The following is a 144,179-nucleotide window of genomic DNA, read 5'->3' as shown; positions in this document are numbered from 1 at the left end:
ATTAATACATATTAAGAATGCTATAAGAATGTGAGATTGTGTTACACTTCCCTTGAAATTCCAAAATCTAAAACCTCAAGATGGGCAGCCTGCTAGAGAGGACTGAAGATATTATTCAGGGTCAAGATAGCCTGAGTTCAAAAGCCCTGCCTCTGAAACAACCTAGCAGTGTAAGCATAGGTCACTTACCTGCTCCTTGCCCCCAGTAGACCATCAATCAAATAAACATTTCTGATGTGTCCAACACGCAAATCAGGAGGCAGTAGATCTTCCTGAGTGGGAGGTGACATAGGACAACAACTGGAGCTTCAGGAATCCAGTCTTGGAAGCACTGCAGAGTGAATAAGCTTTCCCTTTTGTTGTTTTTCTTCACTTGTTTCAATGGTGTCTGACTCTTCCTGACCCAATTTGGGGCTTTCTTGGCAAAGATACTGGGGTGGTTTGCTATTTTCCTCTCCAGTTCATTCTACAGATGAGGAAACTGAGGCAAAGAAGGTTAAGTGACTTGCCCAGGGTCACACAGCTAGGAAGTGTCTAAGGCCCAATTTGAATTCAGGAAAATGAGTCTTTCTGCCTTCAGGCCCAGCACTCTATTCACTGTGAGACCTAGCTGCCCAAGCTCTTCCTGGTCTCTATCAAATTTTACTTTAAACTGCTGACACTCATCTCTAAAGAAGGCACTAATTTAATAACCATCAGGTGGGAGAAACTGGTGTAAAGTCAGAGTCCAGGGGAAAACAGTATTATTGGCTCAAAGATCCTGGGGAAAACATGATGACACTATGATGAAGCATAAATTTATAAAAATACACAGGATGAGTATTCCACAGCAAAAAAGGGCACCTGTTGTCTGTGCTATAACAATCAAAAGATCAAAAAGTATTGGGAAGGAAGGAAAGAAGGAAGGAAGGAAGGAAGGAAGGAAGGAAGGAAGGAAGGAAGGAAGGAAGGAAGGAAGGAAGGAAGGAAGTCCAATAGTAAAGAAAAATTAGTTAAGAAATTATGACATATTGTGCACTTACATTGACCAAGGCAATCAATTTTAAATTCATTTCAAGTCAATTCAAATAGATTTGAATCAATTCAAAAAACCTCTCCTTAATACTGAATCTGCAAGATACTGGCTAGGCTGTAGACACAAAGCAGTTTTGAAAGTGCCTAGGTCTCTTTCTTTAAAAGAGGCAATGCGGTATAGTGGAAAGAATTCTAGACTTGGATTCAGGAAGACCTAGATTGGGATCCTCCTTCTGACACTTGCTAACTATGTGATGAAGGGCAAGTTGTTTAGCTTTTCTGAGCCTCAGTTTCCTCATCTCTAAAATGGCATTCACAATGGCTATCGTGCCTGACACACAGAGTCACTTGGAGGCTTTGAAAACTTTAAAACACTCCACAATTGTCACTTGTAATTATTGGTATTTATTTTTCATCGGGACATTCACCGTCCTTAATCCTTTTCCTCTACTGCTTAATCATTGGCCCTCCAAGACTTCCCTGTTGGAGGTTAATTTCTGACAGGTTCTTCCAAGCTTCAAAGATTTTAAGTGCAAGCCAGGAAGTGGACTGTGGACCTGGCTGGCTAATCAAGGGTGAGTTCAGTAGCAAATTGGTCACAGGGTGATAAATTTGGGGGCCACAGAAACTGTTGAAGACCACCTGCTACATTACAGGGGTGTAGCATCTTCAGCTTGGCAATGTAGCTACACTGGTATTCCTCGGAGCATGGAAAGTTATTCATGCTCCTCATTAATGAAATGGTAAAAAAAAATCTATGTTCTCTATATTTTATATTCTCTCTCTCTCAGAATAACAAAACCTCAGCATTAGAGGGGACCTCAGCAGACCTCTAGCCATCTGTGAGTGTTTTCTCTTCCAGCCCCTGCTTGAAGACCTTGAGGGAAGGGAAACCTCTCTACTTCCCAGTGTAGCCACTTCCAGTTTGGGAGAATTCTATTTGCTGGCATTTTTCTGATAGCAAGCCCAGCTTTTTTGCCATTTCAACTTTCCTTCATTGTTATTCAAGTGTCAAAGAAAATGAATGTAATCTCTGTAATGTGACAGCCCTTCAAAGACTTGAAGACACTGAGCATGTCTTCTCTGATTCTAGGCTAACAGTCCCCATTTCCTTCAACCAATGCTTACATTGCATGATCTCTAATCCACGTATAGTTCAGATCACAGAATATGAACTTCAGAGCTGGAAAGAACCTCAGTGATTATCTAATCCAGATGTTCCTAACTGGTGAACTTTTAATGTAAGTTGCATGTATGTGTCATATAGACACATATACACAGATATACACACATTTCCTTTGTAATTTTGTGTATTTTGTTTTAGGTATGTAAAAAAAAATAACAACATTATTCTGAGGAATCCATAGGTTCCTCCAGAGTGCCAAAGGAGTCCATGACACACACACAAAGTTCTCACCTTACCCTTCATAGTCCCTTGTTTCCCTTCTCTAAAGTGGGGATCTCAGAGTTCATTATGATACCTCACAAAGTATCTGAGTCCAAAAGAGCAGTAGGGCATTGCCAGATCCCTTACTTGGGTCCTCGTACTTCAAAGAATTATGTTCAACCAGTATTTTCCAGGGCAGAAACTTGAAATCGAAGTCCAGATTTCTATCTATTTATATCACATCTAAATGTTTTCCTATTGAGGAACCATTCCTTTGGAACACTCTGGAAGCCCTATCACAGTTGATTGTCCTATGGGAGTGTGGTGAAGATAGGAGAGGCATAGCTCCTTTTTTCTCATCAGGAAGCCCCAAAATGGAGGAAATATATTGTGAATTTCATTTTTTAATAGTGATCATATGAACGTTTTAAACTGGGAAATTAAGAACCCTGAAACACATGTGAATACTGCCCTTTATAGGACAAGTTAGCTGATGCATGGCTTTGCAGAATTAGGCTTGAAGACAAGATCTGGGTTCAAATTTAAACTTGATACTTTCCTAGGAGCATGAAATTGGTCAAGTCTGTTACCTCTTTTGTAAAAATGCAATACAATATGAAGTCCCTGTATACAAAGTAGAAAAGTCGGTTTAAAGTAGCAATTCCTTTCCCTATCCATTCCCCATGGCTTGTATTTCCTCCATCCTCACCTCCACTTCCTAAATTCCCTGCCTTCTTTGAATCTCAGCTAAAACCCTACCTTCTAAAAGAGACTTTTTCTGATCTTCCTTTATACCAATAATTTCCCTCTGAAATTATCTCCAATTTACTATATATGTATATATGTGTGTATATGTATGTGATATATATGCATGTAATATACCTAAACATATTATATATGTTATATCGTTGCTTGTACTTTGTTTCATTCATTAGACTATAAACTCCTTCAAAGTAAGGACTGTTTCTTCCTTTCTTTTTCTCCCCTTTGCTTAGCATAGTGCCTGGTATATAGTGGGCACTTAATAAGTGCATGTTCACTTGACTTCTTGTTATCATACATTTCAATGATACTGACATCACTTTGCATTTCTATTGTCTTCGGAAGGGACAGCTTCTTGGATGGGGAGAAAAGAAGGATGCTGGTAGATTTGTGTTGATGTGGTAGATAGACTTTAGATAGTTCAACTAAAAATTTCTCAAGTACCCAGTACTTCAGGGGCATTCATCTTTGAGAACTTGGAGTCACACCCAGCATTTTCTGTGCTTTGGTTGGCCCTTCACTGTGGCTACAAAAAGACCTTTTCATTTTAAATAAGCAAGCCCACTGAGAGTAAGAAATGAGATAGACCAGCAGTTGAACCATATGTAGTTCTTGGGCTGACTGATGGCCATGCAAAGTTTTGGTCACTAAAGAACACCATGTAGGAACTTATTAGCTGGAAGCCAACCACATTATCACTGTACATGGTCCCTACTATTTCATTCTCAAATGCCTTAGTTTGGTGGGGATTCCTTGTTAGGTCCAACTGTTTTCTAATGGACTCCTTGATTTTCTTAAAACATATAAAGAGGGGGAAAATTAAAAAAAAAGTCTTAACTTACACGTTCTTGATTTTTTCATTTTAAAGATAACAAGAAGAGGGTCTGAATGGATTGCCTAGTCCTCGGTTTCTCAGAAGTCACTCTCTCACCCCTCCTCCTCAACCTTCAGCCCTTACCCATTACCACCTCAGCACACAGAGGAGCCAATTCCATAACAGGATTGTAAGACTTCTTTGGGAAAAAAGGAGCATTTTCTTTCCAAGAAGCGTAGTTTTATGTCCTTTGTCTTGGGGAAATATTCTCCCTCAAGTGTCCCCTTCCTTGGGAGTTATGCTATTAAACAATAAACTAATTAGATGAGACTTAACCATTTTCATAACCTAAACTGGTCCATAGAGATTCTGTTTAATATGAATTTGCAATGTTTTCTTTCTTTAACTGAAGGAATTGTTTTTTATTTTCTTGTTGAACCATTCTTTGAATGCTCAAACTTCTATTGAAAAGCAAAAGCTCTTGGGGGTCACTCTGGATACCTAATACTCAATTCAGTCCCCCATAATAACTTCTACTTCAATAGACACTTGAGGTTTAAAAAATGTTTTCTTTGTAAAAACCATTGGAAATAGAGAGTGCTAAGGAATATCCTCATTTTCAAGGGGCAGGGATTAGTGCTTAACCACATTAAGTGACTAGCCCAATTCTACTGGCAGTGTATCTAGTAAAATATTCATTCTACTAAACTATACTGTTTTGCTCTATAATAAAGCTGTATAATAAAGCTCTTTGCTGATCCCCAGCCTCCTCATCTGGAAAATAAGAAGCATAGTTTAGATATCCTCTTAAGATAATTCCAACTCTAAATATATGATCTTATGATCTAACTCCAATCCTGACATTAAGATTTACTACCATATTTGCTCTATATGGGACAAGGTGATTCATACATACCTTTGCACAGGGATAGAATTCTGAGTTCAAATCAAAATTTGACATGTTGACATTCATTAGCTATATGAGCCTTGATTGAGCCTCAGTTTCTTCATTTGTAAACATTTATATAAATAATGCTTGTAGAATTTATCTCACAAGGTTGATATGAGACAAAAATAGGTAATTGATGTAAAGTGTTTTGAAAACCTTAAAACATTGTAGAAATACAATTTGTTGTGGTTGGAGTTGATAAATTTCTAGATTTGGGATTGGTAGCCCTAAGTTCCAATACAATCTCAGACATTTCCTAATTGTATATTCTTTGAAAAGTCAATTAACTTCACTCAGTCTCAGTTTCCCCCATTCTAAAATGGGGATAATAATTGTTGTGCTATCTACCTCATGGAATTGTGAGCTTTTTGCAAACTTTCCAATGCTATAGAAAAAGAATTATTAAAATTATTATCAGAAAAGTTTTCAATCATATATATTTCCATAATAATTATAAGGTTCCCCATTTTTTCAGTTCTGAATATTTTGCAGAACACTTTGATATAAAGCATCTCACCAGATCACCACGATGATCTTAACAGGTTGGGAGAATATTACCATTGTCCCAGTTTTTTAGAAGGTTTAGAGAGGTGAAGGGGCTTAACCAAGGTTACAAACCCACAATTATTCAGAGTCTTGGGAAATTTCTAGAATATTCAGAAAACATATTCGGATTTTAAGGATATGGTCAGAATATGGTCAGAAAGTGAATAAACCCTTTATCTTGGTCATGTAACTCATAATTCTTTTTTTGTTTTGTTTTGTTTTGTTTTGTTTTGGTGAGACAATTGGGGTTAAGTGACTTGCCCAGAGCCACACAGCTAGTGAGTGTTATGTGTCTGAGGCCGGATTTGAACTCAGGTCCTTCTGACTCCAAGGCCGATGCTCTAACCAGTGGGCCACCTAGCTGTCCCTTAACTCATAATTCTTAAAAGAAAAAAAAAGGTTCATACTCCCCAAATTATCATTTTTCAATGGGGGAAGAGCAACAAAGCAGTCTGCGAGAAAACACATTTTTTTCTGCATACTTTTATTACTTAAAACTAATTGGCATCCTCTAGCCTTAAAATATTATTATTAATTTTTTCACTTTTAATAATTATAAATGTTACAAAAGTTTGTGTATGTATTGAAAAAAATTAAATTATGTTGGGCTGCCTACTTTGGAGCAATGGTACCATCCTGTGACAAAACTGAATATCAGAATTATTTTACTAACCCAGTTTGATAAAATGTGCAAAATATGTAATGTTTAATAAATGAATGAATTAATGAAGGATTTATTAAGCATTTGCTGTCTGTAAGGTGCTGGCTAAATGTTGGTGATTCAAATAAATAAGACAGGCCTTGTTCTCCAGGAGCTCCCACTCTAATGGAGGAGACACCGTAAATGGAAGGTGTAGGCATCAAGTCAGATGAAAAGGTCCCATAATCTTTAGGGTATAGCAACAAAGCAGATGGCATTTCCTTTTCTTTAATGTCATTTCTACTGGGGTGTTATCTTGTAATTTTCTTTAATAAAATTATTTCTTATTTCTATAATTTGTTCTTTGACCTATATAGCCATTAAGATTATATTATTTAGTTTCCAAATGAGTTTGAATCCTTTTTTAATGACTCTTACTAGCTATTATTTTATTATAAGGATGTCTAATATTTCTGCTTTTCTACATTTGTTTATGAATTTTCATAACCAAGCATATAGACATTTTATAATAAATGTGCCATACTTAGTTAAATGTATATTCCTTTTGACTTCCATTTAGTATACATCAGAGATATGTCATATTTAAATTTCATTTCAGGTTTTTAATTACACTGTTTATCTCTTGAGGAGATTGGTCAAGGTCTGAAATGGGTACACCAAGCTCTCAACTATTGTAACTATGTTATCCATTTTTCCACGTACTTGCAGTACTTTCACTTTATCTAATAATTATTCTCGTGGTTGTTTTTGAGTCATTTTCAGTTATGTCTAACTCTTTGTGACCCCGTTTGTGATTTTCTAGGCAAAGATACTACAGAGGGTTGCCATTTCCTTCTTTAACTCACTTTATAGATGAGGAAACTGAGGCAAAGAAGGATTAAGAGACTTGCCCAGGGTCACACAGCTAGCAGATATCTGAGGCCTAACTTGAACTCACATCTTCATGACTCCAGGCCTGCTGTTCCAGCCACCATACCACCTACCTATCCAATAATAATAACAGCCAACATTTATATAATTATACATTTATATAACTTACTTAGGATGTGTTAGGCACTGTGCTAAGTGCTTTGCAATTATTATCTCATTTGATCCTCACAACAACTTGGGAAATAGATGTTATCATTATCCTCATTTTACAATTTAGGAAACTGAGGCAAACGAAGTGAATTGTCTGGGTCACAGAACTGGTAAGTATCTGAGGTCAAATTTGCATTCAGGTCTTTCTGACTCCAGGCCCAGTGCCCTATCCACTGTGCCACCTAGCATGCCATTAAGTGCATGTATATTAAGAAATGACAATATTTTATTATCTATGGGGCCTTTAAGTATAATGCAGTTTTCCTGTTTGTCTCTTTACCATGGCTATTTTTACTGCTATGTTGTCTGAGACTGAATGTTGCCACTGTTTTTTGTTGTGGGGCTTTTAGGTTTTTTTTGCTCACTGGAGAAATGTGCTTCAGCCCTTCATTTTAACTGTGTGAATCTTTATCTTTCAAGTGTGTTTTTTGTAAATGATATGTTGTTGATTTTGATTCATTTAGGCACCTTCTGCCAATTGGGTAATAAGTTTATCCCATTTGTATTCATGGTAGTTATTGTTAATTATATTTTTTAAACGTCATATGCTATATATCTTTTCCTCCCTTCCTCTTCCAGCCCTTTACAATGATAGAAGTGGGGAAAGAAAGAGAAAAGTCTCAGTTCTTATGATTGACAATTAGAGCTGTCTAATCCATCTCTTCAAGGAAGTTTGGTGGTGCAGTGGATAGAACACTTGGCTTGAAATCAGAAAGACTCACCTTCCTGAGTTCAAATATCTCTTAATATAGAAATGGAGATATAAATATCCTAGTTCCTACCCCTCTATATATGTATGTATCCTATACATATGTGTGTATATTTGCGGAGAGACAGAGAGAGAGAGAGAGAGAGAGAAGAGAGAGATAGACAGAGAGACAGGAACAGAGAGGGACACAGACAGACACAGAGAAAAAGGTAGTGGAGGTAAGGAATAACTTATCAACTAATACATATATATATATATATACATATATATATATACATATATATATGCATTTATGTATATATAATATGGGTGTATCTTAAGCTTATCTTAAGATAATGTATCTTTTATCTTACATGCATATATGAGGCAAATGCACACATATATATATGTGTATGTATATGTGTATATGTATACCTCTTAGTTTATAAGATATCCTATCTCCCTCACCTTTCTGTGTTTCCATGCACATCTTCTGATATATCACAATTTCAAGAAATACTAAGTTTCACATACTTGTTAATTCTTTCTTCCCTGGCACATTCCTTCCCCCTTTCGTTTTCTTTTTTCTCCTAAAGCCCAGAAAATAGATAACATACATAATCAGACTCTGTGCATTTCTTTACTTTCTTTGTATCCCTTGAAGATAATGACATTCTGAAGGCATAATTGTTTCTTTGCTCCCATTAGAATGAAGACACTTGGTCCTCATTTGGTTTCCTCCAATTACGCAAATGTATTTTGATCTTTTCACCAGTATCTGGGTTTTAGAGATTCTCCAAGCTCTGTTTTTTCACCAAACATGTGTCAAAGTCCTCAGTTCAATTTTTTCCTTATTGAACTTTACTCAGTTTAGCAGAATAAGTCAATTTTTGTTGCAAGAATTTATCTTTGTCCTTTGGTATTGTGCATTCCAACTCTCACCCTTTTATTGTATTTACTTAAGTTTCTAGTGTGATACCGAATGGGGTTCCTTGATCCTGGAATTAATTTTTTCTTTGATATGAAGATTTGGAATTTTGGGTGTTTTCAGTTTGGGATTTCTCTCTAGGGATAACCTTGTGATTCGAATGTAGATTTTTCCTGAATCCAAGAATGGTAATCTCTCCAAGATACATGACCCGTTCAGAAGGAGAGAAATAAAACAGAATCTTTCACAAGAAAATAGTTTAAAACAAAATGAAAGGAAAGTGGGCTTGATTTAAATGGGTTCCCTTCACAGCTCACTTGCATGATATTCAGCTGGGTGATGCTGGGCAAATCACTCACACTTTACTTGTCTCAGTTTTCTCATCTATAAAACATGGATCAATCACTCATTCAAAGAACATTCATGAAGATCCTGCTATGTTCCAGGAATGTAGAAATAACAATAGAATTTATTTTACAAGCGGATTGTGAATATCGAGTGGGATAATGTGCGTAAAGTGATTTGCAAACCATAATCAACATGTAAATGAGATTATTAGCATCATAATTATTTTTGCTGTTCAGGCATTTCAGTCCTGTCTGACTCTTTGTGACCGCATTTGGGATTTTCTTGGCAAAGATACTGGAGTGGTTTGCCTTCTCCAGTTCATTTTACAGATGAGGAAACTGAGTACATCTTTTTTTTTTGTATTAGATAACTTATGAGTGTCTTGTTTCATTACAATACCAGACCTAAACTATTGGAGTACTAATATGAGTGAAATAAGACCATAATATCCAGCTGCTTCAAAATAAAAGCAAATATGAAATGGGATATAGAAGGGCAAATACATCAGTGAAAGAAAATAAAAGAATACGTCTTAAACTAGCTGCACCTGATCAACAGTGGTGGCTTGATTCTAGTAACTCTACAGAGAGCAAGGGGTCACAAAGAAGAAGGATTCCAACTGGCTCTTGGATTCTGATTCTGGCTCCATCATGACTGGGTAAACCGATGAATAAACATCTGTTATGCACGTTCCACGTGCCAGACACTGTGTAAGAGCTGGGTGGTGTTACACAAAACATTCAGCCTCCCTAGGACTTGGGCTTGGGCTTGGGCTTGGGTGCCTCACCTGCAAAGGGAGACCTTGGGCTAGATGATTCTTCATGTTTCTACGACACACGAATGAGTATCAGGCTTGGTATCCATTTATGTTGGAAAAGCACTGAAGCCGTTTCCTAGACTCAGAAGTCATCCTGGCAGGCCAAGGGCAATCACACTTGAGAGATCACAGGGCATGCCCTGCTAGGACTTCTCTATTCTATTCACCACCTCTCAAAGTCCATTACTCCTTTGTCAACTGACCTTCATTCAGAGCATAACATGAGTGAACCTCTTTCTTACTTGCCCAGTAGAGACATCTTCCTTTCTAAATTCCTTCTGAATGCATTTTTCACCTCCTTATTCCTCAAACTACAAATGAGGGGGTTCAACATGGGGATCACTGCTGTGTAGAACACAGACACCACCTTGTTGAGATCCAGTAAGAAGCTCACACTGGGCCTCAGAGGGTCCCATAGATGATACTGACAGCAGTCGAATGGGAGGAGCAGGTGGAGAAGGCCTTGGGCCTCCCATCAGCAGAGTGGATCCTCAGGATGGCCGTGAGGATGTAGATGCAGGAGACAAGAATGGTCAGGCCACTTATGACTCCAACAACCCCAGCCATGATGAAAAGGATTAATTTAATGATGTGAGTGTCAGCACGTGCAAGGGAGAGCAAAGGCGAGACATCACAGAAGAAATGATTGATGATATTCTGGCCACAGAAGGGTAACCAGAAAGTTAATGCCATACGAGCAGCAGAGGCTAGAAGGCCCGTGGCATAAGGCCCAACCACAAGCCATACACAGACACTCTGGGACACGATAACTGTATACAGTAATGGGTTGCAGATTGCCATACACCTATCATATGCCATAAGAGAAAGGACTCAGTGGTTACAGAGAGTACAAAGAGCCACATCTGGGCCGTACAACCCAGGAAAGACATGATTTTCTTCTCCACAAAAAAGTCCACCAACATCTTTGGGGTAATGGTAGAAGAGGAGCAGATATCCACAAAGGACAAGTGACTGAGAAAAAAGTACATGGGGGTGTGAAGCTGGGAGTCTGTCCATATCAGGATGAGCATGCCCAAATTCCCAATGAGAGTGACGAGATAAAAAGACAGAAACATCAGAAAGAGGACAGCTTGTTGTGGGAGGTGATTTGTGAATCCCGAGAAAAGAAATTCAGTCACCACAGTTTGATTCCTAGCTTCCATTATCTGTTGTAATCTACTAAGAGAAAGAGAAAGAACACCTCTATCAATAAAGCAGTCTCCTGCTTCCAGTCAGCATAAATGATTCACCATGTCTGCAAGGCTCTCTCTCCTCTCCTCTGCCTCTTAAAAATAATGATAATTACTAGCGTTTCTATAGTGCTTTGAGGTTTTCAAAGCTCCTTACAAATGTTATCTCATTTGATTCTTGTAACAACATGGAGAAGTAGCCCCAATTATCCCCTTTTACAGATAAGGAAACTGAGGCAGGCAGATTAAGTGGCTTGCCAGGGGTCATTCTATTATCACATGTCTGAAGAGGCATTTAACCACATGCCTTCTTTATCCTAACTAACTTTCCTGATGCCCTCCACTTGTCAGTGCTCTCTTTCCTTTGAAATTACTGTGCCCATGCCTCATACTTATTATCTCTTTGTGTTTTCTCATCTTCCTTTCCCCCTACTCTCTAGTAAAATATAAATTCTTTGAAGGCAGGAATGGTTTTGTCTTGTTGCTCCCAGGACCTCACGTTGTGGTTTTTTGACATGACATACACATAACAGTGCTTGGTTAATGTTGATTGAATGGAATCAGTTCCTAACTCAAGCCTTTTGAAGTCTTCATCTGAACCTGTTATATGTTTTCTTCATGTTTCCATGTAGCCCTTGAAAGCAGATATTTCACGTAAAGAGAGGAAAAAAAATACTAAATCTGGTATGTTATATTGACTTACAACTAAAAAAGAGCAAAATTATATGCCTGCATAGTGTGTGTGTGTGTGTGTGTGTGTGTGTGTGTGTGTGTGTGTGTGTACACGTACGTGTAGTCTCTTGCTTTGGATCATCCACAACCTTCAAGGTCATCTAGTCTAATCTGACCTAAATCTAACCTGCACACCTTACAGTTCAGTACACTGAAGCCCCAAGAAATGGACTGACTTGCTCATACTAAATGATAAACCTGGAATTGGAACCCAGGTCCTTCAGCTCCAAATCCCATGCTCTATGCATTCAGAGACAGGATTTGAACCCAGATCTTCCTGACTCCAAGCCCTCCAGCACTAGGTCATACAAATGAGTTTAGGTACATACACACGCCAGGGATTTTCAGCAGGCATGTAGCCAAATGCCACTTAAATATGGCAGCTAGCACAATGGTATTCTCAGGATCTCACTCTCGCTTAGAGATAAGTGTTTTTGTCTATACTGGATCATGGATACAGAAGAGGAAGGGACTTGAGAGGCCATGTAGCCCAAATCTCTCGTTTCACAGATGAGGAAACTGAGGCCCCAAAGGATTTCCCAAATTTCCACAAGTAGCAAGGCGTAGAGGTGTGATTTGAATCTAAGACCTCTGGTTTCAGAGCCATTGTCCTCTCCACTGTACTAACCTGTCCAGGTGTATCATGACATCTTCAGAACATCACATTCATCCAACAATATCACCAATTCTGTTACAAAAGAATGGCCTCGTATGAGATGAGCATGAAAGTTCCTTCTAGCTCCATGTATGTGAAACACATGATTTAATAGGAGGCAGCTTGCCCTAGTAGACAGAGTGCTAGACATGGGCTCAGGATGATCAGGGTTCAAATCATCTCATAGACAATTACCAGCTAGATGCAAATTTCTCCAGCTCCCTGAACCTTGATTTCCTGTCTACAATGGGAGCGAGAAAGCCTATTCACTTACCTCGTTGGGTTGCTAGGAGCATCAGATGACACGGCATATGTCAAATGTTTTGCCAGCCTTAACACACTCTATAAATATGACTTATGTTTATGATCCCACTCCTCATTTCATGTTGTGGAATCACAGACTGGTTGGTTACCACTGATCTCTTATAAGAACCCTGGGTGTTATTTTTGTTCAATTCTTAATATCATTTTTAATGAGCCCCAGGATGGTTCGCTAAATGCATTTTCTCTGGGGAATCCACTTCCTAGAGGGAATTCTTCACGGAGTATTTCAAAGTGAACCATAGAACTTAAAGGAACCTATTCACAACTTAGAAGATGTGAAAGAAGTTAATCCCACTTCCCAGGGGGCTGAATGTCACAGCTTCTGTTTACCACATAGAAAGGAAAGATTCTGTTCTGTCCCAAATCATGGAGTCCTCTGACTGCTGTGAAAAGAGAATAGGTACTTCTATACTCTGTAGTGGTCTACCATCAAAGAGATTGCCTTCTACATGGAAGGTGATTTGCTTGATCAGAAGTCAGATCTCTGACAAATCCCAAACCTTAGAGGTTTTTATATGTGTAGGTGAGGAATTAAAATGATCTTCACAATGCTTGAGTCCAATACTAACCTGCAAATACTGCTGTAGAAAAAGGCCCTGGGGAAATCCTATTTAGGAACATGGCACATGAAGCTATAAGGGAACTTGGAGGTCATCAGTTCCTGTGGTGGAGGGAAAGGAGGCCCAGAGACGAGAAGCTACATTCGATGATGATAGCTCCCAATGGAGAATATAGACTTGGGTGGTATATACATTGACCCTAATATTGCAAGTAAATTCAATCTGGAAACCCAACAGAACTCTCATCAGTTACAATGGTCAGTGTTCATACCATGCTTCCAAAGTCTAATGTCACATCCCTCCTTTCCCTTGACAGTTGCTAAAGTATTTAGAGAGGAATGGAACCAAGTGATTAAGGTTTGCAGACATCTAGTCCAGTGCTTCTTAAACTGTGGGTTGTGACCCATGGGATGTTGACCCACAGTTTAAGAAGTGTTGACAGGCTCAAGAGTGAAAAAAGTTTAAGAAGTCCTGATTCTAGTTCAACCCCATCATTTTACAGATGATGAAATGGAGGCCCACAGAAATAAAGTGACTTGTCCAAGGTCACATGGATACAATGGCAGAGTTGGTGGTGGCATGTTCTTCATAAGGGATTGTGTTTGGACACTCAGTGGGAAGTACCTGTTGTTTAATATTGTATTTTTCTTTTCTTTTTGGCTTTCTATTAGAATAGTAAGATTCATAAGGACTAAAGTTAGAGTTCTCAGGATCACTCAAGAAACCATAATAGCTCAAATTACAATATCTCACAATTCTCTGGCATTTCAAGTACACAAAGTAATTTCATTGTAACAATACTGCACCTTATTCTATGATCTATCATTCCACAATCTTACTAAGGGAGTTTTAGGCATTAGAAGCCTCATTTTAAAGTAACTAAACTAAACATTAAGGAGAGCCTTCTGGAGGTGGGGGAGCCAAGATGGCATAGTAGAGGAAGCACTACATCTAAGTTTTCCCAACATTCCCTTCCAGACAACTTTAAAATAACTCCTTAAATTGACTTTTGGATTGGCAGAGCCAACAAAAGGTTAAAGTGAGACACTTGAAGAATAATTGCTGATGACCTATTCCTAGAATTATAATTAAAATATATGTGTTATTTATAGCTTGGGCACATCCACAATAGTTCTTGAAGACCAGGTGAGCCTTAGGTTATAGAAGTCACACAGTGGACTGCAAAGCTAACATTGCATCTGGTAGAAAGAAAGTTAGAGAAGAATCTGTGCTAAGATCAAAGGGGCCTTCTCTAAAGGTATCATTGCATTTCTTCTTACATTGTTTCTCTTCTTAAGAAAGTTTTAAAAGAAGTATATTTTTGTCCTGACAATGGCCAGAATACAGCTGTGACATATATGGCATCTCTAATATGGTCAGACCAAGTTTTCTGGTGGCCCAATTAGCCTGTAGTGTTACCTCTGTAGGAAGCCAAACTGCAAGGGACTGTTTTGTCTTTGTGACATCAGGATTTAGCACAGTGCCAGATATACAGTAGGTGCTTAATGAATGCTTGTTGTCTTAAAGGGAATTGTATGACTGTAACAGGCCCCTCAAGTTGTATTTGCTCCTAATAATCATATCTCACATTTACAAAGCATTTTGAAGTTTGCCAAGTGATTTAACATTCATTATCTCCTCTATAATAGAATCTTAGATTCAGAGTTGACCTGAGATCCTTTTGTAGGATTTTAGATTCAGAAGAGATCTTAGTCATCATAGGAACAAGATTTGAACTCCTGACCAATGCAGGAATTTGCTAGGATTTGAACTCTGATTCATGATCTATACCACACTGCTTCCTACAATTTGTTCTTTACAACCTCCCTGTGAGATAGGCCTTGTTATTATCTTCATTTTGTAGATAAGGGAATTAAGGCTCAGAGAGGTTAAACTCTAACTTGGCCAGGGTCACAGAGCCACTCAGCCCATAAGGTGGAATTTGAACAGAAGTATTCTTGATGCCAAGGCACGAGCACCATCCATTATGCCACCTGCCTCTCCGGCTAAAGGAGCAGAAATTTCCCACTGTGGGAGATTCTTAGCAGTTCTGTGTTCTTGCTCTCTTTGACTTGCTAAGTCTCCAAGCTGTAGCCGTCTGTGAAGGAAATCCAAAGCATTTTGAGGTTTCCCACAATATGTGACTCTCCTAGAATTTCTTCACAGCAACTCAATAAAGAATCATCACTCGGGGTCAATGTAATTTCTTGCTCTCAGTGGTCTTGATTGTTTAGAATAAATACATCTTTTCATAGCCATGATGTAGGGCCAACCAAGGCAGAGAAAATGCTGGGTGTGACTCCAAGCTTGCAAAGATAAATGCCTCTGAAGTACTAGGTGCTGGAGAAATTGATAATGGGAATTTTTAGGTGTAGTTGAAGTTTAGTTCAACTTTAGCTGAAAAATGTCTTGAACTCTCTGAAGTCTGTTAACCACATCAGGACAAATCTACCAGAATCCTTCTTTTTTCTCCATCCCCTCCCCATCCGATAAGTTATCCCTCATGAAGGCAATCGAAATAGCAAAGTAATATCAGTATCCTTAATATGTATGATAATAAGAAGTCAAGTGAACAAGCGAATCCAAAGAAAGACAGAAACAGTCCTTACTTTCAAGGAGTTCACAGTCTAATGAGATAGACAACATACAAAACACCACGCAATACACACTGAAGCATAATGGTAGAACGTCTTGAGATCATGCCAAGCGAGGGTTGGTGGAAGGAAATTAGGATGTTTAACCTAAGAAGAAAATGGTCAGATATGCTTCCTGATTTAAAGGATATCCTGCAGAATATAGGTTACCCTTGATCTGATTGGCCTTAGAGGTCAGACATAGGAGCAATGAATGGGAAGTTTTAGGAAAACTTCCTAACAATCAGAGATATCCCAAAGTGAAGTGAACTGCATCTGGAAAGAATGGGTTTCTCTTCATCAGAGGGTTTTTCGTTTGTTTGTTTTTTAGGTAATCGGGGTTAAGCGACTTGCCCAGGGTCACATAGCTAGTGAGTGTCAAGTGTTTGGTCTGAGGCTGGATTTGACCTCAGGTGCCCCTGACTTAGCGCCATGCTCTATCCACTGCACCAGCGAGCTGCCCCACATTAGAAGTTTTTAAGTAAAAGCTTGAGGATCAATCTTTAGGTTTATGATAGAGGGAATACTTCTTCAGGTACAAATCAACTTGATATTTGCTGTGCTATTATTTGATAAGGTCGTTTATAGAACCTTAGAATTGTCAGGGACTTATGATAATCAGTCTCATACCTCTTCTCTCCCACACTTTCCTTTGGAGTCTCCCAAACACTGAGCTAGCTCTGGCAATGCATGCATCAACCTCATTATCGATATTTACATACCTAGAAAGTATACTGCCAAGGTAAGTGAACTTATCCACGGCATTCAAAACTTCTCCATTTGCTGTAACCGATGGTTCCACGTATGGGTGGTGTGGTGCTGGATGATGGAATACCTGCATTTTCTTGGTGTTAATGGTTAGGCCAAAATTAGCACAAACAACAGAAAAACAAACCAAACTCAAGGTCTACAGAGCCGTTTTGTGCTGACCTCATTGTCAGCGCCATGCCAGGAAACTGAATCACTTCCATTTGAATTGTTTTAGGATGATTTCCGAAGATCACCTGGCAGGATAAGACACCAGACACTGAGGTCCCTTCTCTTACTAAACTGCCAAGCAGTCAAGCTCTACCACAGAGAGCCCAGCTATGATGGGTGGACACGTTGTTCAGATGTCAAATGTATGCTTGCCAGAAAGGCTATTTTATGGAGAATTCACACAGGGCGAGCACTCACATGGCAGTCAGAAGAAGTGATACAAGGAAACTTTCAAGGTCTCTCTTAAGAACTTCAGAATTGATTGTGTGATATAGGAGACGTTGGCAGAAGACAGCCCAACACAGTGTGCCCTCGTCAGAGAAAGCGCTATGCTCTATGAGCAAAGCAGAACTGAAGTAGCTCAAAAGAAATGTGAGATGCGCAAATTTAGAGAACCCACACCAAACGTTAACATGGATTACTTGTGCCTGACCTGTGATAGAGCGTTCGGAGTTCGTATTGGTCTGATCAGCCATAGAAGGCCACATTGTGACTTGATTCTAACACAGTGACATAATGTGGGTTCTCTTCAAGAACAAAGGACAATAACCAGCAAACCAAGGACTTAGGAGATCATCTAATCCCATAATAACAAAATAGAACTTTAGAGCAAGATGTGATCTCAGAGGCCATTATCAGTGGCCACCTACCTTTTGCTTGAAGATGTCCACAGAGGGAGAATCCACTATCCTCAACAGGGAGGACAGTCTAGCCCACTTTGGGGGAGATTCCCATTGTCTGAAAGCTTTTTTCCTAAAATCAAGTGTAATTTATTCCATCCACTACTACAGAAAGACGCCTGGATTAGTTATACTCCCTTTACAATTCTGGGATAAAAAACAAACAAGCAAACAAAAATCTCTCAATTATGTAAACTTACCAAAGACTTCCGTCAGTGGGGTAATAATAGACACACCTACCAATCATGAATGTGAAAGTGGTGCTGATTATATAGTAGATACCGGTAAATAGTCTATCAGGACGGGATAGTAAAATAATTGCAATACTTAGTTTTGTCACAGGGTGGCAGTATTCCTTCAAGAACCTCCGTGCAGCTTGCTATATCTATATACATATTATATAAACAGATATACATATGTGCAGATTTTTACCATTATTAAGACAGATTTTAGTGACTTTAAGAAAGATAAGAAATAAGTCAACTGATTTTAGTGTGCAGAAAATTTCAGAGGAAAAATATTTTTACAAGTTTTTGGGTTTTTTTGGTATGTGGATTTTTCTCTTGAAAAAATGGATAATTTGGAGTTAACAACTCTCTGTCTCTCTGTCTCTGTCTCTGTCTGTCTTTCTCTGTCTGTCTGTCTCTCCTCCCTCAGGGATGTATCAATGATAAATTGATTACATATTATCACCTGAATTTTAATTTCCCCCCACCAAAAGATTTCTAATAATGAAACATCTCTCCAAATAATTGAGTGTATCATCTTGGATAAGTCATATTATCAAATGAGTTACCATAAAGAAAGTGCTTTAAAGCCTTTTAAGAATTAAAGAAATAATATTTATTATTAACAACAACAATTTTATTATTACCTCTCTAGCCTACATTTGGGGCAGCTAGGTGGCATAGTGGATAGAGGGCCAGGCCTGGAGGCAGGAAGACTCATCTTTGTGATTCAAATCCAGTCTCAGCTACTTACTAGCTATGTGAGCCCTGGGCAAGTCACTTTACTTTGTTTTTCCTCGTCTGTAAAAATGAGCTGGAGAAGGAAATGGCACACTACTCAAGTATCTTTGCCAGAAAAACCCCAAATGGGGTCAAGAAAGGTCAGAAATGACTGAAAAATAACTGAACAATAAAATAAAAACCAATATTTCCTCATTTGGAAAATAATATACTATAAACTTTAAATGATGTTCTAAGGTCCAACGAAATAGTCTATTTAAAGGGGTCTAGAATAAATTCAAAATTGTAAAACTGTAAGAAATTATAATTATTAAGAAAAAATCCCCATAGGAAATCATTTATCATAGTAATAACTCCCATTTGTATAGCATTTTAAGGTTTACAATATTCTTTCCTTACAATAACACTGTGCAATACGTAATGTATCCTCATTTTATATATGAAAAAACTGAGACTTTGAGAGCCCTTGATTACCAAGCTATGAAATACTGCTTATAAGGATCAATGTCACTGAAGACTGAAAATGTGTTGGATCTGTAAACAAAAGACCTGAGTTCAAATCTCAGCTAAGCTACTTGCTATGTGTGATTTTGGGTAAATCATTTCCTCTCTAGAGGCCTCAGTTTTCTCATCTGCAAAATGAGAAGTTTGGAGAAGATGATTTCTAAGGTCCCTTCCATCTCTGAATATAGGATCCCATTAATTTGAACCCAAGTCTTCCAAGTTCGTTGTTCTATCCATTATACCAGCCTAATGGATTTACTCCAGAGGAAGGAGCCATGATCAACCCTGTCTATTCTAGGATAATGAAGGTAAGGAACTCTAGAAGCCTGGAAGTATTTTCTAGAAACTATTTTCGTCACTTCCTTTTTTATGGAAAAAGATAACCTAGTGTACTGGAAACTCTTATCTGAGGCATCCTCCACATAGGATTGACATAAATCGCAATCCTCCTTGAAATATGGCGATAATAATATTGTCCTGCCAGGGATTTTTATGAACCCAAGAAAGGCTATTGTAGGGGATATTCAGTGATCTAGAGAATTTTTATTGGGATTTCCATAGGTTTGATCATTCTACAAAGGACCCAATAAGAAAGGACAAGAGTCTATGCAGCTGAGTGAAAATACTTAGCATTCACCATAAATTGAATCTCTGTAGACTGTTTAGGGCATGAAGATAGCATGAGTCCTTTAATTGGTTTGTCTCAGAATAACTCCCAAGAAAGGAGTAACTTGAGGGATCTCCCCAAGAAACCCATGATGCAACAATTCTTGTGAAGAATGGGATCTTTCTTCACAGGGAAGTTCCACTCTGGATAAAAACAAAAAGACTGCTGGGAAATAATGCCATCTCACCTGTGTGCAGAGAGGGCTGGGGAGTGGGAGATAAGTGGTGAGACCCAGAATGCTGATAAGTAGATCTGATAAGAATCTGGTAATTCCATTTCTGACTGGGATCCTTCTTTTTTAATTCCAGAGAGAAAAAAGGACCCAAAAAAGGTAAGTCTAGTAATTTTTAATCTCCCTTCTCTTTTTACCCTTTAAGAGAGCCAAAGATATTGAGGTGTGGAGGAGTGGAAGTTCAGAGTTTTAGAAACATTAGATTGTTGAATTTGAAAAGCTGAAATGATTTGAGTCATCATACAGTCAACTCGTCTCATTGTATAGACATTGAACCAGAATCTCAGGGTGACGGAATGACTTGTCCAGGGTCACATTGCAAAGGCAGAACTAGAACCCCAGTCTCCTGGTTACTGATGAATTTTCTTTCCCACAGTGATACTAATTAAAATGCTTGTCCTAATTTTGGAATTTCTTGCTTGGCTGTCTTTTACTTTTTTGTTGTTCTTGCTGTTGCCGCTTCTCCAGCACTTAGATCAGTTCCTGGAACATAATAGGAGATTAATAAATACTAATTGACTGACTGACTAAATTTGCTGATGTTTTAACCCAGTTTTGCTTTACGTATTAGCTGACTTTTCGGATTAGCCATTCTGTGGCAAATTCTTCTTTAAGCCATTAAATACCTAGATAAATGGAGAGCTTTCTAAGGCTCACAATTTAAAGCCATGCACAACAAACTATTTATTTGTGAAAGAGAAAGAAGAAAGCGGTAATTGGCAAGGCAATCCCTCCCAAATAAGGCATCCAAATGAAGAAAAATGGACCCTGTGCAGGGATGGTCTGATTGTCTTAAAGCTCTCTACTCTAACAAGTATGGATTATAACATTGAGTTTACAATGAACATTATCAAAGATACAAGCTTAACTATTGGCTCATTTCTTTTCTTTCACTCAATGGGCTCAATCCTTTCAGAATAAAGACAAAGGGAACCCCAGTTCATGGAGGTGGGTATGGAAGATCCCAATTTGAATTGCAACCTTGATCTCTTGAATGCAGCCCCATCATGTAGTAAGGAAGTGAGTAAGCATTTATTAAGCACCTACTATGTGCCAGGCACTCTTATCCCATCTGACCTTCACAACAACCTTAGGAAGTAGTTGCTATGATCATTCCCACTTTGAAGCTTAGAAACCTGAGATTAAGAGAGGTTAAATGACTTGCCCAGGGTCACATACCTCATTATATAGAATTTAAACTCAGACCTTCCACACTCCAGAAACAGTTCTCTGTCTACTGCTCCTCCTAGCTGCCTAATTAGCTAGCTAGAATGCTGAACTTGGAGACAGGAAAGCCTGAATTAAAATCAGCCTCAGATACTTACTAGCTATGTTTCCCTGGGTAAGTCACTTAACTTCTGACTGCCTCAGTTTCCTTATCTGTAAAATGGGGATAATAATAGAGATATTTTCTAAGTGTTTTGCAAATCTTAAAGTACAAAAAAATGCTAGTGATGAAAATGATGAAGATGATGAAGATGGTGACAGTTGGTTTATGGCACAGGGAGCTGAGCTTCACAAAGATTCATACATTTATATATAAAGTTGAAAGAATCCAGGAAATATGTATACACATCTATGGTGTGTCAGGAAGGCAGAAATACCTACTTTGCTATCTAGAATCCTCAATATGGAGAGAGATTAGTGTTGCAGTTTTCATGGGGTATCTTGAACTCTACAGGTCTTCTTGACTCCAAGTCCAGAAATCCAGCCACTATAACCCACTGCCCAAATGCTATTCATTAACTGCTAGTTTGATTTTGTTTCTGAGAAAGGATTGGGGATGTTTTTGGCTAGTTCATTTTGAGCTTTATAAAGGAAAATTAGGGGCAAAAAGAGTGTGTATATATGTATATATGATGTACATGCATCTCTCTCTGTGTAATTGGATAATTAAGTCCAAAGAAGGCATAGCTACTAAAAACACAGCAATAAATAGCCAATGGATAAAAGGTTCTGTCTATATTTCATTTATTAAATTATTTTGGCTGATAAATAATTTGAAATTGGGTAGGACTGTGACTTTGGTTTATAGGTATTAGCACAAAAATGTTGACTGATCATGTTTTAGAATACCCTAAGGAGCCATTTTAGGGCATGATAGCCCCTCCTTGGGGGCTCCACCTTGGTCAAACCAAATCTAGAGTACTTTATTTAGTTGTGGTCACCATATTTTGGGATAAGCTGGAGTGCACCTAAGGACAGGATGACCAAGTCATGCTCTATGACTATTGGTTGAATGATCTGAGAACGTTTAGCTTGGAGAAGAGAAGATTTAGGGAAAGACGAGATAAATATCAGCAAATATTTGGTGACTATTATGTTGAAGAGGGATAAGAACTTTGCTTTGCCCTAGAGGGCAGAACTAAGAGCATTTGTGGGGAAGATGCAAGAAAGGTAACTTTAGGCTTTATATGAGGAAACTTTTCTCAAAAATTCAAGCTGTCCAAAGTGTAAAGGGAAGCTTTAGGAAATAATAGGCTTTCCCCTCATTCAAAGTCTTCAAATAAAAGCTGGTCAACAACTTGTCAGGTAGTTCACGAAGGTGACTTTAGCTCAGTGGATAAGTTGGTTTTGACATCGGTTCCACCTCAGAAGGTCTTTGAATTCTTCAACACTTCAGAGAACTGTGGATTCTACAAAATGGCTACTCTTTCCACCTGCGTAGCTCTCCATGTCTCTGAAACTTCAGAGGTTTTCTTTGAAAATTGCTGTGGTCAATACTCATCTTGGGCTGAGTCATGTGATGGACCTCTCTCCAGGTAACTCAGCTAGTCCCTGGGGGACAAACAGTCAACCATCAAGGTTCTGCCTGAAGTCTCTCCAGCTTGGTGGGAACTGCTTGGTCTTGGTTTCTATCATTTCAGCCTTGGGGACCCAAAGATTCATGTCTATATCATGAGGTTTAGAAGAAGGATGTTAATGGGGAATTGATGACTTTCATGAAAGAACCATAGCGATATCAATAACTGACATGGATAAATGTTTTCAGGTTTGCAAAGGTCTTTACATACATTATGCCTCGCAAAAAAACCTGTAAGGAAGGCATTCCTATTATTATTCCTATTTTGCAGATAAGGAAATTGTGGCTCAGATGGTTTAAGTAACTTTCACGTGGTCAAATCACAAGTAGATTTGAACTTGGGTATTTCGGATACCAAGTCATACACAACCCTAATTCTGCCCTAAAGGCAGGATCTGTTCTGGGGTGGCTGCAGGTTCCCCATCCCTGAACTGTCTTATTTTTTTTTTTTAACATTCCAGAGCTTAGCACCATGGTTTACACATGCTAGGCATTTAATAATTTTTAAAAGTTAAAATGTAATTAAATTAGATGAGCAAGTGACTGGTCTTGTCAAGAGAAGTAAATATTGCATTGTGATTAAATATTTGACTAATTTATCTTTGTGTAGTTTTCCTATTAATTTACTTATTCATTTTATGGTTTCAATGATGCTTTTTTTGGTTTTGTTTTTGACATTACAGTCATCAGGCTTCTTCTTTCCTTGTGAAAAATGCATTGCATGGGAATATGAGTGTGTATATCCAGATATGTGGTCCATTTTAGCCTTGTTGGTACTTTCTCATGCTCTTTGAGGCTTCCAGACATCTTCACTGGCCCTGATCTCATGCTAGTTTCACCACAGAAAGGTATTAGAATTAATTCATATCTTGTGATCTAAAAAGAGAAGGTATTCTATCAGCATCATTCACATTAATTACAATGAGCAAATTCCTGTTGGATAAATGAGAATTATTTTCATGGAATTAAAATTTATTGCTGCTCTGAAGTGTATGCTACATGGCTATTGTCTATAGTCGTTTCAATTACAGATTAGAACGAGACTGGGATGTGGGATGATAACTGAGGACATGCTAATGTAGGTTTTTGGATTTAAAAGTTCAGGATGCTTTACAAAACCTGACTGATTAATGCAGCAGGAAAGGCGATAAGCACTTGTTTGATCATTGTAAGGAGGAACAAATCTGTGATTTCATCTATTATTAGTGCATAATGTTAGTGTATCCCTTCACTAAATCAAATCAGCATTTTTTTTCTGCAACTCACAATCCCGAAGAGTCATTAAGAAGTTAAGTGACTGGGGTAGGGTGATACAATCAGTATCTGTCAGAGATGACACATGAGTCCAGTTCCTCTTGACTCTCGGCCAGCCCTCTATTCATGAAACCCTGCCGCCACTTGGGCCATATGAGAAAAATGGTCAGAAATTATCAGGAAATTATATGACCAGCCTAATCTAGTATAGCATTGTTCTCACATCAGCTCTGTGAGGTAGGAACCTTATGCATAGCTATTCCCATTTTCCAGATGAACTTGAAGCTGGAGAGGTGAAGTTACTCAAAGTCAAACAATTAGCAAGAGCTTTCCTCCTCCACAAGGCCACTCCTAATCCCCACTTCCTTATGCTGGTTGTTAGTGCCTCCCCATTTGAAATTACCTTGTATTTACTTTGCATGTGCCTCTTATTTACTTATAAATACATGTGTTGTTTCCTCTAATAGAATGGAAGCTCCGTGTGGGTAGGAACTCTCCTATTATTGTCACTTTTCCCCAAGTGCCTAGCAGAGTGCATGGCACATAGTAGGTGCTCAATAAATGCTTGTTTGCTTGAGATGTAGGAGCCAGGAACTCAACCCAGATCTTGCAACTCCAACAGTAGCAGATAGCTTGGTGGCTAAGAGCAGTGAATGTTAGATTTGTGGCCACGAAGATATCAGTTCAAATCCTGCATCCTAAGAAGAGCTTATGAGCCTGGGTAAGTCACTTAATATCTCATTTGTAAAATGAAGATAGTAAGAGTACCTTCTTTTCACGGTTATGGTGAGGATCAAAGGAGTTAACATGCTTAAAGGGCTTTGTAAACCTTAAAGTGCTATAGAATAGTAATTATTATAATTATGATATTTATTATATTTTATACATATTATTTTAATATTATACATATTATAATAAATTACATGCATATTTATTATTATAATTATTATTGATGATTATTAATGATAATCATTGTAATTAACATCATGCATCACTGTAATTATCGTGACAATTATCTTTTTCTTATAGATTTTGAATGCTTGGGAGTCTTTGGCATCTCCACATGAATAACTGAGGTAGCGTGATCAGGGCTATTCTGAGGCCACTGAAATTTAGAGGATGCTTTTTGACCTTAGAAACAATGGAATTTAGCACCTAGCTACCAAGAGTAATTCATTAAAATAAGCATCTCCCAAATGGTCATCTTCCTCCTCCCCACCCAGTACATAGTTTTTGAAGTTTTCTTTTTGTTCAAGAAATGTTACTTATGGCTTTGAACCTCCCCAGTAGAAGCATACCGCAGTAATTTAATTTCTTAGATAGAATTCCCCAGAGCTGTTTTCATGGTGGTGGTAGTCATAATCCTTCCTCCTGTACTCTTTGATGCTTCTAGCCATTAGATTATAAGCTCTTTGAGGGCAGGGACTCCCTTTTGCCCCTTTTCATTTCTAAAGTGCTTAGCACGGTGCCGGCTACATTGTAGGCACTTGCTGAATATTTGTTGCTTGTTGATTGATCTCAATTCTATTGTTAGTTGCTTCTCCATTCCCAGGGAGTGAAATCTGGAAGAGTATTAGATGGTTAGTCAAGGGTAGAGAGGCAGAACTGTATGGCGGAGAGACAGCTGAATCTGGAGATTGGAAGTAAGAATTCAAATAACAGCTTTGCTTCTCACTACCTGGGTGACCTTGGGCAAGTCATTTCCCTTGTGGACTCAGCTTTCTCATCTATAAAATAAGGTCTGGGACATGATGATCGCTAGTGTCTCTTACGTTTTGAGATCTTCTGATAGTATATTTTGAGTTTGGAGAATCACATGAGAAGGATCAGGGAAATCTAGAGCTGAGAAGCCATCTAATCTTAACCCTTCATTTGAGAGATGAGCAGACTGAAGCCTCAGGAGCTTAAGTGATTGTGTCCAAGGTAATAGACTTTAGGGGCAGAATTTGAACCAGATCTTCTGGCTCCAGAGCCAATGATCTCTCCACCGTGCCCTGTCATGTGCCTCACTGGGCTGTTGGCTGAATACACCCTGGCTTTAGGGCAGAATTAGGGTTGTGCATGACTTGGTATCAGAAAGACCAAAGTTCAAATCCTACTTGTGACTTGACCACAAGCAAGTTACTGAAACCATCTGAGCCACAGTTTCCTCATCTGCAAAATGGGAATAATAATAGCATACCAAACGGGATTAGTTAGGTAAAATGCTTTGTAAACTTTAGAGCACTGTACACACATTTTTCAGTCATTGTTACTTGTTCCTCTCCCAGCAGAGATCAACCCAAGTAAATGGCCAATGAAAGCTGCACCTGGGTCACTGAGTTCATTTTCCTGGGCTTGGAGTACTATCCCCAGCTGCAGGTCATCCTGTTTGTGCTCTTCCTGTTCTTCTATCTCTTCACCATGATGGGCAACCTGGGAATGATCATCTTAATTCGGATTGATGCCTGCCTTCACAGCCCCATGTATTTTTTCCTCAGCCACTTATCATTTGTGGACATCAGCTTCTCTTCCGTGGTGGGCCCTAAGATGCTGAGAGAATTCTTTCAGGAGAGAAAGACCATCTCTTTCCTGGGCTGTGCCCTGCAGCAATGGTTCTTTGGCTTTTTTGTGGCCACCGAGTGCTTTCTGTTGGCCTCCATGGCCTATGATCGTTATGCGGCGATCTGTAACCCCCTGCTTTACTCTGTGGCCATGTCCCAGAGACTCTGTGTCCAGCTGGTGGTTGGGCCCTACACTATTGGATTCATGAACACCATGACACACACAACAGCTACTTTCCGTCTTCCCTTCTGTGGTCCTAATATCATCAATCACTTCTTCTGTGACATATCCCCCCTGCTGTCCCTTGTATGTGCTGATACCAGCCTTAACAAGTTGTTAGTTTTCATTGTGGCTGGAGCTGTTGGGGTATTCAGTGGTCTGACCATTCTTGTTTTCTATATCTATATCCTCATGGCCATCCTCAGGATCCGGTCTGCAGAAGGGAGAAAGAAAGCCTTCTCTACCTGTTCTTCCCACCTTACTGCTGTCGCCATCTTGTATGGGACCCTCTTTTTCATCTATGTGAGACCTGGTGCGATTTTCTCTCTGGATCTTAACAAAGTTGTCTCCGTGTTTTACACTGCAGTGATCCCTATGTTGAACCTGGTCATCTATAGCCTGAGGAACAAGGAGGTCAAAGATGCCTTCCACAGGACAATTGCTAAAAGGAAGTTTTGTATCAAAAATCAAATTCTTCTCCAGGAAAGGAAATGGAATAAATTCCTCATCAGCTTTCATGAGTTCATTAAGTTGTACACAGTTGTAGAATTCTAGGACACTAAACTTCGTTACTGCATTCACAAGGCCTGTAGGTTTCTCTTCCATGGAAAATAATTTCCCAGGAACACACTATTCTATCAGTCTGCTTATCTAATCTATCTAATCGCGCCTTCAGCATATGCTGTCTTTTCCATCAGGGGAGTTCGTTTTATTGGAAACTTATCTTTCTGCATATACACATAAGTATAGATAAAGATATGCACACGTATATGTGTGCATATACACATATTATACACACACATATATGTGTCTGTGGATACACACCCACACAGTATATAAAAACACCAGTGATAACTACTGCTCTTCTTGGCTATCCAAAGATGTTTTTCATGATGCCTATTGGGCTCCCCAAATGAGGTACAATGGGCTTCTTCCTACTGGGAAAACCTGGAAAAATATGGGATTTCATAGTTCTTTTGTATCCTTGGATATCTGTCACTTAGAATCTCTGCGAGATGGATCAATTTATATCTTGGGATCTAGGATACTACTGTGACCCTGAGAGAGGCCAGGAGTTTCTATGGATAGCATAACTGGTTACCTAAAGTGACTACTAAGAAAAACATATCTTTGAAAATGGTTTATTTCTGGGTTTCCTTAGGGGACTTAAATTTTCTTAACAAAATCCCAGGGCATAGGGAGAGAAACATTAGCCTCCAGTATTATAGATAAGTCAATGGACCTAACTAAAAACACCCTAGATCCCCAGGCTCCTGAGTTCATCTTGCCTGGATTCCCTTGCACTATACCTTAGGGTTAATTCTAGTCACTTTGTCTTCCTCACTGGCTTCACCCCTTAAAAGGAAGCATTTCCTATAGCTCTTTCCTCAATTTTCTTCTCTCAGTTGGCAATCTAATCCATTCCTATGCCTTCAACTATCACCTATATGGACATTCGGATCCATATCTCCTGTTTAACTTTCCCCTACCTCCTGCCCAAATTACCATCCAGTATCTTTTATTACTTCTCAAGATTTCTCTGGGGCCCACTGGCACCTCAAAATATTCAAAAGCGAGCATCCTGCTTCTTTCCAAACCTGTCCCTACTCCCAACTTCTCTATTTCTGCTAAGGATAACATCATCCTCCCAGTCACCTTAGCTTCAAACCTTGGAGTCTTTTTTTGACTCTTTCCTCTCCAGCTAGGTTGTACAGTGGATAGAACACTGTGCCAGAAGTTAGGAGTTCAAATCTACCCTCAGACACTGACTAGCCATGTGATCCTGGGTAAGTCACCTAACTCTGTTTACCTCAGTTTCCTCATCTGTAAAATGAACTGGAGAAGGAAACATCAAATCACTCTAGTATCTTTTCCAAGAAAACCTCAAATGAGGTCATGAAGAGTCAGAAATGTCTAAAAATGACTGAACATCAATGATCTCCCTTACTTCCAAATTCTGTAAGTCATCAAGGCTTGATCCCACTTCCCAAATACATCTCATATTTGTCCCCCATTTTATGCCTGCATTTAGTATCCTAACTGGAATCCTCAGTGTTTCACATGGGCAATCCTAAGAGGCTCTTGACTGATTAACTATCCTTTGGTCTCTTTGAACTCTTTTCTATTCCCCACACAATGGCCATATTGATCATAATGTATACGACATTCCCTTGCTTAAAAATGGTGGTGTAAAAGAAAAAAAAAACATTGGGTGCCCCAGTCAGGACACAGATTCAAATTCTGGCTCTGACATTTTGTTACTCTGGGTAAGTCATGTAACATCTGTCAGCTTCAGGTTTCTCATCTGTGAAATGAGGAGATTAATACACAGTCTCTCTCTGTCTTACAGGGTTGTTGTAAGAAATAACTTTGTAGAGAGCTAAATGAAGAGTGTTGGAGTTGGATGGAGTTGGAGTTCACATCATAGTGTTGCGGTGTGAGAGGTTGAGAGGTTCAAAGACTGAAGTACATGGGTCATCTGGAATGAATTCACAGACTCAAGCATTCTTTAAGCCAAGGTGGCAAAGTTTATTGTTATGCTTTTCAGCGGGCAAGGATTCTTAAAGGATCCTGCAACCTTAGAGAGGTACAGTTAAAGTTTATACAGGATAAAATACAATAAAACATATGTCAAATATGCTAACTAGGGGATTCAGGGTGGGATTAGGGAGTGGTTAAGGAGTGGTCAGTTCTTAAAAGAACATGCACTTCTTGTACCTACTGTGCAGGCGTTTTACCCAGAGTTCACTAGGAAAAGCCCACAAGGGGGGGCCACAAGTAGGTATGGTTTTAGGACTGCTACGTCATTAAGTCAACCAGAGTTCAGGGTAACTGAGAGTTGTCCATTCTGCCACCAATCAATGTCTTGTTTGACAAGATAGATGTAGGGAGTATACATATGTCTTAAGTCTAGAATACAGTTAATGAGGAGCCCAGGATGTACATAATGAGGTAGGGCGGTAGGATAGTATAGCAGCGGGTAAGAATGTCTTTATGACCCAGTGCAAAGCCAGTTCAAACTAATAAATCCTTCAGGGAGAGAGATAAGGGTCTTGCCGGGGCCCACTCATGAGTGATTGCTAGGCACAGTGTCCTTGGACTGGGGAGAAACTGTCAGGGACAGTTGTTTCTGAGGCTAGGGAGAAATTGGGGTTCAAGTACAAGCACCCAAACACAAGCACCCAAGCACCCCGTCAATAGCTCTGATCTATTCAGTCATGTGACCTAAGTAAATTATGTCACTTCTCTGACTCATAGTTTCTTAATTTGTACTGTGGAGATAATGCATCTACCATTTACCATCCAGTACCATTCTCTCTCCTACTGTCACAGGTTCATCTAAGTCAATCAGTGAATCACTCCATCAATCACCATGATGCTTGTGATCAAGAATGCTTCAAACTCTTTGACAGGCTGAAAGAATTCAAACATGTTAGGGGATAGATGGAAGACTTTAGGCATGAGGAAATTAGAAAACTAGAGTTCTAATGTCTGGATTAAGCATCTGCAAGGTGTTCCTGGGGTTCTGAATCTTATAAGAAAAAAAAACCAGTTTCTCTGATCCATTGACCTTTGAAGGTAAAGCGGTTACTTAGCACTGATTTGCCCAATTATGTCCTTCTAGAATTAGGTTTATGAGAAAGTGATGTATAACCAGTTGCCCTTGTGGCAGAAATGTGTTATTTTGTATAATACTTAGAAAGTCATCATTACGTATATAAATATCTTTAATGTTTATAATATATGAAGCAGGGAGGGAGGAGAAATGCAGGATCACCCAGGTTTCTGGAAGATTTGGATTCAAGTCTGGCTTTTGGCTGTGTGATACTTAATCTCTCAGTGTTACAGGCAAAAAAAAGGTACTAACCTGAATCGGGAGATGTAGATCCCTGCTGGAAGCTTCCTCTATCAATGAAATCACAGGTCTGGCAGCTAGGTGGCGCAGTGGATAAAGCACTGAGCTCGGAATCAGGAAGAGTCATCTTCCTGAGTTCAAATCTAGAATCAGACATTTACTAGCTGTGTGACCCTGGGCAAGTCATTTAACCTTACTTCAGTTTCCTCATCTGCAAAATGAGCTAGAGAAAGAAATGGCAAACCACCTTAGTATCTTTGCCAAGAAAACCCCAAACAGGGTCATGAAGAATGGGGCATGACTGAAAAGACTGAACAATAATAACAAAAGATTTAAACTCAAGGTTTCTTGACTCCTTGTACAGGGCTCTATCCACTATGACTCTCTGCCTCCCATTTCAATGTTGATCAGAGAAGAGCTTGGGACTAAGGTGAACCTTGATACCCTGGACTGTATTGGTGGGGATGGAGTTCACTTGAATGGTTTTTGGGATAGGGGCTCACAATCAGGGATCCAACTAGAGTTACAAGGAATTGTCTAACCACTGAACACCTGGCAGACACAAATTTAGTTCAGCACCTAACAAGACAGGCAAAATAATAGACTTATACTTAGCACGAGTTGTTCTGCTGGCTTTTTGTTTGTTTGTTCACCTGGCTAGGTATTGTGGCTTTTGGTCTAGGTATAAAATAATACCAATGTAGCTTTTACTCAATTAGTCAATCAGTTAGTCAGTCCACAAACATTTAATTAAGCTTTCATTATATGCCAGAGACTGGGCTAGGTGTTGGAGATGTAAAGACAGAAGTGGAACAGGCATTACCCAAGAGGAGTTTACAGTTTAGTATGGAGGAGACAAATTGTACAAATGTATTGTTATTATTCAGTCACATCTAACTCTGTGAGTCCATTTGGGATTTTCTTGGCAAAGATACTGGAGTGGTTTGCCATTTCCTTCTCCAGCTCATTTTACAGATGTGGAAACAGAAGCAAACAAGGTTAAGTAACTTGCCCAGGGTCACATAGCTAGGAAGTGTTCAAGGCAGGATTTGAACTCAGATCTTCCTGACTCTAAGTTAGGCTTTCTATCTACTGTGCCACATACTTGCCTCAGTATATCCATAGTTAGGAGCTGTGTTATGAATGATGGTCCAGAAGGGGACACAAAGGAACAGCAGTTATATAAATAGGAGGAAAATTGAAAGAACTTCTAAGTGAGAATCTCTGGACACCAAGCCTCTGTAGATGGGAGCAGAGAACCCTTGAAAAACTGAAGCCCAGCAAATGGTAGAGTAGCTTAGAGAGCATAAGATTTAAGGACATTTCTAGCAAAGAGAGAAATGCCTAGTACAGAGCATCAAGGAGATGTACATTGACATCTTCAGAGGATACTAGCAGCTCTGTGGTGTCAAAGGCATAAGTTACCCTTGACACTCTGTACATGTGTCCTTCCTTGTATGTCCTCCTTGCCAGTGCCCTGGACCCATGAGTTCATGAAATATGTACCTTTCCTGGCCTCATGTATTCCTTCAATGAATCCTTCATGGTTATGCCTTGGTCTTTTACATGTGTGTTTGCCCCCACTGGTGGTAGAACAACCCAATGTATGCATGGATGAAGGGGAGATATTTTATTAGCAACTTATTTGCTGTTTGATTAAATGCCTTTTTTTTTTTTAAATAATGAGTCCTCTGGTTGGCTGGTAAAAACAAACTCATTGGTAGGGGCTCCTGACCAGTGGCTTTGAGTGGGCCCTAACGCACAGAGTACCTCCAAGCTGAAGTGGCCTTTTCTGGGTAGCCAAGTTGGAGGTAAGTAGGTAGGTGATACAATAATATATTAATTTTTGGAAATAGTTATCTTGTTTACCTCCTATTTCCCTGTGCATCTAAAACATCTTAAATATTAAAAAATGTTTGCTAAATTGAAATAGTTAAGAAGCTTTTCATTTCTTCATATATTAGCCACAATATAGTGGAAAGCACACTGGATTTGGAGCCAGAGGACCTCAATTTGAATCTTGGCTTTGCTACTCATTGCTTATGTCATTGGTCCACAGTTTATTTATAAAGTGAGAAACTGAGTTATGAGATCTTTAAAGTCCTTTTCAGCTCAAAGTCTATCCAGCAGCAGGGAACCTGGATACTATTTTCTTCGATATGCTATAGAATTATGGAACCTCGGAGATAAAAGAGAACTCAAAGGTCACCTCGTCTAACTATTATCTAACTGAGAAAACACCTCTCTGATATCTCTGAAAATGGTTAGTTTCAATCTCTCTCTCTCTGTGTCTCTCTGTCTCTCTCTGTCACTGTCTCTCTGTCTCTGTCTCTGTTTTTCACTGGTTCCATTCCTGCTGCTAACTAGACACGGCCACATTTTCCCCATCCTCTCACCATGTATTACCATTTACTACCATATCATAATACATCTCTTCTTTTTTCATGACCAAACTCTTTTGAAATTCACTTGGTGCTTCAACTTTTTCTCTTCTCACATTTGCAATGTCACATCTGACCTCATCACTCAACTGGATCTACTCTCTCCAGAGTTACCAGTGTTTTTTTTCTTGCCCAATCTGGCATCCTATTCTTAATCCTCATCCTTTTTGTCCTTTCTGCTGCATTTGCTACTCTTTAAGATCTGCTTCTAAATATTCCCTCTTTGGGCTTTGATAACATTGATGTCTCAATTCTCTTTTTCCTTCCTACTCTTTTTTTAGACTCTTGCTTCATTATCATCCATGTCAAGCTCCCTAACTGGGATAGATGCCAAAGCTTTCTCTTTTTCCTCAGTAGTCTTTCACTTGGCGACCTCATTAGTTGATATGGGTATAGTTGTCATCTCTAAGCAGATGACTCACAGCTGCAGGTTTTTAGAACTATTGTTTCTTGAAAAAATTTTCATTACAAACTACTTATTGACATTTCAGCCTGTATGTCTACTGTTCAGTCATTCAGTTGTGTCAAACTCTACGTGACCTCAAGGACTTGTCCATGGGGGTTTTCTTGGCAAAAATACTGGTGTACTTTGCCATTTCCTTCTTCAGTGTGACCCCATTTCACAGATGAGGAACTGAAGCAAATAGGAGTTAAATGATTTGCCCAGGGTCACATAGCTAGTACATGTCTGAGGCTGTATTGGAACTTGGATCTTCCTGACTCCTGGCCTAGTGCTCTAAGCACTGTACCTCCCAGCTGCCTCATGTCTTGTAGGAGTCTCTAAAATTAAAATGGCCCAAATAGAACTCATTCTTTCCTCCTTGACCTCTTTTCCCCAAACGAACTTTCTTCCAAACTTCCCTACTCCTTTTGAGGGCGATACTATTCTTCTAGGCTTTTAAGCTCACAATATATACCCAATGAGCTGCCAAACTGTTTCTTTCTATACCACAGCTTCTCTTACATCTGACCCCTTATCTCTACTCATATACCAGTCCAGTTCAGACTCTCAACAACTTTTGCCTAGACTATTGATGTAGCCTCTTAATTAGTCTCCCTGCCTCAAATCCCTTCCCATTGTAATCTACCCCCTTTACAATTACCAATGCGGTTTTCCTAAAGTACCAGTCTGACCATATCACTTTCCAACATGACAAATATGAGGAATTTCTTATTACTTCTAGTATCAAATGAAACTCCATCAAGCATTTAAAACTCATCACAACAGAATCTTTTTCTTCCTTTTCATCCTTTCTAATATGCACTCTATATTCTTGCCATTCTGGCTGCTCCTTCCACATGAGCCTCCATCTCCCGCCTCTAAATATCATATACATACGTGTGGTCTCCATTGTTAGAATGTAACCTCTTATGAACAAAGACTGATTCACTTTTGTCTTTCTGTCCCCATGGCTTACCACAGTGCTTAACACATAGTAGGTGCATACTTAACATGTGTTTGAATGACTGAACCAATCTTCACTTGAAGAAATTCAAAGAAGAGGAACTCATCACCTGTCATTCAAGGTGGGGTCATTTTTAATTATTCATAATTTGTTAGTGTTTCCTCCCTTTTAGGTTGAGCCTAGCCTTTCTCTGTAGCTTCTTTCAAGTCTTCTAGTTCTACCTTCTGGAGCCAAACAGAACAAATCTAATGAAGTCATCTATCATGCTATCTTGTACTGCTCTTTTTCTAGCTCACAAGTATTTTCCTTTTCTTTTTATTTTCTTCTCCATGTTGGACATCCCCAGTTTCTTCAACTCATACTTAGTGGCATGGTAGCTCATGTATGTTCAGCCAAGGTGTTACAGATACTTAGTGATACATTTTGAGGAGACACAACAGTCATTACTTTGATTAACATGGGTTTTAAAGACTGTTGTCTTATTCATGGGAAACCAATAAGAAAAGAGAAAAATGTCTCAGAAGAAAATATTTAAGAAATTGAATCTCTGTGGACTTGTTTAGGGTGTGAATATAGTTAAGACTTTTAAATTATTTTCCCCTCTGTTAACACTGTAACTCCCAAGAAAGGGGACACTTGAGGGATATAGCTTCCCTAGGTAAAAAAAAAAAAAAAAGAGAGAGAAACATGATGTAAGTAGACCCAACCAGGCAAATTCTTGGAAAGAAATCATTTTACCTTCTAAAAGAGGTAGGAAGATTCCACAGTGAAAGTGAATGAGAATAAAACCAAAGACTACTGGGAAATAGTGCCACCTCTGTGAGCTACAGTGGTGAAGAAGAGAAGTCAAGGAGGAAGGGTGAGGGTGAGACAAAGAAAACTGAGAAACAGAACATTGGATACTACATTCTGATTGTGATCTTGCATTTTTTTAAACCTTTACAAGTAAAACAAAGAGGCTGTCAGAAAATGTGAGTTGAATCATTTCTAATCCACTCTACCCCCTACCACTATTAAAAAAAACCTCAGCTTTCATTAGAAAAAGAAGTAATTTACAAAGCAGTTCTGCCCTCTACCTCCCCCAAGTAGGACATTCAAATGATGAGTAAGGGGTTATGGTTTGGTCGTCTTATAGATTAATCTTTCATCAGGGATTTTGATGATGACTACCATCTAGAGCTTCGGGTGTCCGTTGGCCAACAAGTTGACCTCAATCAATTTAGCTACTGTTCCATTTCTTTTCTGGTCCTCTATGGGCTAAAACTCTAGGGGCTAAAACTTTTCAGAATGAAAAAGGTCCTCCTGAAGCTACAGGAAACATAGCAGAACAGAGAGAATTTATAATGGGACTACAGGTGTGTGAGGTGAGAACAGCTGAAAGACTTGTTACTTGAGAAAATAGTGAAATTATGTACTTTACATGACAAAAATGGTATCTTCTCCCTTCCTCTCAGCCAATGAAAAAGTTTTATCTGCCTTTACTTCAAAATTTAATGTTGATGGATCTTTGATCTCATAGCCATGGGTTTTCCCTTCATGGGTAAAAAGTCCATCCACTATTTCTCATTCTAACCTGTGTAAGAAGGATCACAAAAAGGCATTCAGTTTCCTCCAGTTGGGTATTTAAAAGTAAATACTTCATTATAATTTTTTAAATATTAAAATACTGTTTTGCTTGAAAGAGTTTAGATATTTTTTTTAATTAAAGGCATGTGTCTGTTGTAAGCAGTGAACATCAGCTCTTACTAAAGAGCCTCATGGAATTCAATGGTTTCCTTCCCTTTTGGGTTTTCCATATAGAGAAGGGGAAAATGTGAGAATTTCCTCCAAGATAGTCAGCCCTTTTAGAGCAGGCAGGAAATACTTGGTTCCTCCACAAGACATCCTTAGATGTAGGTTTTGTTGTAGAAATGTTGGCATCCCTATTAGAAGTTTGGTTAATGTGAATTGTCATGAGAGTACCTTGGGAGACTGGTGGTCACCTAGAGGAACACCAGTGGACTAAATTTCAATCAAGTGAATATAAATTAAGTTCTACTTTAATTTTCTTTCTAAGAGGTAAGTGGGCTGGGGTCTGGTAGTATGGGTAGAGTGGGGGTATAAACTGTACAATAAACCATTGTTTTATTTAATTTCCCCTGTTAAACAGTTTTGTTTAACTTTCAAAAATGTGTACATCTATGTTTTGTTTCTTTTTTCAGCTTTATGAAGTAGAATAAGGAAATGAAATTAATTGTTTTAATATTTTAATTTGTTGCTTTGCTCTGCATGGCTGCCTCTTTGATATCCTTAAAGCACATGTTACTCTTCCATACAAAATTGCCTCAAGAATAAAATTTAAAATCCTCAGTATGGCATTTAAAGCCTTGAATAATATAAACATCTTTCCAATCTTCTTTTATGCATACATATATACGTGTATATGTGTATATATATATATATATATAATGTGTGTATGTGTGTATATATATACATGCACAAATACATATACACACTTCATATATATGTATGTGTATATAAGATGGATTAGATTAATTAAGGCTTTAAATGATAACAACTTGGGATATCAAAAAAGTGTATGCATAGGACTTGTCATTTGAGCTTTGCTTTGAAATAAGCTAGGAATTCCACAAAGAAATGTAGAATTCCAATAGAGGTAAACAAGGAATGTATTGCAGACCAGGATTACTAATCTGTACAAAGCCACAGAGGTGAAATATACAATATGGTATATCAGGGACAGCTATCACTCCAATTTGATGGGAAGGGTATATGTGATATATATGTATATGAATATGTATGTTTGTGTATATATATATGTGTATATATACATACACATATATGTTTGTATATGTGTATATACACACACACATATACATACTCTAGTTGTTATACTCTCTCACCTTCATAATCATTTCATATTAATTTATGTATTTTTTGGCATTTATTAACCTGTTCATATACCACAGTCCTATACAACTGGGTGGCAGCAGGAATAAAGTACTGTGTCTGGAGTCAGAAAGACCCAAGTTCAAATCCAACCTCAGACATTTAGTAGCTGTTTGACCCTGGGCAAATTATTTAACCCCAAGTGTCTCAGTTTCCTCAAGTGTAAAATGAGGATGATAATAGGACCTACCTTTCAGCATTTTTACGAGGATCTAATGTGATGAAATTTGTACAGTGCTTAGCACAGTGCATGACACATAAGCATTTAATAAAAGCTTTCCCTTCTCCCCCAATCAAAAGTGAGGATTACATATGTAAGCTTTTTGTAGGGAGAAATTCCTTTTTTGTATTTGTATTTTACCAGAGCCTAGTATAAGAGCCTTGCACAGAGTAGGTATTTAATGTGTTTGCTCAACTGAATTGTTTTTATACAAGTGGGTAATGTGTCTGTATTTGTGTGTGTTTATGTGTATGCGTACGTGTGTGTGTGTGTGTGTGTGTGTGTGTGTGTGTGTGTGCACATGTTGAATCACCAGTCCAAGATTGAAGAAAGAATAACTTAGGAAGGAATCGGATCTCTGTTTCTAGCTTTTTAGAACTATTATCACTTGCTAGGTTAGAGATGACCTTGTCCCCAAATTCTTGTAGACAGGATCAGAAAAGACTGGTTGAACTTAGCTCCTTGAAATACAGGGGCCATGTCACTCCCTGCTCAAGAAACTCTAGTGTCTTTCTAGGGTAAAATTCAAACTTGGTTAGCTTTATAGCCCATCATGATTTATCTCGAACAGGTCTTTCCATGATTCTTGCATGTTATTTCATTCAAATGCCCTACATCTCCATCAGACCAACCTCCCCTGCACTTAACTCAGGCTTGGGAATGCAGCGAGTACTTAATAAATCCTTGTGGACTGCCTAACTACTAGCTCTTTCCAATACACTACCTTCTGTTGCCCATCCAGATGTCTTTGCACATACAAGCTGTGCCTCATGCATGGAGGAAACTCTCTTCTCATCTCTGTTTCATGGAATCCCTAGCTTCCTTAAAGGATCAGTTCAAGTACACTTCCTTTAAGAAACCCGTCCTGAGCCCTCTTATATACTAGCACCTTTCCTCCCAATTACATTGCAACTGTTTTGTATCTATTTTGAACGATTGAATGTGAAAATTTGAATGTGTATAAATTCTGATGTATTTTTATTAAAGAAAGCACTAATGATAGTATCACTTTGGGGAAAACAAAACAAAAACAAACCCTCACTGAATGCATCCATGGCATAAATTTGCATAAAGAGTGAATTTTTCATTTAGGAATCAAAAGACCTGAGTTTTCTTTTCTTGACCTTTTCATTTACCATCATTGTATCTTTTAACAAATCATTTAAACACACTGAACCTCAGCTTCATTATCTATAAAATGGGGGTAATAGTACCCACTTTGTCTCATACAATTTTTAGGAGGGTCAGGTGAGATAATGAAGAGAAAAGCAATTTGAAATCTACAAAATCAAATGAAAATGGAAGGTTATTAAAGTACTCGGATGGTTATGATAATGATAGGGAAAGGACTAGTGATTTTAACAGTATGAGGAACTCACAGATGAGGAAACCCCTCCTACCAATTCAGAGAAGGTTCTGACTCATAGTCTTAGAGAGATGTTTAAATCCCTATTAAGTGCTTGCTCAAGTCAAGTGACGTGCTTATGGTCACACAGCCAATATGTGTCAGACTCAGCACTCGAACTCACGTCTTCCTGACTTAAACACCAGCTGTCTCTCCATTATGCCATTTGACATATCTTCTTTTTCTTAATAATAATAATTAATAATATCAGCAAATGAATGAAATGCATTGCCAAAAGAAGTGTATCTGGGATCCTGGTACATTTAGTTGTCCCTTCTCTCATTGGCCGGTGGATTAGGTCTGGGCCAGTGCGCAGATATGGACATTCATGCTTGAAGGCATCAATTCCAGATATATTGTCTTCTTGTCTTTTTCTCAGCAGAGACCACCAGGAGTAAATGGCCGATGGAAACTACACCAGGGTCATGGAGTTCATTTTCGTGGGCTTGAAGTGTCATCCGAAGCTGCAAGTAGCCCTCTTTGTGCTATTTCTGTCCTTTTATCTCTTCAATCTGACAGGAAACCTGGGAATGATCTTCCTTATCCGAACTGATGCCCGCCTTCACACCCCCATGTATTTTTTCCTTAGCCACCTATCATTTGTGGATATCAGCTTCTCTTCCGTGGTGGCCCCCAAGATGCTGAGAGACTTCTTTGAGGAGAGAAAGACCATCTCTTTTCTGGGCTGTGCCTTGCAGCAATGGTTCTTTGGGTTTTTTGTGGCCACTGAATGCTTCCTCTTGGCATCGATGGCCTACGACCGCTATGTGGCTATCTGTAACCCCCTGCTTTACTCTATGGCCATGTCCCAGAGACTCTGCACCCAGCTTGTGTCTGGCCCCTATGCTGCAGGTTTCACAAGCACCATGACTCATACTACTGCTGCTTTCCGTCTCCCCTTCTGTGGCCCAAATGTCATCAATCATTTCTTTTGTGACATCTCACCTCTCTTTACTCTCATCTGTGCTGACATCTCAGTCAACAAGATTGTCCTTTTTGTCATGGCTGGATCAGTGTTGGTGTTCAGTGGTCTGATAATCACTGTATCCTACATCTACATCCTCATAGCCATCCTCAGAATCCATTCTGCTGAGGGAAGGCGCAAAGCCTTTTCTACCTGCTCCTCCCACCTAACTGCTGTCAGCATCCTTTATGGGACTCTCTTCTTCATCTATGTGCGGCCCAGCGCTAGCTTCTCCCTGGACCTCAATAAGGTGGTGTCTGTATTCTACACAGCAGTGATCCCCATGTTGAACCCCCTCATTTACAGCTTGAGGAACAAAGAAGTCAAAGATGCCGTCCACAGGACCATTTCTAAAATCAAGTTTTGTATTGGCAATGAAATTCTTCCTTAGAATAAGTAATGGGCTATATCCTTAGTCAAGTTGGGAATGCTCTTAAAATTTCTTTGCACAATTCTTATTGTTCTGGGCACTTGCCACCTTTCTGGAACTTGCAGTCTCCACTTTACTTTTTATTTCTCTGGAAATATTTTAAAAATGCATTTCTATTATGTTTTGGTCTGCATTTTCTTTTGCAACATGGCTAATATGGAAAATGTTTTGTATGACTTCACATTTCTAATCTGTATAAAATTGCTTGCATTCTCAAAGAAGGGGAGGAGAGGAAGGGAGGGAGAGAGTTTAAAACTCAAAATTAAAAGAAAAACTAATATTAAATATTTTTTTTACATATAATTGAGAAAATAATAAAATATGACTGAGTAAGAAATGCACAACCCTATCCTATTTTTGCTAGGTAGCTTGCTTTACTATGGTTTGATAAATTTGTACTTGTCATTGGTAAATGTTATTAGCTACCAAGACTCTTGACCATCTATTTATCCCTTTAATAAGGGAAATTTTTTCTCATATTTTCCCACTGGAATAGTGCAATTGTTTTTTTTTGGGGGGGGTTACCCTCTTTTCTGTATATGGAGGAGAATGTCTTTGTCCCAGTGCTGGGGATCCTGGTGGGGTTTTGGACTAGGTTGAAATGACCTAGGCTATATTTTAAAAGGAAGATCTGTATATTGGATTCCCATTCAAAGACTCATTAGCTAAGGTACACTTAAACCCTGTCCCTTATAATCTCATCAAACGGATAAAGACATGACTGCAATCCAAATGCCAGGATTCTTAGCCTGTAGGGATTCTTACTGATTTAATCTTCCCATTTACTGTGGATTTTTTTGATTTCTCCCTAACATCTGAAGAAAGAAACAAAGAGTTCTTGTTGAAGAATACAGATCCTTATTTTTGCTTCATAGCTCCTTACTGCCAGAGTCATTCTTTTCTCTTCTTTTCCTTCTGTCACACTTTCTAGTATGCAAAAAACCCTATTTTCTTTCTTTCTCTTTTTTTTAATTTTCTTTTATTATTTTTAGGCGATTGGGGTTAAGTGACATGCCCAGGGTCACACAGCTAGTAAGTGTCAAGTGTTTGGTCTGAGGCTGGATTTGAACTCAGGTCCTCCTGACTTCAGGGCCGGTGCTCTATCCACTGCGCCAACTAGCTGCCCCCAAAACCATCCTTTTCTAGAGGGAAATAAGCATGTGCATTTAGAAAGAATCCTGAGGATTGAGGAGAACTCTGAATTGTAGACAGTTGTCTAGTTCTGACTTGACAGTCACCTGATCTTGCTTAGCCATTCTCTAATTAAAATTTCCAGGGTCTAGATTTGCGCTATGATGTCTGGACCTGGATTCCTACATTCTGGCCAACCCACAGCGTGTAACTTCTGCATCAGAATTCTCTTTGATTCAGCTCACCTTGGTGCTTTGGGTCTACCTCATTTGTCCAATTTATCATCTCAGGTTTACTCTCAGTCAATCAGAAAGTAACCTGATTACTAGTGGGCTTTCAGGTTTCCATTCACCTTTCTACTTAATAGCAAGAGTCCACAGTGTGAAAGGGGAAAGAGTTGGAGGACCTTTTTCGAAACCTAGTTCTGTAATTTACTATTTATTTCCTTGGGCAAATCAATTTTTCTCTCTGGGCCTTAGTTTCCTCATCTGTAAAGTGACTGGATGGTTGTACTACGTGGTCTCCAGTATCCTTTTTAGCTGTAAATCCTATGCTCCTATAATGATAAATCCCATTTCTGTGGCACCTTAATATTTCCAAAATACCTTACACAGCCGTGTAGTGCTAGTGCAAACATCATTAGACCCATTTTATAGATAAAAAGACTGAGGCTTAGAGAGGTTAAATGATTTGGCCACAGTTACATGGGTATGGGAGTTCATATTTCACCTCTAAGTTCAGCTGTCTTTTCAGTACACCTCACTGCCTCTCAATCACTGGCTAAACAGATATTTCCTTATTATCTGTCCAAAGCAAAAAGGGTGAAATGAGAAGTAAAAAGAAAACAAAATAAATCAAAGCCAGCAGCAACCCCCCTTATCATATTTGTGACCTATCATCTAGAAAAAATCAAACTCAACAATTACTTCACTTTCATCGTTTATAAGAGATTCCATACTTTTTAATGTAATAAAGACCATAACGGCTTCAATAATGTGGAGCAGGGAGTGCCAAGGGCTGGTGTCATCTATTCACAAGGGAAATCATACTGAATTTGATGTCAAGAGACCAACTTCAATATCACCTTAAATATTTTCCCATCTTCTTTTTCAATGAATCATTGTCTAGGAATCAGAAGGACAAGGTATTATTCCATTAGAACTTGTCACTGATCTTCCTGACCATTGAAGGATCAATTCAACTACATGAGTGTGTGGGATGCCACTCAAATTAAAAAAAAAAACACAGAGGTTTTTCAAGGAGAAACAAAAAGTTAATTTACTGTTCTGGAGAATAGGGTGTCTCTCCACCAGGATGCTCTGATGAAGGAAGACAGACACACAGAAACAAAAGAACCAGATGAAATAGCCCTAACTGGCAAATCCCGCCTCCCACCCACTGGCCAATGTTTGGCTCACAATCACATAACAAAAGAAACCATATACTTATCTGTATTTCTAAAGTAATGACAAGGAAGCAATAAAAAATGTGCAGTCTGCCAGACACTGTGCAGTGTAGCAAGGTCATTGTGACCGAAATATGGCAACAGATGTAACAACAAAATACTGGGGGGGGGGGGGGGGGGGGGAGGGGCGAGTTTCAAACCTTAACTACTGAGATACATTGTACTGTATAGCCAGACCATGACGGGAACATACAACAAAATATGGGGGCGGGGGGAGGGCTTCAAGGGTTTCAAGCTTAGCAAACTTTAACTACTAATGTGGCACTGGGAGAAAAGCGGACTTACAGAAATCTCTACTTAACCCTATCCTGCCTCCTGAACTTATTTCCAAATTTAGGATAGTATTATCCCAAACCTTAATTACACTGAGAGGTCTTCACTGGGACATCCCATTCACGAGGAAGACCTGATTGGATTTTAGATCTTGAAAGACACCAGCCAAGGGCTCTGGGCTAAGCTACAGAACTCACCCAGAGACCCTTAGGAATAGCTGGGGAGGGGAGGCCTGAAGAAAGAGCATCCCATCTGCTTGGACATCTGACTATTTTTAAAAATCATGGTAAAACTCTTTCAAAAGTTTTAATTTGGACTCTCATGATTAAATTTTGGTGGCTCTATCTAAGAAATTAAAATTAACTTAAGGATAGTTAAGCATTTAGGCATTTCATTATAAAGAAGACTTGCAGAGAGGAAGAAATACAGATGATTTAGAGAATGTCCAGACAAAAACAATCACAATGGAGCAGTAAAATCCCTTAATCTTTCTGTCCATCACTCCCCTCATATGCAAAATAAAAAGACATGGGACTCCAAGGTCTCTGAAGTCTCTTCCAGTCTAAATCTATGATCTCATAACCACAAATTCATGTCCTATGAGAATATGGGGGTCAGTTGTAGGAACTGGGGAGGCTCGTTTAGCTGGAGGGAGAGAAGGCACTATATAAAGACTTATTGCCTTTCCTTCCCATTGTTCTATGCACCAAGTATACAATAACAAAAAGGAGCTAGTCCTGGTTTATAAGGAACTTGCACCTTATGAGGTGAAATTACATTATAACACAATAATAGTCCCTATCTTACAGGGTTGTTGTGAGAAAGCCACAGTCAGGAGCCGCAATCAGGATTGCACAAGATTTAGCAGCTTCTCTATTTAAAAAAATGGAGAACTTGGGATATGTATTCTAGAAGGCAAAGGATCGAGTATTATAACCAAGAATAAACTGTTCAGCAAAACTGAGTATAATCCTTTGGGGGTGGGGGGGTTGGACATTTAATGAAATAGAGTCATTTCAAGCATTCCTGTTGAAAAAGAACAGAGCTGAACAGAGAATCTGAGCAGAATAAAAAGACCCGAGCTGAATAAAAAATTCAAATACAAGACTCAAGAGAAGCATTAAAAGAAAGAATCCTCAATAAAGCTAAATCAGGTCCTCAATTAAACTAAAATGTTTACATTTCCATATGGGAAAATGATACATGTGACTCCTATGGATTTTATCATTATTAGGGCTGTTAAAAGGAGTTTACATTGATAGAAGGCATGGATGGGAGTTAATTATTCTGGCATGATCTCCAAAGAAAACGGAGGAGTGAGAAAGAGGGATGCACTGGGAAAAGAGTGAAGGGAGTGGTAGAACGGGGAACATTTTCTCATAAAAAAGAGGTACCTAAGGAATAGCTTTTACTGTGGGAGGGGAAATGGAGATGATGGTTGTGGGCAATACTTGAACCCCACTCTTATCAGAATTGGTTTAAAGAGGGAAGAATATACGTATGTATGTATACACACACACACACACACACACACACACACACACAAAGTTGTATATAGAAATGTAATTTATCCAATTGGGAAATAGGAGAGGAATGGGATAAGAGGGAGGGGAATGATAAAAGGGAGAACAGATTAAGGGACACAGTTATTAGAAGCAAAACAGACTTTTGAGGAGGGACAAGATAAAAAGAGAGAGAGAAGAAAAATGGAATGGAGGGAAATACACAATTAATCATTGTAATGGTGAATGGAAATAGGCTGAAGTCACCATAAAACAGAAAGCAGATAGTAGAATGGATTAGAAACTAGAATTCATTTACAAATGACACATTTGAAAGAGAAAGGCAAACAAAGAGTTAAAATAAAGGTCTGAAGCAGAATCAATATGCTTCAGCTTAACTAAAAATAAGGCAAGAAGAGTAATTATGATCTCAGACAAAGCAAAAGCAAACACTTAACCTAACTAAAAGGGATAATCAGGGAAATGACATTTTGCTAAAAGGCACCATAAACAATAAAGCAACATAATGAATTTTTATAGTAAGCTTCACTGTTAAAGGCTTAATTTCTCAAATATATAGTGAGTGTAGAACTGAGTCAAATTTATGAAAAGAAGAGCCATTATCCAACTGATGAATTATCATAGAATATAATCAAGCAGTTTTTGGAAGAAGAAATAAAAGCTACTATAATCATATAAAAATGCTCTTAATTACTATTGATTAGAGGAATGCAAATTAAAACATCTGAGGTACTGCTTCACACCTATCGAAATGACAAATGCTAGAGGGGACAAAGGAAAAATAGATACACAAATGAACTCTTGGTGGAGTAGCAAGCTGGGTCAACCATTCTGGAGAAAATTTTGGACCTAGGCCTAAAGAGCTATAAAACTGTGCATAACCTTTGACCCAGCAATATCACTACTAGGTCTGTATCCAAAGAGATCAAAGGGAAAGGAAAAGGACATATGTATGCAAAAATATTTAAGCAGCTCCTTTTATGGCAGAAAAGAAAAGAAATGATCTTCTGGAGATGGAGAATGTCAGAACAAGTTGTGGCATATTGTGTGATGGTGTTGTGACAAGTTGTGATGGAATACTTGTTGTTTGTCCTTCATTCTTGAAGAGGACCATGAGGTAAGGGAGATGATGCCATGACTATAATGAAATGGGAAAAAATGAGGGGGTGGTTTAAAAAATTGATACAAAGTGAAGTGAAGAACCAGGAAATCATTGTGCACAATAACTGTAATTATGATCAACTGTGAGAGACTTGTCTACTCTGCTCTATGCAAAGATCTATGACGATTCCAAAAGACTCATGATGAGAAAATACTTTCCAAAAAAAGGTTTTCCATTGCCAGAGGGAGAACCAATGAATTCTGAGTACAAACTGAAGTGTACTTTTCTCACTTTTAAAATTTATTCTTATTTTTTTAAAATGTGGCTAATATGAACACATATTTTACATGATTTCACACATACAATTAATATCATATTACTTGCCTTCTCAGTGGGTAGGGATGGGGTGAGAGAGAGGTAGAGAATTTGGAACTCAAAATTTAAAAAAAAGACAAGAATGTTAAAAATAAGTAATAAATAAAATATATTTTAAATAACAGTATCTCTAGCACAAATCCTCACTTAGGGCTTATTAATAACCATTGAGTTCAATGATATTTCCTTCTGTCCCTGGGAGAAACCTTATTTTTTTTCATTGTTTGACAGAGAGAAGTAGGAGTAGCTGTGGGTCTTCAAACCTAGTGGACCAGTGCCATGGACATTTACCCAGATAGCTTTACAAATATTTTTGCATCCTGGCTACAGACCAAGATCCAGATGAGCAAAGAATGATACATGGGATCGGAATGGCAGAGGTTGAACACTGGTGGGCATCATTAACTCCTCAATAGAATTTCTCACTCTTTTGTATCTCATCAGCCATTTGGGTCTTCTGACCTTTGGGACTCGGGCTTGGAGCAATTTCTCTCACAGAAGATTAAGTCCTGGAGGATAGGAAGGCGGCCAGTGAATGTGTTTAGTGTCAAGGGGGGATGAGGGAAAACTTTACAACCTGGACCACATATCCCTTAGCCCAGAAGCTGACCAGCCCCTCAATATGTATTAGAACTGCCCTGACCAAAGCAAGCCATAGAAATTGACTTTCATAGTGTGACTCAAATTCCTTATCACCCAGAAAGTTTTCCTATTTACAATCCATCTCACTTAATTAGGTCCTTTGCAACTTGTTTAGGAATGAGGAATGAAACTGCTTCCAAGTTTGGTAATTGCCTGTCTCTCAGCACCCAATCAATCTTAATAGCGCCCAGAGCAGCTTGTTAGAACTGGGATCAATGACAACTGTTGGGCCTTGGAGGCTGCAACCCGCACTAGGAGAAAGAGGTCAAGGAAGAGCCTTAGTTTTTCATATTCCTGAGGCCAACAGAATTAAGTCTTAGTCACTTAGGCTTCGAACCCAGTGGGCTTTGATTACTTCCCATTTTATTCTCTAGCCAATAGAAGAAACCCTATACTCCTCCTGCCCCCAATTACCCACACACTCTCCTACCTCTGGGCTTTCTTTAAACTTTTCTCTGTGCGTAGCACTTACTCCCTCTGCCTTTTGAAGTCATACCCATCCTTTAAAGACTATCCCAAATAGCATCTCTTTCAAGAAGCCTTCACTGATTGCTCAGTCAGTAATCACCTTTCCCCTAAAACACACAGCATTTTTAGAATCTTTCTGATCTATCTTATTTTCTATATTTTGCTTTTTGCTTTCCCATTAAATTGTTTCACAAAGGTAAGGTGTTAGCTTTTAATGCTTGGTTGGTATTCCAGTACCCCAGGTAGTGCTCTTTTTATATTCTAGATACTGAATAAATACGTATTTTTTTGTATGAGCAACTCGTGGCCTACAAAGAAGTCTCTAGGTTTGCCCACCTTGGGTTTAGTTTTCAGAACTTCACAATGACATCCTTTGGGATATGTTGCCATTGAAGATTTCCCCTGCGAAATCAGAATTTACTCTGCCCTTGGTTTTCACTAAAGCAGTGACTCTTTACCTTCTTTTTGTCAGGGACACAGTTGGCAGTCTAGGGAAACTTATGCACCCTTAATGATCTCAGAATAATGTTTTTAAATACGTGAAATAAAATATATTACAAAGGAAACTAATCATATTGAAATATTATTATTGTGTTAATAATAGTTATGATAATAGTAACAATAAAAAGGCAGATTCAAAGACCCAAGGCTAAGAACCCCTTGCTGCTGTGGCATCAAAATTCTGTTCTCTTCTAGGTCCCTTCAGAAAATGAAAGTGACCTAGCCCATGGGCTTGAACAAAGAGGGCACTCAATAAAAATTAATTATATTATATAAACATAGTATATCACTTTTTTTTCTCTTATGAGTCATAGTTCTATGTTCTTGGGAGTGATTTACCTCAAATATTAGGATGTAGTTCTAAAAGTGTACACTTGCTATATAAACATTCAGGTTAACAAAATAGCTTAGCAAAAGGATTTACTTCATCAGATAGAAAAAAAAAAGACTTCTACCACAACCCCACAAGTAGTCAAAAAAGTCTCTTTCATTCTTCCTTAAAAAACTTAGCTTAAATGATGCATTTCTTTTCTTGTCTTTTTTCCCCCCCTTTGGCAATTGGTGTTAAGTGACTTGCCCAGGGTCAAACAGCTAGTGAACGTCATGTGTCTGAGGCCAGATTTGAACTCAGGTCCTCCTGACTCCAGAGCTAGTGCTCTGTCCACTGCACCACCTAGCTGCCCCTTAAATGGTGCATTTCTGCAGAAAGTCTTTAACTGATCGTTTTGGCTGCTGGTACCCTCCTGTCCATAATGACCTTGCATTGATTTTGTATGTATTATGTATTCAGTTATATGCAACACGTCATAATATCCTTGATTACATTAACTCCTTGAGTTAAGGAACAGTTTCAATTTTGTCTTTAGAACCCCAGTGTTGTACAGCCTGAGAAATAGCAAGTTCTTTAAAAAACATTTATTGATTGACTTGACAATGGGTTGCCTCTATCCTCATTTTATATATGAGGAAAGGACAGCTAATATAAAGTAAGTGAATTATCACTCTGCAGCTATTAAGTGGATAAACCCAAATCTCCTGACCCCTAGGCCAATCCCTGTTTGTATTATACCAGGACATCTTTCTTCTTTTTAACTATGCTAGGACTGATCAAATGCATACCCTGCTTTATTCAGGATCAAAGAATCTAAACAAAAATTGAGTGATTTTGGATGCATATTAGTTTAAGACATTAGTGATTTATTTTGATTTTCTAGCCTATGTAGTGTAGAAATTTATAAAGCCACTTGTGGGGTCGACAGATCATTTATCATTTCTAATCCTAGCTTCAGGGAAATCAAATATTAGGGTCAAAAGGAATAGTGAGTATCTTGTGAATTTGCTCTATATAGACGCAGTATAAATCAGCATTTGTGATCTTATGGGCTGATTTTCACTACCTGAATTCTCTGCAGTTCAACATATATAAGAAAATATATCCGTAAAAGAATAGAGACTATGATGTTTTGATATGGAGATAAGATCAGGGAGTAAGAAGACCTCCAACATGTTACTTTGCTGTCCTGAATAGATTGAATACATTGGACTCAGTAATTTCTGAGGTCACTTTCAGGTCTGATGTTCTATATTCAAAGGTTTCTTCTAATTTGAAATTCTCTGAAATATGTTCCAAGCTTCCTTTGGCTTTGGTATTCTAGTCCTAATGTTCCTTCTAGCTTTTCCATTTCATGTTTTGAAGATCCTGCCAAATCTGATATTCATTCAAAGCCTCTGACTTTCTATGTTCTGTTGAATGTTTCCACTTTGCCATTCTATGTTCTAAGGCCCTTTCCAGTGCTGATTTTGTCTAAGGTCCCATCCGTGATTAATATTCTCTTTCCTAAGATCACATCAAGCTCTGGTCTTCTATGTTCAAAGGACTAGCTTTCTTTTTTCTTCCATGATTTCTAAGCCTGAGCTTCACTATCTCTCTGATAACTATTTAGAATCAGACAATTCATCATTTTGTATAATTGCCTTTTTAGAGACTTTCCAAGTTATGGACCCCTGAGGCTTTAGGAATCTAAACCCTCTGACAATACTCTAGTCATCCTCCAGGGATGTGATAACAGATATATAAAGATTCTGGTAACCATAGATTTAGGTTGCATCATGGTAATAGCACTCCTGTAGTTGTTGGTAAGTTATTATTCCAGTGACCAGGACTGGACATATATATATGTATATGTATAGGTATAGGTATATGTGTGTAAATATATATCTGTATGTATGTATGTATATATATATATATATATATATATATATATATATATATACACATATATATGTGTGTATGTGTGGTGTGTGTGTGTGTGTGTGAGTGTGTGTGTGTGTGTGTGTGTGTGTGTGTGTGTATTTTTTCCCTTCTTGTTTTTACAACTAGATTTGACCTTCAAATTGGCAAAGTAAAAATCTGTTCATATAGTGAGATTTGAGCTATGGCATAAGGCCTTTTCTGTCTTGGAATATGTCTTCCACTGATCTGTCTCTCTCTAAAATGCCATTAAACTCACCGATTAGCCTGTCACTGACACCTTAGAAAGTCAAAGTTAAGATACAAATTATCACTTGAGGGGGGCAACACAGAAGTCCATTCATGCTCACTAACTCTACCATGTATGATGGAATCAGATTAGATGGTAGAGGCTGAGGATTCTATGGATGTAGGAAGAAATTTTTGATGCATAGTGGAAAGTTCCCACAGCATGGGATAATAGCCAGCTTAAGATTTCCCAATATATTTTTTTCATAAGAGACCACTAGATAGCTAGCTAGAAGGTTAGAGAACATTAGGGATTGAGGATTTGGGAGGTAAGCCTTAGTAAAGGCCTGGAAGAGATTAAAACAAGCTTTGAATAGCTCGCAGGCATATGTATTCACTGTATTCCTGAAATTGACTTACAATAACATTTCTGGTGCATCTGATGGAGAGAGAAGTAATGATTTTTACTTTGGACATCAAAATCAATGACTATTCCTATTCCTCTACTTGGGCATTTCATCCTTGTTGTCAGCCTTGTTCTTCCTTCAGGTTCTGCAAGATTCATCAAAGCACCTTTAAGAGCTTCTATGGGGAGGAAATCTTCCCTATTTAATTGTCATGACAGACATGAACTTTGAGCTGGAGCAAAAAGGGGCAGGAGGAGTGTGGAGCACATGGGTTAGTGCTGAAACAGAAGGCCTCTAGTTAGTACTCAGTGGGATTTTTGGAAGCTTGAAAGATGGATTCTCATGACTTGTGCAGACATAGGAAGGATTGAGCTTCTCTTTTTTATCTGTGGATGATTTCTGACTAATTGTCTGGGGAGATGTGGCTTGGAGATGGAAGGAAAGAGATAATATAACTCACTCTCGTCAGGTTGACTCTTGTTAGTGATTGCCTAAGATTGAGCAGAGTTCTGGATTCATTCCCCAGCCATGAAATGGATGTAAGTAAGACCTCACTACACGAAGGTTTGCCTTGGTATAGGTATGCCATGAAGTGTAAAAGATCGAAATCACTCCAATAAAAATTCAGCATACATTTATTATATGCTGATAACACACAAGTTAAGTCAACAATCATCTGTTGTTTAATTTGTGCAAGTTAAAGATAGAATGTTGGGTATTGGGAACAAAATTTTTCTTAAAGCCCCTACCTTCAAAGAGCTTACATTCTTCAGGGTGTATATGAAACACAAGGAGAAAAGTAAATACAAAATACCAATGTAAGAACAAGGTCAAAACCACCTCACTTTACTGCATTTTAGCCTTGGTACTTCAGCTTGGCAGGATCATAGGCTTTAGATGAAGGGCAAAAAGTCTTTGAACTGGAGAGATATTGCAGAAGAAATCATATTTGGATAGGTCAAAGGGGTCTGCCATGCCCAGGATCATTTGTAAATAAGCAACCTAGAGAAGCAGAGTTATTTGAAAGGTTGGAACAAGTATAGTATTTGGCAAAATCCCCTAAGAATGAACTGCTTTGGAAAAAAGGAAAAGCCTTAGCTCCAGCTTTGATCTTGGTCTTTTTCTCTGTCCCCACCACATCTTTGGCTGGAGGAGATCTTTGCAAGTTTCACACATTCCTAGGGTTTTGGACCTACTATCTTCCTAACATTAGTGTAACAACCAATGACAGCGTCTGTATGAGTAGTCAAGGACAAATGGACACAGATAGTGATTAATGGGAAATTCTTGAGCATCTCACAAATGGGAGAAGAAAAAAGAGATTCCAATAGCCAGGAGCAATGAGTTCCCCTTTGTCACATTCATTATTTGAACTCTAACCCATTTTCCCCTGAATTCTGTGGGAGAATGTGTGTGTGTGTGTGCGTGTGTTGGGCCTACTGTTCTCATTGGCCTACTTTGATAAATAACCATTTCTAAAAAGTACTTAAGGATGGCTAAAAGAATGTTTCTCAAAAAATTATGTTTAGGGTTAAAGTCTCTCATGAGGACTAGAGTTGAAATTAGACAGATACTCTTTTTTCCTTCTTTCCTTCCTTCCTTCCTTCCTTCCTTCTTTCCTTCCTTCCTTCCTTTCCTTCTTTCTTTTCTTCACTGTTTTGCTGTCAGAGGCTTTGAGAATCTATAGACATTTGTGCATCATGATTAGACATTAGAGTAGGACTTTGCTAGAAGGAAAAAATCTATTAATTTGGAATATTTAAGAACAAAGCCATCCAGAATTAATGTAATTGGAATTGTTGACTATTTGAAAACAAGGTACATTAGTAACACTGAGAATTTTTAACAGATCTATGTAATCTAATTGTGTAGGAAAAATGTAAAATTATGGACTCATAGAATGTTAGAACAGAAGAGTTCATGAAGACCATCTTGCCTGACTCTGTCACTTCACAGATGGATAAACTGAGGGTCAAAGAGCAGAAATGAGCTCGACAAGGATAAACAAAATATGTAACTTACAAAAATAATAGGAACCCAAGTTTGTGCAGATGTTGGTGCTGCTCTTGATCTCTTGATCTATTCATTAAAAATTTCATTTTATAACTAAATTCATCTTCATGAAAAGGCCTGGAATAAAAAAAAATACATTTTCTTATATACACAATGATGTTAATTGAAAAAGTATTCATTCTGTGAGTTCTATGCTTTCAGCTCCGAGACATTTTCTGCTGATAGATACAAGCAATGGGATCCCAGGCATTGATGTCTGCATGACCTCTATTTTCATATGGTTGGAGTTGTGTAAAAATTTCCCACAGTTGTTACAGTATTCAGAACATTATGTGGGTGTTGTAAAATGTTTAGAGTTTGCTTACCATGTTGTCAAATATTCTTATGAAAGAGGTGAAATGCTGATATGAAACTGATAACAAAATCACATAATCACAGAATTTTAGAGGAGAAAGAGGCAATAGGGAGTTGTAGTTCAACTCATTCAAGAAATTAATCTGCACTAAATACATAACCATTGCTTGAAGAATTCCAAAAAGAACCAACCTTCTTATGATAGCCTAGTCTATGTTTGGACAGCTCTCATTATTGAGATATATTTCCTGACCACAAGTCTAAATTGTCCTCTTTGCAAATTCAACCCATTACTCCTGATTTGACCCTTTGGGGCCAAACACAATAAATCTGATCTCTTCTTCACATGATAGCCCTTCAAATACTTGAATACAGTCATCATGTCCACTTCTTGACCCCTCTGAGTCTTTTTTCTCCAAGCTAAACATCCTAAATTCCTTTAGCTGACCCTAATATGATAGAGATTCTGGGCTTTTCACTGTTCTGATTGCATTACTCCCAGATACTCTCCAGCTTATCAACATATTTTTAAAATTGTCACCCTTGGAACCTAATACACTACTTCCTTCCCTACCTTCAGCCCATTATACCGTTTAATACTCCTAATGTTATTTTTAAAGAACCATGTTATCATATTGTATCCATCAAATGAGAAAATACATGTAAAATATTTTGCAAAACCTAAAGCTTTATATAAACTTACTTAATATCATAATTATTCCTTTTTATTCTCTGTTATGTCTAATCTATTACTTCCATCTTTGTATATTTCTTTGAAAAATATAGGTTGAGTGGAGAGAATATACATACATACACAAATATGCATACATAATACATAATACATACATACATACATTCATATATACTTACATCAGTCTATTCATGCAAATGTCATTTTCTCTGGCTGTGTCTCATAACTGGAATACCCTACTTCCTCATTTCTGCCAACTGCCTTTGATTGCTTCCTTTAAGTCCTAACTAAAATTCTATTTTCTACAGGAAGTCTTTCCAGCTCATTAATTATTGCTTATTTATTCTTTGTAGAGCTTATGAATTTCCTGATGGCAGACACAGTCTTTTGCCTCTTTTTATATCCCAAGAGCTTAGTACAGTGCCTGGCACTTTGTACATGGTTAATGCCTGTTTATGAACCAACTGACTCCTAAATTGAATTATTTTCCTTTGCATCTTCAGAATTTGATTTTTAAGCATTTTCTTTGCCTCATCCTACAATCTTTCTGAACCCTTTGAAATTTATTTTCCTAAAATCTAGGGTGAAGTTACTGCTCTCGGAAGTTTTCTCTTCCTCCCAAGGATCACATCGTTTCTTCCTTGACATCATTTCTCCCTATTAGTGAGAATTAGATCCAAAACGGAATTTTCCCTTGTTGGTGCCTCCTCTTTTGAAAGATGAAATAGTCACTAAGGCAAATCAAGAATTCATTAGCTTCTCTGTTTTCAATGTAGAGAAACATTCATTAAATGTCTGTACAACTGAAATGCTCTAACACTATTATTCTCTTTCTGTCCAAGTGTTCTATAATATACTCCAATGATTCTCTGATCTGTTCTGAACTGAATTTAATTCCCAAATTTTTGATCATTCTTACTCCCTCTGATTTTCATGTCATGTGTTCCATCCCATCAAGTCTCAGTGGGAGAATATATATGTGTTTATATATGTGTGTGTGTGTGTGTGTGTGTATGTATATGTGTGTGTGTGTATATGTATGTATGTGTGTATTTAAATTTGCCTCTTTTTATCATGATCTCTAGTTCCTCTTCTTTATTGCCCCATATTTGGACAGCTCAATATGAATGACTGAGGTCATGCCTTTTAGTGTTGGACCTTGTCTTTGTTGCAACTCTTTGGTAACAAACTTGGATGATATACATAGAGTTGCCTCCCTCCCCCATACTTTATCATTTGAGGCCATTTTCATTGAATTTGCATGATTCTTGGCAAAACAATTATTTGTTCCCATTCTAATTTTTAATTTTTATTTTTAAAATTAATTTATTTTGATTTATCAGCAATCACTTTCATATGCTTTTGAGTTTAAAATTTTTTCTCCCCCTCCCTCCCCATCACCCTCCCCAGACAGTGCACAGTTTGATATAGGCTATACATATACATTTCTATTAAACATATTTTCACATTAGTGATGTAAGAAAGAATTAGAACCAATAGGGGGAACCACCAGAAAGAGGAAACTAAACTCAACAGAGGAGAAAAAAATAGCAAATAGTATGCTTCAATCGGCATTCAAACTCCATAGTTCTTTCTTTGGATGTGGATAGCATTTTCAATCATGAGGCCTTTGGAGATGTCTTAGATATTTGTATTGCTGGGAAGGATTAAGTTTATCAATATTAGTCATCGCACAAGGTGGCTGTTATTGTGTACAGCGTTCTCCTGGTTCTGTTCACTTCACTCAGAATCAGACCATATAAGTCTTTCCAGGTTTTTCTGAAGTCAGCCTGTTCATCATTTCTTATAGCACAATAGTATTCCATTACATTCGTATACCACAGCTGTTTCAGCCATTCCCCAATTGATGGGCATCCTCTCAGTTTCCAATTCTTTGCCACCACAAAAAAGAGCTGCTATAAATATTTTTGTACATGTGGGTGCTTTTCCCGTTTGTATGATCTCTTTGGGATATAGCCCTAGAAGTACCATTGCTGGGTCAAAGGGTATGCACATTTTTATAGCCCTTTGGGCATAGTTCCAAACTGTTCTCCAAAATGGTTGGATCATTTCACAACTCCACCAACAATGCATTAGTGTTTCAATTTTCCCACATTTTCTCCAACATTTATCTTTTTCCTGTTTTGTCATCTTGGCCAATCTGATAGGTGTGATGTGGTACCTTAGAGTTGTTTTGATTTGCATTTCTCTAATCAATTTTTCATATGACTTTACATGGCTTTAATTTCTTCATCTGAGTGCCTGTTCATATCCTTTGACCATTTACCAATTGGGGAATGGCTTGTATTCTTACAAATTTGACTTAGTTCTCTATATATTTTGGAAATGAGGCCCTTATCATAGAGACTGGATGTAAAAGTTCTTTCCCAATTTTCTGCTTTCCTTCTAATCTTGGTTGTATTGGCTTTGTTTGTGCAAAAGCTTTTCAATTTAATGTAATCAAAGTCATCCATTTTCTTTTTCATAGTGTTCTCTGTCTCCTGTTTGGTCATGAATTCTTCTGTTCTCCATACATCTGATAAGTAAACTATTCCTTGCTCTCCCAGTTTGCTTTATATCTAAATGATGTTGGCAAAACATTTCTTAACAGACTTTATTAGGTATATTCATTGTTGGCCAGGAATTTAAACTATCATCGCAATTACATTCTCAGAAATCAATTAGTCAGTAAACATTTATTAAATATCTACTATGTTTCAGTCACTGAACTAAGGACTGATGATACAAAAGAGTAAAAGACAGCCTCAGTCCAGGAGGCAGAGGAGAGGAACATTCCAGGTAGAGAGACCAGCCTAGTCTTGGGAGGGACTTTCCTGTTTGAAGTGCAGCTAGTCACTTTATCACAGAGTACTTGGAGGTCAGTAAGGTGTTAGAAGGCTAGAAATATAGGGTCCCGGTTATGAAAGGCTTTGAGTGCCAAATAGAAGATTTCAGGTCATATCCTGAGGGTGATAGGGACCCACTGGAGTTTATTGAGTATATTGAGAAAGGTGACATGGTCAGACCTGTACTTTAAAAAATCCTTTTGAGTGCCGAATGGAGAATGGATGTGAGTTGGTAAGATTGTTGCAGGGAGGCCAACCAGCAGCCTGTTGCTCTAGTCCAAGGAGTAGATGATAAGCGCGTGTACCAGAGTGGTGGCCATGTGAGAGGAGAGAAGAGGGTGTATGTGAGATGTTGTGAGGGCAAAATTGACAGACCTTAGATAGATTGGATATGGGGGAGTGAGAGAGAAAGAGTCCAGGATCATACCTGTGTTGTAAGCTGGATAAAATTCTTAGCCATATATTCATTCTTAAATTGATTATTCTCTTCTCTAAGCTTTGTTTTTAGTAAGAAGGAGTGAGGAAAACATAGCCTGTCCAGATGGACCTAAGATTCTTGACCAAGATTTCCTAATGAAGCATTGCTTGTGCCCATGTGAATCATTATAAGTAGCTAATCCAAGTCGATAAGTCTTACAAGATTCTTTGCTACGTCTTGGATAAAAGCAAACTTTTCTGCTGTTTATATCAGACCCAAAATAACTACTCAATATTTGTGAGAATGAATCAACTGCTACTAAACACTCTTCACTCTTTCTGTTTTCTTCTGCCGCTCTGCACTATCATTGTTTGGAGGAAAAGCAGCTTCTTCTTCTTCTGAGCATTCTTCCCTTGCTCTTTAGGAAAAATCGCAAACATTTTCTCTCTAATGACTTAACTATCTTTTCCATCTCTTTCTCCTCTGTATAATTTTTCCGCTCCAACATTCTGATCTTTTCAGCTTTTATAAATAATTTGTAGATGTTTATATGTCAGCCCCAAGAACCTGACAAAAGCTTATTTAGTGAATTATCACCTCTCAACAACTTCACATCCCCACTTCCTTTCTTTAGTCTCAACAATTCAATAGCCACACTCCACCTCTTCTCCAGTCTTACACAAATTATCCTCTTAATTTACCAATTGCCACCACTCACCAATCCACTCTATCAACTTTCATTTACTTTTTAATGTTCCACTTGCCTTTTATTGCTTAGCTCGCTTTGTCTTGACAACCACCTTCTTCTTTTCCTTTCTTTATCTTCCCTTTCAGCGTTTGAAGTAATTTGTAATTTCCTTTTCAAAAGCACACTCTATGATCATTCTAAGCCACGTAGATGGAGCCATAGAATCACAGAACTGAAGAGTGGGAAGACATGAACTACATACATCCTGGCCAAGGTGCCCAATAAGTGACCATACAATTTCCTGAAAATTACCTCTGCCAGGGATCTCACGATATCTTAAAACAAGCATTCCCCTTTGAAAAAAGTTTTAATTCCTAGGAATTTTTTCCCCCCTTATACATGGAGAAAGCTAATCACACCATAACCGAGTTCATTCTTGTAGGTTTTACCACAGACCCTGTGGTACAACTAATCCTCTTTGTGCTATTCCTTCTAATGTATTGCATAACTGTGGTGGGGAACATAACTCTGATTACATTAATTTGTACAGACTCCCGGCTCTACACAGCCATGTATTTCTTCATTGGGAATCTGTCTTTTCTGGATCTCTGGTATTCCACTGTTTATACCCCTAAAATCATGTTGACATGTATCTCCGATGACAAGAGCATTTCCTTTGCTGGTTGTCTAGCTCAGTTCTTCTTCTCAGCTGGGCTAGCATATAGTGAATGTTACCTGCTGGCCACCATGGCATATGACCGCTATATGGCCATCTCCAAGCCACTGCTCTACACTCAGGCTATGTCCCCAAGATTATCTTCCTATCTTGTAGCAGCTTCTTTTGCTGGAGGCTTCACTAGCTCCATTATTATCACAAAGGAAACATTCACCCTTACTTTCTGTGGGGATAATGTTATTGATGACTTCTTTTGTGACCTGCCCCCCTTGGTGAAGCTGGCATGTGATGTGAAGGACAGTTACCAAGCTGTGCTCTATTTCCTCCTGGTCACCAATGTCATCACTCCCACTGTGCTCATCCTGGCCTCCTATCTCTTTATCATTGCTGCCATTTTGAGGATTCACTCCACCAGGGCAGACTTAAAGCCTTCTCCACCTGTGGCTCCCATCTGACAGCTGTAACCCTGTACTATGGTTCCATTCTCTTTATTTATTCCCGTCCTAGTACTAGCTACACCCTGGAGAGGGATAAGATCGTGTCTGTGTTCTGCACTGTGGCGATGCCCATGTTGAACCCAATAATCTACAGCTTCAGGAACAAAGATGTCAAAGATGCCTTGAAGAAAATGCGAGATCGAATACGAGTTTCCTAAATAGGAGTTTTAATGGAGAAAAGGAAGAAAAATTGTATATGCATTCTTCATTATAGTTTTCTCTGCAAAAATCAAAGAAAAACAAGTAGAAAAATCATTTTTCAGAGTAGATAAAGTACTCTCTATCTCTAGATTTAACACTACATATTGTATTGACACATTGTCTGTTTGAATGCATTTATTAGTGTCTTAGGATTAAAAGAGGTTCAGTTGCCTGCTTTTTGTTTATTATGGTCCTCACTATTTCAAATCAGGAAGGACTTTAGTTATTGGCTATTCCTGCCAATTCATTAAAAATAATAATAAATTTATGTCTTTTAAGTTTAAACCAGCTATTTTCTGATCTGGAGTCAGGAAGTCCTGAATGCAAATTTGGCTTCAGACACTTACTAACTGTTTGACCCTGGGCAAATCACTTAAATCTGCTTGAGTCAGTTTCCTCAACCATAAAAAGGGGATAATAACAGCACCAAATGCTCAGTTTCTTTTTGTGTGTGTGTGTGTGTGAGAACTGAATGAGATAATATTTCTAAAAAGTGCCTGGCACATAGTAGGTTCTATATAAATGCTTATTCCATTCCATTTCCATCATTCTATGCACTTGGTATACAAAAATAAAAAGGAGCTAGTCCTGGTTTATAAGGAAGTTACATCTTATGAGAAGAGATTTTGTTGTAACATAATTATAACAGCTATCTCACGTGGTTGTTATGAGAAAGCCACAGTCAGAAGCCACAGCAAGTATTACATAAGATTTAGCAGCTTCCACATTAACAGACAGCAGACCTTGGCATATTATATTCCAGAATGCAAAAGAGCTAGGATTACAAGCAAGAATAATCTAGTCAGCAAAACTGAGTATAATACTCAGGAGGGAAAATGTGCATTTAATGAAATAGAGGAATTTCAAGCATTCCTGATGAAAAGACTAGAACTGAATGAAAAATCTGATGTTCAAACAAGAGAAGCATAAAAAGGTAAAAATGAAAGAGTAATCATAAGTGTCTCAATACAACTAAACTATTTACATTCCCATGTGGAAAAATGACATGCATGACTCCCAAGAACTTTATTATTAGGGCTGTTAAAAGGGGTTTACCTATACAGAGGGTATGGATGTGAGTCAATTATTTTGGAATTATCTCCAAAGAAAACAAAAGAAAAAGGAATGCACTGGGAGAAGGGTAAAGTGAATGGTGGAATGGGGAAAAATTTATCACAGAAATAAATGCACAAGAAGATCTTTTATAGTGGAGGGAGAAATTGGGATGGTGGTGGTGGGCAATGGTTGAACTTCACTCTTATCAGAACTAATTCAAAGAATATATATGCACACTAACTTCTATATAGAAATGTATCTTCCCTCATAGTGAAATAAGAGGGGAGAGGGATAAGAGGAAGGTGGGGAATGATAAAAGGAAGGACACCTTGATTAAGATTAAGATCAAGGATCACCATGATTAGAAGCAAACTAAGGGGCAGGATAAAGAGAAAGAGAGAGAAGAAACAGAAGAAAATGGAATGGAGAGAAATACACAGTTAATCAATATAACTGAATGTAAATGGATTAACTCACCTATAAAACAGAAAGCAGATAATAGAATGGATTAGAAACTAGAATTTATTTACAAATTACACACTTGAAACAGAAAGGCACACACAGAAAGCCTGGAGCAGAATCTAATATGCTTCAGCTTAACTAAAAATAAGGCAGGAGGAGTAATCATGATTTAGACAAGGCAAAAGCAAAATAGATTTAACTAAAAAGGATAATCAGGGAAATGACATGTTGCTAATAGGTATCATAGACAATAAAGTAATATCAAAATTTTTATAGCAAGTTTCTCTGTTAAAGGCCTCATTTCTCAAATATATACTGAGCATAGAACTAGATCAAATTTATAAAAATAAAACCTTTCTTCAACTGATAAATGTTCAAAATATATAAAATGCTAGTTTTCAAAGGAAGAAATCAAAGCTATCTAAAGTCATATGGAAAGAAAAAGCTCTCAATCAGTATTGGTTAAAGAAATATAAATTAACACAACTCTGAGATGTCACTTCATACCTATTAGAAATGACAAATGCTAGAGGGGAAAAGGAAAAAAAAATAGATACACTAATGAATTGTTGTTGGAGTAGTGAACTGGTCCAGCCATTCTGGAATAAAGTTTGGAACTAGGCTTGAAGAGCTACGAAACTGTGCATACCCTTTGGCCCAGAAAAAGGGGGGAAAAAAGAACAAAATATTTATTACAGTTCTTTTCATGGTAGAAAACAATTGAAAATGAAGGCGATGCTCAGCAATCAGGAAATGACCAAACAAGCTATAGCATATGATATATGGTGGCAAGTTGTAGCGGAATACTATCCTACTGTGGGAAATGATGAGGGTGGGGGTTTCACAAACTAATACAAAGTGGAAGTGTGAAGAACCAGGAAATTATTGTGCACGGTAACAGCAATGTTTTAATGATATCAATTGTGAAAGACTCAGCTACTCTGATCAATACAATGATCCAAGATAATTCCAAAGGACTCATGATGAAAAAATGCTGTCCACCTCCACAGAGAGAACTAATGAATTCTGAGTGCAAATCGAAGTATAATATTTTCACTTTCTTTATTTTTCTTACTTTTTTTTGAAATGTGGCTAATATGAAAATGTCTTTGTATAATTTCACATGTATAATTGATTTCATATTGCTTACCTTCTCAGTTGGTGGGGATGGGGGTGAGAGAGAGAGAATTTGGAACACAAAATTTAAAAAGAAAAATGTCAAAAATGCATAAATGAAAAATTTTAAAAAAAATATACATTTAAAAAAATAATAGTATCTTCCACAACTCTTCTCCAATACTAGGATTTATTAATAAACCTTGAGTTGAATGACATTTTCCTTTTGTCCTAAAGAATTCTGGGAGAATTTTTTAAAATTTTATTTTAAATTTATGGAATAAAACAAGCATTTCCATAACATAGTACAATAAAAGATGATTGTACCTGAAACTGCAAATCTATTATGTGCAGTTTGGTGTTCCTTTCAAATATACAGGATTATCATGTAAACTTCTTGTTTTTTTTCTTTTTTTCTTCCCCCCCCTTAGAGATGACTACCTTTAGATAAAAACAAATATGTATAATGTCTATATATAGATATATATATATGTATATATATGTAAAATTACTCTATACATACTTCTATTTATCAATTCTTTCTTTGGATGCAGATAGTGTTTTTCTTCATATGTCCCTTACAATTAATTTGGGTATTTATCATAGACAAATAACTTATTCATTCAAAATCTTTCTTAAATCAATAATGCTGGTTCAGATTCTTAAAATCTAGCCACAGGCCCAGATTCTTAAGATCTGGCCTGCTTGCATTTAGTGATACAAATGCTTAGATTGCTTAAGAGTCTGCCCAAGTTGACAGATGTTCTCATAAACCTTGTCTTTGGCTGAAAGAAGGCTTGGGTCAAATTCATTTGGGCAAGACCCACATGTTGTGATTTTGGGTTTCCAGCACTCCTAAAGTCCTAAACTTCAGCATATTGATGGCCCATAAGAAGAAGCTGCTTAACCCCAAATTCTCCAGCTAAAACTGGAAGGTATCTAAGCCTTCCCCCATTCTTTCTTGCCTTGCAGTTGGGATCGCTCTCCAAGCACGTAGGAAGACTTGGAGGTGCTTTTCAGGCAGACTGTAAAAAGGCTGTCTTGCACTAGGCCCGATGCTCTTAGGCTCTTGGTCCACCGGTTCAATCTGAGGCCATGGACCTTAGTACACCTTCTGCAGCATAGAGGACCAGGACCAATGCCCTATCTGGAAGTATATGTCCAATTCTGTCAATTCTCTCGGCACTAGGGAATAGGGAAAACTGCAGGTGCTTTTTGGTTCCCTGAGGCTTACTTACTCCCTTCCCTCTATACTCCTGAATCCTCCTTCATGGAGGTAACAGGCAAAAGTTAGAATAGCAGATTATGGAAGTTTTATGATTGATCATTAAGGAGTTTTGAAACACTTCCTTACAACCCTGGTCACTCTCTTCTTCCACTCCCTTCCCTTGAGTCAAGAGGGTATCCGTTAATCCCTCTCATAGGAGAAGAGAATTTCATCCTCCCTCCTCCCACCCCCGTGAATTCATCCTCTACAGCATGGGCCCCCCTGGCAATGGCCTTGGGACCTGGGGCAATCTTTGCTTGGAAGCATCACCCAGGTTCAGCATATCCTGCTCAAGGTAAAAAAGCTAACCTCTAAATTTGGGTAAGCATGCTTTTTTGAAGTTGTAGTTTTAACTGTTAATGATGAGATGTTGATTCTCTATGTAACATAATTTGGAAATGATTTAACAAAATTGAAGTCATCTGATTGTTAATGGGTTTCTTTCAAGTTCCAAATTGGTGAACTTTTTGTAACTTTTCATAATTTGGTTACAGCTAAAATAATTTGGCTATTATTGGTTATTGTTGTAATGTGTAAACTTGCCCAAAAGTTTGTTTGGGTTTTGTCTTGCTGAGAATTTGTAAGTATAAAGAAATAATCTCTAACGATTGGCTTTTTACACCAGGACAAATTTAAATTTGAGATGTAAATCATGGGAAAGGTTTTCCTAAGCTGTGATTAGTGAAACTTGCTGTTTGAAGTAAAAGTTCATCGGACTTTATTTTGAGCTGTCTGATTTGATAATCAATAATCCACCATCTGAGAGAAATGCCACAAGCTACTCAGAAAGAATGTGAGACTGGTGGGAAGTCAGCACTGGGAAAAGCTGAGAGGACAATTTTAGCCTCAGTCTAAGATGGGATCCTTCTGGCTCTGTTTCCCCATTATATTCCTCAGAAAAATAATGTTACCTACCTGGCTATTCCTGAGTCTGGCTATGAGGTGGATTTGATACTGCATGGTTGGAAAACTCAATTATCTGAATCCAAATAGCTAAGGAATGTGTTATCATGTCATTTCTGGGCCCTGCACTCTTTTCTGTCAGATTTGTGTCTTCCAGACTATATGCCATTCAGCAAGTACCAGCCAATGTCCCCCCATCATCACCTGGATGCAGCCTGTGGTAGGTTCCAGTCAACCTCCTCTTTGGGACCTCCTTGAGGCAAGGACAGCTCTATGCCCCTCCCAGAAATTTGGGTCCCATTTGTTTGGGGGGGGCGGGGAATGATGAGGATGGGATTTGGACTCCAAAAAGGAAAAACTCTGGACTTTCCCACATGGCCAAATCTGTTCTCCTGAGGCTATAATCCTGTCAATTGGCCTTTTATTATAGCTTAAACCAAATCTACCTCCAGATGCCTCCCAGCCACTTCCCACCCTTAATCCTATCTAGACTCCATTCTCCCTTGGCCACTGGGTCCAGGTCCTAGGCTTTCTGTACACCCCAGTTTACTGGTCACTCCCATCCAAATCTTCCTTAGACCCCTTCTCTAGTCACCCCAAACGATTTGGCCACTCCTAGATCCCTCCCACAGTCTTTCTGTATATAACATCCATCTTGTCTCCATTAAGGTGCTCAGATTCTTAGAATCTAGCCAAGGGCTCAGATTCTTAAGATCTGGCCTGCTTGCATCAGCAATACAAATGTTTACATTCCTTAAGAGCCTGTCCGATGACGGATGTTCTAATGAACCTCATCTCTGGCTGGAAAAAAACTAAACAAACAAAAAACAAACAATAACGCTGTTACTATATACAATGTTCTCCTGGTTCTACTCATTTTACTCTTCATTATTTCGTGCAAGTTTTTCCATTTTTTTCCTAAAATCATGAGCTCATCATTTCTTATAGCACAGTAATAGTCCATCACAATCATATAGCACAACTTGTTCAGCCATTCCCCAACTGATAAGCATTCCCTCAATTTCCAGTTCTTTGCCACCATAATGAGAGCTGCTATAAACATTTTAGAATATATAGGTTCTTTTCCTTTTTCCCTAATCATCTTTGAATATAGAGCAAGTATTCCTGGGTCAAAGGGCATATAGGTGTTTTAATAACTCTTTGGGCAAAATTCCAGGTTGCTCTCCAAAATGGTTGGGTCATTTTATAATTCTATCAACAATGACGTAATGTCCCAATTTTTCCACATCCCCACCAACATTTGTCACTTTTCCATTCTATCACTTTAGCCAATCTGGAAGGTGTAAAATGATATCTCAAGGTTTTTTTAACCTGAATTTCTCTAATCAGTAATGATTTAGAGCATTTTTATATGACTATAAATTGTTTTTATTTCTTTGTCGGGAAACTGCCTGTTCATATCCTTTGACCATTTATCAACTGAAGAATAACTTGCATTCTTATAGATTTGACAAATTCTTCATATATTTCACATAAGAAACCTTTAACAAATGATGGAAAATGCAAACATCAAGAGAAAGAATTATGGAGTCTGAATGCAGATTGAAGCATACTATTTTAACTTTTTAAAAAACTCTCATGATTTTTAACTTTTTTCCCAATTCTTCTTTCACAACATAAGTAATGCAGAAATATGTTGAACATGATTGTACATGTATAACCTATATCAGATTTCTTGCTGTATTGGGGGGGGAAGGAGGAAGAAAAATTTGGAACTCAAAATTTTACAAAAATGAATGTTGAAAACTATCTTTACATGTAATTGGAAAAAGTAGCATTATAAGGAAAAAAATATACGAAACTATCTGAGAAACTGCTTACAAATTTTTTTCTCCAGTTTTTGGCTTTCCTCCTAATCTTGGCTATATTAGTTTTATTTGTACAAAACTTTTAAAATTTATTCAAAATTATCCATTTCAAACCTAATTTTGCTCTCTATCTCTTTTTATTTATAAATTATTCACCTATCAATTAGTCTGATATATAATATGTTCCATATTCTAATTTTCTTGTAAAAATCTGTTTATATCTAGGCCATGTATCTATTTTGACCTTATGGTCCATGTACGGTTTCTGCATCGCTTTTCAATTTTCCCAACAATTTTTACCAAATAATGAATTCTTATCCCAACATCTTAAGTCTTTTCACTTAGCAAATATAAAGTTATGCTTATTTGTTGTTGCAAAGTGTATGTCTACTCTATTCCATTGATCTACCTTTCTTTTTATTAGTCAGTAACAGATAGTTTTGATAATTATTGCCCTAAAATACAGTTTAACATCTAGCACTGCTAAACTTCCTTCCTTTACACTTTTCCCATTATTTCCTTTGACATTCTTGACTTTTTGTTTTTCCAAATGAATTTTATTATTTTTTCTAATTCTAAAATTTTTGATTCTGTGACAGAGAGAAGCAGGAGTACCTATGGGTCCTCAAACCTAGAGGACCAATAAAATGGGCATTTTCCCAGATGGCTTTGCAAATATGGTCTACAGATTAGGATTCAGATAAACTGGAAGGATATATGGGATCAGAATGGCAGAGACTGAACCCTGGTGGGCATCATTAAATCCTCAATACAATTTGTCACTCTTTTGCATCTCATCAGCCATTTGGGTTTCTTGACCTTTGGGACTCTGGCTTGGAGTGATTTCTCTTACGGAAGATTAAAACCTGGAGGATAGGAAGGCAGCCAATGAATGTGTTTGGTGTTGATGAGGACAAGAAGCAAATGTTACAACCTGGACCACATATCTCTTAGCAAAGAAGTTGACCAGCCCCTCAATCTGTATTAGAACTGCCCTGATCATGGCAGGCCATAGAAATTGACTTCCAAAGTCTGACTGAAATTCCTTATCACCCTGAAAGTTTTCCTACTTACTAGCCATCTCACTTACTTAGGTCCTTTGCAACTTATTTAGGAAAGAGGAGTGATATGGCTTCCAAGTTTAGTAATTGCCTGTCTCAGTACTCAATCAATTTTAATAGTGTCCAGAGTACCTTGATAGAACTGGGATCGATAACAACGGCTGGGCCTTGGAGGCTGCAACCCACACCAGGAGAAAGAGGTCAAGGGAGAGCCTTTGTTTTTCATATTCCTGAGTCCAACAGAATTAAGTATTAGTCACTTAGGCTTCGAACCCAGTGGGCTTTGATTACTTCCCTCTGGACATTTTATTCTCCAGCCAATAGAAGAAGCCCTACACTCCTCCTGCCCCCAATTACCCACACACTCGCCTACCTCTGGGCTTTGTTCAAACTTTTCTCTGTGCCTAGAACTTACTCCCTCTGTCTTTTGAATTCATACCTATCCTTTAAAGCCCATCCTAAATAGCACCTCTTTGAAGAAGTCTTCACAGATTACTCAGTCAGTAATCACCTTTCCCTTAAAACACACAGCATCTTTAGAATCTTTCTATTATATTTTTATTGTTTCAAATTTTGCTTTTTATTTTCCCATTAAATTGTTCCACAAAGGTAAGAAGTCAACTTTTTAACACTTGGTTGGTCTTCCAGTGAACAATATTGTACTCTTTTTATATATTAGACACTTAATAAGTATTTGTTTTTGTATGAGCAATCTGTGGTTTATAAACAGATCTCTGGGTTAATACACCTTAGGGTTAGTCTTTAGGATTTTACAATAACACCCTTTGGGTTATGTTGCCATTGAGAATTTCCCCTGGGAAATCAGAATTTGCTGTCCCCACAGTTTCCCCTAAAACAAGGACTACCTTTATCCAGGGCACTTTTGGCAGTCTGTTGAAACTTATGCACCCTTACCTTTCTCAGAATAATGTTTTTTTAAATGCATGAAGTTATATGTATATATAAATGATATGTGTGTATAATATTTCAAATGAAATTATTGAAATATATTATATGGAGATATAATTATCATATTAATAATAGTGATGATAATATTAATAATTGAAAAAAGAATCCAAGACCCAAGGGTAAGAATCCCATGCCCCTGAGGCATCAAACTTTGATTCTCCTCTAGGTCCTTTTAGAAAATGAAAGTGAGGGGCAGCTAGATGGTGCAGTGGATAGAGTTCCAGCCTTGGAGTCTGAAAGACTCTGTAATACCATTTGGAGTTCAAATTTGGCCTCAGACACTTAACACTTACTAGCTGTGTGACTCTGGGCAAGTCACTTAACTCTGACTGCCTCACCAAAAAAGAAAGAAAGAAAATTAAAGTGACCTAGCCTAGAGCCTTGAACAAAATGGACACTTAATAAATAACTAGTTAAATTATTTAAATGTATTATATTACCTTTTTCCTCCTATAGGTTACAGTTCTATATTCTTAGGAGTGATTTCACTTAAATACTGGGATGTATTTCTAAAAGTATACACCTGATATATAACTCTTTAAGTTAACAAAATATCTTATAGAAAGGACACATTTCACCAGGTAGAAAAAGCAAAAGACTTCTACTGCAATCCCATAAGTAGTCAAAACAAGTCTCTTTCTCTCTTCAGTGGGTCTTATTTTTTTTCCCTTAAATACTGCTTCTTGATATATCACTACACTAAATGGCCTTCCTCATACCTGTTGTACTGAGAAAGATATAGGCCACTCCTCCTGTGACCCTCACATGCCCCAAAGATAGTGTCCTCCAGAACTGCATTATTATCCTGAAGTTGAGAGTTTGCTCCACAAAGGGAAAGCATTCAGTCAATAAAAAAATAATTGACCCCCATACCTGGGACTCACAGGTTCCATATAACTCACAGTACCAGTGAAGTGTGTGAATTTAGCTTTGCTGGCTCTTGAGAGACAGATGTACAGCCATTAGCAGAGACATCACAGATGCCTCTATAGTTTGGTAGGGCCTCTCACATAGCTTTTGACAACACAAGAAGAAAGCCAATCCATGAGGAGCCATTTAAGGAGGACTTTAATGGAGTTAATGTTAATTATCTCAACTCATATTTACATGGTACTTTATATATTTACAAATTCTTCTTAGTATTTGAACTGTACTATCCCAAGGAATATAGACTTTTAGCTCATAGGATAAATGACATCAGATATTTCTATAATTTAATTTATTAAGTTTTCATTGTGTGTGAGTCATTGGACTAAGTCCTTGATGGCTTACAAAATGCTTTTACATCTCCCTCTCTCTCTCTTTCTCTCTCTCCCTCTGTGTGTGTGCATATATACATATTATATATAAATATGAATACATACATATCTGTGTACATATATGTGTATATATGTGTATGTATATACGTACATAATATTTTTTTTGGAAGACATGAATGAATGTTTCACAGGCATACATGAATAAGTTATAATCTGCATTACTGGAGTGAATTTCTGAATCTATGTACCCCAAGACTCTGTACTACAGCAGCTTCTCTTTCCTTTTTTATTTTCTCATACTTATTGATATGATCATTTGCCATGTTATTATGGGCTGATTTCCTCTACCTGAATTTTCTATCCTTCAATACATATATAATAAAATCTATATATAAGGAAATAATACATTATTATAACATATAATAATCTTATATATTGTATCATATAATATATACCCATGTAATAGAAGCTGGAATGTTTTGATATAGAAATAAGGTCAAGGAGTAAGAAGACTACCACCATGCTACTTTGCCATTATAAATATAATAAGCATATTGGACTCAGTGATTTCTGAGGTCACTTTCAGGTCTGATATTCTATAATCAAAGCTCCCTTCTAAACAGAAATCCTATGATCTATGTTCCAAGTTTCTTTCTAGCTTTGGTAGGCTATGTTCTAAAGTTCCTTCTAGCTTTTCCATTTCATGTTCTGAAGACCCTTCCAAATCTGATATTCCATTGAAAGGTCCCTTCCAGATCTGACTTTCTATGTTCTGTTGACCATTTCCAGTATTGTCATTGTATGTTCCAAGGCCCTTTCCACTGCTGATTTTCTCTATTGTAAAGTCCCTTCCATGACCGATATTCTATCTTCCAAGATGGCTTCCAGCTCTGGCCTTCTGTGTTCAGCGGGATAACTTTCTATGCTGTTCCATGATCTCCAAGCCTGCACTTCACTATCTCTTGTGACAAAAATGTCCAGAATCAGACAATATATCATATTGTATAATTACGTTTTCAGAGACTTCCCAGGACATGGATCCCCGCAGGGTTAGGAATCCAACCCTTCTGATTATACTCTGGGGATGTGGGAACAGATATATATAAAGGTCGTGGTATCCACAGATTTAGGTTCTATTCTGAGAATAGCACTCCTGCAATTGTTGGTAAGATTTTAATTCCAGTCACCAGGATTTTATGTGTGCATGTGTATATGTATGTATATGTATATCTGAACGTATATATGTAGATAGATACCTCTCTCTCTCTCTCTCTCTCTCTATATATATATATATATATATATATACATATATATGTATATGTGTATATATGTGTGTGTATATATATATGTATATATGTGTGTGTGTGTGTGTGTATATATATATATATATATATTCTTTTTACAACATTGCCCCTTCAAATTGGAAAAGTACAAATCTGTTGATATAGTGAAATCTAAACCTAAGGCATAAGGCCTTTTCTGTTATGAAATATGTTCTCCACTAACCTGTCTCAGTATCTAAAATTCCACTGGACTCACTGACTAGTCTGACACTGAAACCTTAGAAAGTCAGTTAAGATACAAAATTGTCACTTCAGAGGGGCAACACAGTAGCCCATTCATGCTCACCAACCATAGCGTGTATGATGGAATCATATTGGTGTCAGTGGCTAAGGACTCTAGAGATGGAGGAGGAAATTTTTGATGTACGATAGATAGTTCCCACAACATGAGAGCGGCCGATCAAGTTTTCCCAATATATTTTTATAAGAGGTATCTGAATAGCCAGCTAGTAGGGAAGAGAATATTAGGGATTAAGATTTGGGAGACTGGCACAAAGTAAAGGTATTTAAGAGCTTAAAAGAAGATTGGAATATTTCACAGTCATGTAGACTCTCTATATTCCTGAAACTGACTTGGAATCACATTTTTCCAAATCTTGGTATATCTGATAGAGAAAGAAGCAAGAATTTATAACTTAGAAATCAGAGTCAATTTGTTCTTCCTATTCATCCACTTAGAAATTTGATCTTTCTTCTTAGACTTATTCTTCCTTCAGGTTCTGCAAGATTCATCAAAGCACCTTTAAAAACTGCAAAGATGAGTAAATCTTCCTTATTTAATTCCATGTATACTTATCACTCTTCACAGAAAAAAGCATTTCACTGAAGAGATAAGGGGCAGGAAGATTGTGAGGTATGTGGATTAGTGCTGAGATAGAAGGATCCTAGTTAGTACTCACAGGGATTTCTGGACGGTTGTGAGGGAGATGGATTCTCACGATTCGTGCAGACATGGGAACAGATGAGCTCTTTTCTATGTGTGGATACTTTCTGACTGTTTATCTGGAATCTGAGGCTTGGAGATGGAAGGCACATGATGTGTAACCCAAATATGGTTGAGTTGACTCTTGTTAGTGATTGCCTATCATTAAGCAAAATTCTGGGTTCATTTCCCAGCTATGACATGGACGTTAGAAAGACCTCCCTACAGGAAGGATTGCCTCAGTGTGGGTACGCCATCTGGTGCAAAAGATTACAATGACTTCAATAAAAGTTCAAGATGCCTTTATTATGTGCTGATAATGTGCAAAGTGAGTCAATAATCATTTACTAATTGTCTAATTTGTGTCAGAGATAGAATGCTAGGTCCAGGGAATAAATTTTAAAAAAATGTCCCCTTCAAAAGTCTTCTTTCTTTACCTTCCCTGTCTTCAGGGTGGATACAACATACAGAAGATATGTAAATGCAAAATACCCAACATAAAAATGAGGTCAAAACCATTGCACTTTACTCCATTTTAGTCTTGATATTATAACTAGGTAGATCACAGGGTTTAGACAAAGGGCAAAAAAAAATGTTTTGAACTGGAGAGATATTTTACAAGATTTATATTTGGATAGGTCAAGGGAACTTGCCATGCCCAGCAATCACCTATAAATAAACAAGGTAATTTGCCATGCCCAGGGATAACCTATAAATAAACAACCTAGAAAACTAGAGTTATTTGAAAGATTGGGACAAGCATAATGTTTGGCAAAATACACTGATTAAAAAAATTGCTTTAAGGGAAAAAGGAAAAGTCTTAGTTCTGGCTTTGGTCTCAGTCTCTTTCTTTGTTCCTATCACATCTTTGGCTGGAGGAGATCTTTGCAAGGTTCAAATATTCCTAGAACTTTTGGACTTACTATCATCCCAGCAGTGTTTTAGCTTCATTTCCTTCAATTGATGACAGTGTCTGTATGAGTAGTCAAGGGCAAATAGACATAGATTCACTATGATGAAGGGGTCATTCTTGACCATCTCCCAAATGGAAGAAGAAAATAAAAGTTTCCAGGAACTAGGATCAGTGAGTTTCCTTTTGTCACATTATTTAAACTGGAGCCCAGTATCCCGTGACTTGTGTGATAGAGTGTATTATAGACATGTCTGTGCTTGTTTTGTACCAACTGTTCTTACTGATCTACCTTGGTAAAGCACAATTTCTAAAATCTACTTAACACTAGCTAACAGAATGCTTCTCAGCAGATTATCTTCAGGGGAAACATCCTGATGGGGACTAGAGTCAATGACATTAGAGAAAGACACTCCCTAACCATTTTTTCCCCTTCTTCTTCTCCTTCCTTCCTTCCTTCCTTCCTTCCTTCCTTCCTTCCTTCCTTCCTTCCTTCCTTCCTTCCTTCCTTCCTTCCTTCCCTTGTTATTTTTCTGTTCCAAGGTTTGAGAACCTAAAGACATCTGCAAATTATGATTAGGCATTAGACCAGTACTTTATTAGAAGGAAAAAAATCTACTAATTTGGAATAATTAAGAATGAAGCCAAACAGAATTAATGAAATTTCAATTGCAGACTATTTGAAAATAAGGTATATTAGTAACACTGCAAAGTTTAGATATTCATGTGATATAACAGTGTATCAAAAAGATAAAATTATAGGCTCATAGATCAACAGAACAAAAGATCCCATAAAGACCATCTTGCTTGATTCCATCATTATTTGTGTGTGTGTGTGTGTGTGTGTGTGGCAATTGGGGTTAAATGACTTGCCTTGAGTCACACAGTGACTCCATAATCTTACAGATGAATAAACTGAGGCTCAAAGAGGGGAAATGAGTTCCACAAAGTTAAATAAAATATATATTATAAAACTAATATTATGGACCAAAAATTCCTGTAAATGGTGTTTTCCTTGATCTCTTGATCTATAAATTAAAAATGTTGATTTTTATACTAGATTCCTCTTCATGAAAAGGTCTGCCATGAAAAAAAAAATCACATTTTCTTACATAGGCAATGATGCTAACTGAAAGAATATTCATTCTCTAAGAATTATGTTTTCAGCTGAGACAATTTCTGTTGATAGATATTATCAATGGAATCCCAAGCATTGTTGTCTGCATGATCTCTATTTTCATATGGCTGGAGTTGTGTGAAAATTTCTCATGGTTGTGAAAGTGTTCAGAACATTATGTGGGTGTTGCAAAATGTATGGAGTTTGCTTATCATGTTGTCAAATATTCTTATAAAAGAGGTGAAATGCTGACAACAAAATCACACAATCACAGAATTTTAAAGGAGGAAGGGACCATAGGGAGATGTAGTTCAAGTCATACAAGAAAGAAATCTCCACTAAAAACAAAATTGGTAGGTGGTCATTTAGCCATTGCTTGAAGAATTCAAAAAAGAACCAATTCATCACTTCTTAAGGCAGCCTATTCTATGTTTTGACAGCTCTCATTATTGGAATATATTTCTTGACCATAAGTCTAAATTGTCCTCTTTGTGATTTCTACCCATTACTCCTCATTTCACCCTGTGAGGCTAAACAGAACAAATCTGATCCCTCCTGCACATGAAAACCCTTCAAATACTTGAAGATGGTCATCGTGTCTACTTCCTGACCCCTCTGAATCTTTTCTCCTCCAAGCTAAACATCCTAAATTCCTTTAACTGACCTTCATATGACAGAGACCCTGGGCTCTTCACTATTCTCATTACTCCTCTCATTTTACATTATGTTATGTAATATCATGTTACATTACATTACATCATATGTCATGTTATGTTATGTTACATTACGTTACATTACATTATGTTGTGTTATGTTATATTATAATATCATATCATATCATATCATATTATCTTCTCATATTCTCATTATTCCTCTCAGATGTTCTCTAGCTTATCAATATATTTTTTAAACTGTGGCCTTTAGAACTTAATATAACACATACTAGCCTCAGCTCATTATGAAATTTTCTGTTCCTGATGTTATTTTGAAAGAACCATGCCATGGTATTATATTTATCAAATAAGATAATACATTTAATGTGCTTTGTATAACCTAAGGCTTTATATAAATTTAGTTATTATTATTATTATTATTATTATTATTTTTATTTCTTCTCTATTATCTTTAATCTCTTGTTCCATCTTTGTATATATTTTTGAAAAAAAATACGTTGATTAGTGAGATTATATATACATATATACACACATACACACATACATACATATGTGTGTTTATATCTTACACATACACGTGCCCACATCAGTCTATTCATGTGAATGCCATTTTCTCTGGCTGTCCCTTATGCCTGGAATACTCTCCCTCCTCATTTTTGCCTACCACTTTTCCTGACTTCCTGTAAGTCCTAACTAAAATTCCATTTTCTACAGGAAGTCTTTTCCAATCTCCCGTAATTATTGCTTAATATTATGTATGGATGTGGTTTGTAATATTTGCTTGTTGTCTCTGCCATTAAATTTTCAGCTCCTTGAAGGAAGGGATTATCTTTTATCTTTTTTTTTTTGTATACCCACAGTTTAGTACAGTACTTGACATATAATACGTAGTTAATACATGTTTATTGATTTACTGAATCCTAATTGGAATTATTTTCTTCTGCATCTTCAGAATTTCATTCTTAATATTTTTCTTTGCCTCTAGAGCTAACTTCCCTGGTAGAATTTTTTTAGTCCATGAGATCCTACTATTCTTTCCTCTAAACCTTTTGAGATCTGCTTTTGTAAAATCTAGCATGCAATCTCTGACTTTACTTGTAGCAGACTCTGGAAAGAAGTTTTCTCTTCCATCAAAGGATCATAACATTTTGTTTCCAACATAATTTCTCCCTATTTATGAGAATTAAATACAGAAAAGAATTTTCCCTTGTTGGTTCTCCCACTTTTTGAAAGATGAAATCATCACTAACACAAGTCAAGAATTCATTAGCTTCTCTGTTTTCGATGGAGAGACACTTTCATTTATTGTCCGTACAACTGAAATGCTCTATCACTATTGTCCTCTTTCTGTCCAAGTGTTTTGTAGTCTGTTCCAATGACTCTCTGATCTGTTCTCCACTGAATACCATTTCTAAAATTTCCACCATTTTTACTTCCTCTGATTCTTGTATCATGAGTTTTATCCCACCAAGTCTTAGTGGAGGGAAACCTATCTATGTATCTATGTATGTATGTATCTATCTTCTCCATATATCTATATGTGTGTGCGTGTACATACATACATACATACATACATACATACATACATACACATACATACATACATATAAAAATGTGTTTAAATTTGCCTCTTCAAATTTGGACAATTCAATATAGATGTTTGAGGTCATACATTTTCCTACTGGAGGTTGTCTTTGTGGTAATTCTCTAGTATCTAACTTGAGTGATGTACATAAGGAGTCATCTTCCTCTTCCATCTTTTATCATTTGAAGCCATTTTAATCAGATTTGTAGGAGTCTTGGCAAATTGATGACTTCTTTATTAGGCATACTCTATTGCTGGCCAGGATTTTTTCATTCCTATACTTTAAGCTATCATCCAAATTACATTCTCAGAAATCAATTAGTCAATAAATATTTGTTAAATACCTACTATGTGCCAGATGCTGAACTAAACACTGGCAATACAGAAAAAAAAGACAGTCTCAATCCAGGAGGTAGAGAAGAGGAGGGAAACATTCCAACTATAGGTACTAACCAAGTCACGAGGTGGAATTTCCTGTTGGAAGAACAGTTAGTTACTATATCACAGAGTTGAAAGAAGTTCAGTAAGGTGTTAGAATCCTAGAGATGTAGGGGCCAAATTATGAAATGTTTTGAATATCACATAGAAGATTTTAGATTCTATCCTGCAGGTGATAGGGAGCCACTGGGGTTTATTGAGAGGAGAGACATGGTGAGATCTATGATTTAAGAAAATCCTTTTGACTGCTGAATAGAGAATGGATTTGAGTAGGAAAGACTTGTGTCAGGGTGACCAAACAGCAGCCTGTTGTAATAGTCCATGGATGTGATGATGAGGGCTTGTGGCAGAGTGGTGGCAGTGTCAGAGAAGAGAAGGTGTATGCGAGGTGTTACAATGATGGTGTATGTGAGATACTATAATGGTAAGAAGTGACAGACGTTGGCAACAGATTGGATATGGGAGAATGAGAAAGAATGAGGAGACAAGGATCACACTTGTGGTGTAAGCTGGAGAAACAGCTTAGGAAAATCTTTATTTCTCAAGTTGATTGTTATCTTCTCTAAACTTTGATTTTAGTAGGAAGGAGTGAGGAAAACATAGCCTGTCTAAATGGACCCAAGATTCTTGTCCAAGATTTCCTACTGAAGTATCATTTGTGCCCACATGAATCACTAGAATTAGCTGGTTGTCTTCATGTTCATAAATCTTAGGAGATTCTTTGCTCCATCTTGGATAAAAGCAAAATTTTCAATTGTTCTTATCAGACCAAAAACTGTCTCAGTATTTATGAGAATGAATCAACAACTACCACTAAACACCTTTGATTCTTACTGTTTGCTTCTGCAGCACTGCATTATCATTGCTTGGAGCACAAGCAGCTTCTGCTTCCTCTGAGCATTTCTCCCTTCCTCTCCAGGAAAAACTCAAGTCTTTTTTTCTCTAACTTTTCAACTATCTTTTCTCTTCCTTTCTCCTGTGGGTTATATTTTTCCACTCCAATGTCCTGATAACTTCAGCTTTAAAAATTAATCAATGATGTTTATATGTGAACCCTAGGGAACTGTCACATCCCCACTCAACTTCCTTTCTTTAGGGTCAAAAACTGAATAGCCACACTCAAACTTTTCTTCAGCCTGGCACAAAGTACCCTCGGAATTGACCGATTTTCCTCACTCACCAATCCACTCTATCAATTTTAGTTTACTCTTTAATGTTTCATTTACCATACGTTACTTAGTTTGCCTTGCATTGCCAACTACATTTTCTTACTCCTTTCTTCATCTTCCATGTCAGGTTTTGAGGTAATTTGTAATTTCCTTTTCAAAAATGTTGGCCATGATTGTTCTAAGCCAGTCTTTATTTCTATTCCATAGATAGATGGAGCCACAGAATCACATAACTGAAGAGTTGGAAGACCTCAAATACAACCTGTCCAAGATCCCTATAAATGATCATACAACTTCTTGAAAATGACCCCTGTCAGGAATCTCATTATATGCCAAAGCAAACATTTTATTTTGAAAAAGTTTTAATTCCTAGGAAGTTTTTCCCTTTACACTCCTTTCAGTTATGGAGAAAGTTAATCACACTGTAACTGAGTTCATTCTGATGGGTTTTACCACAGACCCTGTGATGCAGGTGCTCCTCTTTGCACTGTTCCTTCTAACATATTGCATAACTGTGATGGGGAATATTACTCTGATTATGTTAATTTGTACAGACTCCCGGCTCTACACAGCCATGTATTTCTTCATTGGGAACCTGTCTTTTCTGGATCTCTGGTATTCCACTGTTTATACCCCTAAAATCATGTTGACATGTGTGTCTGAGGACAAGAGTATTTCCTTTGCTGGTTGTCTAGCTCAGTTCTTCTTCTCAGCTGGGCTAGCATGTAGTGAATGTTACCTGCTGGCCACCATGGCGTATGACCGCTATATAGCCATCTCCAAGCCACTGCTCTACACTCAGGCTATGTCCCCAAGATTATCTTCCTATCTTGTAGCTGCTTCTTATGCTGGAGGCTTCACTAGCTCCATTATCCTTACAAGTGAAACATTTACCCTGACTTTCTGTGGGGATAATGTAATTGATGACTTCTTCTGTGACCTGCTCCCCTTGGTGAAGCTGGCATGTGATGTGAAGGATAGTTACCAGGTTGTGCTCTATTTCCTCCTGGCCACCAATGTCATCACTCCCACTGTGCTCATCCTGGCCTCCTACCTCTTCATCATTGCTGCCATTTTGAGGATTCACTCTACGCAGGGCAGACTTAAAGCCTTCTCCACATGTGGCTCCCACCTGACAGCTGTGACCCTGTACTATGGTTCCATTCTCTTCATTTATTCCCGTCCTAGTACTAGCTACTCTCTGGAGAGGGATAAGATTGTGTCTGTGTTCTGTACTGTGGCAATGCCCATGTTGAACCCAATAATCTACAGCTTCAGGAACAAAGATGTCAGAGATGCCTTGAAGAAAATGCAATATCTAATATGAGTTTCCTAAACAGGAGTTTTAATTGAGAAAAGGAAGAAAAATTGTACATGTATTCTTTATTACAGTACTCTCTTCAAAAAATTAAAAAAATCATTTTGAGGGTAGATAAATCATTTTATATCTCTAGTTTTAAAACTATATATTGTATTGACATATCTGTTTGAATGCATTTATTTATCTTAAAGTTAAAGGAGGATCATTTATGACTTTTTTGTTAATTATGGTCTTCACAATTTCAAAGCAGGAAGGGCCTAAATTATTTTCCATTCATGCCAATTCACATAATAATAATAAATAATAATAATAATAATAATAATAAGAAGAAGAAGAAGAAGAAGAAGAAGAAGAAGAAGTCTCTTTTATGTTTACACTCAGGAAGTTTTGAGTGCAAATTAGGCTTCAGATACTTACTAAGTGTGTGACCCTGAGCAAATTACTTAAAAATCTGCTTGCCTCAGTTTCCTCAGCTATAAAATGGGGGTGATAAAACCACCTACCTCACAGGTTATTTCTGAGAAGTGAATGAGATATTATTTCTAAAAATTGCCTGGCACATAATAAGTGCTTTATAAATGCTTATTCCATTCCATTCCCATCTTTTAATGCACTGGGCATACAATGACAAAAAGTAGCTAGTCCTGGTTTATAATGAAGTTATGTCTTATGGGGAGAGATTTTGTTATAACACAATAATAATACCTATCTCACAGGGTTGTTGTGAGAAAGCCACAGTCAAAAGCCACAGTAAGGATTGTAGGAGATCTAGTGAATTCCATTTTAATGGAATGGAGGCTTTGAAATATGATAATCCACAATGCAAAAGAGTAACCTATTCCAAAAAATTGAGTACAGTCCTTCAGGGGAATAATGGAAATTTAATGAAATAGAGAAATTTCAGGCATTCCTGGTGAAGAAACTAGAGCTGAATAAAAAATTTGACCAGAATAAAAAGACCAGAATTGAATCAAAATTCAAACACAAGTTTCAAGAGAAGCATAAAAAGGTAAAAATAAAAGAATAACCATAAAGGTCCTCACTAGAAGTAAATTATTTACATTCCTATATGGGAAAATGATACATGTGACTCCTAAGAACTTTATCATTATTAAGGTAATTAAAAGAAGTTTACATAGACAGAGGGGATGGAGTCAATTATGTTGGAATTATGTCAAATGAAAATGAAGGGGTGAAAAAGAAGGATGCACTGGGAAAAGGGTGAAGGGAGTGGTAGAATGGGGAAATTTTTCTTGCAAAAAAATGTGCATAAGGAAGGGCTTTTGTAGTGCAGAAGGAAATGGTGATGGGGGTGGTAGGCAATGCTTGATCCTCATTCTTATCAGAAAATTAGTTCAAAGAAGGAAGAATATATAAACACACCCTGTTGTGTATAGACATGTAACTTGCCCAGTAAAGAAATAGGAGGGGAAGGGGATAAGAAGAAGGGAGGAGGATGACAAAAGGGAGGACAGATTAAGGGGACACAGTAGTTAGATGTAAAATAGGTGTTTGAGGAAGGTCAGGAGAGAGAGAGAGAGACAGAGAGAGAGAGAGAGAGAGAGAGAGAGAGAGAGAGAGAGAGAGAGAGAGAGAGAGAGAGAGAAGAGTGAAAAGAAAATGGAATGGTGGGAAATGCACTGTTTACTATCATAACTGTGAATGTGAATGGGATGAACTCACCCATAAAACAGAAAGCAGATAGCAGAACAGTTTAGAAACTAGAATTCATTTACAAATGACACACTTTAAATAGAAAGGCACATACATAGAGTTAAAATAAAAGCTTGGAACAGAATCTAATATGTTTCAGCTGAACTAAAATCAGGCAGCGGTAGTAATCATGATCTTAGACAAAGCAAAAGCAAAATTGACTGAACTAAAGGGGATAATCAGGGAAAAGACATGCTGCCAAATGGTATCATAGACAATAAAGCAATATAAAAATTTTTTTGTAGCAAGTTTCTTTAAGTCCTCATTTCTCAAACGTATACTGAGCATACAGCCAAGTCAAATTTATAAAAATAAGAGCCATTCTTCAATTGATAAATGCTCAAAGGATATAAACAAGCAGATTTCTGAAGACATCAAAGCTATCTATGGTCATATGAAAAAAATGCTGTAAATTACCATTGATGAAAGAAATGCATAAAGCAAGTCTGAGACATCATCTCACACCCATCCAAAATGACAAATGCCAGAGGTGACAAGGGAAAAAATAGGCACACTAATGAACTGCTGGAGTAGTGAACTGATCCAACAATTCTGAAGAAAAATTTGGAACAAGGCTCAGAGGGCTATAAAACTGTGCATAGCCTTTGATCCAACAATATCACTAGTAGGTCTATATCCAAAGAGATCAAAGAAAAAGGAAAAGGACTTATGTGTACAAAATATTCATAGCAGTTCTTTTTGTGGTAGAAAATAATTGAAAATCAAGCAAATGCTCTGCAATTGGAAAATGATTGAACAAGCTGTGGCATATGATATGGTGTCAAGCTGTGATGGAGTACTATCATGCTGTGGGACATGAGAAGGGGGTTGGTTTCACATACTGATACAAAGTAAAGTGAGAAGAACCAGAAAATCATTGGGGACAGTAACAGCAATGTTGCAGTTGTGATCAACTGTGAAAGGCTTGGCTACTTTGATCAATACAAAGATCAAAGAAAATTCCAAAGCACTGATGATGAAAAAATGCGATCCACTGCCAGAGAGAGAACTGATGAACTCTGAGTGCAAATTGAAGTGTAATATTATCACTTTGTTTTTCTTATTTTTTTTGAAAATGTGGTTAATATGGAAATGTTTTGCATGATTTCACTTGTATAATTTATATCATATTGCTTGCCTTCTCAGGCATGGTGGGGATGGAGGTGAATGAGAGAGAAAGACACTTTGGAACTCAAAATTTAAAAAGGAAAGAATATCAAAAATAGGTAATAAGGGGCAACTAGGTGGCACATTGGACAGTGCACCAGCCCTGGAGTCAGGAGAATCTGAGTTCAAATCTGGCTATCTTGCCTCAGACACTTTACACTTACTAGCTGTGTGACCCTGGGGTTTCCTCATGAAAAAAAAATAAAAATAAAAATATTTTTAAAAATAGCAGTATCTAGCACAACTTCTCTTATTAATAAATGTTGCTGAGTTGAATGGTGTTTGACCTTTGTCCTAATCAACCCTGAGAGAAATATTTTTTAATCTTATTTTTAATTTATTTAATAAATAGCATTTCAATAACACAGTACAATAAAAAAGTTGATTGTACCTGAAGCTACAAATCTACTATGTGCAATTTGCTATTCTTTTCAAATATACAACAAAACTATAATGTAAATTTTTCCTTTTTTCTTCCCTCCTTCTCGCCTTAGAGATGGCTACCAATTGATACAATGTGGCATATGCATATATATTTTTTGTGTGTACATACATATGCATATATATTATGTATATCTAAAATTGTTCTATAAATACTCCTATTTATCAATCCTTTCTGTGGCAGATAGCATACTTCTTCATATGTCCTTTCAATATATGTCCTTTTCCTTGTCTTTATAATAGATAAGATAAATTATTCACTCAAAATCGTTCTTAAAACAATAATGCTGTTACTGTATACAACGTTCTCTTGGTTCTGCTCATTTGCTCTTCATTATTTTATGCAAGTCTTTCCATGTTTTTCCAAAACCATGGAGCTCATCATTTCTAATAGCACAGTAATAGTTAATCACAATCATATAACACAAGTTGTTCAGCCATTTTCCAGTTGAGCATCCCTTTAATTTCTAGTTCTTTTTTCAAATTCTTTTTTCTTTTTTTGCTAGGCAATGGGGTTAAGTGACTTGCCCAGGGTCACACAGCTAGTAAGTTTTATGTGTCTGAGGCCAGATTTGAACTCAGGTCCTCCTGAATCCAGGGCCAGTGCTCTATCCACTGCACCACCTAGCTGGCCCTAATTTCTAGTTCTTTGATACCACAAAGAGAGCTGCTATAAACATTTTAGAACATATAGGTTCTTTTTCTTTTTCCCTAATTATCTTTGGATGTAGGCCAAGTAATAGTTTTGCTGGGTCAAAGGGTATAGGTATTTTAGTAATCCTTTGGGCTTAATTCTAGATTGCTCTACAGAATAGTTGGATCATTTCACAATTCCCTCAACAATGAGTTAGAATCTCAATTTTTTCCACATCACCTCCAACATTTGTCACTTTGTCCTATTATTTTAGCCAATCTGAAAGGTGTAAAGTGATATCTGAAAGTTTCTTTAACCTCTATTTCAATAATCATAATTTAGAACATTTTATATGACTATAAATTATTTTGATTTCTTCATTGGAAAATTGTCTGTTCATACCCTTTGACAATCTATCAATTGGGGAATGACTCATAGTTCTTACAGATTTGACCGAGTTCTTTAAAAAAAATGTAGATATGAGACCTTTATCTGAGAAACTGTCTATAAAACTTTTCCCCAGATTTTTGGCCTTCCTTCTAATCTTGGTCATATTTGTTTTATTAGTGTAAAACCTTTTAATTTAATGTCATCAAAATTATCCCTTTTACCTGTAACTTTGCTCTCACTCTCATTAATAAATTCTTCACCTATCTATATCTGACAATTAATATGTTCGATATTCTTCTAATTTTCTCATAAAATCTCTCTTCATATCTAGGTCATGTAGTCATGATCTTATCTTGGTAAATCGTGAGATATTGGTCCATGAGTAGTTTCTACCATACTGCTTTCCAATTTTCTCAACAATTTTTTTTTTACCAAATAATGAATTCTTAACCCAATATCTTAAGTCTTTCCACTTGTCAAATATAAGGTTGTTTTGTTTATTTGCTGTTGTAAATTACATATCTTTTCCATTTCATTGATCCACTTTTCTATTTCCTAGCCAGTACCAGTTAATTTTGATAATTTTTTGATAATTACTGCCTTAAAATAAAGTTTAGCATCTGGTACTGCTAAACTTCCTTTTTTTTTTTTTTTACAATTTTTTTTCATTACTTCCTTTGACATTGTTTTCTGTTTGTTTTTCCAAATGAATTTTAGTATTTTTTCTAATTCTATTTTTTTTTTATTCTTCAACAAAGAGAAGCAGGAATAGCTGTGGGTCTTTAAATTTAGAGGACCAAATACCATGGGCATTTTCTCAGATAGCTTTGCAAATATTGTACCATACTGGCTACAGATCAGGATTCAGATGAGCTGGAAGGATAAATGGAATCAGAAATGCAGAGGATGAACCCTGGTGGACATCATTAACTCCTCAATAGGATTTCTCACTCTTTTGCATCTCACCAGCCATTTGGGTCTCCTGAACTTTGGGACTCTGGCTTGGAGTGATTTCTTTCACAGAAGATTAAGACCTGGGGGATAGGAAGGCAGCCAGTAATGTGTTTAGTATTGATGGGTATGAGAGGCAAACTTTACAACCTTAGCAAAGAAGTTGGCCAGCCCCTTAATCTGTATTAGAACTGCCCTGATCACGAAAGGCAATTAGGTCCTTTGAAACTTGTTTAGGAATGAGGAATGAAATTGCTTCCAGGTTTGGTAATTGCCTGTCTCCCAGCACCCAATCAATCTTAATAGTGCCCAGAGCAGCTTGTTAGAACTGGGATCAATGACAACTGTTGGGCCTTGGAGGCTGCAACCCGCACCAGGAGAAGGAGGTGAAAGCAAAGCCTTAGTCTTTCATATTCCTGAGGCCAACAGAATTAACGCCTTGGTCACTTGGGCTTCCAACCCAGTGACCTTCAATTACTTCCCTCTAGACATTTTATTCTCCAACCAATAGAGGAAACCCTACACCCTTCTTGCCCCCAATAAGCCACATGCTCTCTTACCTCTGGGCTTTGTTCAAACTTTTCTCTGCCTAGAACTGACTTCCTCTACCTTTTGAATTTATACCCATCCTTTAAAAGCCCATCCCAAATAGCACCTCTTCCAAGAAACCTTTACTGATTGCTTGGTCAGTAATCACCTTTCCCCTAAAACACACAGCATTTTTTAGAATCTTTCTAATATATTTTATTGTTCCATATTTTGCTTTTTGCTTTCCAAGTAAATTGTTTCACAAAGGTAAGATGTTACCTTTTAACACTTGGTCTTCCAGTGCCCAATATTTTATTGTTTTTCTATATTAGTCACCTAATAAATATTTGTTTTTTTTATGAGTGATTTGTGGCCTACAAACAAATCTATGGGTTTACACACCTTGGATTTAGTTTTCAATATCCACAACAATATCTTTTGGGCTATATTGCTACTCAGGATTTCCCCTGGGAAATGCTCTGCCCATGGTTTCCACTAAAGCAGGGACTCTACCCTCTTTTTGTCAGGGACACCTTTGGCAGTCTGGTGAAACTTATGCACTCTTACCAATCTCAGAATAATGTTTTTAAATGCATGAATTAAAATATATACTATTTCACAGAAAACCAATTATATTGAAATATAGTTATTACATTAATAAGAGTGATGATAATATTCATAATAAAAAAAAAAAAAGAATCAAAGACCCATGACAATGAACCCCACTACCCTTGGGGCATCAAACTTTGATTCTTCTCTAGAATCATTTTTAGAAAATGAAAGTGACCTAGCTCAGAGCCTTGAACATAATGGACACTCAGTAAATATCTAATGAAATTATGTGAATGTATTATATTGCCTTTTTCCTCCTATGGGTTATAGTTCTATATTCTTGGGAGTGGTTTAACTCAAATACTGTGATGTATTTGTAATAAAAGCATACACTTTTTAAAATAAACTTCTAATAGTAGTAACATTTATTTAGCACCTTAAGGTTTGTAAAGTACTTTACACATATTTCATTTTATCCTTACAATAACCCTGGGAGGCAGATGTAATTAACCCCATTTTACAGATGAGAACATTGATGGGGAGGAAAAAAAGGGAATAAGCATTTATATAGTGCCTACTGTATACCAATCATTGTGCTAAGCAATTTTAAAAATTGTTACATCCATTGATCCTTATAAGAACACTACGAGGTAGGTACTATTATTAACTCACTTTTACATTTGAAGAAACTGAGACAAATCAAAGTTATATGATCTCCCCAGGTTTACACAGCTGGTAACATATCTGAAGGCACATTTGGACTCTGTTGATTGTGTCACCTAGTGGCTATTCTCATCACTCTTCTGAACTTAAATTCCTTCATATGTTTAATAGTAATACAATTTTCAGCCAATTAACTGTAATTTTCATTTTGATAATGCTCAGCACTTTTCTAACCTCAACTCTTTGAGACAGATAATGCCTATTTTCCAATTTAGTAAACTGAGGTTCTAAGAGGGGACACAGTTTGTTTGTTTGGTCAGATATCCTGATTCCAGGCTCAGTGCTTTTTACAATACACCAAAGACAAAATCACCTGGTGCAGTGTGCCTAGAGGGAAGGACAGAGACACCGAGTTACAGAAAAAAAGATGTTTTTTTGTTTGCTTGTTCGTTTTTGCTATGCAGAATATATATGTAGATAGCTAGCTAGATAGATAGATATATTGCTACAGAAAGATGTATCTAAGAATATCTATTCCTATATCATTTAAATCTATAACCTATACTTCTCTGTCTCTCTCTGTCTCTCTCTATCTATTGCAAATCCTCTTTTATTTGGGATTGAAAATTCCAAATAAAAATTGGGTAATTCTGCATGTGTATCAGTTCAGGGGGTTAGGTATTTACCCTGATTTTCTAGCTTGTATAGAATAAAATTGTGTAAAGCCACTTGTGAAGTAGATAGATCATTCATCATTTCTTCAGTGAAATCAAATATTAGGGCAGAATGGAATGTGTAACTATCCTGTGAATCTGCTGTACTTACACACAGTATAAATCAGTGTCTGTGGTGTTATGGGTTGATTTTCATTGCCTGAATTCTCTATACTTCAACTTATATAAGGAAATCTATCCATATACTGTATTATATTATATAGTATAAGAACACATGTTATATTATGTTATAATTTTATTATGATATATGTTATTATTATATGTGCATAGTATAATATATAATAGAAGATGTACTGTTTTGATATAGAAATAAGGTCAGGGAATAAAGAGACCACTGCCATATTATTTTGCCATTACAGACAGAATGAAGACATTAGACCCCATGATTTCTGAGATCACTTTCAGGTTTGACAGTCAATATTCTAAGTTCCCTTCTAACTTGAAATTCTATGATCTATGTTCCCAACTCCCTTCTAGCTTGGGTAGTCTGTGTCCTAAGTTTCCTTCTAGCTTTTACTTTTTATGTTCTAAAGATCCTTCCAAATCTGGTATTCCATTTTAAGATCTCTTGTAGCTCTGATTTTCTATGTTCTATGAACATTTCCAGTATTGCCATTCTATGTTCCAAGGCCCTCTCCAGTGCTGATTTTCTCTATTGTAAAGTCCCTTCCACGACTGATATTCTATTTTCTAAGATCACTTCCAGTTCTGACCTTCTATGCTCAAAGGGATAACTTTTATGTTCTTCTATGATTTCCAAGCCTGTGCTTCACTATCTCCTTTGACAACTATTTAGAATCAGACAATGCATAATTTTGTATAATTGCCCTTTTAGAGACTTCCCAGGACATGGATCCCTGAGGGGTTAGGGGTCTAACACCTCTGACTATACTCTGGTAGCACTCTGGGGATGTAAGAACAGATATATAAAGTTTGTGGTAACCATAGATTTAGGTTCCATTGTGATGTGAGCACTCCTACAGTCGTTGGTAAGTTTTTTATTCCAGTGCCCAGGATAGAACACACACACACACACACACACACACACACACACACACACACACCCCATCTTGTTTTTACAACAAGATTTCCCCCTTCAAATTGGAAAAGTACAAACCTGTTTATATAGTGAGATCTGAACTTAAGGCGTAAGGCCTTTTCTGTCTTGAAATATGTCCTCCACTGACCTGTCTTGGTATATAAAATTCCATTGGACTTACTTATTACTCTGTCATTGTCACCTAAGAAAGTCAAAGTTAAGATACAAAATTATCACTTCAGAGGAGCAACATGGTAGCCCATTCATGCTCACCAACTATACCACGTATGATGGAATTAGATTTGGTGTCAGAGGCTAAGGACTCTAGGGATGCAGGAGAAAATTTTTGATGTATAATAGAAGGTTTCCACAACATGGGACAGTGGCCAGATTAAGATTTCCCAATATATTTTTAAAAGGCGTCACTGAATAGGCAGCTAGTAGGTAAGAGAACATTAGGAATTAAGGATTTGGGAGGCAGGCACGAAGTAAAGGTCTGCAAGAGATAAAAACAAGCCTTGAATTCCTCACAGTCACATAGACTCTCTGTATTCTGAAACTGACTTATAATCACCTTTTTTTTTTCTAAATCCTGGCACATCTGATGGAGAAAGAAGCAAGAATCTGGAAGTTAGAAATTATTGCTTTGTTCTTCAATTTTTTCTTCTAGTTAGTCCACTTAGAAATTTCATGCTTACTCAACCTTGTTCTTCATTCAAGTTCTGCAAGATTCATCAAAGCACCTTTAAGAGCTTCAAAGACATGTGAATCTTCCCTATTTAATCCCACACACATTTGTTACTCATGACAGAAAAGAACATTTAGCTGGAGAGATAAAAGACAGGAGGAGTGTGAGGCATATGGGTTAGTGCTGAGAAAGAAGGACCCTCGTTAGCATCCACAAGAATTTCTCAATGCTGGAGAGCAAGATGCATTCTCGGTAACTTGTGCAGACATGGGAAAGGCTGCGCTTCCTTTTTCTATCTGTGGATAATTTCTGACTGCTTCTCTGGGAATATGAGGCTTGGAGATGGAAGAAACATGATAGTGTAACCCAAATATGGTTGGGTTGACTCTTGTTAGATTTCCTGAGGTTAAGCAGAGTTCTGGGTTCCTTTCCCAGGATGATATGGATGTGAGTAAGACCTCGCTACATGAAGGATTGCCTTAGTGTGGGTATGACATGTGACATAAAAGATCATAATCATTCTAATAAAAATTCAAGATACATTTATCATATGCTGACAATGTGCAAGGTGAATCAACAGTCATTTATTAATTGTCTACTTTGTGTCAGTTAGAGACAGAATGCTGGGTATTAGGCATACCCATCTAAAAAAAAAGTCTCTACCTTTAAAGAGCTTACATCCTTCAGGGTCAATATGACATACCAGAAGATGTGTAAATAAAAACAACAATGTAAGAGTGGGGTCAAAACCACCCACTTTACTCCATTTTAGCCTTTATATTGTAACTAGGTAGATCATAGTTTTAGACTAAGGGCAAAAAAAAAAAATCTTTTCAACTGGAGAGATACTGTACAAGATTTGTGTTTGGATAGCTCAAAGGATAGTGCCACACCCAGGAATCACCTATGAATAAACAACCTAGAAAGCTGGAGTTATTGAAAGGTTGAACAGGTATGGTTTTTGGCAAAATCTCCTGATAAGAAACTGCTTTAGGAGAAAAAAAGAGAAGCTTTAGCTTCAGCTTCAGTCCTGGTGTCTTTCTCTGTCCCTATTACATCTTTGGCTGGAGGATATCTTTGTAAGTTTCACATGTTCCAAGGATGCTGGAGACCTATTATCTTCCTATAATCAATGTTCTAGCTGCATTCCCTAAATCAACTGAGAATAGCGTCTGTATGAATAGTCTATATCAAATGGATACAGATTCACTGTGATGAATGTAACATTCTTGAGCATCTCAGAAATGGGAGAAGGAAAAAAAAAACATTCCAGGATCTAGGATCAGTGAGTTCCCTTTTGTCACATGTATTATTCAAACTGCAGCCCAGTATCCCTTGAGCTGTGTGAGAAAGTGTATCATAGATGTGTGTGTGTGTGTGAATGTTTGTACCAACTGTTCTTACTGTCCTACCTTGGTAAGTAACAATTTCTAAGTCTTGCTAATAGAATGCTTCTCAGATTATCTTCAGGGGGAACCCCCTCATGGAGACTAGAATCAATGACATTAGAGAAAGACACCCCTTACCCTTTTTTTCCTCTTCCTTCCTTGCTTCCTTCCTTCCTTCCTTCCTTCCTTCCTTCCCTCTTTCCTTCCTTCCTCCTTCCTCCTTCCTTCCTTCCTTCCTTCCTTCCTTCCTTCCTTCCTTCCTTCCTTCCTTCCTTCCTTCCTTCCTTCCTTCATTCTTCCTTTACTACCTTCTTTCCTTCTTTACTTCCCTTGCTGTTTTTCTATCAAAGGGTTTGAGAACCTATATAGGCATCTATATATTCTGATTAGACATTAGACTAGGACTTTCCTAGAAGGGAAGTAAAATCTATTAATTTGGAATAACTAAGAAAGAAAGCCATTCAGAATTAGCGAAGTTTCAACTGTAGACTATTTGAAAATAAGGTACATTAGTAACACTGAGAATTTTTAAGAGATCTGTATGAAATAATAGTGTATTAAAATATAAAATTATAGACTCATAGATTGTTAGGACAGAAGAGCCCATAAGGACCACATTCCCAGCTCTAACATTTCACTGATCAATAACATGAGGCTCAAAGAGAGGAAATGAGTTCCATAAGGATCTCTTGATGTATTAATTAAAAGTGTTGATTTTTATATTAGCTTCCTCTTCATGGAAAGGCTTGCCACACACACAAAAATCACATTTTCTCACATAGGCAATCAAGTTAATTGAAAGGGTATTTATTCACTGGGGCTATGCTCTCAGCTCTGAGACAATTTCTGTTGATAGATATGAGCAATGGAATCCCATGCATTGATGTCTGCATGATCTCTGTTTTCATTTGGCTGGAGTTGTGTGAAAATTTCCCATAGATGTGATAGTACTCAGAACATTATGTGGGTGTTGCAAAATGTATGGAGTTTGCTTACCATGTTGTCAAATATTCTTATAAAAGAGGTGAAATGTTGATACGAAACTGACAACAAAATCAAACAATCACAGAATTTGAGAGGTGGAAGGGACCATGTGGAGATGTAGTTCAACTCATATGAGAAATGAATCTTGACTAAAAACATAACTGACAAGTGGTTGTCTAGCTGTTGCTTGAGGAATTCCAAAAAGAACCAATCCACCACTTTTTAAGGCAGCCTATCCTATGTTTGGATGGCTCTCATTATAGGGATATATTTCCTGACCACAGGTCTAAATTGTTCTCCTTGTGAATTCTACCCATTACTCCTGATTTGACCCTCTGAGGCTAAACAGAACAAATCTGATCTCTCCTTCACATGATAGCCCTTCAAATACTTGAAGATAGCCATCATGTCTACTCCCTGCCAGCACTGAGTCTTTTCTTCTCCAAGCTAAACATCCCAAATTCCTTTACCTGATCCTCATATGATACAGACTCTGGGCTCTTCACTATTCTGGCTATATTCCTCCATCAAAATACTTTTTAAAACTATGGCCCTTAGAACTTGATACAATACTTCGCTTACTAGCCTCAGCCCATTATGAAGTTCAGTATTTCTGATGCTATTTTGAAAGAACCATTTCAAGGTATTGTATTTATCAAATGAGATGATGAATTTAATATGCTCTGTAAAACCTAAAGCTTTGCATAAATGCAGTTATTATAATTAGTCTTTGTTTTAATCTCTTACTTCCATCTTTGTATTTCTTTGAAAAAATATTTATTGATTAATGAGATTATATATACTTATGTACATACACATGCATGCATACATACATATGTTTGTGTGCATTTTAGACACACACACTTATGCTTACATCAGTCTATTCGTGTGAATGCCATTTTCTCTGGCTGTCCCTTATGCTGGAGTACTCTCCCTCATTTTTGCCTACTGCCTTTCCTGACTTTTTGTAAGTCTTAACTGAAGTCCCATTTTCTACAGGAAGCAATATTTGCTTATTGTCTCCCCATTAAATTGTCAGTTCTTTTAGGGTATACACTGTATTTTGTCTTTTTGTATACTCAGAGTTTAGCACAGTGCCTGACATGTAGTAGGCAGCTAACACATATTTATTGACTGACTAACTCCTAAAAGAAATCATTTTCCTTCGCACCTTCTGAATTTCATTCTTAATTGCCTCTTGGGCTAACTTCCCTGGTAGCACTTTTTTGGGATCCTACCATTCTTTCTTCTAAACCTTTTGAAATCTGCTTTCCTAAAATCTTGGGTATAGTTGCTGACTGACTTTATTTGTAACAAACTCTGTGAAGAAGATTTCTTTTCCTCCAAAAGATCACATCATTTTGTCTGTAATACCACTTTCCTTATTACTGAGAATTAGATCCAGATGAGAATGTTCCCTTGTTTGTTCTTCCACTTTTTGAAAGATGAAACCGTTGCTAAGGCAAGTCAAGAATTCATTAGCTTCTCTGTTTCTTATGGAGAGAAACATTCATTAAATGTCCATATAATAAAAGGCTGTATCACTATTCTATTTCTGTTCAAGTGTTCTGTAGTCTGCTCTAATGACTCTCTGATCTATTCTCCACTGAGCTCCATTCCAAAACTTCCCATCATTCTTACTCCCCTCTGATTCTTGTGTCATGGGTTATATGCCACCAAGTCTCAGTGAGTGAACTCTCTCTCTCTCTCTCTCTCTCTCTCTCTTTGCCTGTGTGTATATATACACACACATGTATATATATACATATGTATATATATACATACATATACATATACATACATACAAACACATATCAATGTGTTTCAATTTGTCTGCTTTTGTCATGACCTCTAGTTCCCCTTTTTTGTTGCCTAAAATTTGGACATTTCAATATGGGCATTTGAGGCCATGCATTTTATTAATGGACCTTGTCTTTGTATTAACTCTCTAGTACCAAACTTGAGTGATATACATAGGGAGTCATCTCCTCCCCCATCCTTTATCATTTCAAGTCATTTTAATTGGATTTGTGTAAGTCTTGGCAAATCAGTTCTTGTCAGACTTTATGAGATATACTCTATTGCTAGCCAGGATTTACTCATCCCTATATTTTAAGCCATCATACAAATTGCATTCTCAGAAATCAATTATTGAATAAATATGTCAGGCACTGAGCTGTTGCTTTTTTTGTAATTTCAGTGCTTAGTCCAAGAATGAGATGATGAGGGTCTGCAGTGGAGTGGTGGCAGTGTCAGAGGAGAGAAGGGAGTGTATGTGAGATATTATAAAGGTAAAATTGACAGACCTTGGCAACAGATTGGACACGTGGGAATGAGAGAAAAGGAGGAGTGAAGGATCAAACCTCTGTTGTGAGCTGGAAAGACTTCCTAGCCAGTTCTTCACTTCTCAAATTGATGATTCTCTTCTCTAAACTTTGTTTCTAGTAGGAAGGAGTGAGCAAAACATAGTCTATCTACACAGACCCATAATTCATGCCCAAGATTTCCTAATGAAGTATTATTTTTGCCCACGTGAATTATTAGAAGTGTCTAGTTGTCATTCATGTTGATAACTCTAAGGTGATTCTTTGCTGTCTTGGATAGAAGCAGACTTTTCTATTGCTTTTAGCAGACCAACAATAGCGATCTCAATATTTGTGAGGCTGAATCAATGAATACTGAACACCCTTGACCTTTTCTGCTTGCTTCTGCAGCTCTGCACTACTGCTGTTTGGAGCACAAGCAGCTTCTTGTTACTCTCAGCATTTCCCCCTTCCTCTTCAGGAAAAAGTCAAGGATATTTTTTATCTGACTCTATTAGTATCTTTTTTTTCCATCTCTTTCTCCTGTGTGTAATATTTTTCCACTCCAACATCCTGATATCTTTAGCTTTAAAAATTAATTGTGGATATTTATATGTGAATCCTGTGAATTATCACCTCTCATTAATTTCACATCCCACTCAGTTTCCTTTCATTAGTCTCAACAAGTCAATAGCTATATTCCACCTCTTCTTCAGCCTGGCACAAATCACCCTCTTAATTTACCAGTTTTCACCCCTTACCAATCTCCTCTATCAATTTTAGTCTACTCTTTAATTTTCCACTTACCATATATCATTTAGCTTGCTTTGTATTGACAACTACCTTCTTTTTCTTCCTTCATCTTCCATTTCAGGTTCTGAAGTAATTTGTAATTTACTTTTCATAAACATTGATGTTCTAAGCAAGACTTTTTTTTCTCTTCCACAGATAATGGAGCCATAGAATCACAGAAATGAAGAGTTGGAAGAAGTCAAATACAACCTGGTCCAGTCCATAATAAATGGTCATACAACTTCCTGAAAATGACCTCTGCCAGGGATTTCATTATATTCCAAAGCAAATATTCTAATTTGAAAAAGTTTTAATTCCTAGGAATTTTTCCCTTATATATGGAGAAAGTAAATCACACTGTAACTGAGTTCATTCTGGTGGGTTTTACCACAGACCCTGTGATGCAGGTGCTCCTCTTTGCACTGTTCCTTCTAACATATTGCATAACTGTGATGGGGAATATTACTCTGATTATGTTAATTTGTACAGACTCCCGGCTCTACACAGCCATGTATTTCTTCATTGGGAACCTGTCTTTTCTGGATCTCTGGTATTCTACTGTTTATACCCCTAAAATCATGTTGACATGTGTGTCTGAGGACAAGAGTATTTCCTTTGCTGGTTGTCTAGCTCAGTTCTTCTTCTCAGCTGGGCTAGCATATAGTGAATGTTACCTGCTGGCCACCATGGCATATGACCGTTATGTAGCCATTTCTAAGCCACTGCTCTACACTCAGGCTATGTCCCCAAGATTATCTTCCTATCTTGTAGCAGCTTCTTATACTGGAGGTTTCATTAACTCCATCATCATTACATGTGAAACATTCACCCTGACTTTCTGTGGGGATAATGTTATTGATGACTTCTTCTGTGACCTACCTCCCCTGGTGAAGCTGGCATGTGATGTGAAGGACAGTTACCAGGCCGTGCTCTATTTCATCCTAGCTTCCAATGTCATCACTCCCACTGTGCTCATCCTGGCCTCCTACCTCTTCATCATTGCTGCCATTTTGAGGATTCACTCTACGCAGGGCAGACTTAAAGCCTTCTCCACATGTGGCTCCCACCTGACAGCTGTGACCCTGTACTATGGTTCCATTCTCTTCATTTATTCCCGTCCTAGTACTAGCTACTCTCTGGAGAGGGATAAGATTGTGTCTGTGTTCTGTACTGTGGCAATGCCCATGTTGAACCCAATGATCTACAGCTTCAGGAACAAAGATGTCAAAGATGCCTTGAAGAAAATGTTAGATCAAATACGAGTTTCCTAAATAGAAGTTGTAATGGAGAAAAAGAAATTAAAAAAAAGTATATGCACTCTTCATTATAAAGTTCTCTCAAAAATTAAAAAAAACCTTTTTTTTTGGATACAGTAATCACTCTACATCTTTGGTTTAAAACTTTATATTGTATTAACATGTCAGCTTGATTGCATTTATTAATGTCTTAGGATATAAGGAGGCTCAGTTTTCTCCTTTTTGTTTATTATGGTTTTCACTATTTGAAAGAAGGAAGAACCATAGTTATTATCTACTTCTACCCATTCATTTAAAAATAATAATAAATAAATTCATGCCTTTTATGATTAACCCAACTATTTCTGAATCAAATCATTCTTCATTAAATAAAAAAATGATCCAGGAAACCCACCTGTTACAGTGATCACTTTTGACAGCATATAAACATCCTTCACTTGTGGTCTTACAACCTATTCTATGAAGAGAAAGAAGATGTTTTTCACCTTCTGTTCTTCAGGACCAAGATTGGCCTATTATAATTAATTATGTATATTGATCTTCACTAATAAGAAGAGAGTTCCATGCCAATGGGCCTTGAGACTTCGGTAAAATATTATAATATTGTTTTATGTCATATTTAATTATAATTACATCAATATTTTGGCTTCCTTTTAATGCTATTTTATTAACATTTTAGTCGTCTGGGTACATTATTTCCTATTTCTGCATTTTAAAATTCTATATCATATCATAAAAATCTTCCAAACTTTCTCAGAATTTCACATAGCAATTATTTCCTTTCAGTATAATATTCCATTATATTTTTAGGCAATGGTTTATTCAGCCTTTTCTTAGTGAATTGGCACCCACTTTTTTTTTTTTAGTTTCTCACTACCTTCGAACTTCTTCAACCTATTAATTTCACAAAGGGAGTCACTGAAATCCAGAGAGATGAGCTGACTTTTTCAAGATCATGCAAATAATAAGTGGCAGTGCTAAGACTCAAACCCGTGTCTCCTTATTCCCGGTTATAAATTCTTTCCATCTGAGACATGCATCTCAGAAATAAAAATGAGAAAGTGGGTAAACAAGACTATGGAAAAAGAAAGAAACAACCAGCACTCCCTACTCTGTCCTCATTTCAGGAAGGTAATACCCAAATTTCCCAAAAGAATGGCAAGAACAACACCAATGACACCCACATAAACTCAACCAAGAGCAAGTTAAAACAGAGACATAGAATAAATGTCAAGTGGGTTTGTTTATTTAAAGCAAAGACTCAGGATAGTGAGTCTTTATCTGAAAGCTTCCACAAGGAATTATACAAAGCTAATCCTCAAAGAGTCCAAACTTACTGAGTAGTGCTAAATGGTAAAAATTGTGCAATGAAGCTGCATAAATGGAGCATCTACTTCAGCTCATTATGTTTCCCAAACTAATAGATAACCAATCCCAATAACTATAAATATAAAGAAGTGGGCCTGGATCTGTTGTTTCTTGGTCTAGGAAATTCTGTGAGCAAAGAAATTGCCTCTACTAAGATGAGTTGGCTTCTTCTATGCAACTTATTCTCTTAAAGGGTTGATTAGAGCCACTCTTTAAGGGGATAAAAGACTGGTCTAGGTCACACAGCCAGTATATGTCAGAAGTGAGATTGGATCTCAGATCTTTTAGACTTTGAGAAAAGAAGGAAGGAGGGAAGGATTTACTGTATGGCAGGAGATATCTCGTTTGATGCTCATAATAACCCTGGGAGATAGGTATTATCATTATTATCTCCATTTTATAGATGAGAAAATGAGACATACAGAAGTTAAGTGACTTGCCGTGGGTCACACAGCTAGCAAGCGTCTGAGGCAAAATTTGAACTTGGATATTGACTCCAAGTCTAATGCTCTATCCGCCATACTAACTTACTACTTCTTTGAGGTTACATCTCTATCCACTATGCAATAGCAAGTCTCTATACCAACACGGAACCTCTCTCCTCCCTTGATAGTCTTTCTTTTAAATTTTCTTTTTTTATTATAAAATTCTCAGTTACCAACAAAGAGAAATATTTCAATATACAAAGAAGCAAAAAGAGGATTTTATATGAAACATGAACTTGTTATATACATATACAGATATGCATTTATTGTTTTTAAGAAATATAGAACAAAGTAGTAAGGAAACTGCCCTTTTGGTTTATGTATTCGTGAACTTTTTTCATTTTCTTCTACATAATTTAAAAAATAAGATCCTCTTCATTCCTCCCTTCATCTATCTCTCTTCATACCTCTCTCTTTTCCTCCTCTCTCCCTTCCCCCCTTACCCCTTCCCCCTTCCCCCCTTCCCCCTTCCCCTCTTCCCTCCTTCCCTCCTTCCCTCCTTCCCTCCTTCCTTCCCTCTCCTCCCTCCCTCCCTCCTCCCTCCCTTCCCTCCTTCCCTCCTCCCTCCCTCCCTCCCTCCCCTCCTCCCTCCCTTCCTTCCTCCTTCCTTCCTCCTTCCTTCCTTCCTCCTTCCCCTCCCTCCTCCCTCCCTCCCTCCCTCCCTCCCTCCTTCCTTCCTCCCTTCCTTCCTCCCTTCCTTCCTTCCTTCCTTCCTTCCTTCCTTCCTTCCTTCCTTCCTTCCTTCCTTCCTTCCTTCCTTCCTTCTTTCCTTCCTTCATCTGTAAAATGAAATGACAAACCACTCCAATATCTTTGTCAAGACCCCTAAATGCGATTATGAAGAATTGGATTCAACAGTGGATAGAGCTCTGGGCCTGGAATCGGGAAGTCTTTTTTTTTTTAAGTTTATTTTTTTTAGGCTTTTGGTGTTCAGTGACTTGCCCAGGGCCACACAGCTAGTACATGTCAAGTGTTTGGTCTGAGGCTGGATTTGAACTCAGGTACTCCTGACTTCAGGGGCGGGGCTCTATCTACTGTGCCACCTAGCTGCCCTTGGGAATCAGGAAGTCTTGAGTTCAAATGTAGCCTTAGACACTTACTAGCTATGTGACCTGGGCAAGTCACTTGATCCATTTGCCTCAGTTTCTTGATCTGTAAAATAGGGATACTAATAGCACTTGCCTCTTGGGGTTGTTGTGGGAAGCAAAGGGGATAATATTCGTAGAAGTGCTTAGAATAGTGCTTGGCATGTTGTGAGTGCTACTTAAATGTTAACTATTATTATTACACACATGAAGAAACTGAGGCATAAAGAGCTGAAATAACTCATCCAGTGTCACACAGCTAGTCTTAGGCTGGATTTCAATCTAGCTCTTCTTAACTTCAAGCCCAGAACATTCTCCCATTTGATGAAATTCAAAGTTTAAACCTGTTCCATGTCAGTATCTATTGTTTCTCAGAAGCATAAAAATTGAGGTTATTTCTATAGTTTGACTTGGTTTATGAATATGATGCACAATTAGTACATCTGAGATAGACCAAGCATATCTCAACTGAGTCCAACGATTTCATTTTTTTCCTGTTCTCTTTCGGAAAATTATTTTCCTTCTGTGTTACGACTGGTAGAATTAACTTTGAGTAGATGTGTCAAATCCAATTGCACACACCTATTTCATACCACCACCCAAGATCATGGAATCTTTTGGGCTATGATGCAGAAAGCATCATCTTATTATTACTCTCCTGAATTCTCTGATTTCAGTAAGAGAAGGGAAGTCATAAACTGATCAGCTTTGTAGACCATAATTCCCTGGTGTGGCCTATGTCCTCTTATGCATTAATTACTATGGGAGAAACCTCCCAAACCATGAGAAAACAGAGCATTTGATGCTTTTTGATACTCTAGGGCACCCAGAGCAAGTAGAAAAGGCTCCAAGATGAGCAAAATTGGATTGCATCAAAATGACAATACTTCTGGCGTTGTTGGTAAGTTGCATGATCCAGGGCTGCTGAAGCAGTAGAATTTTCTCTTTCATACAGTGGATGCTGGGAATCTGATTAGATGAAGCAGGCAGCTACCTGTATGGTGTGATGTGAGTGTCAAAGTTCTCTCTAAGCCCAGCTAGCTCAGCTTGCCACAATGCCTGAATTCTAACTATTTGAGGCATTTCTTTTGGGATAAGTCATTGAAACTATCATTCTCCAATTGCTGGTGAACCCCTCAATTTCCAGTTCTTTACCACCACAAAGAGAGTTGCTATAAATATTTCAGAACATATAGATTCTTTTCCTTTTTCTCTGATCACCTTGGGAAACAGACATAATAGTGGTATTGCTGGGTCAAAAAGACATACACAGTTTTACAACTCTTTGGGCATAATTCCAGTTAGCTCTCCAAAATGGTGGATCACTTCACAGTTCTACCAACAGTGTATTAGGTCCTAGTTTTTCTATATCCTTCCAATATTTGTCGTTTTCCCCTTCTATCAGTTTAGCCAATTTGACAGGTGTGAGATGATACCTCAAAGTTGTTTTAATTTGCATTTTGCTAATCAATAACGCTTTAGAGCACTTTTCCTTATGACTATATATAATTTTGATTTTTTCATTAGTTGAAATGCAAAGAAGTAGCACCCTTTTTTTCCTACCTTCCCTACAGTCAGATTTTCCAAACCTCTGGAAGATTGTCACAAACCCACAAGTAGATGGGAGTGGTCCATGAAAAGCTAGTCTAGCTCAAAACCCAGGCAGTAAAGCCCTCCAGATTGATTTTATCTGATTTATGTGCAACTCTAGTGTCTTTGATTTTCTCAATCCTCAACATTTAGTAGACTGAAAGGAGAAAATTAGAAGTTAATAGCAATTGGTATTAGGAAGTGACAGTAGTTTATACTGATAATCCTGAGAAATACCAGCTGTCAGGCACAAAACAGCAAAAGGAAAAATATTAAAAGCCAAAGAAAGAACAAATATCTGCTGTCTTGGTCCATTTGCTTTACAAACAAGCAGTCCTATGCTCCTTGATGAGGTAAGAAGCATATATTATTACACCAGGAAATAATTAATGTTCACAATGGCCATAGAACAGGCATGCAAAGTGCTGGGCTTGTTGTCAGACTCATTTTCCTGAGTTCAAATCTGGCTTCAGACACTTTCTAGCTGCAGGACTCTGGGCAAGTCACTTCACCCTGTTTGCCTCAATTTCTTCATCTGTAAAATGAAGAAGTTGATGGGAAGTTCCCTTGTAGTTCTAAGTCTATGTTTCTTTGACTATAACTCAGATGTCCTGTATTCCATTCTGCATGTTCTTTTTGAAGGACTCTTCTACCTCTCTCATTAGACTATCAAAATCCTTCTTGAGCTCTTCCAAGAAGGCTTTTTGGGCTTCAGACCAGTTCACATTCCCTTTTGTTGTTGTAGATGTGGGTTTGTTGACAATGTTGTCCTCTTCAGAAATTCTGTCTTGATCTTCACTCTTCTCATGATATGAATCTATGGTACGTTTCTTTTTACTCATGGTGTTTCTTTGTTCCCTGGCCTTTAAAGAGATTGAGCTCTCCTGCTGGGGAACAGAGGGCACTGACCCAAGGTTTTTGTGTTGGGAGCTCAAGAAGGATTATAGTAGGCATTTAATAAAAGTTTGTTGAATGAATAGGTACATAAATAATAAATGAATGAAGGAATGAATGATGACTTCATGTTGAATGAAAGATTATGCAATTAGGGAATAAGATTTCAGCATGTTAATTTTTCAACTGATGATCTGAGTTATCCACTTAGGTAATTTAAATTTCTCATTCTTTTTTTCCAAGGCATAAGTCATTGTACTTTTGAAATGTGTACTCCTCCCATCATACACTGATAAAACAAGCTGAAATCATGGAAAAGTTTAACCACACTGTGACTGAGTTCATCCTGGCGGGTTTCACCCGGGATCCTGGGATGCAGCTGGTGCTCTTCGTCCTTTTCCTCGTGGTGTACTCTGTGACAGTGGTAGGGAACATCACTTTGATAGTGTTAATCTGTACAGACCCCCGGCTGCACACCCCCATGTACTTCTTCATTGGGAACTTGTCTTTCCTGGATCTCTGGTATTCCACTGTTTATACCCCCAAAATCATGGTAACCTGTGTTTCTGAGGACAAGAGAATCTCCTTTGCTGGGTGTGTGGCTCAGTTCTTCTTCTCAGGTGGCCTGGCATATAGTGAATGCTACCTGTTGGCTGCCATGGCATATGATCGCTATATGGCCATCTCCAAACCACTGCTCTACGCTCAAGTCATGACTCAGAGTGTCTGTATGGGTCTGGTAGCAGCTTCGTATCTTGGAGCCTTTGTTATCTGTGGCATCTTCACACATGAAACATTCACCATGACTTTCTGTGGGGATAATGTCATTGATGACTTCTTCTGTGACCTACCACCCCTGGTGAGGCTGGCATGTGATGTGAAGGACAATTACTACATTTTTCTTTATTTTGTGTTAGCTTCCAATGTCCTTACACCCATTGTGTTTATCCTGGCCTCTTACCTTTTCATCATTGCTGCCATCTCGAGGATTCGCTCCACCCAGGGTCAACTCAAAGCCTTCTCTACTTGCTCTTCTCACTTAATCTCTGTCACATTGTATTTTGGCTCCATTCTTTACATTTATTATCGTCCCAAATCCAGCTATTCCCTGGAGCAGGACAAAATTGTCTCCTTATTTTATACTGTGGTCTTCCCCATGTTGAACCCCATGATCTACAGTCTGAGGAACAAAGATGTGAAAGAAGCCCTGAGGAAACTCTTAAAGATGATAGCTTCCTGAATGGGACAAAAAACAAACAAACAAATAAAACAAACCAAAAAAACCCTTTATTTTTGCTTTTGTATTACAACCACATGAATATTTGGTGTGACTTTCATGTAAAGTTATGTTTACTCTATAGACTTTTTTATTATACCCAATGACCTGCCATATTTTGTTTCATTGTAGGATGGAATTATCAGAGGTGAGATAATATAGTATATAGCAACTATCAGAAGAAGAAGTGGAAATTTTCTTTGGGGAAAAAAATGGAATTGTACACTTAAGTGCTATAATCGTAAATTAATGTCTCTTTGAAAAAGATCTCTATATTAATATAGGAATGGTATTGGTCACTCTTTTGACCCTAGCTCTTAGAAATAAGCTTTTTGCTTTTCTCTTCAGAGAGATAAAGTTTCCATGCCATTTCCCATAGTTTCCCCTCCATGGGCCAACTCTCTGATCATCTCCATCTCTGTGGAAAATTTGACTTTACCTCTGGATCTCTGGCTATTATGTACTTTTCCTCTCTTATCTTGCTAAGGCCGAAACCTCCATGCAACTCCCACAGTCTGCTAACCATACCCTTTGCGAGAGGTTTCATGCTTCCAACATTGTGCTTCCCATTTGTACAATTCTGTTTACAGTGACACCTGAACTCTTAAATATGAATCATTTGCTCAATGAGGATGACAAAGAAAGAATGAGTATGATGTGACATTTACTAAATCAGTTTCAGAGTTATCCCATTTTTTTCTAGAGAGTTCTCATTGTTAGAATGATACCGTCCTTCTCCTGTCCACCAACATGAACCCCAAAACTTCCTTTCTACAGTTATAAACAATGGAATTAACTTTTAATACTGCTATGAGACTTCATAAGGGTTCAGGGTGAGTGGTTTCATCTCTTTGATCCTATAGCCTAGTGAGGAAACTAAAAATTATGCTTGTGTTGGGGATGAGCAGCAAGTAAAAGAAGGTTGCCACAGAGTCAAAGTGAGAATTGGAGGTAGGGGCTACATCAGTTCTTTATTCTTAATATTATTCTCACATTTCATTTCATTTCAATAAACAATACTATGGAGATGCAAAGATAAAAAAAATGACATTGTCCCTGTCTTCATGGAGCTTATTATATTCTGTTGAAGAGGAGATGGAAGGATGTGACACATAAGAAAATGAGTATAATCTAAGATCCAGGCAAATTTTGGTAGGAATATTTTAGAAAAGGTGAACATTTCTTCATCCCAAAACTTTGTATCTTCTCTCTGACTGCTTCCTTTTCTTCAAGCACCTTCAGGCTATCCTTACTCCATCCTGCACTAGTATGTGTATGTCCTTATCAAAATGCCTGGCACTCATTAAGCGTAAATAAATGTTTTTATGTATATATCAATTATTTATGTAGGGCAGCTAGGTGGCACAGTGAATAGAGCACATGGCCTGGAGTCAGGAAGACCTCAGACACTTACTAGCTGTGTGACCTTGGGCAAGTCACTTAACCATGTGTGCCTCAGTTTCCTCATCTGTAAAATGAGCTGGAGAATGAAATGGCAAACCACTCCAATGTCTTTGCCAGGAAAGCCCCAAATGGGATCACAAAGATATGGACCTGAGTAAACAACAACAGCAAATCATTTATATATCTAACATCTATATAGCTATCTCTGTCTCTCTATAGTTATCACTATATCTATATGTATGTATATACATTATGTATGTATGTGTTTATCTAAATTGTATACCTATTTTCTATGTTAAAATACTCCAGTGATGCCACATCTGTTTTCCCCCAACTACCTAGGGAAAGCATCCTCATCAGAAAATGTTGTAGTGGTTGGTTTTGGAATCAAATGTCCTTGGATCAAATCCCAGCTCTGCTCCTTGCAACCTAGGCCATTTTGAGGAAGTTGGTTAATCTCTCTGAGTCTCCTCATCTTTAAAATACACACAATAATCCAATGACTGCTTGTGGGAGATTTTGTGGAAGCAATACCTGCTTAGTTAGGTGTTGGTCTGGATAACCACTGAGGTCCCTTTTACTCCTAAACCACCAAACTTACTACATTCTCTCTCCTAAGGAAAGTGAGAAGTAATGAAAGTAATTAACATTTATTATCACATTAAGATTTGCGTAGTATGTTACATTCATTGTCTCATTTGATCCTCACAACCTTATGAGGAAGATGTTATTATTATTATTATTATTCCCTTTTTTTGGATAAGGAAACTGAGGCTGAGAGAGGTTGACATTTGCTTAGGGGCATATAGCAAATCATTGGTTCAGGGGGGATTTAGACTTCAGTCTTCTTATCCAACACTCTATTAACCAAAAAAATTACAAGTCAATGAGACATGTTGAAACTGAATTTATTACAAAAGAAGTGAATGTGCATGTAGAATCCCTTTACCAAGTATGAAGGAGTTCACAGTCCAGGCAGAAGCTTGAGTATTTATGAATTACAAAAAGGGGAAGTCTCATGAGAGGAATGGAGGACAATCCCTTCCTAAATGGGAGTGGCATGGCAGGAGGAAGGAGCAGTAGGGGAGGGGTAGCAAGAGGGTGCAGGAACACTTGGGAACATCAGATCATGGAGGGATGATGTTCTACTTATCTGAAAGGGTCTCAGCTACACAGTTTATCAGTCTGGTGCAGACTGACTAGTAACCTATCTGGTAGCTGGTTCAACTCTCAAGGATACACTGAGAGTCTAACCTTGGAAAATATGGTGACCCAAGAAGACAGGTTAAGTTGGCTTCAGGGCATCAATCCTCTTTGCAGACAAGGCAGCCTCTGGGCACATCAATGACCACACTGAGTAAAACATTATCTTGGATGCCACCTGGGTGGAGCATCTGGAGGCAAGGGTAAAGAAACATTTACAAGGATAAAGGTTAACATTCAGAGATCTAACAAGAGACCTAACCCCCAAGCATGACCCAAGCCAATGAGCCCAGGCCTCTGGGGAGTCAAATTTTCTGAAGGTCAGAGGAAACAACATAGGGCTTGGGCAATTCATAATATATTGAGGGTGGTACACAATAGTTCCAATCACAAAGTGAGACCAGAATCATTGACCAATCACAATTCAGACAGGAAATTCATATGGCACCAAGATAACTGAGGGAACTTAGTGTACAGATACAAAGAAACAAAAAGCCAAAGCAGTACAACGACGAACATCAACATTAAAAAACATTAAGTCTCCTTGCTATTTAGTAACCCATTCCCAATATCCATTAAATCAACACATTTCACCTTGGATGTCGGATGTCCCACACAGTCATATGGTCACTGACACATCATTTCTTGAGGCAGTCTTGAAAATATCATGTACTCAGGAGTACTATTTCAATGGATTTCCTTTCTTGTTCCAAGTTACTTGTAAAACTCATATATTTCTCTAAAATCTTTTGCAAAAAAAGATCTCAGTACAAGATTTTAATACATCTCAAAGTCTACTTCTCCAACAAATAGTTCATTTGTTGAAAACCAGCAGGAACCTGTGGTTTAGAACTAATCAAATACAGAGCTATAAGGCAGGCACCAAACTAGGAACTCATACTTTACTTGAAATTTAAGAGAATTTTGGTTTTAAATATCCCTGACTATTTCTATCTTTTTCTAAACTCTCTACCTGACATAAACACTGCTAACAACAAGCTAATGAAAGAATCTTAAAAAACAAAACAAAACAAAAAACTATGAGAATCTGACTCATAAATGAACCTTTCTGGTTAAAGATTTAATATTTACCAAAATAGATCTATAAAGTATGGCTAAGAGTGCTTTTCTAAATTAGCATTGATTCCATTATTATTTAACTTTTATGATGTACGTTGGACAACTGTTATGTTGATATATTTAAGAAATTCAAATGCAAATTGAGAAGTTAATAGCCAAATATTTTAAAATACCGCAGAAGGCAGAACTCAAAAACTTTCAAATTTCATATGCAGACATATCAGTGTTTTCTCAAAATTTTTAGTCAATTTCTACTTCATAATTTTTACTTCATTAATTATTTAAAATTCCAAATTTAAATACTAACACTGTATTAACTGTGCCACTTTGCTGCTTTTATTTATACTTGATATGTTCCCTTGATATTTAGTTTTCCCAAATTATTGATGATAGAAGAGCTGATAGCTCAAATACAGGATTAAATCTGAAAAAATACTAGTAGTAAAATAGTGATTGTGCTGTTGTTACTCAAGGCCTCTGAGTTTTCTGATATTTCTTTAAGAATGACGCTGTCATCTGGCTTCTCCCTGTTATCGGTAATAACATAGGTGAGTAAAATGCTTCTAAACGGGGATGTGGAATTGGAATAGAGCCAATGATTTAAGTCTTCTATTTGGAAATTTGAACATTTCTCTTATTGAGTCTATTTCCTTAATTCTACAGTTCAGAATCAATTCCTAGCATGCTTAATCTGCCCAAAAGTTCTAGTTGTTCACTGGAAAGGCTATGGTGCGGAGAGAGAAATGTGGGAGAAGAGAGAAAGCTTCCCAGGTTTCTACTGGAAGACAGTGCACTATAATTCAAATCACTGAATTTGGCATCCAAAGATCTGGGTTCAAACCACAGCTCTTCTGTTTCCTAGCTCCTGGTTGCACACTACTCTTGTAATGCAGTTGTGTATATCCAGACCATGGATTGGTGGAGGATTGGCTGTAAAAGTCTTTGGAAATCACTGAGTTCAACTCCCTAGTCCAGAAAAAGAAATTGAAACTGGGAGAGTGCATGTAGATTGCTAAAAGCCATAAAACTTCTGGTGTCAGATATAGAACATGAGCCCAGGTCTCCCCAAAACACTGAATGTAATGGTTTTTGCACTAAACCACATTACCTGTCACTTGTTTTTATTTTGTTCAGTCATAGAACATTTTACCTAGACGTGTTCATTCCATAAACAATTCCATATAAAGTCTTACCTTTGAAAAAAAATTCCAAATCAATGAGATTTCAGGCAGACGAGTTCAATTGATGGTGATATGTGGCACCAGGGAGTCTCTTCATCTCTCAAAACTTAAGTTTCCTTCTCTGTAAGTCTGGCTGGTAATATCTGCCATGCATTCCTTAGAGGATGGATGTGAGAAAGTATTCCCCGCATATATGCTTGGCATTTTATCTCTCTGTCTCTTGATTGTCCTCCCCATTTTTATCTCATGGAACCCTTAGATTCCTCCAATGCATAGCTCAGATGTTACCTATACATGAGGTCTTTCCTGACCCTCACTCCCAAAGATTTGTCTTTTTTCCTTCTTAAAACTATTTAATCATTTCATATTAATTTGTATCCAGGCTGAATTTACTCATCCATTTATATGTTGTAGCTTTCCCTTAGAATATACGTTTTTTGAGGATCAAATTTGATTTGTTTTGTCTTTGTATCCCTATGCCTAGCAATGTGTTTCTAACATAATATGTGCTTCTTATTGAATTGAAAGCATTTTGTAAATTTATGTATTTTTTTTGTTTTGTAAATTTAAAGGTTGTAGCAAAATAGATGTAGAATTGTAAGGTACTTTATGGTTCGCCTTGTCATCTAGACCTCCTTATTTTATAGGTGAGGAAACTGAGGATGAGAGCTTGAGTTATTGTCATAGTAGTCACATAAAAAGTAAATAAACTGAAGTCAGGCAAGTAGAAAATGAGCCAAGATTCAAACTTAGGTCTTGTGCCCACAGTCCTTTTTTCAAGGTAATACACATTGCCTCCCAACACTATAGAAATGGAGGGCATTGTTAGAGTGACTCTTGGTTTTTGCATCTGTTGGGCACTAACACACTGGAGACAGGTCAAATGAATCTCAAATGTGATGAAGCTTTTCTATATCTGTTTTCTCCTAGAAAATTCTTTCTCCATTATTACTTGGAGAAGTTACTTTGGGGGTGGAAGTGGTGATGGCAGGACCCTAAACCAGCTTGAGAAGTTATGTCAATTCCATTTGGGCACAGAGCCCATCTTCTCACCTCTAATTACAAAAGCTATTGGGCTGTGGAACAAAAGCTGTTGAGTGATTTTATTCTGAATTCTCCAGACTTCAATAAGAGAAGGAAAAGTCATGAAGGATAAACTCTGAAGACCATGACTCTCTGATGCAGCTCATGTTTTCCTCTGCAAGTAATTACTACGGGAGCAACCTCTGGGTCAGGAAACCTCAGTTGGATCTGATTCCTTGGGGAGCCCAAGCAAATAAAAATGGCTCCAATGTATGGAAACTTGGACTGCATCATGATAACAGTGTTGCTGCGGGTGTTGGTAAGTTGCATGCCTCAAGGTTCCTGGAGCAGAAGAATTTTTCTTTCCTTACAGTGAGGACTAAGGGCCTCATTAGGTGAAATACCCAGTTGCCCCTATGGTGTGATTTGAGGGGCAAAGAAAGGTCTCTCTGAGCCCAAATTTGTCATGTACCAACCTGTCACATGTCTGATTTTCTACTATTAGAATAATTATTTTCAACTTAAGGAATTAAATTCAGGAATATCACAAATTCAAGTTAGAAGAGATTTAGAAGTCATCTTCTCTTTTCCCATCATTTTATAGATATGGATCCTGAGGCCCAGGTGGGTTAAGTAATTTGCATAAGGTCACCTAGACAGCAAGTGGCAGAGGAGGGATTCAAATCTGGGTCTTCTAACTCCAGCCCCAGGATGCTTTGCTGAGAATCAGAAAGGATTCCATTGAAATATCAAGATTGCAGTTGCTAACTACTTTTCCTGGAGTCAGAGCTTTTGATCCTGTGGCCCTCTTGAACCTAGTCGTGAAACCAGAAGGGTGTAAAAAGTCTTACGAAATTCAATCTGTCTTAAAACCTATGCCCTAAGTTCTCCAGCTCAGAGCTTCACTTATATATTTGACATACATTGCTACCTCCTCTGGTTATGTAGTTCCCCAAAACATAGGCCAAATGGAGAAAATTAGAAAATTAGCTAGAAGAAATAACTGCTATTTCATAGTAATAGTGGTGAGAAGTAACAGCTAACACTGGAAAAGAAAGAAAATTGAAAAGAACAAAACTTTACTTTCTATCTTTTGGCATTTATGATAAAGTCAATTATCTGTCAATATCCTCAGACTCCGAGGTCTGAATTGTATGTTATTAGGAAATAATGACATTTTTTAATGAACATGGAATATTAAAGTTGCAAGAAACCTGAAATACAGTCCATTTTAAGTATGTACCAAGTTTCAGGCACTATACTTAGCCATAGGGATATGAAAGAAAAAAGTCTCTAGATCAGGCATTCTAAAAATTTGTTCTGTCCTGGACCCCTTTGGAAGTCTGGTGAAATCTATGGACTTTTTCTCAGAATAATGTTTTTAAATTCACAAAATAAAGTGCACATATTACAAAGGAAATGAAATAGAATTATTAAAATATTAACCAAAACAAAAGTACATGAACCCCAAGTTAAGAATCACTGTTATAGAATATTTGACTTGGAATCAATCTTAGGACATAGAATGTCAATACTAGAAGGGGTTTTAGAACCTCAAACTGATAATGGTTGAACTTCAAGGAACCTAAGAATATAAAATGTTTGAGGAAAACAGTACTTAAAACATAAAATCTAGGGCTAACAGTTTTTCGAATAGAAAATGTTTTTAGAATAGAGAAAGTTGAAATTATAAGAGAACTTAGAACATAGCAAAGAATGACAGAGTGAAAAAGGCATCTGCATGATTGTGGACAATTGAGGAAATTGACATGCATGAAGGTGAAAGGACTTTTCCAAGATCATATAGCAATTTAGTAGCAGACTCAGGATTATAGTTAAACTGTCTTGTTTCCCACTCTCTTGCTCTTTCCTCCAGACCATGCTACCTCTTATGCCCAGAGTCAAAATGAATGGTTTGCTCCAAGGACTGGAGTTTAGGCTCACTTTACCAACAAGGAATATCAGAGAAGTCTACATGGACAAGGTGGCATTTAAGTCGGCTGTTGAAAGAGGGGTAGGAATTCAACAGGAAAGAAGGAAGGAAGAAATTGCAGACTTAGGGAAGACTAGAGGCAAAAGCATAGAGCAGGAGAGACTAATAAGTTTTTAATTAACAGAGCCTTAATCTTACCTGGTCTCAAAATTCTGAGGTCCCCATGAGAATTACATGAGCTCTGTGCCTCGCTTGAGTCACCCATTTCCTCTCCATGCCTACATGTACAGCCCCACTCATCAAGTGAATTCAAGAAACAATTAAGGCTCAAGAAAAAATAGAGGGTGCGTTTTAAGAGCAAAAGCACCTAAAAGCTAGAATTGCTATCATTGAATTACTTGCTTTCTCTCTTCCCATTTGGAGGTGCCTTTATTATTCCCAGCTTTCTCCTTCCTTCTGAGTGTGCAGAAGCCGGAGGGGAATTCTCCAGGGCCACACAAATCAGGAGAGAGTTAGACTTTCTTTCTAGTCTTGTTAACGGTGCCTACCTTTTAGAGTTGAGAACACAATGTGTAGACCTGGAGGCAGAGATGATAACCAAAATCTGTCTTTCTGGCTCAGCAAGGAATTGCACAACATTCATTCATTGCCTTCAGTGTGCTTAGGATTTAGGGGAAGGGAAGGTCTTGACTTTATCAGGTAGTATAGAAATTTCCTCCCCAGGTGCAGAGTGGAAACTCCTCTCTAACTTATAATCTTGGAGAGTCATCTGGGTCATAGAGGATTCAAGTGACTTTCCTCTATCATATAGCTAGTATATATCAGATGCAGCTCTTGAATTCAGATCTACATCAGTCAAAAATCAGCCTTCTATCCAATATTTCATACTACTTCTTCAAGCCCCAGTTGACCACCTTTATTTTAAACCCCACAAATATAATAGAGAAAACATTTAATATAACCCTACTAGATGAAAAGCACTGGGCTAGGCACTGTGGAATCAACTTGTACTCAAGAGGCCTGAAATCAAGTAACAAAGGTATAAGACAGTGATAAACATAATATGCAATCTTATATTCTAGGGGAATCAGAGAGTTGTCAAATAAGGTGTTGAGTGAGGTTGTAGGGAGAAGAGCTTTACCAACTAGAGGTATCAGAGAAGGCTTCATGGAGGAGGTGGCATTTAAATTGGGTGTTGGAAGAAGAGTAGAAATTCAACAGGAGAGAAGGAAGGAAGAAATTCCAGATTTAAAGATGACTAGAAGCAAAGGCAGGGAGAGGGTGAGACCAGGGAGTGTTTGGTTAACAGAGCCTTGTCAGGTCTGGTTGGGCTTACAGCACAGGTAGAGGAATAATTACAGGTAAGCTTGGAAAGGTAAACTGGTGTCAAAATGCAGAAGATCTGGAGCAGCAGGCAGAGAAGTTCGCAATGGACTCTCCCACTTCTGCACATGATACCCTCATCTTTTAGGATACCAAGATGTATAAGCTTGATATCATTCTTGAACTCTCTTTTTCACCTTACAAATCCAATCATATATGACGTCTTCTGCGTTCAATATCCACAAAATATTTAAATCTACCCCTTCTTTCCTCTTATATGGTCAACATCCCAGCCCTTATTTCTTCTCACCTTGAAAATTGCAAAAGTCTCTAAACTGGCCCCTGTAGCCCAGGGCTCTTTCCTTTCCAATACATTCTCTTCATGGTAGCTACCATGGTAATATTCCTATGGTAAAAGTGTAACCCTTTCATACACACACACATACACACATAATATATAAAAGTGTAAACATGTACATATTTGTATATATGCATGTATCTGTATACACATATATGTATATATTTATGCATACATACATATATGTAAAAGCAGAGAATATCTTATTTATGTCTTTGTATCTCCAAAGCCTAGCAAACTGCTTATCACATAACCAGATACTTAATAAATGTGTTGATGGATTTATTAAGTGAATGCAAGTGTTGAATTTCTAGTAGAGCTAAGATTTTGATTGAGACACGATAATTACTTAAAGGCCAGGCAGACACTAGAACAGAAGGCCCTTGAGCTCAGATACAATTTTGTTTTTGTTTCTATATACAAAAAAAACTAATATGGGCTACATCCTTGGCACATGGAAGGTTAATACATGTAATAAATACTGGTTGAATTAATGAATGAAAAGATATATAATTGGGGTATAGAATTACAAAGTCTTCCTTTTCATACTGTTCTGGGTTATCTAGTGATCAGTACTGTTTTCTCAACAACTTTACCAAGGTATGGATCACAGGACTTCTGAAATGTGCACTGCCCTCGATGAAGTGTAGATGAGATCCTTAGACACTATGGAGAGGGTGAATCACACTGTGACTGAGTTCATCCTGGCGGGTTTCACCCGGGATCCCGTGATGCAGCTGGTGCTCTTCGTCCTTTTCCTCGTGGTGTACTCTGTGACAGTGGTAGGGAACATCACTTTGATAGTGTTAATCTGTACAGACTCCCGGCTGCACACCCCCATGTACTTCTTCATTGGGAACTTGTCTTTCCTGGATCTCTGGTATTCATCTGTTTATACTCCTAACAACATAGTGACCTGCGTCTCTGAGGACAAGAGAATCTCCTTTGCTGGTTGCCTGGCTCAATTCTTCTTTTCCGCTGGGTTAGGATACAGTGAATGTTACCTATTGACTGCAATGGCTTATGACCGTTACATGGCCATCTCTAACCCATTGCTCTATGCTCAGGCCATGTCTTCAAGGCTATGTGTGGGTTTTGTAACAGCTTCATATCTTGGAGGCTTCGTAAACTCCACTATCATTACAAGTGAAACATTCACCCTGACTTTCTGTGGGGATAATGTCATTGATGACTTCTTCTGTGACCTACCACCCCTGGTGAAGCTGGCATGTGACGTAAAGGCCAGCTACCACATTGTGCTCTATTTCCTTTTGGCTTCCAATGTCCTCACACCCATTGTTTTCATTCTGACCTCCTACCTCTTCATCATTGCTGCCATCTTAAGAATTCGCTCTACCCAGGGTCAACTCAAAGCCTTCTCAACTTGCTCCTCTCACTTAATCTCTGTTACTTTATACTATGGCTCCATTCTATATATTTATTATCGTCCTAGTTCTAGCTATGCCTTAGAGCAGGATAAAATTGTCTCCTTATTTTATACTGTGGTTTTCCCTATGCTGAACCCCATGATCTACAGTCTGAGGAACAAAGATGTGAAAGAAGCCATGAAGAAACTCTTTAAGATGACAGCTTCCTGAAATTGAGGAAACCATTCTTCATCTTTTTTATTTTCTATGAGATCATGCATATATTTGATGTAACAGTCACCTGAAATACTTTATACTTGGGCAAACAGAAGAAATCTTGAATGTCTCTTTCTTCACTTCTTGTAGTTTGCTCTGGAGTAGAACTGTGATTATAAGTTGTCCCTTCCCTCCACTGTTTTCAAGCATATATAGATAGATATTCTCTACCTGCTATGAGCGGCCAGGCAGAAACTTGATCATATATAAATATCCTCTTCCCCTACTCAAGGGGACCACCAATTTCCATGTAAAGTGGGGACACCACTAGCCTGGCCTATATTAAAATCAATGATGGTCTTTGGATCTTTTGTATATTTTCCTCCTTTAACGTTGACCTAATGGGCATCAGAAAGTCCAGAAAGTTCTGTGAGTGATAATAAGAAGCATCTTCACTCACTGTTCCTGATGTCTACAATGTTCTTCCTCCTCATCTCTGCCTTCTGGCTTCTCTCTTCTACTTTAAATCTCAACTAATATCTTACCTTCTACTGGAAGTCTTTTCCAGTTCCCCTTACTTTTAGTGCCTTCCTTCTGCAAATTATCTTCAATTTATCCTATATATTGTTTGCTTATATGGAGTTTTTCTGAAAAGATTGTGAGCTCCTTGAAGGCAGTGACTATCTTATGCCTTCTTTGTATTAACAGCACTTAATACAGTGACTAACCCATTGTAGGTGATTAATAAATTGCTGTTGATTTTTAGAAGCTACTGGAGCCATTACAAGTGCATTTGTAACCATAATGTCTCCACTAGCAACTTTGGGAGTAGATTAGTATCGATTATTATTATTATTATTATTATAATTATATCAGATATTAATATTTTAATGATTAATAGAAACAATTTTGATATCATTAATAATTGATACAGATAATATTAACACAACAATAATTATTAGTATTTGGCATCTCCCTTAGAGAGAAAGTGAGACCATTTGAAAGGAAATCCTTATTGATGTTTGATTGGACTGTGCTAAGCAAATTGTAAATTGACTAATTAGCATAGTAGCCTTGCAAAGAAATAGTGTCCCAACAAGACTTGAATATTAGTCTCCCACCACCTGTACTAGCAGTAATAGTAACAGGACTCTGTTGTAATCATTTCATGATTTTGTATTACTTGTTGTCCTCTTTTCTGCCCAGGAATAAACAGACGATTCCATGCATTCATGCATAGCAATAAAGTCATTTAAATTGGGCACTGAGGATAAGGTCTTAAACAGATCTGCTACCAAATAAAATATTATAATTAACTGTGAAAAAATAACATAGAATTAATTCAAGGCATTTGACTGAATTCATTCACTCATTAACTCATTTATGCCTATTTGCACTCACTTCATAGTTAAATCATCATAGAATCACAGAATTTTAGGGTTGAAAAGGATATCAGTAGGAAACCCATACCAAGATCTAATCCCCACATAACATAGTTGAAAAGCAAACATTAAATGTGTTCTTGAAGGCCTTCAGTGAGACACTCAAGAGACAGAGAACATTCTTCATTACAACCTTCTCTGGCCATGATTAAGTTGATCCTGTAATTTCTTGTAGATTTTTTTTTCATATCTTTGAGTACTTTCTGGTTCCCTTCTCCCTATCCAGCTCTTGTATGTATCTACATTGAGCGTAGAACTCTCTACTTATCCTATATCTGTCTTTTTGCTTACATATACACACCCAAACAAATACATACACAATGCCTCACTAGCAGGTATTGTGACAACCTGAAGGAATTACTGATTCATTGGTCTGAGAAGTTCTTACAGAATTATCACTTTGCAGTAGTTGTCACAAATTCTTTGTGTATTCAATACATAAACATATATAAATGTATATATAATATATGTGTACACACATGTATATATGTATGTATGCATATGACTTTCAAGTTTTACAAAGTATTTCCCTCCCAACAACCTTGTAAGTTAGGTAGCATGAACATCACTGCTCTGATTTTTACAAGTGAGGTAACAAGAGAACAAAAAAATGTGACCCATTCATAGTCACTCAGTTAATAAGGTTCAGAGTTGGATTTTTGACTTCAGTCCTTTAACTCAGGCCTTTTAACTTCAAGTCCAATGTACTTTCCAAAACAAACAAAACACTCCCTTTGACAAAAACTTTGCTGGTATGCCATGAGGCCTTAATGGCAAAGAATAAATAATTATTCTGAGAGGGTAGAAATGATCAAATGTAATGATGGTCAGGTGAAGTGGCCCATTTGCAAATATCTCAGTATTATTATTCTTGAAGACACACTCTCATAGGGTCAAAGGCTTCCACAAGTTATTTGAGACCTGCTTTAACTGATTAAAGTAATATAACACTTGTCCTTTCGTCCTTGATCAACTTTCCCTGGCTCCAAGATACATACTATTTATTTTTTCTTTAGTCATATTTATATATGAAAAATTTGTTGTTCTGGTGTTCTTTTTCAGTTGCATCTGCCTTTCTATGATTCCATTTAGGTTTTCTTGGAAAAGATACTGGAGTGGTTTGCCATATCCTTCTCCAGCTCATTTTACGGATGAAAAAACTGAGGTAAACAGAGTTAAGTGACTTGACCAGAGTAATAGTCATACATGTAGTATCTGAGGCCAGATTGAAATCATGAAGATGAGTCTTCCTGACTCCAGGCCTGGCACTCTATCCACTGTGCCACCTAGCTACAAAATGTAGAATTACATACACACATACACATACATACAAACATACATACAAACATACATACATACATATATAATATATATATATATATATATATATATACACATAATGTACACATACATACATACACACGCATAATAAATGGAAACTCTGTTCTTTCCCATATGCAATTTCAGAAATATTTGAAAGACATAGGATTTTTATCTTCATTTTGTGAATTTAACCTGAGGGTCTATGTCATTAAGGAGATCAGATTCCTTCTGATATCTGAATACATTTTTTTCAATGAGGTAATTGTCATTGTTCATTAGGTGCAGGATCCTATATGGGTTCCATTTCTTACAGATTATTAGCTTTATTTTAAAACATTTAAACTCAATAATTGGAGCATTTGCATGAATTTTTTTTAATTAATTAATTAATTTTTAGTTTTCAACATTCACTTTTATAAGATTTTGAGTTCTAATTTTTCTCCCTCCATGCCCCCTCCCTAAGATGGTATGTAATCTTGTATGGGCTATACTTATTCAATCATATTAAATTTATTTCCACATTAGTCATGTTGTGAAAGAAGAATCAGAACAAAAGGGAAAAACACGAGAAAGAAAAAAAAATAATTAAAAAAACAGCAAAAAAGAGAAAATAGTATGCTTTGATCTGCATTCTGCATGAATTTATTCATGGTCACATTTATTCAAATTGTTTGATAATTACAGAGTTACAGAATCACAGATGAATGCCCATAACTCTTGACATCTTGGTTAGACTTATGGAGACATTCTGGCCTCCTCCTTTTTTATTCATACCATCCCATTCAGTTTCAAGGTCAAAGATCATTAGAACTTGCAGAATTCTGTGTAGAAGTCTCCTCTTCTAACTCCCAACTTCCCAACTCCAGATCCCTTGAATTGAAGCCCAGGAAACCTTTTGTAAAGTTACCTAGATCAGAATATGCTCCATTAGCATCATAGTCATATATTTCCTCATGTCATGGAGGTCATGTAGACTTTTGAAAGTTGTGCCACTTTTGCACAAACTGTGGGAAGAGTGAACAAGCCAGAAAGACTCCGTATGTTATACCTGCCAAGTGATTTTCCAGTCTTTGCTTGAAGAACTCTAGCAGGAGAAATCCACTAATACTGCCCCTACTCCCACCCTCCCACCCATATCAGCCCATCATATTTTTGGAGAACTTTATAGAACAGGAAGAACTTATGATTGCTTTCAGCACAATGGTTAGCAGCTAGGTGGTACAGTGGATGAAACACTGGACCTAGAGCTGGGAATACCTGAGGAAAATCCAATCTCAAATACTTAATAACTGTATGACCTTATGCAAATTACTTAACCATTGTTTACCTCAGTTTCCTCAACTGTAAAGTGGGGATCATAATAGTCTTTACAGGTATGAAGACTACAACAAAATTCACTTCACAGGGTTATTATGAAGATCGATTGAAATAACATCTGTACAGTGCTTAGCATAGTTCCTGGCACATTGTAGGCACTGAAATGATTATCTCCCTCCCTTCAACTCTGCCTCTTAATTTTTATGGTTTCCATGTATAGTGCTTTGCACATAGCAAGCACTAATACATGTGAGGAATTGAATGGAAAATGAAGAAAAACCTGCAGACTTTAAAGAGCAATAGAAATGGTGATTATTGCTTTAGCAAGTCTTCTCATATATTAATTATGGACAATTAGTCTACGAGAGAAAGGCCATGTACTTTCAAATATTTCACCTTGTTCCTCCTTTTCTTCACAATTTAGATTTTTTTTCTCTTTCTATTACTCATGGAAATTAAGTTAGGGAATTTATAGGTCCCTAAAATAGGGTGAGAAGCTGTGTCCTTTGACACTGAGTAGAAGTCTCCCCTATCTCAATTCTAATCTACAGATTCTTTCGGACTTTGATGCAATAGGAGCTCATTGTTATTGTTACTTTCCTGTATTCTCCAGGCCTCATTAAAGAAGAGAGTCATGGATGAATTAACTTTGGAGAACATGATTCCCTGGTGTGACCCCAGTCTTCCTGTGGAATTAAACAAAACCAACACAATCAATGGGAAATTTGGTTTAATTGCCATACCCAAGAGGCCCCAGGCCAAGAGTGTTACTAGATTGGGATCTGAGGCCTTGGAGAGCACAAAACACGTACAAAAAGATTCTAGGATCATCAGAATAGGACTCCATTGGGATGATAGTCTGGTCGGCTTTTTGGTAAGTTGCATGATCCAGGGATGGAGATGCAGTAGAATGTTTTTGTTCTTGGAATAGAAGCTGATAGTCTGTTTGGTGAAGCATAAATTAGCTACCTATAAAGTGTGACTTAAGGTGCCAGCTGAGGTGTCCATTCAGTTCCCACACATCTGACCCCAGCCATGTCATGCACAAGACTGACAAAATGCTTGAAATCCAGTAAATACCATCTATTCTTTTGTGTTCAGGCATCATCTCTAGTGGCTTCATGAGATCATAGGTTTCATTTGCAAGGGAACTTGGAAGCCATCTCATCTAAGCCTTTCATCTTACTGATAAAAATCTAGGTCAAAAAACAAGCAAGTGGCAGAGTAAGGATTCAAACTTGGGTCTTCTGATTCCAGATGCATTATTCTTTCCACTTGGCTACTTCAAGAGCTTCAGTTGAATGGAAAATCTTACAGATCCATTCCATTTTCCTAGCATCAGAATTTTGGGTTCTCAAGCATGTTATGAATCCAGGAAGTTGGTGAAAGGAGGAATTAAGGGCTGAACTATCTTTATCAAACCTTATGCACTAATGCTATCAGAATATTTGATCTAGTTTAAATCTGCTTGAGGCATTTGGTTTCCCAACTCATAGTAGGTTTAAAATAGAAAATGGGATGGTGTCAGCAAATAACAACAAGAAAAGACATTTTTTTTAACTTTACATTCCCAGTGATGAGAAATAACCAGAGTAACAGGAATATCCAGTAAATATAATATAATATAATAGAAGGAAAGGAAGAGAGTGAGTGAAGGAGGAAGGAAAAAAAACAATAAAACTATGGGAAAGCAAGGAAACACTCACAAATCATATTAATTGGGATTATTTATTCCAGGGAAAAGAAATCCTACTTAGCTTAATTGGTCCCCTCCCCACAAGGTTATGTGTTTATATTAATAATCAATGAAATTATATATATATATATATATATATGTATGTATATGTATTGTGTGTATATACATATATATGTATATATATGTATACATATATATATATATATATATATATATATATATATATATATATATATATATATATACATATATATGTATATATATGTATACATATATATATATATATGGAGAGACACAGAGAGAGAGAGAGAGAGAGTCAGACAGAGAGACACAGAGAGAGAGAGACAGAGAGAGAGACAGAGAGAGAGAAAGAGAGAGGGAGAGAGACATAGAATGATGATCTATCCTGAATCTTAGAACACATAATATTTGACTGGGACTGGACCTGAGGACTTAAAATGCCCACATTCAGACTAGAGGACAGCACACAGAGATTGACAGAAGCAGAGAAGAATGCTACAACTAGGAGTGCCCCTTAGATTATAGAACATTAAATATTTGAAATGATAAGGACCCTGGAAAATAAAATGTCAGAGATTAAAGGGACCCCACAATATGGGGTTTGTAGCTAGCAGCATCTTTATATCACTAAATATTAGAAGACAAGGAGACTTTAAAACGTTTGTTGTTGTTGTTCAGTTGTTTCAGTCCTGTCCAACTCTTTGTGACCCCATTTGGGGTTTTCCTGGCAGAGACAATGGAGTGGTTTGCCCTTTCATTCTCCAGCCCATTTTACAGATGAGGAACTAAGGTAAACAGGGTTAAGTGACTTGTCCAGAGTCACGCAGCTAGTAAGTATCTAAGGTTGGATGTGAATTCAAGAAGAGTCTTACTGACCCCTGGCCCAGCACTCTAACCATTGTGCCATAGAACATAGAATTTCATAACTAGAAGGGATCTTAGTGACTTGAATGGTCAAAGTTCTTAACCTGGTATCTGTGGACAGATTTCAGGGGTTCTGTGAATTTGAGTAGGAAAAAGAAAATACATCTTTATTTTCACTAACAAGTAACTGAAATTTAATTTCCTTCAGTTATGTCATTAGGCCATAGAATTGGTAATATCTGTGACTTTGTCACCAATAGAAATCATAGATATTTTCATATTGCATTACAGTTGTTATAAGTGTCTCAAAATACCATTTACATGCAACACCACCTTGAAATCACTGTGCTTATTAGACTCACTGATATATTAAAATATTGCTTTTAAAATATTTTGACAACGGTTTTTATATAATTAATTTCCTTTGAAATCCTATGTATTTTATGCATTAAAAAACACTGTGAGGAGGGTCACAAGCTCCCCCAGAGCAGCAGAGTTGAGGTCCCATTACACATTTCTTGTGTAAAAGTTAAGAGCCTCCAATCTAGTCCAACCTTGTTATTTTATACATCAGGATTCTTTGGCCAGAGAGGAACAGTTACTCTCTCCCAAGATCACACAGATATTTAGTAGCATACACAGAATTATAATTGTGGATTTCCATTCTACAGTTCTTTACCATATTCCAGACTTTGTCTCCCACCCAGTGTTTGGATCAACGCAAGCTATTCATGGTAAGAACTTGAGTTCATTTCCAAGCTAGGATGGTCCCAAGAATCTGAAGTACCTTGAGAGAGAGGAGGACAAGCTCTGTGCCTCTCTAAGACATACAGTACCACTTCACCAGCTCTCAGGAACATTTGTTATTTCTTCCTTATAACCATTAGGTCAAGTCACATGAAGTCAATGAATATTCATTAACCACCTATACTGTTTCAGGCTCTGTACTAAGTGCTGCCATTAAATAGAAATTCTCTAATCAGATATCTGAAAATCCCAAACAATTGAATCTGCATGTACTTATTTAGCATTTATTATGGGCCAGGTGCTATGATAAATACTGCTTTAATATAGTGGAAATCCTTTAATGAGATAGAAGAAGATAAATCCTAGACATTCCATCTAGTATACGAACAAATATTTATTAAACAATAAGGGGCAGCTAGATGGATTAGTGGATAGAGCTCTGAGCTTGGAGTCAGGAAGACCTGAGTTTAAACCCAACTTTGAGAAACTTCCTAGCTGTGTGACCTTGGGTAAGTCGCTTAACCTTTGTTTGCCACTGGAGAAAGAAATGGCAAACCACTCCAGTTTCTTTGCCAGGAAAACCCTGTGGAAAGAAGTCCATGGAGTCATAAAGAGTCAAACACAACTGAAATGACTGAACAACAACAATAGATGTCCCAGATATTATGCTAATATTTGGGGATACATAGAAGAAAAAAAAATACTCTCTGCTCCCTCAGGAAGTCATATTTCAATGAGAGAATCAGCCATAAAAATAACTACGTACAGAGAAGCTCAGTGAATAAAGCACTGGGTTTGAAATCAGGAATACACATGTCTTTGAGTTCAAATCTGGTCTCAGACACTTACTGGACATGTGACCTTGGGTAAGGCCCTGTTTGCTTATCTGTGAAATAAGCTGGAGAAGGAAATGGCAAACCACACTAATATCTTTGCCAAGAAAAGCCCAAAAGTGGTCAAAAAGAGTTAGATACAACTAAAAAAAATGACTAAACAAAATAAAATGCACAGAAATTTGTTTTGTTTTACTGTCTATTACTGTTTTTTTTTTGTTTTTTCAATGGTAGGAGGAAGAGAAAATTGATTTTTGCTAAATAAAAAAAATGAAAAAGGAATGATGTATTTGAAGGGAGAAATTTGAGGCTGGAAAACCTGTTCTAAGGATATTACAATAACCATCAGATCAGAGATCTATATTTGGAGGGCCTTAGGGAATATCTGAGCTCTTTGTAGATGAGAGAAATGACAAATTGAGAGATTAAATGACTTGTCAAAAATCACCAAGGAAGCTAAGATAAATGAGTGGGATATAATCCCCAGCTCTCTGTCTCCACATCCAGAACTTTTTCTACTATACAATTGGAAATATACATTGTCCCCATTGTGATCTTGCCTGTGTGAGACTGGGCAAATCACTTCATTTTTATGTGTCTCAGTTTCCTCATATAATAATTGGTTTTAAAAATACTTATGCTACCTACCTCATATAGCCATTGTGAGGGGAAAAAGGAGATTGTGTGTGTAAAACACTTTCTAACTCATTATTTATGGAAATTATTCTGACCTTTAGAAATGTGTGCATTGAAGTGGCAGCTGGGAGGCACAATGGATAGAGAACCAGGCCTAGAATCGGGAAGACCTGAATTCAAATTCGATCTCAGACATTTACTGTGCGATCTTAGACAAATTACTTAACCCTATATGCTTCAGTTTCCTCGTCTATAAAATGTGCTGGAGAAGAAAATGGCAAACCACTCTAGTATCTTTGCCAAGAAAACCCCACAATGGGGTCACCAAGAGTTGAACACAGATGAAATGACTGAACAATAATAGGGTAAAGTAGATGACTGGTCTTGAAGAGAATACTTGTTATTCTATATTTTCTATGAGAAAGTGCAGAGAGTCATGTCTTTATAATCCCTTGCATCACTCAGAGAGTGACTAGCACAGATTACTAATGAGCTTGATAAGTTATCAGAAGAGAGGGGACTCCAGCTACCAACATGAATCATATAGTTTAGTAGCATGAAGGCTACATTTATCATGTGCTTCATAGGGCCAAATCCTGATTCATTGGCCACTGACATCATGCTGTATCTGTTCACGGCTTACAATTTCATTTGCCAAAGTGCATAGGAAACCTTATACTTGGATCAAAGTAACGTCATATCTTGTGTTTACTCCTTTGTCCAGAGCTTCTGGTAGCCAGGCACTATTTGTTTGTTTGTTTGTTTGTTTGAACTGTCTTTAGTTCAACCTTGTCACATACTTATACATTCATAGTATCAAAAGTTTAGGTATGAAGGACACTTCAAGGATCTCAACTGGATCCTTAGTCTAATCTCTCTCATTTACAGATGAGGAGACTGAGGCAGAGAAAGGGGATAAATCACTTGCCCAAGTTCACATAGCTGATAAATATCTGAGGCAGGATTTGAACTTGGGTCTTATGAACTATAGTCTGACACATATCTGCCTGAACATCTTCACGTCTGTTTAAAAGGACCCAAGTAAATGCTTTTTCTTCCCCCAAAGTGCCATGTGGTTTGAAAGATCTTACAAAGTCACTACGTCCCTTATGGAGCTGTTGCGAGATGAAATAATTTACATAAAAAAAGCAAAAGCTTTATTTGGGGAGAGCTATTATTATGACTGAAAATACATGAAGGATTTCAGTAACATGTGGAACTTCTGGAATGAGAATTCCTTCTACCAATCCAGCGTTGGAATTAGGTTTGAAGCACTTTAGTTGCTGTGCTTAGTGTTGGGGCTAAAAGACAAAGATACTATCCTCAACGTGCTCACATTCTAGTGGGTGAAAATATGTAAATAACTAGCTAGATGCAAGAACTATACGGAATGGACAGAAGGTAGGCTGAGAGGAGAAGGCACTGCAAGTTGAGGAATGGAGGGACCAGGAAAGGTCTCCTTCAGAAGCTGAGATTTGGACTGAAAGAAGTCATGGAAACCGAGTGAGAGGTAGCAAGCGGGAGCATTCAAGTTATGTGGGACAATAGATAAGTTCCAGGGAGTTGTGAAATACACACACACACACACACACACACACACACACACACACACATACATAGGTGCGCACAAGAGCACATACACACATACGTATATATTATATATACATATATACATACTCACGCATTTATGTTATGTGACTTGCCGAAGGAGGACATTACAAGTATCAGATTTGGAATGTGATCCCATGTCTTATTGACTACCAGTACAGTATCGTTATTCAGTTGTTTTTCAGTTATGTCTGACTCTTCATGACCCCATTCAGCGTTTTCTTAACAGATATATTGGAGTGGTTTGCTATTTCCTTCCCCAACTCATTTTACAGATGAGGAAACTGAGGTAAATAGGGTTAAATGAATTGTCAGTAAGTGTCTAAGGGCAGATTTGAACTCAGGAAGATGAGTCTTACTGACTCTAGTCCTGGCACTCTATCTACTCCAACATCTAGCTGCCCTACCAGCACAGTACTCCAACCATTACACCAACATGCCTGATGATGATGATGATGATGATGATGATGACGATGATGATGATGATGATGATGATGATGTAAGATTTCACTAGTTTGAATTATCTTCAATTAGTGGGGGGGGCATAGGAATGAGTCAGAACCCTGCATTACAGAATGCAAAAGAAGAGTTCTTTGATGAACTTGCCTCATTCATTTTATTCCTAAACACAATGCAGAATGTGGACTCTGATTTAAAATAATAAAACATTTTATTTGATACTGGAAGTCATCAAGCAAAGGCTAGATAAGCACTTCTTAGATTTCTTTCAGTGAGGATTCTTTTCAGTATTGAGTTGCACTGATGATGCTTTATGAAGACCTTTTCAACGCTCATATTCTGAGGTTTTGTTATTCCTGACGTTTGCAAAAATACATATATTTTCATGCTAAAACAAGAGGTCAAAAGATATGAGATAATTAGGATTTGGCTTAAGGAGGGAATAACATATACATTCAATTGAGTATGGAAATCTGTCTTACCCTACAGGAAAATAGGGGGAGAAGAGGACAAGAGAGCAGGGGGATGATAGAGAGGAGGGCAGATTGGGAAAGGGGGTAATCAGAAGCAAACACTTCTGAGGAGGGAGAGGGTCAAAAGAAAGAACAGAATAAATGGGAGGGCAGGATAGGATTAAGGGAAATAGAGTTAGTTTTTCACAATATGTCTACTATGGAAGTGTTTTGCATAATTGCACATGTATAACCTATATTGAGTTGCTTGCCTTTTCAATGAGGGTGGATGGGGAGGGAGGAAGGGAGAAAATTTGAAACCTAAAGTTTTAAAAACATATGTTTAAAAAAAATGTTTTCACATGCTACTGGGAAATAAGAAATACAGGAAATGGGTTACAGAAGTCTATCCTGCCCTACAGAAAAATAGAAGGAGAAGGAGATAAGAGACCGGGGGGGAGAGATAGAAGAGAGGAAAGACTAGGGGAAGGGGCATTCAGAATGCATGCCATCTTGGGGTGGAGGGAGGGGTGAGATGGGGTGAAAATTTGGAACTCAAAATCTTGTGGAAGTAAATATTGAAAACTGAAAATAAATAAATTTGTATTTGAAAATTTTTTAAAAATTTAAAAAGATATGAGATATTGTGGTTGGTGGAATAAGAAGTGAATTTGGAGTCAAATGACCTTGGACAAATCACATCTACTCCTTGCGTCTCAATTTCTTTATCTGAAAAATGAAAGGGTTGGGCTCAGTGATGAAGCAATAGCTACCTAATTTCTTGATCCATTAGATTAATAGAGAGCTGATTAATTATGATCCATTAATCATAAGCAAGAATAGCCTTATGTTCTAATAGTATAATTATGTATAATTAAAATGAGGTTCTATCCAACACTTCCATACTTTGTGGAGATTTCATTGCTGTAGACAATCTTGCCACCATTTCACAGAACAATTTTAGTAGCTTGGTAGACAGTTTTTGAAGATGGCTATAGCTAAAATATCCTTTACCCTTCAGACTGGCAGGTAATGAGCCTCTTTGAAGTTAGCTGGGCTAGTCCTTGGATAGCAGTCGAAGTCAGTAACATGGGATGCATGTAAAGCCTTTTTAGCCTGGTAGGAGCCACCAGAACTTGATCACCCTTTAGAAACTTTGAGAACCTAAGACCATCTCCAGTGAAATAAGAACTATTCCAAATTCCAAATTTCTGCTGGCAGTGAGATTTACCCAAATGACAGGAAGAGATCAACAAGATTAGGTGATAGGCAAATGTTGATGCCTGTTGATTGTATAGTTTATTCAATAATGCATTGTTTGTTTTTCATTTATTTTATGTAGGTAAGGGCAATGGTGCTTCTGAACCATTTCTCCATGGTAGATGAAGCCCATTGAAGGCATGAAGAAAAGCAATCATACTGTAACTGAATTCATCCTGCTAGGTTTCACCCAGGATTCTATGATGCAGCAGATCCTCTTTGTAATTTTCCTCATTGTATACTCTATGACAATGGTGGGAAATATCACTTTGATAGTATTAATCTATACAGACTTCCGGCTGCATACTCCCATGTATTTCTTCATTGGGAACCTGTCTTTTCTGGATCTCTGGTACTCCTCTGTGTATACCCCCAAAATTATGATGACCTGTGTCTCTGAGGACAAGAGCATCTCCTTTGCTGGATGCATGGCTCAGTTCTTCTTCTCAGCTGGACTAGCATATAGTGAATGCTTCCTGTTGGCTGCCATGGCATATGATCGTTACATAGCCATTTCTAATCCACTGCTCTATGCTCAGGCCATGTCTAGATGTTATGTACATGTCTGGTTGGCATTTCCTACATTGGTGGTTTTGTTAATGCTATCATACTTACTAGCAATACATTCACTCTGAACTTCTGTGGGGATAATATCATTGATGACTTCTTCTGTGATGTCCCACCCTTGGTGAAGCTGGCATGTAATGTAAAGGGCAGTTACCAGGAGGTTCTCTATTTCCTGTTGGCCTCCAATGTCATCATTCCTACTCTACTAATCCTGGCCTCCTACCTCTTCATCATTGCTGCCATCTTGAGGATTCGGTCTACCCAGGGCCGACTCAAAGCCTTTTCAACCTGTTCCTCTCACTTGATTTCAGTTACCTTGTACTATGGCTCTATTCTCTACATTTATTCTCGCGCAAGTTCCAGCTATGCCCTGGAGTGGGACAAAATTGTCTCCATATTTTACACTGTAGTGTTCCCCATGTTAAACCCCATGATCTACAGCCTGAGGAACAAGGATGTGAAAGAAGCCCTGAAAAAACTCTGCAAAATGACAACTTCCTGAGTTTGAGGAAAACATTGTCTTTTTTCCCCAATAAATACATACATGTATTTGACGTGACTGTCATCTGACACTCAAGAGTTCTGTCAAATATTTTCTATTAAAAGTGATCTAGAATATGCTTTTTTCCTAGGTATAGAATAGTCTGATAAGAGTTGAGGCATTTTAGGTTATGTCATAAAGTACTGGGTCTAGCAAAGTGAAATTGGATTAATATTTGAAGGAAAATGTGCCTGTAGAATCAAGTGCTTTTGATTGTTTAATTTATAGTAGAGGCAGTGTTGGTTATAGTGACTTTTGTTTTATGTTTGTAGAGAGGGAGATCTGTGCTCAAATCCTGTTTCCGGCAATGTGTGAAAATGGTCTACATGTTTTTCAGTCAGTCATTCAGCCCTTGCAGCCAATGAGCATTTATTAATCTCTTACTATGTGACCCAGGTACTGTGCTAAGTGCTGATGATATGAAGAAAGGTAAAAGCAGTCCCTGTTCTCAAGGAGCTCACATTTTAATGTTAGGGAAGACATTTTAATGAATAGGTATATACAGAAGTATATAATAAGTATAAAAATAGGTATAATATAATAAATAAGTATGTACATTGTATGAGGAAAGTAGCCTTGGTGGGGAGGACAATAGCGGGTTGGGGGACTGTCTTTTTGGGGACGGTAGTATTTGAGTCAAATCTTTAAGTCAGGCAGGGAAACTAGGAGGGAAATTACTGCAAGCATGGAGGAAAGCTAGCACATAGACACAAAGACAAAAAATGGAGTGTAAGGAACAGAGAGAAGGCCAGTGTGTCAGAAATTTAAAGTATGTGCAGAAGAGCAACATATGAAAGAATGGAAAGGCAGAAAAGAATCCCATTTTGAAGGGCTTTAAATGCCAAAGGACTTTCTTTTTGTTTTGGTGATAATAGAGAACTACTGGAGTTTTCTGAGAGGTGAAGTGACATGCTTTAGAAAAATCACTTGATCAGTCAAAGGCAACTCTCTAGGACTTACCTTATTTGTGTAGTTATTGAGTCGCTTCAATCATATCCAGTTCTTTGTGATTCCATTTTTTTTTTTGCAGAGATACTACAGTGGTTTGCCATTTCCTTCTCCAGGTCAACTACTAAAGTAATATATGGATTGTGATCATCTGTGGTGTTATAAGGTCTTCATGCTGATAACATCATAGATCCTTTATGTAAATCTTTCTATATTTTTGGTATGATTTCCACTTGAAGCCATTATTAATCTGAGAAATGATTCCTGTTAAAATATATTGAAAATGACATCATCTTTTTATTATATATGGAATGGAGTTAATAAAGTTTGAGTTGTTTCATTTTTAAGCAAATACCTTTTCCAGAAAGTATAAATTTGAACATTAATATCATTTAAGGAAACGTAGAAATATTATTTAACCACCTATGAGCAGATCCGAAGGATGGCCGGGAGGATGTTAAAGTAGGACATCAGGATGGCTAGTATGCTAGACAAAACTGTGAACCCCACCACTCCCAGGAGCACTTTCTCATAGACTTGTGCGTCAGTGCAGGACATCTTCACCAGGGGGTACATCACAGAAGTGGTCAATGATGTTTTTCCCACAAAATTTCAGGCGAAATGTATTAGCAGTGTGGGCTATGGCATTCAGGAACCCACCTATGTACGACCCAGCCACTAGCCCAACACAGTGAGACCTGGACATTGCAGCTGAATAGAGAAGGGGGTTGCAGACTGCTGCATGATGGTCATAGGCCATAGCAGCAAGGAGGTAACACTCAGTGTAGGCCACAGCACAGGAAAAGAAAAATTGGGCACCACAGCCTGCCAAGGATATACGCTTGTCCTCTGAAATACAGGTGGCCAGGATTTTGGGGGTGTACACAGATGTATACCAGAAATCTAAGAATGACAGACTACCAGTGAAAAAATACATGGGGGTATGCAAACGGGAGTCAATCCTGATTAAGATAACTAGAGTCATGTTCCCTGCTAATGTTAGCAAACAAAGAGTCAAAAAAGCTCCAAAGAAGACCAGTTGCATCTGGGGGTCAGCTGAGAAGCCAAGAAGGATTAATTCAGTCAAGGTGGTCCAATTCCCCACTTCCACAGACATAGTGGTGGCAACCTTATAGAATCCAAGAAGCATGAAAGACAGATATAGAATTTATTAGTTCATGTGATTTAGATGTGGAATGACCCCAAGGGGCAGAGGGATGGCACAGAGGATAGAGTTTTATACTGGGAGCCAAGAAGACCTGAGTTCACATTCTGCCTCAGATGCTTATCATTTGTGTGACTCTGGGAACATCACTTAACTTCTATGTCCCTCAGGGTCCTCATCTGTAAAAAGGGTATTAAAATAGCACCCATGTCACAGGATTACTTTGAGGTCCAAATGAGATGATGTATGTAAAATGCTCTGTGAAATGTAAAGCAATATATAAATGCTATGTAGCTACTAGGCTTTTCCCATCATTTCATGGAGGAAGAACCTGGAAATCCTAAAATGTCAGACCTTGAAGAGACCTTAGAATATAGAACACAGATATTAGATCTAGGTATAGAATATATAGTGTCTGAATTAGGAAGGGCTTCAGAGTATAATATAGAATGCCAGCATTATGCAAGAGCTTGGAGATATGTACTCAAGCTTTCTTATTTTATAGATAATAAGATTATGTTTGAAGAGCTAGAAAAGCCCTCAAAGGTCTCTTCATTTCTTTCTTTTTTTTTGGTAATTATTTTTTAAAAAAATTAAACTTAAATACAAAATAAGGAAAGGAAACAAAACTAAATACTAAAATAATACAAAATAAGAAAAACAAAGCATTTCCATGTGCACAGCAAAACATGAAAAAGGATTCAAAATATACAGAAACAAATTTCCATTTCAAGAAAGCCTGTATAATAAATACTACACCTTGTATTGAAATTTGTTCATCTTTTCTTCAGTTCGTTGTAAGTTTTCTTTTGTTCTCTGCTGTGTACTTCTTATTTTGTTCTGTTTTCCCCTTTCTTCCTCCACCTCAGAAGGTTACAACTAAATACATATATATGCATATATGCATACATGCATATGTATGTATAAAATAAGATCACATACAACACACATGTATACACATATATGCATATGTGCACACACAAATACATACAAAATGTGTGCATATAACACATATACACATATAATACACATATGCATACACATATACGTATATACATATATATTCATACATACATACACTTCCTACACACATATCTACTTACACATTGATATTCATACGTAGACATATACATTCACCTGCATCTATATAAGACCTTACTAATCTTATTTATCCCCTCTTTCTCTGGGGGTGGATAACTTCTTCCTCCATAAGTCTAAGTCCTTCTATATTTTTCTGAATCTACTAACTCATTGTTTCCTACACCACAACAATATTCCCATCTTATACTGTCTAGTTGTTTTAAATACTCCAAAACAACATTGATAAATATGGCTGACACATAGTGCAGTTTCCCTGTTTTTCTATTTTGATTAAATCTATGTTAGCCTTGACTTTGTCTGAGATCGTGATTACCACTCCAGATCCCTTTTCCCTAACAAATTCTACTCCTGATCTTTATTCTATGTTTGCGCAATCTCTTATTTCCTATCCCTCCCGACTCCTTTACTTTACTTCTACCCACTGCCTTGCCATCCCATTAACTAACCTACCCCCCACTTAGGATCCCTTCTTATTCTCCCATTCCCATTAATCTAAACACCCTTCTATACCCTGTCTTTAACCTATTCCATCACTTTCCCATCTAAAGATCCCTCCCTTATCATTTCCCCTCCTAGTATGTTATTCTTTTATTTCTTTCTGAATTTAGATTTTTGTACTTTTCTAGATATACATTTATTGTTCCCTCTTGAGCCCATTCCCAATGAAAGTAGGTTTCCTGGAGAACTACCAGCCCTCCTCCCCCCACTAATTCCTCTGTGTCTGTTCTTCCTCTCACACATCATTTGTATAAGATAATTACTCTTTTTAGCTGTTCCTAAACAGTTTTACTTTTTACAATCATATCATACTCAGGTCTACCCCAATCTTTTTCTCTTCTTTATCTGTTCTCCATATCAGTTGTTTTTCTTAGGAGATATTACACATTCTCTTCTATTTTTATTGTTAAGATTTTGTTTTATTGTTTCTTAATCTTTTATAAGTTCACTGACTTCCTCTTGTCCAATTCTGATTTTCAAGGAGTTGTTTTCGGCCTTTCTTTCTTAAGATGCTACATCTCCTTTTCTAATTGGCTGACTTTTTTTTTTCATAATTTTCTCATTTTTTCTGGATTATCTTTTTTTTTAGTTTTTCCTCAACCTCTCTCATTTGATTTTTAAAATCGTTTTTAAAGGATTTCTTCATTTCTAACTTTCTAATTTCATAGGTGAAAAAACTAAGGCCCAGAAAGTTGACGTGACTTTATTTTTTGGTCATACAGGTTATTACCTGTAAGCTTTAAGGAAGAGATATGCTGTCAAATTCTGTGAATCAGGAGCCAGCATCCTTTCTGCTCTGGCATACTGAATATACTGAAAAGTGAGGTGAAGTGACTGGCTTAATGTTAATCAATCATTCAATTGATTAATCACTTCACTGATCAATTAATCAATAAGCACTTATCAATTGCATATTACATGCCAGATGCTGTTCTAGGTGCTAGAGCTACAGAGTAAAAGCAAAACAAAAACAAACAAAAACCTAGTCTTTGGTCAAAATTGCTTATATTCCTAATGGGAGAGAAAACAAATATAAAAATCCATCTATGAAAAATAAATACAGAACAAATGCAAAGTAGCCTTAGAAGAAAAGACACTGGTGACTAAAGGGACTGAGAAAGCACAAGCAGGAGGGAATATTTGAGCTGAGTCTTAAAAGAAGCCTTTTTTTTTTCTTAACACCTGAAAGTTAGGAGGGAAAGTATTGCAGAGAAGGGTGACAGAGAGTGCAAAACCATAAAGGTGGAAGACAAAACATCATATACGAGGAGTACGAAGTACGCCAATGTGGCTAGACTTTAGATTATTGGGGATCAACGTGCTAAGGGATTAGAAAGATACCAGGCCACATTGTGAAGTGCTTTAAATTCCATATAGTGGATTTTATATTTGATCCTAGAAGTAATTGGTATTTATTGAGTAAGCTATTGACATGATCGGACCTGATCTTTAGCACAATCACTTTGGCAACATGTGGAGGATAGATCTGAGGGGGTAGGTATTGAGAGACATAAAGCAGGATGACCAGTTAGGGGACTGTTGTAGTAGTTCTGGTGAAAAATGTCAAGTACTTGTATCAGAGTGGTTTGTATATGGAGAGAAGGTACTGGATATGAAAAATATTGTGCAGGTAGCAATAATTTTATTTGGCACATGATTGACTATAAGTAATTAGTAAGGAGTAATTAGAGAGGAGATGAGGATGACACTAACCAACGTTATTAAACTGGACAACTGGAAAAATGGTGGTATCTATGACAGTTAAAATGGAGTTTAGAAGAAGGGAGGCTTTGGAGAGAAAGATAAATAATTCTGTTTGTGTATGTTGAATTTGGAGATGCTTATGGGAAATTCAGCTGGAAATGCCTAATAATTGATAATTGGCAATGTGAGATTTGAGTTCAGGAAGGAGACAAAGACTGGAAAGTTAGATATTTGAGTAACCTGTTATAAAATAGAAATTCTCATGTATGGCCTTTGAAGATGGGTACTGCATAGTTTTTTTCTTTGTAACCCTAATAAGGAATAAGGTGCCTTGGACCATCCAAATTATGGAACCTATAGGAGAAATTTTAGGACTCTTCCACAATCTATATTCTGAGGCCATCTTTTTTTTTTTTTTGGCAAGGCACTTGGGGTTAAGTGACTTGCCCAGGGTCACACAGTCTAGTGAGTATCATGTGTCTGAGGCCAGATTTGAACTCAGGTCCTCCTGACTCCAAGGCTGGAGCTCTATCCACTGAGCCGCCTAGCTGCCCCAACATCTTTAAGAAAGGATGTTTTTTTCAACAGGCACAGTGAAAATGGTTGTGCAATAATTGACTCTTAGAGCATTGAAGCCAAGAGGATACTGAGAGACTAGCCTTTTAGAGATATAAGTGAAAGTAAATATTATTCAGCCCAAATGTTTACTTTTGCAGAAAAGGAAACTGAAGACCAGAATGGACATGTGCCTTTCCCATGATCATGCAGCTATTTAATGGCAGAGCCATGATTAGAAACTCACTCTACTGCTTCCTGGTCCAGTGCCTTTTTCAGTAATAGAATATAAGTTTAAGAAGTAGAGATAGATATTTACTGAAGCACTGTTAAGTGCTTCACAGACTGTTAAGTAAAAGTAAAAGCATATTCACTACTTTAGAAAATTACTGCCTTGAGAAAGTCCCTATCTTTCTCTGGAACATTACTTCATCTGCCAAATGATGTGATTGGAAAAAGATCATGTCTAAACCTTATGATCCTATAACGAACAATGAGGAAAAGATTCACATGCTGGAAAGTGTAGACTGTGGGAATTTAAGTATCCCCTATAAGTCAGCTTGGCTGGGGGGAATGAGTGGTCATCTCTCAAATATTCATCCCAGCCCAAATGGAGGATGAAGCTTCAGACCTAATGTTTTTGCACCCATCAGTATTCCTCCTCACTTCTGGGGGAATACGATAACTACTTCATTGACCAGAAAGAAGAGGGAATGCCAAACCCCAAATAAGTGATGAGATTAGAGCACTTACAGAAGCACATAAGGAAGTCCAGTTTATTTTTAATAGTGTAGAATCTTGATGAAATAAAAAAAAAATAAAGACTTCAAAGGAAATTGTATCCAATGGAAGAGACACAGAGTTACGTGCAATGAATGAAGGTACCTTGTTAATTTCAATATTAGTCTAAGAAGAAACATGGTGAGAAGTTTCTTCACATGTTCTGAATCTAAAGAGCATGAAATATGTGGTGGAAATGACACTGGATTTTAAGCCAGAATGAACCTAGATCAAATCCTGCCCAACTCATTTTATGACAACTCTAGATTATTCATTTTACTTCTTTGAATCTTGATCTAGTCCTATGTAAAATGGGAATAACAATACCTATGTTATCATGAATAAAAAATAATATTAAATGATTTAAAGAATTATAAATAGTGTGTAAACAACAATTTAAGTTTGGCAAAGCACTTTTCTTCATAATCTTATTAAAACAGATAGGGCTAGAATTATTATTCCCATTTTAAAGAAGGGGAAGCTAAAAGATGATAGTTACCATCAACACACAATACAGGGATAATTTATTATTGTTAAAGATGTAATCTGCTCTAGTAAAAAGAGCACTTGATTTGGAGTGATGAGACCTGGGTCCAAATCCTGAGTCTGCTACTACCAAGGTGAGTTGGGATATGTTATTTAACCTCTTTGGGACTCATTCCTTAACTGTAAAATGAGGAAGTAAGATTGAACAACCTCGAAGTTCCTTTCCATCTATAAATGGATGATTTTATTATTCTATGAATGCTTTTTACCATTCATGTGGTCTTGAGAAAATTCCTTCCTTATCTCTCCGACCTTCAGTTTCTTCATCTCTAAAGTAAAATGTAAGATAACATCTGAAAGTTCTTTTCTACTCTGAAATCTTTGATCTTATGGCCCTAAGATTAAAATTAGACACTGCTTACTTGGTGCCCGTATACCAATATCTAGTCTCAGCCACTTACCTTCAGCCTGGCAGGGGACAGCTTGTGAGACAAGACAGTCTGTTTCTTTTCTTGCTCTTCAGCTCTGACATACCTTCTGTTGGACCCATGAATATCTCCTTTTGCTTCCCTCCGAACCTCTCCTAAATAGTCTCTCAGAAACCCACACTTCATTCTCCAAAGAATCAATTAGAGTTGTTCCAGAGTTTGGGGATGACACATTAATTGGGAACTAAGAAAATATGTCATATTTTGTTCAAAGTAGGCTTTTCGTTTGTGAATATCCCTGTTTATCTTAAAGTTGGGAACAATGATTCCCCAAAGGCACTCCTGGATCTCCATTATTTGATTCAGTGGAAAGTTCCCCATCTTACAGTGGGTAGGGGAGGAGCAGAAGAAACCCTGAATTTGAAGACAAATGACATAGGCTCAAATCCTAGACCTAGATCTTCTAAGTAATAGTTATGTGACCTTGGACAAAGCATTTAACCTTTCATATACTGTTTCCTCATCTGTGAAATGATGAGATTGAACCAGCTGACCTAGAGGTCCCACAATCTAGGAAATTGCGAGACCAAACTCTGAATTCTTTCTTTTTTTTTTTTTTTACATTGAAAGTCCTTTTGCAATCTGGCACACACATAAATTGATATGTGCCATCTATTCAGGACACATACCTTCCTAAGCTACCTTTCTAAATCTACCATTCATTATGTCCACTCTGGATTCTAGCCAAACAGGGTAATCAGTTTGGTAACAAACACAATTTTGGATACTTTTTATCATTTATGTTATTGCTTATTATGTTTTCTTTTCCTGAATTGCACACCCATTGCTCTCTACCCCCTTTTTACTTAAATCTTCTGCCTCCTCACCATACCTGTCAAAATTCCACCTATCTATCAATATAATTGGTTCATATGGATGGCTTCATTGCTCTCCTCAACTAGAAATTCAGAGCATTGCTTCCTCTCCTCTTCTTTTCTGGCTCTTAGCATGTTCTGCCATGTATTCTGAGATTTAAATCATTTTGTCTCATACTGCCTTGTTTGATTTCTAATCTGTCCTTTTGCTGACATGGTGGTTTTACTTTCCCTTGGTTATCATATTGTAGATATTCCAGAATTGTGGAAGAGTACAAACTTTAGAGTCATAGGATCATGGATTTAGAATTGTAAAGGACTTTGAGATCACCAAGTCCAACCCATTATTTTATAGGTGAGGAAACTGGGGAACTGATAAATAAGGGACTTGCCCAGTGTTGATATCATTGGGTTTGAATCACTACTGAAACATTAATTTTATGGCTTTTGAAAATTTACTTAATCTCTCAGTATATATTTCCTCATCAATAAAATGGAGATATTTTCATGACCTTCTCAGAAGGTTGTTTTTGTGTAATGAAAATGTTGTAAAAACTTCAAAGTGTAAAATAAATATGAGATATTATTATTGCTACATTGCAGTCCTACCATGGTGTCTTACTGTAATATTGAATTTCAAATAATAAACTAGTATAAAGTAGGTTTTGTCTAGTTTTACAGAGCTAGAAGGATGGGTCTGGTGACACACTGTGTTTTTGTCATTTGAATATTAGCTTACCAATGTTTTGAGAGTTCTCAACTGATTGATGATAGATTTTTTTCATCATCATTGCTATCACAAAAAAAAAAATTGAAGATTTTCTACACCATAGATGGCATGCAATGATCAGCAGTATAGGGGCTACCCACATGGATGAAATCACAGGTCATTGAAGCATTATTGTCTTTATGCACTCTCCTTGTGAAAGTCTTGGTATTCACTGTCACACTTCCTGCACCCACCATCCAACAGACGAGCTGCAATCTACCTTTCTAGCCTTCTTGCACATTACTACCCTTCATTCTCTATTTTCCAGCTAAATTACTTTTTTTAGGTGTTTCTTGATCTCAATCTCTGATCTTCCAATATCATAGAGCTGCACAAACTATCCTTGTTCTTGGAATTCATTCATCTCAAATTTATCTACCTCTTGGAATCCTTAATTTCCTTCAAAGGTCAGCTCAGATGCCTTCTACTCCATAAACTCTTCCCTGGTCTCTCACCTAATTTTTTTCATTCTTTCAGTTTTCCTAGAATGGTTTGTCTGGATCTTTCCCCCTTAACACTTTATATTGTAGCAACCTTATTTGTGTACCTGGTGTATTCCTTCCTTTTTGACTGTAAGTCTCTTGAGGTCTGGAATTGCATATGTGTGTTTCCCCCTCATACTTCCAGTTCTCACTGAGAATGTCCCATCCTTTGAGTAAATGTTAGTTCATATACCTGAAAGAGATGATGCAAAGTGACAATGGATTAGGCACAGAGTTGGATATGAAGAATAAAGTACACATTGGATTGCATTGAGGCTGACTGGGTTAAGGAAATTTTTTCTTTCAATAATACGCTATGGGTTAAATCTTGGAAAAAATCACAATATCCTAATTGGCGTACAGTCACATAATGCATGTTCATGGTGGTGACCTTGAATCTTTTTTTTTTTTTGCCTATTTCAGAAGTCAGGAATGGTATTAATTACTTGGAGAAAAAAATGTGGTTTTTCTAAGAGTATTGATTATCTGGCTGATTCACTTCTGCATTCTAATTAAGTTACTCTTCGGACTAGATCATGTCTGAGGTTCTTTTCAACTCTGAAGATCTGTGATTCTGTGAATAGTATATTAGCTAACAATATTGAATAAATAAGATACTAACATTCTTCCTGGTATTGATATCTCTCAATTTTTCATCTTTTTAACCATATTTCTCCAGAAATCTATAAGATTCCAAGTTCTTTGAGGGCTAGAGTGGTACAATTTTGCATCTATCTATCAGTATATTGCACCACAGAATTTTTGACATAGAGTTTTCTGAACTTGTAAAGGGTACTTTGAAAGGAAAGATAATTGGCCCTTCCATTCATATTTTCATACCAGTGAGTGCTTTTTATTTAAATGCAATGGTCACAGTAGAGAATACAAGACTGATCGCACAAAATGCATCTAAGAGATATTTATCTTTTTCCAACTCAATAAGAGGCTTCAGTAGGCATGGAAAGGCAAAGAATATTCAAATTACTGAACATTTAAGTTCATTTCACAAGTTATCAAGTTTATGCTTAAGATTCTGCAAACGAGGCTTCAGAAATACACGAAATGAGAATTACCAGAAGTTCAAGCTGGTTTCTACAGGCAGAGGAACTAGAAACCAAATTGCCAACATTTTCCGATTATGGAGAAAACAAGAGAGTTCCAGAAAAAAAAAAATCTACTTCACTTCATTGACTACACTAAAGCTTTAGAATGTGTGGATCACAACAAAATGTGGCAAGTCCTCAAAGAGATGGAAGTACCAGGAGATCGTATGTGTCTGCTGAGGAGTATAGCATGGAAGAATGAATTCTAATATTGAATAAAATGTTTGAAAAAATAGCAAAATATTTTACCAGATTCATTGTGTGATACAAATATGTCAATGACATTGAAATTAAGAAGAATTGAAAGACAGCAGCTCAAAATTCATCAACTCAACAAACATTTATTAAGTACTAACTCTTGGTCAGGTACTGAGCTCTGTTTTGAGAATATCAACAAAAGCAAACAGAAAGATAATTCTTGCCTTCAAGGAGCTTATATTTGAATGGGAGAAGAAAACACACAGGAAGGAGCTGAAAATCAGCATCTGCATAAAACAGCAAGCACCACCATCAGGTCATGGCAGAGAAGTTGTCAGTCAAGAGTGGAGACAAGAGTGTAGGAAGGAGCATGGCTGACCTGGGCTCTTTGTCCAAATAGACACTCCAGGAAAAAGTTACCAATGAAGAGAGGCGATGGAGGCAAATATATCCTTCAGGTTGAGAAGATTCCTGGGGAATGTTAAAGAAATTAGGAGAATGAGGAATGGAACTGGGAGAAGAGTGAAGTGAGAAAAAGAAAACTACGAACAAATATCTAATGAACAATGATGCCAAAATTTAAATTAAGTATTAGCAAAGAGGATATAGCTTTGCATCACAAAGAGTATACAATATGACCAAGTCCAACTTATGGCAGGGGTGTAAAGTTGGTTTATTATTAGGAAATCTATAAAATAATTGACAACATTAATAGAAATAACAGAAAAAATTATATGATTACATAGGTTTATTTAAAAAAAAACTTTTGAGCATAAAAGATTATCTCTGTTAAAAAGACACACTAGAAAACAGAAACAGATGAAATGCCCTTAGCAACTTAAATAGTATGCAACTCAAGCAAAGAGTCAGCATCATCTGTAATGAAAACTAACCAGAGTTTTCTCCAATAAGTTCAAGGGTGAAGCTAAGATATCCATTCTCAATATTTCTTTTTGGTATAGGGCTAGAGATGCTAGCTATAGCAATAAAACAAGAAAAAAAAATAAAGCATAGGCAAACAGAATTATTTTTTCAGTTTATTTGATAGTTTACTTAGAGAATTCTAGAGAATTGAATACAATCAATCAAAATAACTTTAGTTAAAGTTACAGTATTTAAAATTAATACAGGGTGGAGCCAAGATGGCAGAGTGAAAGCAGTGACTTGCTTGAGCTCTCCCCCAAAACCCCTCCAAATACTCATAAAAATGGATCTAAACAAATTCTGAAGCAGCAGAACCCACAAAAAGACAGAGTGAAACAAATTTCCAGCCCAAGACAACCTGGATGATTGATCAGAAAGGTGTATTGAGACGGGCTGGGAGTGTGGGCACGTCGGCTGAAACAAACCTGGAGCAGGCTTCAGAGTACTGAAGCACGGGCAGCTGTGGAGGTTTCCAGACTCCTCAATCCACGAATGCCAAAGACAACTTAGAAGGTCAGTGGGAAAAGTCTGTTTCTGTTGGTGGTCAGAGAGGAAGGCGGGGTTTCAGCTCCATTCCCCAAAAGCATGGCCCTGGGGAGGGGGGCAGCTGCTTCACGAGCTTCCGGCCCACAGACTGAGGGGGAATCCAGTGGCTGATCAGAGAGGGACTGCAGGAATCTCTTGCTTTGCCCGTGTGTGGATCTGGGTCATAGTTCTGAGTGGCAGTGCTGGGGTGAGGAGGAGCACTGGCATGGTAGAGCTTGTAGTGGGTGTGGAGAGGAACCCCTCCTCACAGTTACGGGACAGAAAGGAATACTTGTGGTCACAGGCCAGGAAAGGGGTAAAGTCCTTGCCCCTTCTCATACCACCTTGGAAGAACTGAAAATTTACAGGTCCCTACAAGTATCTCTGAAAACAGCTACACAAATCCCTGAAGCTTGGGACAGTACACTCTCCACATTGGAAGCAGACTCTTACCTTAACAAAGAGTTTAAAACTCAAGTAATTCGCCAGGATCACGAGCAAGCAGCGCAAAAAGAGTCACACTATATTATCTTACTTTGGTGAAAAAGAAGATCAAAATATACAACCAGAAGAAGACAACAAAGTCAAAGCTCCTACATCCAAAGCCTCCAAGAAAAATATGAATCAGTCTCAGGCCTTGGAAGAGATCAAAAGGGATTTTGAGAAGCAAGTAAGGGAAGTAGAGGAAAAACTGGGAAGAGAAATGAGAGTGATGCAAGAAAACCATGAAAAACAAGTCAACAGCTTGCTAAAGGAGACCCAAAAAAATACTGAAGAAAATAACACCTTAAAAAACAGCCTAACCCAAATGGCAAAAGAGGTCCAAAAAGCCAATGAGGAGAAAAATGCCCTAAAAAGAAAAATTGGCCAAATGGAAAAGGAAGTCCAAAAGATTACTGAAGAAAATACTTCCTTAAAAATTAGAATAGAGCAATTGGAAGACAGTGACTTTATGAGAAATCAAGACACTGTAAAACAAACCCAAAAGAATGAAAAATTAGAAAACAATGTGAAATATCTCATTGGAAAAACAACTAACCTGAAAAATAGATCCAGGAAAGAGAATTTTAAAATTATTGGACTATCTGAAAGCCATGATCAAAAAAAGAGCCTAGACATCATCTTTCAAGAAATTATCAAGGAAAACTGCCCTGATATATTAGAACCAGAGGGAAAAATAGAAATTGAAAGGATCCCCAGATCTCCTCCTGAAAGAGATCCCCAAAGGAAAACTCCTAGGAATATTGTAGCCAAATTCCAGAGTTCCCAGGTCAAGGAGAAAATGTTACAAGCTGCCAGAAGGAAACAATTCAAGCACTGTGGAAACACAATCAGGATAACACAAGATTTAGTAGCTTCTACATTAAAGGACTGCAGGGCATGGAATATAATATTCTGGAGGGCAAAGGAGATAGGATTACAACCAAGAATCCCTACCCAGCAAAACTGAGTATAATCCTTCAGGGGAAAAATGGTCATTCAGTGAAATAGAGGACTTTCAAGCATTCCTGATGAAAACCAGAGCTAAACAGAAAATTTGACTTTCAAATACAGGACTCCAGTGGAACATGAAGAGGTAAACAGGAAAGAGAAATCATAAGAGACTTATTAAGATTGAACTGTTTACATTCCTGCATGGAAAGATGGTATTTGTAACTCATGAGAACTTTGTCAGTATTAGGGTAGTTGAAGGAAAAAAATTGTACATATGTATGTATAGATAGATAGATCGATAGATAGATAGATAGATAGATAGATAGATAGATAGATAGATAGATAGATAGACGGCACAGGGTGAGTTGAAGATTAAGGGGTCATATCTGGAGAATAAAATTAAGGGATGAGAGAGGATGATACTCAGAGAAGAAAGGGAGAGGTAGAATGGGGTAAATTATCTCACACACACAAAAAAACAGAAAAGAAAAATATCTCACAGTGGAGGGGTAACAGGGGAAGGTGAGAGGGAATGAGGAATCTTATTCTCATAGGATTTGGCTTAAGGAGAGAATAACATACACATTCAATTGGGTATGGAAATGTCTTACCCTACAGGAAAATAGGGGAGAAGGGGACAAGAGAGCAGGGGGTGATAGAGAGGAGGGCAGATTGGGAAAGGGGTAATCAGAAGCAAATACTTCTGAGGAGGGACAGGTTCAAAAGAAAGAATAGAATAAATGAGAGGGCAGGATAGGATTAAGGGAAATAGAGTTAGTTTTTCACAACATGTCTACTAAGGAAGTGTTTTGCATAACTGCACATGTACAACCTACATTGAGTTGCTTGCCTTTTCAATGAGGGTGGGTGGGGAGGGAGGAAGGGAGAAAATTTGAAACTTAAAGTTTTAAAAACACATGCTTAAAAAAAATGTTTTCACATGCAACTGAGAAATAGGAAATACAGGAAATGGGGTATAGAAGTCTATCCTGCCCTACAGGAAAACAGAAGGGGAAGGGAATCAGAGAAGGGAGGGGGGAGAGATAGAAGAGAAGGCAGACCAGGGGAAGGGATATTCAGAATGCATGCCATCTTGGGGTGGGGGGAGGGGTGAGAAAGTTGGAACTCAAAAACTTGTGAAGTGAATATTGAAAACTAAAAATAAATAAATTTATATTAAAAAAATAAAATTAATACACCCAAATCATCAGCATCCCAGTATATTGCCAACAAAATCCAGTGGGAATAGGGAGAAATTTAATTTTAAACAAGGACTGAATACATAAAATACTTAGGAGTCTATATGAAAGAATAAATACAAGAACTATATGAATACAACTACAAAACAATGTTTACAGAATAAAGAGAAACATAAATAAATGGAGACATATTATCTTTTTGGGTAGAGTCAGACAATAAAATAAAAATATTAATACTACCCAAATTGATTGTTATTAAGTGCTACACCATCACATTATCTAAGAATTAGTAACAGTCATTACTACTTAGATACCACTAGTAGTCTTATGTCTCAAAGAGATCAAAGAAAAAGAAAATATCCAGCATGTAAAAAAATGAAAGCTCTTTTTTATATAGTGGAAAAGATCTGCAAAGTAACATAACCTAGAAATGGAATCTGAAAAGTAAAGTAAAGTAACTGGAAAGGGTGTAACCATCAATTGGGAAATAGCTGTACAAATTATGGTGTATGAATATAATGGAATACTATTTTTCTGTGAGAAATGAAGAAGTGGTTTCAGAGAAACATTGAAACACATATCAGCTGAAGTAGATTCAACAGAAGGAAAACAGTTTGTACTATAATATCAATATTGTAAAAATGTACATTTGAGAAAGACTTAAGAACTTGGACCAATGCAATGATCAACCATGATTCTAGAAGACTAATGATAAAAAATTCTTCCTGAGGGAGAGCAGATAGACTAATATGCAAAAGAAGACACAACTTTTTGGACATGAACAATATGAGTATTTGTTTTGCTTGATTATAATTATTCTTTTATTTTAAATTATGTAGTGTTTTATTACATTTAAAAACAATTTTAACATTTTAAAAATATTTTTGAGTTGCAAATTCTCTCTCCCCTCCCCCATTGATAAGACAAGTAATTTGATATAGGTTATGTATGTATGGTCATGCAAAACATATTCCATATTAGTCATGTTATAAAAGAAAACACCCTCCCCTCCAAAAAAAAAAGGAAAAAGTTTGCAAAAGTTTTAAAAAGGCATGTTTTGATCTGTATTCAAACTCCATCAATTCTTTCTCTGAGGATGAATAGCATTTTTCATCATAAGTCCCTTCAGAGCTGTCTTTGATCATTGTATTGCTGAGAATAGCTAAGTTGACTATCTTACATTACTGTTACCGTCTATAATGTTCTCCTGGCTCTTCTCATTTCACTTTGCAACAGTTCATGTAAATCTTTCATTTTTTTTTTCTGAGAGCATCCTTCTCATCATTTCTTTTCTTTTCCTTTTTTTTCAGGATTCAATTTATTTTTTGGTAAGATGAAGAATTAAATCCCATTCTAATGACTTATTGTGCTGAAGAAATGACCCTAGTTCCCTGAACCAGTCAGTTCATTGAAAATCCAATATAGTTCTACCAAGAAAGAAAGATTTTGAGTACATGCCTCGTTGCTGGCCCCCATCACAAGATGGCCACCCAGTGATAAATTTATTCAGCTACAGCTCACAAGATGATGTACTATTGCTTAAAGAGATAATTCTTTTTATACGTTTATTTTTAGTTTTCAACATTCACTTCCATAAGATTTTGAGTTGTAAATTTTCTCCTTCTTCCTTACCTCTTCCCTCCTCAAGACAAGTGTGCAATCTGATAAAGGCTATACATATACATTCATATTAAACATATTTTCACAATACTCATGTTGTAAACAAGAATTAGAACTAATATAAGAAACCACGAGAAAGAAGAAACAAAGAGAGAGAGAGAGAGAGAGAAGAGAGAGAGAGAGAGATCTGCACTCAGACTCCATAGCTTTTGTTGCTGTGGTTGTTGTTTATTTGTTTGCTTGTTTTCTGGATGTGGATAACATTTTCCATCATGAGTGTTTTGGAGGGATCTTAGATCCTTGCATTGCTGAGAAGATGTAAGTCTATCAAAGTTATCCTTCACACAATGTCACTCTTACCGTGTACGATGGTTTCCTGGTTTTGCTTACTTCACTCAGCATCAGTTCATGTAAGTCTTTACAGGTTTTTCTGAAGTCCACCTGCTTATCATTTCTGATGGAAAAATTGTATTCCATTACATCCATATACCACAACTTATTCAGCCATTCCCCAACTGATTAGCATCCCCTCAATTTCCAATTCTTGGTCACTACAAAAAGAGCTGCTATAAATATTTTTGTGCATGTGGGTCCTTTTCTCATTTGCATGATCTCTTTGGGATACAGCCCTAGAAGTACTATTGCTGGGTCAAAGGTTATGCACAATTTTTTAGCCCTTTGGACATTGTTCCAAATTGTTCTCCAGAATGGTTGGATCATTTTACAACTCCACTAACAATGCATTAGTGTTCCAATTTTCCTACATCTTCTCCAACATTTATCATTTTCCTGTTTTGTCATGATAGCCAATCTGATAGGTGTGATGTGGTACCTAAGAGTTGTTTTGATTT

The 144,179-nt window shown here is 37.3% G+C and overlaps 8 protein-coding genes and 2 pseudogenes across 8 annotated transcripts; 8 read left to right on the top strand and 2 right to left on the bottom strand.

The window, feature by feature from the left end:
• Positions 1–10,232: 10,232 nt before the first annotated feature.
• On the bottom strand, positions 10,233–11,157 carry LOC110199689 (olfactory receptor 5G3-like). Its single transcript, XM_078148332.1, is given in 3 exon segments — positions 10,233–10,399; positions 10,402–10,815; positions 10,818–11,157. Coding segments are annotated over 3 exon segments (921 nt in total).
• Positions 11,158–26,463: 15,306 nt separating this feature from the next.
• On the top strand, positions 26,464–27,492 carry LOC110199581 (olfactory receptor 5G9-like). Its single transcript, XM_020974454.1, has one exon. The coding sequence runs from the start codon at positions 26,464–26,466 to the stop codon at positions 27,490–27,492; it is 1,029 nt and encodes a 342-aa protein (XP_020830113.1).
• Positions 27,493–39,612: 12,120 nt separating this feature from the next.
• On the top strand, positions 39,613–40,569 carry LOC110199580 (olfactory receptor 5G9-like). Its single transcript, XM_020974453.1, has one exon. It carries the CDS (start codon positions 39,613–39,615, stop codon positions 40,567–40,569), a length of 957 nt encoding a protein of 318 aa, XP_020830112.1.
• Positions 40,570–58,383: 17,814 nt separating this feature from the next.
• Positions 58,384–59,315, top strand: LOC110199697 (olfactory receptor 9G19-like; annotated as a pseudogene).
• An 18,526-nt stretch (positions 59,316–77,841) lies between these two features.
• On the top strand, positions 77,842–78,765 carry LOC110199579 (olfactory receptor 9G19-like). Its single transcript, XM_020974452.1, has one exon. The coding sequence runs from the start codon at positions 77,842–77,844 to the stop codon at positions 78,763–78,765; it is 924 nt and encodes a 307-aa protein (XP_020830111.1).
• Positions 78,766–90,993: 12,228 nt separating this feature from the next.
• Positions 90,994–94,997, top strand: LOC110199681 (olfactory receptor 9G19-like). Its single transcript, XM_020974562.1, has 2 exons — positions 90,994–91,024; positions 94,057–94,997. Exon 2 carries the CDS (start codon positions 94,065–94,067, stop codon positions 94,995–94,997), a length of 933 nt encoding a protein of 310 aa, XP_020830221.1. The 5' UTR covers positions 90,994–91,024; positions 94,057–94,064.
• Positions 94,998–100,714: 5,717 nt separating this feature from the next.
• Positions 100,715–101,644, top strand: LOC110199684 (olfactory receptor 9G19-like). The gene has a single exon (XM_020974566.1). It carries the CDS (start codon positions 100,715–100,717, stop codon positions 101,642–101,644), a length of 930 nt encoding a protein of 309 aa, XP_020830225.1.
• Positions 101,645–111,853: 10,209 nt separating this feature from the next.
• Positions 111,854–112,783, top strand: LOC110199682 (olfactory receptor 9G19-like). Its single transcript, XM_020974563.1, has one exon. It carries the CDS (start codon positions 111,854–111,856, stop codon positions 112,781–112,783), a length of 930 nt encoding a protein of 309 aa, XP_020830222.1.
• Positions 112,784–125,566: 12,783 nt separating this feature from the next.
• LOC110199634 (olfactory receptor 9G19-like) lies at positions 125,567–126,495 on the top strand (annotated as a pseudogene).
• Positions 126,496–127,905: 1,410 nt separating this feature from the next.
• On the bottom strand, positions 127,906–134,385 carry LOC110199577 (olfactory receptor 9G4-like). The gene is given in 3 exon segments (XM_020974451.1): positions 127,906–128,047; positions 128,049–128,611; positions 134,233–134,385. Coding segments are annotated over 3 exon segments (858 nt in total).
• Positions 134,386–144,179: the final 9,794 nt, after the last annotated feature.

This window comes from Phascolarctos cinereus, unplaced genomic scaffold (genome assembly GCF_003287225.1).
Source record: "Phascolarctos cinereus isolate Bilbo 61053 unplaced genomic scaffold, phaCin_HiC Scaffold_9;HRSCAF=440, whole genome shotgun sequence".
NCBI classification, from domain to species: Eukaryota; Metazoa; Chordata; class Mammalia; order Diprotodontia; family Phascolarctidae; genus Phascolarctos; species Phascolarctos cinereus.
The sequence above is the reverse complement of the archived record's forward strand: the minus strand, read 5'-3'. Positions and strand labels throughout refer to the sequence as shown.

Coding starts and splice junctions, on each gene's coding strand:
- LOC110199581 (XM_020974454.1), top strand. CDS start 26,464: ATGGCCAATGAAAGCTGCACCTGGGTCACTGAGTTCATTTTCCTGGGC.
- LOC110199580 (XM_020974453.1), top strand. CDS start 39,613: ATGGCCGATGGAAACTACACCAGGGTCATGGAGTTCATTTTCGTGGGC.
- LOC110199579 (XM_020974452.1), top strand. CDS start 77,842: ATGGAGAAAGTTAATCACACTGTAACTGAGTTCATTCTGATGGGTTTT.
- LOC110199681 (XM_020974562.1), top strand. CDS start 94,065: ATGGAGAAAGTAAATCACACTGTAACTGAGTTCATTCTGGTGGGTTTT.
- LOC110199684 (XM_020974566.1), top strand. CDS start 100,715: ATGGAAAAGTTTAACCACACTGTGACTGAGTTCATCCTGGCGGGTTTC.
- LOC110199682 (XM_020974563.1), top strand. CDS start 111,854: ATGGAGAGGGTGAATCACACTGTGACTGAGTTCATCCTGGCGGGTTTC.